Genomic DNA, 117741 nt, shown 5'->3' with positions numbered 1-117741 from the left:
TGGATACGACACTCGGACTTCCGAGCTACACTGTTATACGACACCTCCCTTGGGTTTTGCAAAGTGGTGCGAACAACCACCGCAACGTACTAAGATGGGCCCTCAACGCAGATTGGGAATATATGTTGGCTTTGATTCACCATCTATCATCAGATATCTGAAACCCCTAACGGGTGATATCTTTAGGGCACGATTTGCGGATTGTCATTTTGATGAGACAATTTTCCCACTATTAGGGGGAGAAAAATCTGTTCCTAAAGAACAAGGCAAACTCGTTCATGAAGAATGATGTGAATTATCGTGGGATGTACCCACTCTGTCTCATCTCGATCCTCGTACCGCTCAATGCGAAAACAAAGTGAGAAGGATCGTTCACCTCCAAAGTATTGCAAATCATATGCCAGATGCATTTAATGATGCAACAAAGGTGACGAAATCACATATCCCAACTGCAAATGCACCTGCAAGAATTGATATTCACCATGGACAAAGGAATGTGCCAGCAAATGGCTCATCTGTTGCACGCCTGAAGCGTGGCAGACCACTAGGCTCAAAGGACTCAGTTCCTCGAAAGAGGAAGTTGATGGCCAAAATGAATCCAAATGAAATAAATGGAGAGCCCACAATTCATGGTTCAAATCCCTCTCAAGAGGGACAGGTACTTCCTGAAAAGGAAAATGTCCTTGATGAGACACGTGCTCCTGAAATGGCAGCTGTACCTGAAAGTCAAGAAATCCCCATAAATTATACATCCACTAATGAATTATGGAACAGAGATGAGATAATCCTCGATAATATATTTGCATTCTTAGTGGCTACTGAGATCATAAAAGATGATGATATTGAGCCTTGCTCCATTGATGAATGCACACGGAGACAGGATTGGCCTAAATGGAAAGATGCAATCCAGGCAGAATTAGATTCTTTGGAAAAAAGGAGTGTTTTTGGACCCATTGTTCCAACTCCACCCAATGTGAACCCTGTAGGTTACAAGTGGGTATTTACAAGAAAGCGCAATGAGAAAAATGAGATTGCGAGGTATAAAGCACGACTTGTTGCGCAAGGTTTTTCACAAAGGCCTGGAATTGATTATGTGGAAACATACTCTCCAGTAATGGACGCAATTACGTTCCGTTACTTGATAAGCTTAGCGGTTTCAGATAAACTTGAAATGAGACTTATGGACGTCATTACCGCATATCTGTATGGAGAGTTGGATACAGACATATACATGAAAGTCCCAGAAGGACTTAAGCTGCCTGAAGCAGCCAGGAATAAACCACGGGCCATGTTCTCAATCAAATTGAGAAGATCATTATATGGGTTAAAACAATCTGGGCGAATGTGGTATAATCGTCTCAGCAAGTATTTACTAAAGGAAGGATACACAAATGACCCTATTTGCCCATGTGTGTTTATTAAGAAATCAGAGTCTGGATTTGCGATAGCGGCGATATATGTCGATGACATGAATTTAATTGGAACTCCTGAAGAGCTCCAAAAGACCTCTGATTATCTCAAACGTGAGTTTGAGATGAAAGACCTTGGAAAGACAAAATATTGTCTTGGCTTACAGATTGAGCACAGTGCTGATGGAATTTTGGTGCATCAATCAAATTACACTGAAAAGGTATTAAAGCGGTTTGGCATGGATAAAGCTCATCCACTTAGCACTCCAATGGTCGTCCGGTCGCTTGACACTAAGAAAGATCCATATCGTCCAAAAGGGGATGATGAAATGGTCCTTGGTCCAGAAGTACCATATCTTAGTGCAATAGGTGCTTTAATGTACTTAGCACAATGTACCAGACTTGACATAGCATTTTCAGTAAATTTGTTAGCAAGATACAGCTCTGCTCCAACAAGCCAACATTGGACCGGCGTTAAACATATTCTACGATATCTTCGTGGAACGACAGGCATGGGCTTATTCTATTCCAGTGAATCGACCAATGCCCCGAGTATTGTTGGATATGCTGATGCAGGATATCTCTCTGATCCACATCAAGGACGCTCACAAACTGGGTATGTATTTACATGTGGAGGAACTGCAATCTCATGGCGCTCAACGAAACAAACGTTGGTAGCCACATCTTCCAATCATTCAGAAATACTTGCCCTCCATGAAGCCAGTCATGAATGCGTTTGGTTAAGGTCGATGATTCATCACATCCAAAGCACATGTGCCTTGCCCTCAGCAACAGAAACTCCAACCATCCTGAATGAGGACAATGCAGCTTGTATTGCTCAAATCACAGGAGGATACATCAAGGGTGACCGGACCAAGCACATATCACCCAAGTTTTTCTACACGCATGAGCTTCAGAAGAGTCAAGTAATCAAAGTCAGACAAATCCGTTCAAGTGATAACTTGGCAGATCTCTTCACCAAGTCTTTACCCAAGTGCACATTCCAGAAGCTAGTGCATGGCATCGGATTGCGACAACTCTGCAAGCAATCAAATTGGAGCATGCAAAATCAGGGGGAGCATTCAAGAGTCCTCTAACACAGGACATAAGCGCGTTGTACTCTTTTTCCTTTGACTAGGGTTTTTCCCACTGGGTTTTTCCTAGCAAGGTTTTAACGAGGCAACATGAGCGCAGTTCACATTACCCTAATGTCCCAAATGTTGTTGTACTCTTTTTCCTTCTCTTAGGTTTTTTCCCATTGGGTTTTTCCAAGCAAGGTTTTAATGAGGCAACCAATCTATGGACATGTGGCCTTCAAGGGGGAGTGTTATAAAGTAAAAAGTGAAGTCCACATAAATAAAGCGAGGGGGTATTAGTCAAAAGATAAAATTATAATGTTGGAAAGAAATCATTATGTCTCCCTTAAGAGCCATTTGCTTTGCCTATAAATAGGCATTATATCTGCTTGTAAACACACACGAATGAGAATAAAAGAGAGTGAGAGCAAGAAAAGAAAAGAGAGAGTGAAGTCTATTCTGAAGAGAAACTATATTAGTGTAAACACCACAAAGAGCAAATATAATTCCACTCCCAATATTTAGCGGTACTTCCTATTCTCTGATTATTTTATTTTATAACACATATAACAATACTTATTTGTGGCGCAAGTTTATCGTCCACACAACTTCCTTTACATTTTATTTAAAGTATGGAGTAGAATTAGTACTCATACAAGCACATTTACTTTATTATTTAAAGTATGATGTGTAATTAATGTCCATACAACAAGCAATTTAATTTATGAATTTATTTTACCGCACATTTACCTTTATTTAAAGTATGGTGGGGTTTATCGTCCATACCAGTAATTTATTTACAAGCAATTTATATAAATTTATTTTATGAATTAATTGTGTGTTATGATGAGTTTTACAGCATACAGAGATCAAGACCAAAGTTCCTTGATCCTCATCGCTGTGACTTCCATTTTTGTTTCTTTAATGTTACTTTACTTCTATTTTATTTTAGACTATAGTTTGTTCCAAATCACTTACAAATGTCATGTGCGTAGTGGCTTTATATCATATTTCTCCTTTGTCATAAGATCCATGGTTTGATGTGGAAGAGGTAGACATAGCAGTAGATGAATTTTAAGAAAATTAGCGTGGACCCTTCGGCTGAAATGAGAGATAGTTACTGAGAAAGAAGATTCAGAGGATGAAGAAAGTGCCTTATGTGATTCTTGACCAGTTAATTAGGGGGTCTACAAGGTGGCTTAGAGAAGCAGCTAGCATGTACACTTGAATGTTGGAGGATGTAAAATAGAAGTTAATAGTTATATAGGATAACGTTCTACAAATCAAGACCACACATCCAAACAAGAATGAACCAGATCAATGATCCAAATTCAATGTGCCAAGAGAGCATTTCCCTATATATGAACATGTACACATTAAGAAAAATCTAGAAGGGATAACTAATATTAGGTGTTTCTTGGCGAATGATCGAGTAAACAAGTTATGTTTGTACCATAATCGACCGAGCACATTTGACATTGAGGGACTGGCGAGTAGGAAGACCAATAGCCTGCCGAAGTTAAGAAATCCCCAAACATTGATGACATCACCATGACCTCAGCTACCGAAGACATCTCCCTCTGATATGGCAGTAGCCTGTCGAAGGCGATTGCCGAAGCTCTCAACTACAGATCCTAAGCCTTGGACACATGTCGCCACCACACTGATTTGCATAAAGTCTCACATCAAAACTTTGTGCAAGTGCTCCCTATTCCTCTATAAAAGGAGAATAAAACTGAGGTAAAAAGGTAACTAGTTTTCACCTATACTATTACTCTGTCAAAAAAACTGTGTACTATACACTTACCGACTTAAGCATCTGTTTGTGCCTGATAAATCACGGCCATAAGCTGGCCGAAGGAGCCCCTTCTCTCGGCCCTGGCACTTGTTCATAAAAACTGAAACGCAGCGTTTCGCCAGGGTACTTCGCCTTCCTAAAGACAAAAGAAGAAATGCTAAGGCATGATCATCTCGGCCTCAAGCGCAGGCCGAGGCCGAGGCCGAACAAAATCGCGGCCGGAAATATTAAAGTCAGATCATCACGTGATAGCAGGGACCCAGGCTTCATTTAATGAAATAGTGCTTGTTTAATGCAGCAAACCCACTGGCCACAAAGAAGCATTTAATGCATGAGGGAAGGTGGGAAGTGACTGAAGTTAGGATTTGGTGATGAGGATCAGAGTGATTAGACGTGGACATTCTCACAAGAATTCTAACAGCCTGAGATATTGGTTCACCAGCTTTCCAGGTCATAAATGCGTCTCCACGGCCAGAAGCTCAGAACCCACGATCAAGAGCGGCGGCCGAGATTCACCGGGATTTCTGGGTTCACACCACCATACTTCACGATCCCAAATGTCGATTGGACTGCCCACTTGCTCCAATCTAGCTCCACCATGCAGATTTTTAGCCTCGATTACTCCTCCAGAGACTCTTCCTATAAATACAAGACTCGAGCTACATTCAAAGGGTTCAACACCAAAACAAAGCCTCTCACGGAGCAACTTATTTTTTCCTGTAATGCACTTTCAATATCTTTACTTGCTTTCCTAGGAGTAGTGTTAGATTGTAAGGAAAATTCATTCATCAATATATCATACGACCCTTGATTTTCAAGGCGCCGGAGCACCATCCTTGTTGTTCGTTCACTCACCCCATATATCACACGACCGTCGCTCCCTGAGGAGCGCGCCGGAGCACCGCCCAAAACCCACCACCAACACCATCACTCAACGGCCTTGTAGTTCAGGTCGTGAACCTAACAGCCGAGACCAGTTCCTCTCTCGGCTACAATCGTTTGATTAGGAAGACAGTTCAAACAGGCGCACCACTTATCCATCCAACACTCATCAACACATCGACGCACGGTAGACCGTGCTGGCACGCCCGCGCACAACCGCACCGCACCCAAAAGCAGGAAACCGCGTGTTAACGCACATCCCCTCGGCCCGGAACTCCAGGCCGTGAGATTTGCACGGCAGACAGCATCGAAGAACCTCCGGCAAGTACCACATTGGTACCCGAGCTTGACGATTGTTTCTTCCATCCTTCTTTTGCAAGATCACCTTGTGACCGAAGGTACCCCTTGCCGAAGTTGAATCTAATTTTGGACATCAACAGTTTGGCGCCGTCTGTGGGAATCGACATCTGAATCTCACATTTCTATTAGTCTCGTTGGCTCCTTCCCCTATCAGACCTCGTCGCCTCTTCAGTCCATCATACCCCATCATGCCGAGTGAAGCTTCCCTTGGCATTGAACATCACACCACCCATGTGGAATCCTCCATAAGGAAACCTTCAATTGATGCGCATCTTCAGGCCGAAGTGGAGCGACTTCATGCTAATGTTGCCAAAATGACAGAGAATTACGACCACCTCTGCACTAAAAATGTTGAATTGGAACATGACTGCCGAACCTTGAAGCACAACTGGGAGAACACTCGCTACGAGTTAGCCCAGCACGACGTCATCGAAGGTGTCAAGCATACCCTACCAAATCAGCCAGCCATCTCCCTTCACAGTGCTCCAACGTAGCCTCAGCCTAACAAAGGAAAATGTCACTTCCATCCAGAGGCAGCCAAGTCACGACCCTTCCAAATTTCCCCACCCTGGGACCAGCCTCATGCCCCAACCAAGGTATACAAGGATTGTAGCGATCGGATCTCTGAGCTTTGGCCAAAACCCATTCAGATTCCCGTAGATCTCAACGACCCACCTGTCGCTCACCTTGGCCCTCTGCTGAAGTTCACACGTCTCCATGCCTCGGAGGAGGTTGATGATTCTGAAGATTGGGAACCTTATAACCCTGAGGACTGGGAGCCTTACCATTTAGAAGCGTTCGAGGAGTGGGAAACTTATCCACCACCACCCTTTTGGCACCATCAATCTTCGGCACCTAACACCCTTCCTCATTCCAATTCCGCCATGCAACTTTTTTTTTTTGAGAAGGTTCGTCGCCTAGAGGTTGAGCAACAACGAATTCATCAGCCCCTTTGGACGAAGCCACGCCCTGACCCCTTTACCGAGCAAATCCATACCTAACGGCAGGAAAAGAACATACAGCCACTTCACATCTTCTTCTATACTAGTAAAGAAGACCCCCTGATCCATATCTATTCCTTCCAGTTTGCCCTAAGGTGCAAGGGTCTTAGTGATGAAGGCATGTGCTTTCTCTTTCCTTCCACCCTTACTGAAGCTGCCTTGAACTAGTTCTATTGGCTAAACCGTGGAACCATTAACTCCTTCGACCACCTGAAGCAGATTTTCTTGGATCATTTCATGATTTAGACCAATCGTTTGTATTTAGCGGACGATCTATACATGATTCGGCAGGGTGATGATGAACCCATTCGGGAATACGCTACTTGCTTTAGTCATGAGTATTCCCGCTGCCCAGAGATGGATGACTGTGCAGCCTTCGGTGCGTTCAAAGTGGCCTTCGTATCCAACTTCTGATACTTGGTTCACAGCAACCCATGGAATACCTATGCCGAATTAATGAAGTAAGTTGCCATCCATGCCAAGGCCAAATACTTCAACTCCAAGCGTACCTCTGTCAGCTAGTCACAAATTGCCTTCGACAACCCGCAACAACCTTCGAAAACCGCCGATCCCTTATACGCCCCTTCTTTTGTGACGATTCATGCCAAGCCCATCTATTACACTCCTACCAACGACACCCAGGGAGGCAAGCATTTCAAAAGGAAGGATGGCTACCAGTGACCCTTCGACAATGGCAAACGAAGCAAGCACTTCAACAACTATCGTTCTGGCGACACTAACCCTCAGAAGACAAACAATCATGCCCCTCTCGTTCTTGAGCATAATTCCAAGTTTCAAGTCTTCACGACCTTGAACACAACTTACGAGCATGTTTTGGTTAATTAAACATCCATCATACCAAGCCCCTTGCCCGAAGGCCCACCAACAAGCCTATGTTGAAAACTTGTGTCTTTTGCCGATTCTATTAGTTCAATGACCATGATATCAAATCTTGCATCACCTTGGGAAATATCATTGGCAACTTAGACAAGTATGTGCACAACGCTCCAAATCAACATGATCTCTACCATCAGGGGTGGTCTTACTTTGGTTGGCACATCTAACAACTCCATCAAGCACTATGTTCGGTCTTCCAATGCACACCAAGTTTTCAACACTAACCAAGTGAAAAGGAGGAATGTGGCGTCATTTTTCCCTATGATGACCCATTGATAATTCGGGTAGATATTTCCAACTTTGATGTTGGTCGTACCCTTGTTGACACTGGTAGCTCGGTAAGTGTCATGTTTGCCAAAACCTTCAGCACCCTTCAGGGCCTCTGGTGAGTTTCTCCGGCGATGTTGTCCAACCCATTGGGAGTATTCACCTGCCGATTGCTATCGGTTCGGTACCCCAGAAGGCTATGCTCACCACCCGATTTCTAATTGTAGATTGCCCTATGACATACAATGTTATCTTGGGACGCCCAGCCTTGGCCCAAATGAGGGTATTCATTTCTACTCATATGCTTATGCTGAAGTGTCCTACCCTTTCATGGAATGGGCACTGTGCGAGGTGACCAACTTGGTGCCCGAAGTTGTTATATCCACCAGCCGGTCTCCACAGCATGAAGCCCTTTGGGTAGCCATGACTCTTCCTCTTCCCCTTGTCATTACCGAACGACCCGAAGATCTTCGAGAGGAATCAATCACCCCTCAAGCCAAACCAATGGAAGATCTTGAGGTGAAAATCGGCACTTCCCTTCTCCTTGATCCCCGTTCGGACCTCATTGCCTTCCTCTGTCAAAATTCTGAAGTCCTTGCCTAGTCCTATAGCGACATGCTTGGCATCTCTCCCAAGATTATCTCTTATAGATTGGGCATTGATCCCAACATACGTTCCGTTTGGCAGAAGCACCGTGCCTATGACCCCAAGAGATATGAAGCCATGAAGACTAAAGTCGAGAAGCTACGCAACATTAGCTTCATTAAGGAAGTAAATTATCCCTCATGGCTGGCAAACGTGGTCATGGTACACAAGCCCAAGTGTGGTTGGCGCATGTGTGTTAACTACACCAATCTCAATGGTGATTATCCTAAGAATAGCTTCCCTTTCCCTCGAATCGACCAGCGTGTTGAGGCAACGGGAGTCCCTCATGAGCCATAGAGGCATTGAGGCTAACCATGAGAAAATCCAAGCTATCTTGGATATGAAGGTGCCGAAGACAGTCAAGGATATATAGAGCCTTACTGCACGTGTGGCAGCCCTGACCAGGTTCATCTCCAAGGCTATTGATCGTTGTGCGCCCTTCTTCAAGGCTCTAAAGGGCAACAAGCGTAACATCGTTTGGAATCCTAAATGCAACAAAGCTTTCACCAAGCTGAAGGAGTGTATGAGCCAGGCACCTCTGTTGTCCACATCTGAGCCTGGTGAGATTCTTATGATTTACCTTTCGGTATCATCCACCACCGTTAGTTTGGTGTTGATTCGGCAACCAGCTGGGGTTGAACACCCTGTTTACTATGTCAGTAAAGCATTACAAGACTTTGAGGCTAGTTACTCTGACATTGAGAAACTTGCCCTCGCCTTGGTTGTTTTAGCTTAATGACTTCGACCATATTTTCAAGCACACACCATTCATACCCTCATTGATCAGCCTATGAGATAAGTCTTGCAGAAGCCTGAGACATCTTGTAGGCTAATTAAGTTGGCAATCGAACTTGGAAAATTTGATATCCACTTCAAGCCATGACAATCTGAAAAGGGGCAGGCCGTTGCTGATTTCATCTCGGAGTTCATCGAACCCATACCTACGGCCTCTTCTCAAATTATTGACGAACCTATGTTGACCTCGAATCTCGTTCACCTTGATGTTGTAGGCAACTTTGACCTCAGCGAGCCATTATGGACCCTTCATGTCGATGGATCTTCAAACTCCCAAGGCTGTGAGGCAGGCTTGGTCCTCACTTCTCCAGATAAGGTGGTTCTTGAGTACGCCATTTGCTTCAACTTTCAAACCACCAACAATGTGGCAAAATATGAAGCACTATTTACCGGTCTACGGCTAGCCAAAGAGATGCGAGCTACATAGATTCAGATATTCAGTGGCTCTTAGTTGGTTGTTAATCAAGTCAATCATGACTTGCTTGCCAAAGACACCTTCATGACAACATACCTCCACTATGCCCACTAGTTACTGAAAACCTTCAAAGCTTATCGCATCAACCAGACCCCACACTCTAAAAACGAACCATGTTGATGCCTTGGCATGGTTGGCTTTGGCAGTGGATCACAATCTCGGTTGTAATATCCACGTTGAACTCCTAGAAGCACCCAGCACCCAAGCGCCTGTCATCTGCACTGTTGACCACAACTCCACTTGGATGGATCCCATCTTTAATTTCCTACAAAACCAAACATTGCTTGCAAACCCTGCCTAGGCACGTCGCGTTCGGTACTGATCATTAATGGCAGCTTATAGAAACGCGGCTTCAGCCTCCCTTACCTTTGGTGTCTTACACCAGAAGAAGGCAATTATGTCCTTTGGGAGGTCCATGAAGGCATCTGTGGTAACCATTCTGGTGCCCGCTCTCTCGCCCACAAGGTCACTAGGTAGGGATATTTTCGGCCTACCATCCATACTGATGTCCAAGCCTTCACCTAGAAATGTGATAAATGCCTAAGGTTTGCCACCATCCCTTAGCTCCCTGCCGAACCATTGACACCAATGATCACTCCATGGCCATTCTCACAGTGGGGACTTGTCCTCATCGGACCTATGCCAAAGGGAAAGAGCCAGGTCAAGTATGCTGTTATCAATATGGATTATTTTACTAAGTGGGCTAAAGCTGAAGCCCTAGCTACCATCACGGCAGCTCGCATCAAAAACTTTGTTTGGTAAAATATCGTCTGTCGCTTCAATATCCCCCAAGCGATTGTCATAAACAATGGTAAACAATTTGATAATGCTAAATTCAAGCAATTTTGTTCCAATCTCAAGGAGCGCATTTGCTTCGCCTTTCCTGCCCATCCTCAATCTAATGAATAGGTTGAAGCTATGAACAATATCATCAAGAAGACTGAAAACGAAGCTTGATAAAGCCAAAGGTTATTGGCCTGAATTACTTATGGATGTCTTTAGGTCGTACCGAACCACCTTTTGCACTTCTACTGGAGAAATGCCCTTCTCTTTGTCCTTCAGCACCGAGGTTGTTGTATTAGTAGAGATCGATCAACCTTCATATCGAATGTCAATATATGATGCCAAAGCAAACGACGAGCAGTTGGCTCTAAACCTGTACCTCATTGACTAGCTTCATGACTAGGCCAAAACGTGCAACTTCACTTATAAATATCGTGTTGCCAAATACTACAACTCTCTTGTGAAACCTCATGCTTCCAAACTTGGAGATTGTTTCATGCGCAAGGTTTCATTAGCAACCAAGAACTTTGCTGAGGGTACCCTCGGCCCAACCTGGGAAGAACCCTATGAAGTCATCAAGGTCTACTACCCTAACACTTATCACCTTCGTGGTTCTAATGGCAAGCCCATGCCTCACCCATGGAACACTAATACCTCAAGTACTATTATGAATAAACAGGCCAACGAACTTACCTTTGGCATTTCAGTTTCTTTTCCTTATGATCTTCAACATTTTGTGTCTTTATCTTTTGTACTTGTGTCTTTCGGCACTTACTTAATGAAATGCCTTACCTTGGCTCATTTCTAATCACACAAATGCCTTAGGCACACACTTATGGTTATCTTTTAGACAAGACATTTGTTAACCATACGACAAGCTATGTTAAATTACCAAAATAACCTTGCCTTATGGCAAGGCAAAATCTCCATACAAAATATGAGTACCATTGGCACTCCAAAAACTGTTCTGAACAAATATCCATCGTACAAAAACACAAAAGTACCAAGCCTTCAGGCTTTGGTAGACCCATCCTGGTTCGCTCTGGCAGTCTCATGTGCATCCACGACCTGAGCATCCATCACTGTTTCGGCTATAGCCTCGGCCCCATCGGCAGGACTGGCAACGAAAATTGACTGAGGTGGAGGCGTGCCGGTGGTGTCGAAGTTTATATCGAGCATGGGGTTGAACTTCACCAGAGTTTCCTCCCAGAAGACCTGCTTGTCTACTAGCCTGTTTAGGATATAGCCTTTCAGCTCATCTGACGATCGGTATGCCTCGACCGCCTCGACACTTGCAATAAATATCTCCTTGGCCTTCTTTAGCTTTGCTTTGGCATGCGCTTGTTCTGATGCCACTAGCTTCTCCCTTAACTCTTCAACTTCCTTTGCCAAGACCGCTTTTTGCAATACGGCAATGTTCTTCTCTTGGATAGCCACTTGTGCTTCAAAAAAAATTCCTTTGGCGACTTCCTCTAGTTTCTTCATCCTCGCAATCTCCTTCTTTAACTTTGCCAGACTGACGTACATCTCAACAAAGCCTGCACATAGCACATTGTCAATTTCCACTCTACCAAAGAAAACTCACAGTTCAAATAATTACATAGGCCGAAGAAACTCACAGTTCAAATAATGTACATAGGCAGAATATAGGGGCATAGCACAAGGAGTTTGTGAGCTTATTTGGCTAAAGATACCCCTGTCCGAAATTGGTTTTCCACCAAAGAAAGCCATGGAGCTTTACTATGACAACCAAGCTGCGAGAGAGATAGCAAATAATCCAATTCAACATGACAAAACTAAGCATGTTGAACTAGATATGCATTATATCAAGGAGAAGCTGGTAGATAAGCTAATCGATATACCATTTGTAAAGTCAGAAGAAAATGTTGGGCATAGGAGATATCTACGCACCAACTTGAGAGGGAGTGTTGGCGTGAGCCATAATTCAGGGATCCTGTGGTCCTTGATTTCCTGGTGTAATTTATGTTACCTAATTAGAATCATTACCTAGTTATGATTCCTTGTAATTAGCTAATTACTTTTCCTTGTAGGAAAAGTCAACTTTTACTTGTATATATATCCTCCTTTTGGAGAAATGTAATATCAATCACAATTATTCAATCATGTGTTTAGTTTGAGTAACTTAGGCATAAATTCAGGCACTATTTTGATCTAAAACCTTTTTTGTTTTGTTTTTGTGGTGTTAAAAATCCGATTCACCCCTAAAAATTATAGTATGTGCCATCTATGTGATTCAAACTGATGGAAAAGTATGTGAGACTAGTTTACCATGAAATAGAAAGCTGAAGGACGATTGGAATGAATAATTTAGTTAGATAACGAAAATATAACTAGTGCACAATATTCATTTCGGTCGAAAACCCAAAGAAAATTGTATGAAAGTAGTAATAGAGACAGTAATGGGGTGGACTGGAGCCTACATGGAGGGGGTGAGATGGGCTACTAGGCCTGGACGCGGATTGGTTCGAAACGGTAGGAGGCTCTTCCGTTAACCAAACCAAAGACTTCGGTAGACTTCGGATCGGTTAACCTAATATTCATTTCGGATTGGCCGGTATGCCGGTAGTACCGTAATAAAAACATACTAATAAAAATACAATTTATAATACTTTCACATAACATAAGTTCTTAAACAAATACACCAAATTATCCTTTTGAAATATAAAAGTCTAATAACCTAATTCATCCAAGTATGAAATCAAACAACTTAGTCACTATATCATTCAATATGTACTCAAGATGTATTGGGAGCCACTTGTGTTTGTTGTTTGAACTTTTGAGTGTTCTTTTTATTGAATTCTCTACATTTATGTAAATGATTTTGACATTTGTTCTGCACTGGGTTCTTTATTTTTTCATGTTGAATCCAACCATATAAAGAACATAAAATTTGGATCAATAGTTGGAAAGTTACAGGTAAAAAACGGGACAAATGTCGAAACTGGAAAACATAAGAAGTTCATAAATTCCTCTCTGACCAAAAAGTGCTACCGTACCTGGATAAGTGATACAATAGTGATAAAGCAGTGATATAATGGTGATAAAGTAGTGATACAATGGTGATAAAGAAGTGATACTATAGTGATAAAAAAGTGATACAAAATGCTGATTGTATTTACCTTTGGTTTCTTGTTTTGTATTTAAATAATAAAATAAGTATAAATATAAGATCGGTACAGGTTTCCGACGGGTTAGGAATTTTGTTTTCGTTAACCAAACCAAACATTTCGGTATGGATCGGATCGGAATAATTAAAATTAAAAAAAAATTATTTAATCAAACCAAACCAAACCGTCGATACGGTACCTGTACGCGGATAATTCGGATGAGAAGCCACCGGGCTACAACCCAAACTGTCTTACAAATGATTTTTCTATTTTTATTTATTTAATATTAATTTTGTTTTTTATACAAGCGACATTCCAGTAGGGGGAATCAAATCAAATTGAGGGCTACTTGAGCTTGAAAAAGCAGAAAAAATCAAATTTGATTACTCTTCTAACACTGGAGAATTGCGATTGGAGTTGATCAGCATAAAATTATTATTGTTGTCAAAGAAATAGGAAAGAAAATCCAGAAGTTGACGTCCTCCCTTACGTGTAGAAACCACAGGTCTCCTGCATAAACTTAAAGAACACTGTCCACGTTCACGCTTCATCACTCAGCAGCAGCCATCTTACTGCCCACTGCCCACTGAGCAATACAAATACATATATATATATATATATATACACAGAGAGAGAGAGAGAGAGAGAGAGAGAGAGAGAGAGAGAGATGGGTTGGGGTGGGATATTGGGTTTTGAGTATGGAATTGTTCAAGCACCATTGGGACCTGATATTTCTGGACCCGAGCTTGTTGCTGCTGTTGCTAATGCTGGGGGACTTGGTTTCCTCAGAGCCCCTGATTGGGTATGCTTCTTTCCTTTCACTTTTCTTTTATTTCCATTTCTTTCCTTTATAATCTTAATTTCCCATATCAGAATTCCAATATTGTTCTTGATAGTAGTTTTATCTAATTGGAAAAGAATATGATTAAACTAGCTAAGGATGAATGAAGCCCTTGGTTTCTGAACTTCAATTCCTACTCTCAAAGCTTAAAGGTAGATTTGGAGAACAATTTGACTTCCCTCTTCAGGTCTGGTCTGATCAGCAATATCAGCTAAATTTCTACTTGCAAATTTCAAAACTTGTAAATACAAACCCTGGTTTTTTTTTTTCATGTAGTCTGTGTGTTGTGCACCTTCAATTTTTCTACATCATTCATACTAAGCCTTGCCTTTAAGCTAGTTATGAAATTTTGGGCCTCTGCAACCATTGGCTTTATTTGAATGTTCACACTTTAATATGTGCTTTAACAATAACGATTCGAGACGCATATGTGGATCGTGCCAAGCAATAACATCCAGCTAGCCATTGGAGTTACTCTGCATCCATGTCAATTGCCCTGAATACAGACTTCTCTGCCTCAAATTGGTACATCAGTTGCTCTAATTTTGAGATTTTCCTTTGTTCATGAACTTTTTTAGGACTTGTAGTCCATTTTCCTAGTCTTACTCATTTTATTCTTTGGATTAGATTGGCCATTTGTCTTCTTCCAACCAGTTTGAACTTTCTTTCCCTCTTGTAGTGAAGAAACCAAGGATTGAGATGACCGTGAGCCTTAATGATTATCACTCAGTCTTCATGCTCTTGATTGCTTTTTCTTGGCTGCATAATTCATATACACCAGAAGTCTGATCACAAATGCACAAATACATGCCTACTTAGTCTCAAACCTGAGAGGGTGAGGAGGCGTAATTATGCCTGAGGCCACTTTCCATGGCTTCGCCTCTTTTCTTTTCTATGCCACATCATTAGCTTTTCCAAGGAAGCTCTTGCAAAATTCAGATCAGTGGTTCAAGGTTGAGTATGGCCTTTCATGTGGAAATCTGAAAGTTCATCCGTGATAGTTATAATCTCTTCCATAAAGGTGGAAACAAACAGGCAAAGTGGAAAAGAAAAAGAAAGATATGGGAAAAAGCAGCTAAATGGTTCTCCGAATTGATTATGGTCTCCTTGCAGTATTTTAGCAGCAAATCGTTGTTAAGCTTATGTGAATATAAACAATACAGGATAACTTGTGAACATATGCCATTAAAGAAGAAATTTCTGATATACTAATTTTGACTGATCAGGAGTCACCACATTACCTGCGGGAGCTCATAAGGAAGACTCGAAGCATAACTGACAAACCGTTTGGGGTTGGTGTTGTTCTGGCATTTCCGCATGAGAAAAATATACAAGTCATTTTGGATGAAAAGGTAGCAGTGCTGCAGGTTTACTGGGGTGAATGTTCAGAGGAGCTTGTGTTGAAAGCTCATCAGTTAGGGGTTAAGGTTGTTCCTCAAGTAAGTATTCTTTAAACAATACTGTCGTCAATGATAATTAGGACATAGTAAGCTGCTTGCTTTCATTTCTCTCCTCATTCAACCATTCATATCAGGTTTATCAGAATTGTTCTGTTTGCTTTCCACTCTCAAAGGTTAGATTAAGGGCAGCATGGTTAACTTGATGGATGGTTGGTCAATCTTTTCACTTTGATGCAACATAATCATTGCCTTGTTGATTATTTTTTCCCCGGACTTCCTGCTGAGTTCCATATAATTCCATTGCAGGTTGGTAGCTTGGAGGAAGCGAATAAAGCAATATATGCTGGTGTAGATGCAATTATTGTTCAAGGGCGTGAAGCAGGAGGGCATGTGATCAGTCAGGTGAGAGTGCTTGCTGGGATCCAAATGTATGAGTGTTTTTCCTTTATAAAAGCATTGTAACATTTTCGCTTCTAGAGTTAATGGTAGTTGTATCTGATTGCTCTGTCCTTCACTTGGAATATAAAATAACATTAAAAAATAGTATGAAAGAATGTAAATTTCGGTTCGGGATGGTTTACCTCTTCTTTGAAACAATGACTCCAAAAGAACAAAGCGCTAGATAGAGTTAAATCAATCAAATGTCTTACCAGATAGCTCATTATCTGTTATCACGCTGTGTTAATACTTATAAATAAAATAAAAAAGAAGAGAAGAAACTATCTTTTTTAAAATTTTTTTTTTTAAGGAAAACATTTGCACCAGCTGGGAATCGAACCCGGGTCTAGAGAAGAAACTATCTGTTCTTTGATGAGTTTCTTTTCGTTTCAAATATCCCTTTTTGCATATCTCAGATGGATAAGATTATATATGCATAGTAATTTTTTCTTTGGAGTGTCAATGTCTTGAATTAAACCTTTGACCTCGTCCCAGAAAGCACTCTATGGATTGGCACTGCTGCTTCACATTTGTGTTTTTGTGTTTTATTCGTTCTTTGCTTATCTGTTGCCTGATTTTTTGTCTAAGGATTTACTGATAAGTGTTGACATCCATGTGGTTTCTATTGTTAATATATTACAGGATGCTTTGATTTCATTGTTGCCAAAGGTAGCTGATCTTGTTGGAGATCGAGATATACCTGTTATCGCGGCCGGTGGTATAGTGGATGCCCGTGGATATGTTGCTGCTCTGGCCCTTGGTGCTCAGGGGGTCTGCCTAGGCACTAGGTTTCATATACTCCATCTTTATATAGTTCAACTTTTGAAAAACATTCTGCTATCACAGTTTGAGAACTTTTTTTTTTCATCTATCAAACTTAAGATCAAACTTAAGTTTTATCTTTATTGATTTTGGTTGATATATAAGATTTTTCTCATTATATTACAGGTTTCTTGCAACTCAGGAAAGCCGTGCTCATCCCACATACAAGAGGAAGCTTGTTGAATTTGACAGAACTGAGTACACAGATGTATTCGGGCGTGCAAGGTGGCCTGGAGCGCCGCATCGCGTTCTGCATACACCGTTCTTCAATGATTGGAAATCTCTTCCTCCTCATCAGAATGAAGCGGATCAGCCTATCATTGGTCATTCGACAATACATGATAGGGTGAGAATGAAATCCTGTCATAATTGACAAGTAAAGCATCTACTTTATTTGAAGATGTAGGCCATGAACCATTAACAATTTTTGGGTTATGTTCTCCAACAGGAAATAGAAATTCGTCGTCTTGCCGGTACTGTTCCAAATGTGACTGCAACTGGTGACATTGAAAGCATGGTGATGTACGCTGGCCAAAGTGTAGGCCTCATCAAGGAAATTTTACCTGCAGGGGAGGCGGTAAAGAGGCTAGTTGAAGAGGCTCAACTTCTGATAAAGCACAAGTTCAATGATATATTGTTGTAACTCACAGCTGAGCCAGATGACTTCCACACTGTAGAATTAATAGAGTTCGTCTGCTGTGGTCAACTAAGTTTGTTGATGGATGACTTTCTCTTGCCTGTACTTTAGATTAAATTAATGGTGTGTTTACTAATCAGGAATTGGAATTCTCATCAAGAATTAAATTCCATCTATGGAGGATTCCTGTGTTTACTTCACATTAAGAAATTAAAAAGTAAGTGGGGCCCACACAAAATTAGGAATTGAATTCCTAATTTTGGAGGAATTCAATTCTTGGTTGGGAGGTGGTATTTCTAATTCTTGGATAACTAACCTATTAGGAATTCATCTTTTTTAACTATTATGTCCTCACACAATTTTAAAATTTTAAAATTTGTTATCTACTTTAACCCAACAACGGGGACATTTTAGTAATTAGGACCAATCCTACCCCAATTTCATATGGTTTAGTAAACAACTTCAATAGGAATCTAAAATCCAATTCCCCTTGTTGGGGTCTTTTTTCTTCCAGCAGCCAAACGAATGGGGCTTGGGCCGCTGTAAAGGACGAGTGGAGAAGGTTGCCCCTGTTTTTGAATTCGAAGACCGGGCTCCAACAGAGTTTTGAAAGGGTTTGTGAAAACCTTAGAAAACACCTTGGTTCCCTTCACCAATGAACCAAATAAATGTGACAGATTAGTGATAGCATGGCTTGGCTTGAGGAGCTTGTGGCATGGGAGCTAAGCCTTCACAAGTTTAGCAATTTGAGAGAGAGACAAAAGCTTGAATTTCTTATGGAAACAAATATTCAGGGCAAGGGGGAGAGAGATCTGAAGAGATTTTTGATTAAGGCAGAGTAGAGATGGAAATAGAGAATAGGGTGTCTTGAGTAAATTCCCAGCCGCTTGACAAAGCTTGGTCGCGCTCTGGATGATTTACCAGAAGAGAAAATAGGAAGAGATAGAGGAATAGGGCTCGAATTGTAGAGGTTTCAGGGATGAGAGATGAAGCTTGCTCTCTTAATGTGGTTGTTTTGCTGGGTAGAGAAAACTCCCTTTTATAGGCGCTTAGAACCCTAATTCTATCGATCCTCCATTCCCACTTTTCCTTTACTTCTTTCCATTCACTCCATTTTGGTGAAATTTCTTCAACCAGAGCGCATGGGTCACAGACTCTTTGGAGTTCCAAGGCTTTCTATGCAGTTGGACCTCCCCATGGGGGTGAGGCGCCACCTACTTTCTTCCTTGGTTTTCAAATTAGAGCTCGCAGAGGAAAAAGAGAATGGATGGAGTCGTTTATCCAATGGGTATTCCTCATGTCCTACGGATTTCCGTTGGTTTTTGGGATGACCTCTGTTTGACTTGGTTCTAGAGCTTTGACAAGGGTGGAATACGATGCTAGGTTTTTAACAAGGATCTGGGCTGGGCTTTGTTCACAAGTATCAGGTTATTGGTACTTTCTTTCCAGCGGCCTGCATGTTTTCGTCAAGCTGCTGGAAGTAGCCTATTTGCTTTATTTTGGGTGTTTTAACTAACGTGAGATTGTCTAAGTGTGGCAGCAGACTATGAGATATTTTCCTAAGGCATTGGAACACTTTTCTCTCTCTCATGCTTACCCATGTGCTTGGGCCCAAGAGATGGGCTTGAGTTTTAGGGCTCCCAAGCAGCCCCAAAAATTTTCATCCCTTGAACCCTCAATGGGCATTGTGAGTGCTCGTAACCATGCACACCACAACCTTCTCAGCAAGCCCCGGGTATTTGCGTGGCTTGGGCTCACTTAAGCTTGAAGCGTGGCTATGTGTGAAATAATGATTTTCCGCTTGGCATGGCATGTTGATTGGCGTGCTTGAATTTTATCGTCTTTGAAAAGAGACATGATGCTTGACGGGATAATTAGCATGGGCTCATAGAGCCAGTGTATTTTATAGGCTCATCTTGATTCTTAGCATGACGGATTATTTATTTGGCATGGCATGTGGACTGTGGCTCGTGCAAGCGCGTGTGACGAATTTTTGCGTGCTCCAAGTCAGGTCTTTTCTTAATAAGGTGTCGTACTGGGCCGGGAATTTATTCGGGCCCAACCTTAGATTTTTTGGGCCTCAACACCCCTCAATCCATATAGTTCAGTAAAAGTATTTTGTATCCCAAATGTTAGTATGAAAATTGTATTGTCATTTCCTAGACTCTAGTATAGGTTGCAAATTAGGTTGTGAGGAATTGTTACTGGATGTTTTGGCACAACTCATTCAATCCCATACTTCCGAGGCATGACTTGACCAATATGAGAAACTTGACTTCAGGTAAATCATGACATAATCATGCATTCACAATAGGATTTTTGGCTGAAGTTCTTTTCAATGTCATTGTGATTTAAGTTGAATTATTAGCATTTGGTGTAGTGACGTGCATCTTGTGTATCTCCTAATTATCTTGTTTTAGGAGAGAATTGTTTATATATAAAAGTGGCTGTTTGGTGTCTTCACTAAGAGTCCATATTGAATTAGAAGTTATATTCTCATTGGGTCAGAACTTATATTCATATTGGACAGCTTTTGAATAGCTGCTGGGTTGGACGTCTTATGTAGAGATTCCTTTTGCATCATGTTTAGGTGTTTTAGGTTGAATAGGATTTAGAGTTGTTGCTGCATGGAAATTGTGGCAACATGGTTTTCTCACGAAGGTGAGAAACCCACTTTGAATAAAAGGATGGCTAACTAGTTTCATAACTGACTTTTCAAGGCAATCATATTTTGAGTATATTGAATCTTTGAGGAAAAGCCTGTCGTGCTTATTTTCTTTGGTAATTCATCAAGTGCTCCTTTGTTGCTCGGTGACTTATCGAATTTATTCATCATTCATATTGCATACATATGCATGTCAGTGACTCATATGGTTGAGGGCACCAAGACTGTTGTGGCGTTTATCCTCCGGTGAGCTTGAAGCAATCGTGACCAGTATTGCGTTCAACATAAGGAGTGTCGAAGATCATCCCGTGACAGAAGTTGAGTTACGAAGAAGTCGGTAAACATTATCTAGAATGTGTCTAGGATAAGTGTGTGAGTACTTCTTGTAATCATCGTTCTATAGTGGATTTGTATTGGACTGAGGAGTCCCGTGGATTTTCCCCAGAGGTGGGGTTTTACCACGTAAAATAATTCTCTGTGTGTTCTTTTATTTTATGCCCAACACGTTTCAGGATTGATAAGCCATATCAATCCTGCTACCGAAGTTTATTTTTATTTATTTGATTATAATCTTAAATTGGCCCATTAACCTCCTCCAGGCATATATAGACATCCTACATGTATTTTCACCCAATTAAATAACGAAGCTATAAGAATTCTTTCTTATAGGGTTAATATTTTGTACATTTGTAATGAGCATCTTTCCCACCACCACTCAAGAGGGAAGGGCCCTTTGGTAATGTCCAAAGCCTCGAGATACATAGAGTCGTATGATCGTTTTCTGTATACCCTCTATTTTGAAAGTAAAATTATATGGGATTTGTCTGTCTGTGAGGAACGCAGTCATAGAGCCAAGTCAAGTCAGATTACGAACAGCTTGAACATAAGTGTAGTCCAAATAAAGTCAATTTCTTTATTTTATGAAAGAGGCTTGCATATTGGTAATGTCCTAAAGATAGAATTTCGCCCATTCTCAGTCTTGAAGTTCAATGGATGTCTATCTCCCAGAATTCAACTATCTATAAATCAAGATTCCAGCACCGAATCCTTGATCTCTGGTGAACTTAAATTTGCTTCTTCTCCAAACAGAATGTAAGAAAAATATGAAGTTTTATTTGTTCGTTGAAAAATAAGTTACTTTTTTGACGGTTGGATATTGGGTATATATAATACTGTTTGCGGCTTCAAACACAACAGTTAGAAACCTGTTCTAATTTAAATTCAAACTGAAACGATAATTAAACATGTTCTACCGTGCAAAAACAAAGAAATAATTAAATTATTTTTCGGGCCCAACTCTCAGATAAAATCAGCTCGAGTACTTTTCGTTAGAGAAAACCCGCTTGAGTGCTTTTCAAGCACTTTCTGTTAGAGAAAACCATCTCGAGCATGTTTTGTTAAAGACTTTTGCAAAACTGTGAACTTTCATTGTGGGACAAAAATAATTCGTTACTTCATTTGTTTTTTGTTTTGTTTTGAGAGATGCCTTTTGATCTTTCGATACACTAAACAAGGAAGAATGCCAAAACAATTATTATTGTAGCAAACTGCTTAAAATATCGGGAAAAGTGGGCTCAAGCCATGTATTGGTTCAGACATATAACATATGGTCATCGAAGATTATTGATGGCAATACTTGCGACTACTTTTCTATAAAACAAATTGCAAAGTTCAAAGCCCCTGGACCAGGGTTGATTATCTCTCTAGCTACTTGGGTTTTGATGGCTGCAGCTGTACATCTTTAACCAACTTCTCCAAATTCAGTAATGAAGAACCCCTTGGACCAGTAGCTTCCTCTGCCTTTCCCTTCCACTCCATGGCGTTCTTTCTCATCTCTTTCCCTTTCTCACCCGACATTAATTCTCTCACAAGCTTCTCCACTTCACTCCTCTTCACATTGCTATCAATCTCCAAGCCAACTCCCCACTGAGTGCACGAGAACCAACAGTTCGTCTGCTGGTCCGCGAAAAACGGCCATATAACCATTGGCACTCCAGCACTCAAGCTCTCAATGGTGGAGTTCCAGCCACTGTGTGTCAAGAATCCTCCTATAGAAGGGTGGTTCAGAACTTCCTCTTGTGGTGCCCAACTGACCAACATACCTCTTTGTTTCGTTTCTTGGGCAAATTCCGATGGGAGAATAGCAGCGTCACCCTTCACAAGGTCAGGCCTAATTGTCCACAAAAAGGGCTTTTTGCTATTAGCAAGACCCCAAGCAAACTCAACAAGCTGTAGGGGTGTCATAACAGTAATGCTCCCAAAATTAACATAAACCACCGAGTTGGGTTCCTTGGAATCCAGCCATTGTAGGCACTCAGGCTCTTCTTTCCAAAGGCTGGAACCAATCGATGACAATATAGTGTTCTGAGGAACAATCTTGTTCACAAGCAAGTGATTGGGGCCAATGGTGTAAATTGGAGGAAACATTGAAGAAAGAGCCTCCAACACTTCATATTCCAATGTGTCGTAAGTGTTTAAGATGATAGCAGAAGCTTTGGAAGCTCTTTCTACCTCCCCCATGACGAAGCTTAGCATCATGTCTTCTGGATCTGTGGTACGTACAAAGCTTGGGAGATCTCTCAGACGAATATCCTTCATTCCTGGAATCCAGTCTATCGTGGTGTCCAAATACCCGTTTGTTAAAGAAGCCTCACCTGAAAAGGCATACATAGAATTTGTCATTGCTGCTTACCATTTCTATATCCCAGATTAAATAACAAAGATATAAGAATTCTTTCTTATAGGCTTAATAGGCTTAATATTTGTACATATTGTAATGCCCATCTTTCCCAACAAATTACCCACGTGGGCTTCAGAGCATCACATAATTTGTTAGATCAGAACCATATCACTCCCCAATTTAACAATAAAACAGTAAAAGCAATATATATATGTATAGTTCTCTCATTTGGATCCGTATGTTATTACCTTGAGGAAGACATTGTAAACAAGGAGAAAAATAGGGAGGAGTAGTAGAAAATACATAGCATCCGCACGGTAATAACGTCCGGACCTCCCCATAGGAGGTAATTATTTGGTACTCCAATACTCATCATTCACTGTAATTCCTATCTTATATGTTTTAAAGTTTTCAATCTCATTTTCATAAGGCTTCTGTGAATGAAAATTGCATAGATAAATGAGATGAAAAATAAATAATAAATAAAGGAGGGTGAACGATGAATATAATAGTTTGCCAGTTCCTAGGGCTTGTCCAATATAAATCCCTACATTTTCAATTTCCTAGACATATACCCATCACTCTATAAATCTATATGCAAAACCCAATTTCAAATTTATATGACCAGTAGGATATAAGAGGTCATAGTATTCCTATTTTTTTACATCGTTGCCACTAGACTTCATATTTTATTTATAATTTATTTCAAGCATTTCATTAACTACCATAATTGTAATTAATACTCCCTGTTAATAGCATATCAATCACCCCATTTCTTTTGGTTGTCATTCCCTCTAGCATATCGCCTCTAAAATTGCAAACCAAAAAAAAAAACATTAAATTACATATCCAATAATGTACCTATATATGAAAAATATAAATATAAATAGGCTTTTTATCACAAATGGTCCTTGACGTTTACGAAATTATCATGAATGGTCCTTGAGGTTTTTTTGTGACACTAATAGTCCTTAACGTTTGAGCTTTTTATCACAATTGGTCCCTGCCGTTAGAAATTCTGTTAAGTGTGATGTGGAAGATAAGTGGAGCCCACATGTTCAATCACATCATGACATGTAGATTAAATAAATAAAGAAATATTTTTTTGATGAAAATCCATTAAAAAACATTTAGCCTCTCTCTCTCTCTCTCTCTCTCTCTCTCTCTCTCTCCTCCCTGTGGATTCCAATTTACATCTGTTGGCATTGATTTTGGTGTGCTCATGTCCATTTGAACACAAGACTTTGATTCCAAAAGCTCCCCGACAACAGCATGGTTCTCTCTTTGAAGAATTATGCAAGGGAATTTAGTTTCAACGTTAAAACTATAGGCTTTACTTCATATACATAAATAAAAACTAAAACTAGAAATAAGAACACATTAACAATCAGAAAGTAACTCATATCAAATCCGAACAACAACATCTAAAATTGAATCAAGAAGTTCTTTAGCCGTGGCCTATGCTTTCCCTACCAGAGCCATCTTTGTATATATATAGTTGTATATAGGGTGGGCATGGGGTGGTCGGGTTGTAGAGGCAAGAAAAAAACAGAGGGAGAGGGAAAGCACAGGGAGGAGAGAGGGTAGAGAGAGAGAGAGAGAGAGGCTAAATGTTTTTAATGGATTTTCATCAAAAAAATATTTCTTTATTTATTTAATCCACATGTTATGATGTGATTGGACATGTGGGCTCCACTTACCTTCCACATCAGATACTTAACAAAATTTTTAATGGCAGGGACCATTTGTGATAAAAAAAACCCAAACGTTAAAGACTATTAGTGTCACAAAAAAACCTCAAGGACCATTCGTGATAATTTCGTAAACGTCAAGAACCATTTGTGATAAAAAGCCATATAAATATAAATGTATAAAAATATAGGTATATTAGTTACCAAAAAAATTGATAGAAAAATAGGTACACAATAATTTATAGAAAATATAGATACACAATAATTTATAATATAAAAAATAGGTAGATTATTATCTGGGAAAGATGGAACAAAATTTCAAAAAGGCAATAAGGAAAACTACCTTTTTCGGCCAACAAATTGTTGGCTGTATTAATGAATTTTAATAATAAAACGGATAATTAATTGCACACAAAAATTTTAGAGGGAATCACTACAATAAATTGGGGAACCAAAAATTAAAACACCACCCCATTACATGTTGAAATATAAATAAGGGTATTTTGGCAATAAAAAAATTATAATAAATTAGATATGAGCTTAATAAGGTAGCTTGATAAGTTGGATCCTAGTCATGGGTTTTTACTTATAAAAATTGGGTATTATTTATAGGAACAAAAAGTGAAGAGTTGCAGGTAAAGTAAGTTGAATTTGGAGAGTGTAAGCCAAATCGATTAATTTAATTGCGTTTCATATAACAACCAATACAAATAATAATATCACAAAATTTCAATTTTACTGTATGCGTGCCCTTTATTTTTCATGTAACATAACATGTACCTCTGAGTGGTGTAAGACCTTTGTCAATAAGTTGGCGATACTGCGTGTAGGCCATGAAGCCACATGCACTTGTAGTCCAGAACAGCGCCACCGGAATTCCAAGATCTTCACCGGCTTTGACGGTGAATGACATGACACCATCGGAGACAATACAAGTCACCGGTGGGAGGGCCTTGTCAAGACTAAGGTTAGCAAGCAGGTTGCGAAATGGTCCTAAGCAAGTCTTGCTTGTGGAGTCACAAAGAGACGGGATGTCTTGCGTAGTGTCAGCGTCCGTAGGAGGCAGACCATCGGGGATGGCTTCGAAACAGAAGTCCTGGGAGATGTGGAGGGCGGAGGGGCCTCGGGATTTGAGCAAGCGTTTGTGGTTGTACTCACTGTTGACAAAGGTTATGTGAAAACCTCTGTGATGTAGGAGCTTTGCTAACTTCATCATTGGGCCTATGTGACCTTGAGCTGGGAATGGGAGACACACAGCATGAGGCCTCTTGCTAACTTCTACTCCAACGCCATCCATTTCTATTTCTCTCTCTTTTCTATCTTAATTCTTAGCTCTTAGGGTACTAAGTGTGCAATGGCAGATCTAGGATTTTTTACAGGGGTGGGCTAAATTTTCTTTTGGACACCTATGTGATTCGAACTACAGTCGGGTCCTACACCAAAACACCCACAAGCTCAAGCTGGTCAAACCACCTGTTCAACATCAGCTCATAACATCTTTCAAACATAAAACCACCATCAATGTGTAAACAGAGAAACGCATGGAAAAAGAAGAAGAGAGAAACAGAGACTTAATAAAATAAAAGAGAAACAAATAGAGAAGACAAAAGGAAAGAAAGATAAAAGAAAAATGGCGGGGAGAAAGAAGAAGAACAAGAAAAGAGAGAGAAGAAAAAAAAAAAAGAGAGAGAAAGGGGAGAGAAAAGAAAGAAGAAAAGGGGCGAAGGGATTAAAGAAGAAGGAGAAAGAAAATAAGAAAAAGGAAAGAGAAAACAGAGAGAGAAACTTTGGGCTAAAATTTGATTTATCTAAATTTGGCTTACAAATTAAGCTTACTTTAAATAGGACTAAACTTTATAGCAAATCTAGATCTACATTACATCTGTTCTCTTGGCAGTATACATAATATTCGAGATATTTCTACCACCATGATCTAGTTTAACTTCTTTTGGTAGATTTATTGTTCCCATCATGAATTATTGGATTGGACTCAAGGGCCCTGAGTGAAGGAAATTTCATGCCTTCATTATCAAAGATATCACGTCCACATATATATCTCTCACACACGACGTACACTACTAACAAAAAATTTAAAAAAAGTTAATACACTCCTTTAATATAGGGTGCTTATTTTTCCACCTTCCTTTTATCCACTTACACTTTTTTTATTTTTTTAATACTTTTTACTATAACATACAAGGGAGTGTAAGTGGACAAAAGAAGTGTGGGATGGGAACATACAATTTCCAACAAAAGGAAATGTAAGTGGACAAAAGTGGAGTGGGAAAATTAGCTCCCTTAATATATTGGGCACAAAAGTTGCCAATACAAACTCGTGGATAATACAAGTTAACATTAAAATAAAGAGAAAATTTTAGCAATGCCCCCATGAACTATATAGACCTTATTCAAGGTTAGTATAAATATGGAAACATAGTAACTACAAAGAGTTAATCCAAATAATACGGAGAAGTTCACAGGGCAATGGCAAACCCACAAGGTGTACATCCATTCATAGGCACACATGGCCTAAGAAATTTTGGCAAAAAAGCCTTCAAAAAAATCAAATATATACCTCAGTGCATCAAATTACAACTGCAAATGCAACCTTTTAACACTCACAAGTAGAAAATACAAGTAGAGACTACAAACACACAACAAACTGAAAATGAATTGATTTTTACAAAACAAAAAAAAAAAACTGCAATACAAATTACGTAAATAAGAGCTGATTTGCTACCACGTCGTCACCAAGATAGTCAAGCGAGCACCAAAACTTAGCCAAAACAGAGGGCCTTGAATGGATGGACAGGGAGCAGAGGTGGGAGGGGAGGGGAGGGGAGGGGAGGGAAGGGGGCCATCAACCCCAAGTAGGGCGGCAGCTGAAACTTTTCTCTGTTAGGGTTCTTTTTGGCTCTTTGTTTGAAACTTGAAATTCAAAATAAAATAATTATATGAATTTCAAAAATAAATGTATAAAATAATTATTTCAGTCAATTATTAAGGCCAAACTCTAATTATTAAGTAAATGGTCCTATCTCTTATAATTTTTCTATATGTAATTCAAATATAAAATTAATAAGAGCAATGAATTTGTAACTCAAGTGGGTAAAAGCATTTACCCCTGCACTCAAGGTCATAGGTTCAATTCTCCCTCCTCAATATTACTTGTATAAAAAATAAAATTTTTAATTAATTTTATTAATTTAAAATAGATATTTAAATAATCATTTTGTTTTAAGAAAAAGTTCGCATTTAGAATTTCTTCTATTTTCTACATTTTATTTATAACAAGAAACCTCGTTTCTAAAAAACATTTGTTACGGTTAATCAAAAGTCATAAAAACTTATAATAATTTTTTTTTGAAAAAAGAAATTATGATTTCCCTTTAACCAAAGATTTACTTACTTATCAACTTTGTTGTCGTACCAATAAAAAAAAAGTAAAAACACTTTTCACCATTCAAACTCTCTTTAGAGAATATTTCGTAAGCAAAGTTTAAAAAAAAAAAATATATATATATATATATAGTCTTCTTCTATTGAGGGATCCCTCAATTAATTTTATTTGAGGGACACCCTTTAGGGTCCCCTACGATTTTTTTTTTCAGCGATCTGAACTATCTATTTTTTAAGTTAACATTTATACATCATCCTTGAAAAACATTAGACAAATCGGAAACCGTTTCGACATCTAATTGTGTCATACAAAATCAATGAACATGGTGCTTTAAGAAAGTACTAAAATTTCAATAATTTAATTGAGTGGTCAACTGATATTGGATTCAAGTGATTTTTTGTGAAGATGATCTTTGAATGAATATCTATAAAATATATGGTTTGGATTAGTGAAATACAATACGAAGTGGGCCCTATAAGGGTGTCCCTCAAATAATTATTTGAGGGAATAATTTTATTTGAGGGACACCTTTTAGGGTACGTTACAAATTTTTTTTCAACGATCCAAACCGTCTATTTTTCAAGTCTTTATTTATAGATCATCCTTGCAAAAACTCAGACAAATTGAAAATCATTAAAGCATCTAATTGAGACCAACAAAATCAATGAACACGGTGCTTCAAGAAAATACTTAAATTCAATAATTTAATTAAATAGTCAAATGAGAATAGTCAAATGATATCGGATTCAAGTGATTTTTTTGTAGAGATGATCTTTGAATGAATATTTACAAAATAAACGATTTGGATTAGTGAAATACAATGCGGAGTAAGCTCCGCAAATGTGTCTCTCAAATAAGCTTATTTGATAGATCCCTGTATATATATATATATATATTTTAAACTTTGCTTATGAAGTTATGAGAGCCTATATATATATATATATATATATATATATATATATATATATATATATATATATATTTTTAAAACTTTGGTTTATTTTTTTAAAGAAACTTTGCTGAACGATTGAAGTATGCAAAAGGATATATACCAAAAGTCTTATTGTATATATAGTTAACATTGAAACAAAACAAAAAAAAATGTTCAAAAGACCAACATGGAGGAAAATCAATGGAGAGTACAGATGGTAATAATACTTGGATAGATAATTCTTATCCAAGGTGTAATGCAAGCAGAAGATGATCGTTTTCCTTCTCCTTCATTTCTCTCTCATGATTTTCTTCCACCATATTCTTCGACCGATGAAATGAATTCATACTTACATTACTGGAAAAGTTACCTCAAAAAGATATTTATTGTCTGATAAAGATTGCTAGCCAATGTAAAATCCATCCAAATTTCAAAACATGTATAGAAAATCATTCTGCACATTGTGTTAAAAAGAAACACATTCCATGAGGAAAAAATGGTATGAATTTTCTTAGCCTAAATATGTGAGGCTAAGAAAGTTCTTCATTGACAAAAACGGAAAATGCATAAATATGTGATGTATATAATTGTTAGAATTGCACGTATTTTTAACGATTAATTCTTTGACATGTTTTTTGTACTATTATTGGCACTCCAAATTTGAAGTGTAAATACAATTCTTTGTTCTTAAAAAAAAAAAAAAACTATTTAACCCAAACCTATAATATATATTAGATGTGTCCTTTCAAAACATAAGAAAAAATGTATTTTGAAATAAGATGAATTCTTTTTGGAAGACAACATATTCTTTAACACATATAGCCTATAGCTTAAGTTCATATCATCTATGATTCTTTGACAGGTATGGATTAGGATTCAGGTGGAAAGCTATATCAATGATTCTTGGTTACGAGCGCAATAATTAGGGTTTGTTTGGGAGTGATTCTGGAATCTAGAATCACTTCCGGGGAGAAGTACCTCCTATGTGCTTCTTCATATAATCACTTTAAGTGATTTTAAGTGATTCTAAGGAGAAGCACCTCTCATGTGTTTCTTCATAAAATCACTTAAAACCACTTAAAGTGATTATATGGAGAAGTGATTCTCCATAAAAGTGTTTTTTGGCCTATTCAAAATCACTCACAAACGAGTCCTTAGTGTATATATATATTATGAACAATTATTAGTATATTCTTTCGCCTCTTCATAAGATGATCACCTCGTTTATTGCTAGGAATAAATTAACGAGATGGTCGACATGCATCAAATATTTTATAGACGGGTGCTTTTGTTTTTGTTTATTGATGTATGATACTTGTTTATTGGTGGCGAGCACATTGTGTTGACATAACTTTGTTTTGGATGGGCTTGCCACATAATAGAATATTTATACATTCAAAACAAAGTTACATCACTACAATGTGCTCACCACAATTAACCATCAAACTCATCACAAATATATTTCGTCATCACATTTATGTGAGTTGAACAACATGGTGACCTCCTCCAAATAAGTAGAGACAACTGTCACTAAACAAATGACTAGTTGGTAATTTTCATCCTCATTTGAATAAATAGACGATCCACACATATAATGTGGTCATTAGACTAGCCAAGTACCCTACCCCTCCCACCAAAAGCAGTTAGAAGAAACCCCAACTCTTGATAGAGTACCCCCACTACAAAAAAAATGTGGCAACAGTTACCATTTTGTCATCAAATTTGGTGACTATTGTGGGGGTTATTAAAGGCTTTAGTCACTAAAAAAAGCAAAAAATGTGACTGAAAGCCTTTTTAGTCACCAAAAAAGTCAAAAAAGGTGACTAAAGCCTTTAGTAACCCCTACAACAGTCACCAAATTTGATAACAAAATGGTAACTGTTACCATTTTTTTTGTAGTGCCCCCACCCCACCGTATATGTTTCCGTCCTTTAAAACTAAGGGTTACCAACCTTCTAAAGAACATCAGTAATAATATCATGAGCTTCTTTAAGCCAGGACCTAGCACTCCCTGTATTCAAAGAACCTCGCAATATGGCTTTTGTTAAAAATATAAAATATAAATAATTAAGAAATAAAGAAATGAAAAAACTACTCCTTTTGAGTATGGGTTTTCCTTAAGGAATCCTTAAGGAATCATGAATTTTTGTCATGATGGCACGTGAATTGACATTGCACTAGTTTTGGTTGACATCAACAGTCTAATGGGGTACACATTTCTTGTTGAGATGATAGCACTTTGCACCAATTGTTGGTGCCACTTATTAAATTGTACATTTTTGTCATGATGGCACGTGAATTGACATTGCACTAGTTTTGGTTGACATCAGCAGTCTAACGGGGTACACCCTTCTCGTTGAGATGATACCACTTTGCATCAATTGTTGGGGCCATTTCTTAAATTGTACAAGTATGGTTGACAATTTGGTCGCCTAATGACATGTTGAATGGATGACGAAGATAATATATATTTTTTATTTTATACAAGTGATATTGGGGAGGGAATATCAATCATGAAATTTCGGGAGCATGGATAAAAATGCTCTTAATCACTTGAGCTACAAGTCTCTTGCAAAATGACAATTTTTTTTATGTAAATAAAATAAAAACTACATACCCCCAATAACTCTATGACAAGTTCTCCAAGCCAATGGGCTCTTGTTTGAGCTGCTTAACCAACATATCAAAGTTAGTGTAAGAAGATCCACCAGTTCTTGTAGCTGCTTCTGCCTTCTTCTTCCATTCCATAGCCTTTTCCCTCATCTCCTTCCCTTTCTCACCCTCCATCAACTCTCTCACAAGCCTCTCCACCTTCTCTCTCTTCACTTTTGTGTCAATCTCCATCCCAAACCCCCACTTATTACATAAATAAAAGCAGTTGGTTTGTTGCTCTGCAAAAAAAGGCCAACAAATTAATGGCACTCCCTCACAAATGCTTTCCAAAGTTGAATTCCAACCACAATGTGTTAAAAAACCTCCAATTGAAGGATGCTTAAGAACTTCCTCTTGTGGACCCCATTCCAAAAACAAGCCTCTTTTCTTTGTCTCCTCCATGAAATCTTCATTTGATAAAATCTCTTCTCCACCATCTACAAGATTTGGCCTAATGACCCACAAAAATGGATATTTGCTATTGGCAAGCCCCCAAGCAAACTCAGCCAATTGTTCTTTAGTCATTATTACTAGGCTTCCATAGTTGACATACACCACTGATTGAGGCTCTCTCTTATCTAACCAGTCCAAGCATTTCTTGTCTTCCTTCCACAAATTTGAATCAATTGAGTCCAAGTAATGTGTTGTGGACATATTGTGTTGAAGGAGTGATAGTGGACCAATGGTGTAGAGCTGGGGGAACTTTGTTGTGATCACATCCACGAATTCTTTCTCCAATTCATCAAATGTGTTGAGGATCACACCTTGAGCTTTCATGGCAATCTCTACTGCTTGTATGTTGTAGTTGAACATTGTATCGTCTCGATTCGTTGTTCGGAGGAAGGTGGGGAGATCTTTCAATCGAATTCCTTCCATTGCCGGTATCCAATCAATCACAGTATCAAGAAACCCAGTACTTAAGTCGCTATCATCTGCACATAATCAAAGCATTCTACCTCTCATTTGTGCATTTCCAAAATCAAAGTCAAAGTTGAAATTGCAAAATGATATATAAAAAATGTGATTTTGTTATTCATAAAATAGAGATAAAGCGTAATTATTTATGTTCTTATAGAACAATCAACATGAACAATGATTTAGTTTGGATGTTCATGTCGCTAAACATGGTTCAGATTTACAATATAAGTATCTTACGTTGTCATACAATTTGGCAGGAGAACATTTTCGAAAGATCAAACTCAAATTATAGTGCATGAAAAAGTAAAGTTATATCATAGAGACTACTTGTTTGCTTGAATAAAAAGGTGTTCATGTTAGGAATGACCATATACTAGTTAGCTAGAAAGATACCTTTCAATGGAAAATACCCTCTTTCTAGTAGATCTGCATAGTGTAGATACCCCAACATACCACAACCACTAGGTGTAAATAGAAGCATCTCTGGGATGCCAAATTCTTGAGCAACTTGAAAGGTAAAGCCCATTACTCCATCAGAAATAATACAACCTACAGCTGGCACATCCGACCACGACGAAGCCTTGTTGAGTTTTTTGATGAGGTCTCTGAATGAACGCTGGCCCTCAACTGGCATGGCTCTGCACAACTCCGGGAGGTCAAGTATTCCTCGTTGGTTCTTCGGTGGCAAGCCATCGGATATAGTTTCGAACTGGAAATCCTCTGTGCCGTTGATAGCATCTGAGCCTCTAGATTGAAGTAAGCGATTGTAGTTGAACTCTGTGTGGACAAAGGTTATATAGAATCCTTTGAAATGGAGAAGCTTTGCAAGTTTGAGCATTGGGTTTATGTGGCCTTGAGCTGGAAGAGGGATACAAACTGCATGAGGCTTCATCGTAGAGCTCATTTATTCACGATTGATTTGGCAAATGATGCTCAAAAGTCTCAGTTCATGTTCAATAGATTATCAACATAGTGGGAATCTCATGATTCCACACGAGTCACGACAAACACATTAGATGGCAAAAAGAAAGAAACAAAAAAAGCACGCTTATAATAAAATTGACAAAGACAAGAGACATATCGGAAGGCAAACTTTTCTTCTTATTGTATTCTTATAGTCGATTGGTGGAATCTATATCCAAACATAAAACTCATGGAGAGATTGTGGGACCAGAATTTATAGGATCATGCCACGTGTTTATAATATAGGAGAAGATCAGACAGTCCTAGATTTCGACTAGAGAAATGTTACAAAGGTGGTACACAAAGTGATCTATAAATATGGTCTAGTATTATTATCCCCAAGTTAATCACCTGGATCACACACGATGGATTAGGCCAAATAGACCTATTCAATTGTGGGGTTTCATCTCAATAGGTATCGGTGCTATTATTAGTAAACTGTCTACTTTTATATTGTAAATTGTTGTGGTAATTATCTAAAGCTTAAATTGATTGATCACTCTATTATTTATCTTCGTAATCATTTTCCTCCATCCCATCGCCCACCCCAATAAATAATTAAACAGAGAGACAGCAATATGGTTGGCATCTCACATCCATCAGATGCAAACCATCCGCAAGAGTTTTGAGAAAAAACGAGATGCAAAAAAAAAAAAGGGTGAACGCAATATGATTGGTAAAAGAATGTTTCCTCCGGCAACAGAGCTGTTATTACAAAGTGTGGAGGATCCTAGTACCGAACCACAAGTTCAATGTAGAGAAAATTGGCTTCTACGTCAGAAAATGAAGATGACTGAAATTACTAAATTCAAAACCACCAAGAAGCCCCAAATTATCATCCCAAACTAGACCTTGTAACCGCGTATGCCAAGAAGCATGCTGCCTTGACTGGAACGCTTCTAGCCATAGCTGGTCCAAATCCCTTGTTGAGGCCTTTGGGCCAGGATCTTTCTAAACGCATCAATTGAGCCCGAAAACTTGGGATTTTTTGGGGAGCTTCTATAGTGAGGGGAAAGTTATAAGGGGTTTTTTTGAGGGGTATGTTAGAGCCATTGGATTTCATCCAACGGTGAATTTTTAAAAGAGGGTGCATGTAGAACCGGGTTGAAATCTGACCCGTTGGAAACCCAACTTCAGTTGAAGATATTTCCCTCTCTGAAAAATTCAAGAACACAATCCTCTGTTTTTGAATGTAACGCAAACCCAGAATTAGAAAGATCCAAAGCTCCCAAACCCTATAGTCGCTCCATTGTCATCAGCTCCTTGGGAGGCCTGCGATCTATGGCATCCTCGGTATGACGATTAATGGCTCTTATCTAGCTATTGCCCTGTTTTGATTCTATGGCTGAAGTGAAAACCCCTTCTCTTTTTCGTTCAGCACACGAGATTCCAGATGAAAGCAAAGTAGCATATCTGGTTCTGTAGCTAGACGCCGCAGCAGCATTTGTTCCTCGATTGTGGTAGAGATGGAGTCTCCACTACCAAAGAGTCTTCTCTAATGTCCACCACATTCTCTTAAGCTGATTGACTTCGGAGCTCCCGCTTGAGTTTGAGAGGTAAGTTTACTGATGCTGGATTGATTTTATTGGGTTTGGTTTGTTTTTTGTGAGGGTGAGAAATTCGTCATTTGTGGCATCAATAATGCGTCATTTCTGTGGTCAATAATGTGTTATTCTGCCGTCAATAATGCGTCAGTTTTCTGTCAATAATGAGTCATTTCCTTATGAATATTCAATATATTTAGTTGATTGTTTTTGGTGGGGGTGAGAAATTATAAAATGTAGGTAAAAGATCCTAAACTTAGGCTTAATGGCATTAGGAGTAAGCATTTGGAGAGGATATTGGGAGAAGTTCTGTAATTGCTGGTTTGAATTACATTTGCGTTCTTAGTTGAACATGTTGGTTATAATGTTATTTTTTCCAGATTGTTGCACAAGAGATGACGTAACTATTATTAAATTTTGTGTAATAATGGCTCTTACAAACAAGCTAGGCTATGCGTCTTTTTTGTGTCAATTTGGGCAATGTTTTGTGTAAGTGGAATGCATTGATATGTTGTAATGCAGTAATGATTGATTAATGAATTAATATTTGCTATGCAGTGATATAGAAGTAGTTCAAAAATATATGTGGGTAAAATGTATGGGGGCTCAGAGAGTGATGACTGTGTAACAGCTAATGGGATGGTTTACATTCCTGAAGTAAGAAATGAGGAAACACCAGCGGTTGGGATGAAGTTCGACTCGCTTGACCTCGCTTATAATTTCTATAACAGATATGCATTCTTGGCTGGCTTTGGTATTCGACTTCATTCCAGCTTTCGGGGGACATATAAGAAAGAGATTCTGAGGAAAGAATTTGTTTGTTGCAAACAAGGTGCATACAGGAAAGATGAAACTCGGGAGAGAAAAAGACAGCGGGGAATAAGTAGATGCAATTGCAAAGCTAAGATTGTGGTTGTGAAGACAAATGGGAGCAAGAAGTATGCCATCTCTCTTTTTGCAGAGGGACACAATCATAAGATGACAGCCTCAGAAAGAGTGCATTTATTGAGATCACACCGTCGTATTTCGGATTCTACAAAAGTACTTACAAAACAGTTGGGTTCGGTTAATATCCCCATTCATCAGAAGGTAAGTATTTTCGAGGTGCAATCCGGAGGAATGGATAAAATCGGTTTTATCAAAAAGGATATTTACAATCTTGAATGTAGTGTGAATGGGAAGCTGAGGAACCACGATGTTGAACTAGTGACCGAGTATTTTATGGCTGAACAGAAAAAAAAGAGGCTTTTTATTTCAAGATTGAGGGAGATGGCGAAGACAGGTTTAGTCGATGTTTTTGGGCAGATGCAACTTCTAGACGGGCATACCGGTTGTATGGAGATGTTGTTGTATTCGATACCACATTCAACACGAATCGATACGACTTGACATTTGCACCAATATTGGGAGTTAATAACCATGGTCAGACAATTGTCTTAGCATGCACATTTTTGAGTAAGGAAACGACTGAGTCGTTTATTTGGATGTTTGAGGAGTTTAAGAAAGCCATGCAAGGTGGCGAACCTAAAACGATTATTACAGATCAAGATGCGGCCATCACCAGAGCGATTTCAATAGCCTTCCCGACTACATTTCATCGGCTTTGCATATGGCACATCACATCAAAGTTCCATGTTAAGTTACCACATTCTGCTTATAAGGAGTATTGGCGTGAATTTCAGAAAGCCATATGGGATACTGACAATAAGGATGAGTTTGATGCAAAGTGGAATATTGTGGTTACAAAGGCTGGTTTGACTGACCATCAATGGCTAAGTTCAATGTTTGATTTAAGGGAATCTTGGGTTCCAGCCTACGCACGAGACTTTTTTGCCGCTGGAATGTCAAGCAGCCAAAGAGCGGAAGGTTCTCATGCTTTCTTCAAGCAATACATATCAAGGAGAAATTCGTTGATGGATTTCATAATACGATTTGAGAGGGCACTTTCCCATCAACGTCAAAAAGAGTTAGCTGCTGATCACGTAGATGCATTTGAAGTGGCTCAATGTATTCTACCAATGCCAATGAACAAACAAATGGCTACCTTGTACACAAGGGCAATGTTTCAAAAGTTTGAGAAAGAACTAATACAAAGTACAGCATGTTTCCTAGAGCTCAAAACAGAGGATGCTTCAAAAGTTGTCTTTAATGTGAGCGAAAGGAAAAATTGGCAAACAAGAGTGGCAGAAGTCGTATATGTCAAAGATTCTGACCACGCATCGTGTAGCTGCAAAAAATTTGAATTTGTTGGGATTATTTGCAAGCACATCCTAGCATTGTTCAGAAGGGACCAGATTGAATATATGCCCGATAAATATATTTTGAAAAGGTGGAAGAAAACTGCGAAAGCTGGATTGGTGTCAGATGCAAATGGCAACGAAATTAAAGACTCTGCAGATCCTGGTCTTTTAATAAAGCGGAGTACAATGTCCCGACTTGCTTCAGATATGGTTGAGGATGCATTAATGTGTGAAGAAGGATGTGAGCTAGTGTTAGAGACTCTAAAAAGTTTGCGGGTGAAGTTGAAGTTGTTGAAGGATGGACCAAGTAATAACGAAGTTGGAGGGTCTAGCTCTCAAACACAATATATGAAAGACCCTAAGAGAGTAAGGTGCAAAGGAAGGTGGAAACAAGTAACGGGAGCAAAGGAAAAGCCAATGAAGCGAGGGATTCGACACTGTCGGGAGTGTGGAGACATTGGTCATGATAGAAGACAATGCCCAAGAAATTTGAACACACCGTAAGATGTTAAAACTATTTATAATAACACCTAAAATTTGAATAGTTAAATTTTTTATGTGCTTGTGTTTGGTGTTTATGCAGGACATCACCGTCAAACAATGAGGAATCAACTCCAATAGATCTCAGTGACCCATTATTCGACGAATTTTACAGGATGCACGGACCTATCGAATGATTTATGTTTGTATTATACAAAGGCCGGTTTTTATGAAGGCTAATGATCAGGTTAAGTTTTCTATATGCAGTTTTATTTTATTTGTTTGTTCATGTCCACTGCTAATTGTAATGGAAATTTGGTTGGTTTACTTCTTGCATGAAATTTGGACACATGTTAATTTTACATGTCTTCTCCCTATTTGGAAATTTTCATAGACATTTGATAAAGTATCAAATTTTGAGTTTTGTGAAGAAGCAATGACTTTTACCATGTACAATGGGTAGTTTATGCTGAATTATGAACGAGTGACACAGATTCATTGATTATATCACAGGGTAATGTAGCATTTCCAGCAGGGAGCTGTTGTTTCCATCAGCAGTAATGATTTCCAGCACGAATCATTTCTAGCAACACTAATCATTTACAGCAGCAACCAATTTTTCCTAATGTTATGTTCTAGTGCTTGACTGGTTATTAAGATCTGACCTTGACTATGAAGCAATATTGGTGCACGATTTTGTAAACATTCATACCTGAAGGATACTTGAAATTTGCACTATGTTGGAACACAATGATTAGAAATCAGCGTGTAAAATACAAACTACAATACAACATCTTCTATGCATGATAAGTACATTGCAGCTAATCACATTTCGAATGCTTGGAGAATATTAAAGTGTACACCAACATTTCAACTACTCGTAATTTCGCACACACAAGAAAATTACATTGCAAAGCATTTTATGTGCTCCCTCTTAGCAATATCACGATCACCCCAACCAACTGAACAATGGTAGCCATATTCACTCGGTCGTATGGGTCAGCTTTTTCCGAGCAGCTTGCACGTGCTTATGGTCACTCGTGTCCTCACTCATATAGACGAAATAAATATTCAGGAATATTTGTAATATTTTGTTATATAAATAACCCATAAATCATTCACCAAAGAATGTATAGCACATTGGCATGTAAAGTGAATAAGGAGAGTGTTACTTATGACTGACGTGTCAATTTTTTCAAAAAAGTACGCCATCTGTTTAATGTGAAGGGACATGATAATGCGACTTTACTGATTCCCAACGCGTGGTGATATTGACAACTTATTGAATAATATTTCAGTTTTTGCAAAATACAATTTTAGACACAAGGAATTGCAATACATAGTCCCAATAATTATATATGAAGCAAATGAAAGTAATACTTGTGTTATTATAAATTAGATAATGAACATTAAGGAAATATACTTCTAATTTGTCCCAGTTATATGTTGTTGTTTGTACTGTTTCATGTCACACTTTTTCTATCTTTCTTTATATTATATGTTTAGGGAATCCCTCAAAGCAACATATACTGTGAAAAATAAAATATTGTGTGAAGTTCTAATCACTCATATAGACTAGGACAAATATTCAGTACTATTTCAAAATTGCTTGACTGGTGTCAGGCCATCGAACGATGTGATTTGACATGATAGAGATATTTACTACGAACCCAAGACGGAGCCATATTGACAACTTATTGAATAGCGTTGACGTGTTCAAAGATCTAGATGCACGCACCCATGATGGCTTCAGAGCATTGTCCAATTATTATATATGTGGATTATTATAACAAAACAGATACGTTTACAGCCTTTTATATGAAAGGAAACTAATTATTGTATTATTAAAACTTAGATAATTAATATTAGGGAAATATACTTGTGATGTTGGTTGTTGCAAAATATATAGCTAGGGTTAAGAGGAAAGTGAGTTATCTAAAGGCATTCAAATTTTTTCTTTATGAAATTGATGATTTCTAGCTTCCCCTAGTTGTATAACATCACAAGGAGGCCGGAGTAATTTTCGGGGCATTTTTCCAATTTTCCTACTATTTATTTAACTTTTTTCAAGATTTTTGCACTAAAAAAAGCCAAAATCATCGCAAGATGACACCTGGCGCGATCTGAGCGCATCACCTTTCACCACTTGCACAAGTGTACGTCAATACACATGGCCACATCCTTGGTTTTTACCATAAATTCTTATTTTATTGTTTTTTCTTATGAAATTCATAACTAAATACACAAAAATGATAAAAATGTTCCGAAAATTGATACGAACTCATTGACACTTCATCTTCCTTACTGAATTCCCCGTTTCATGGTTATTCATTTTAAAAGAAAATTTCGAGCATTCACGGGAGATGCTTGTTGATGTAGGTTATCTAGGTTAAAGTTAACAACATATGTAGCTAGGGTTAAGAGGAAAGTGAGTTATCTAAAGGCATTCAAATTTTTTCTTTATGAAATTGATGATTTCTAGCTTCCCCCAGTTGTATAACGTCACAAGGAGGCCGGAGTAATTTTCGGGGCATTTTTCCAATTTTCCTACAATTTATTTAACTTTTTTCAAGATTTTTGCACTAAAAAAGCCAAAATAATCGGAAGTTGACACCTGGCGCGATCTGAGCGCATCACCTTTCACCACTTGCACAAGTGTACGTCAATACACATGGCCACATCCTTGGTTTTTACCCTAAATTCTTATTTTATTGTTTTTTCTTATGAAATTCATAACTAAATACACAAAAATGATAAAAATGTTCCGAAAATTGATACGAACTCATTGACACTTCATCTTCCTTACTGAATTCCCCGTTTCATGGTTATTCATTTTAAAAGACAATTTCGAGCATTCATGGGAGATGCTTGTTGATGTAGGTTATCTAGGTTAAAGTTAACAACATATATAGCTAGGGTTAAGAGGAAAGTGAGTTATCTAAAGGCATTCAAATTTTTTCTTTATGAAATTTATGATTTCTAGATTCCCCCAGCTGTATAACGTCACAAGGAGGCCGAAGTAATTTTCGGGGTATTTTTCCAATTTTCCTACAATTTATTTAACTTTTTTCAAGATTTTTGCACTAAAAAAAGCCAAAATAATCGGAAGTTGACACCTGGCGCGATCTGAGCGCATCACCTTTCACCACTTGCACAAGTGTACGTCAATACACATGGCCACATCCTTTGTTTTTATCCTAAATTCTTATTTTATTGTTTTTTCTTATGAAATTCATAACTAAATACACAAAAATGATAAAAATGTTCCGAAAATTGATACGAACTCATTGACACTTCATCTTCCTTACTGAATTCCCTGTTTCATGGTTACGCTATATTAGTATTTTATTATTATTTACCCTACATTATTATTATATTACTTTTTAGCCTGTACATTTGTTAATTATATTTACTCGAAATTATTATTTTTATTGTTATTTTGAGTGAGAATAGACCATTTATGGTGTTAATCAGTTTCTCTCTTCTTCAATTTGTTAATTTTTTTTCCTTTATTAGGGTGAAGGGATGTTTTGAAAAATAAAAAGAACAAATTACATTCCAAGTATTGTATAACATCAGAAAAAAGTCCATGAATAACCCATTATTTGTATAGCTTAATTTACTGCATCCAAACATTTCATTCATTCATACAAAATTGATGAATTACTGACGACTGACATAATGGTCCCATAAGATAGTTTTACATTGCAAAGCATATTATTTGGTCCCTGTTAGCAATACCACGATGACCCCAACCAACTGAACAGCCGTAGCCGCAATTAGTCAGTCGTATTGGTCGGCTTCTTCCGAGCAGCTTTGACGTGCTTATGCTCACTCATGTCACCACCATCGTCTAGTATCTCTCTCACAACATCAGGGGATACATAGTCCCAATTATAACTTGTATGAGTAGTTGCCGCAAATGCTCGGAAATTTTCGAATCCTTCGTTGAATGCCATCTCCAGTTCACTATGGTGCTCTTCGCATCGCATATGGTTCATCAAACAACCTTTAATTTCATCATTCATTACTGTATCCAACTCCTCTGCTTTCAACTTCCTTGTATGACTCAACTTCAAGTACTTGTTCTTTTGGGAGAACGTTTTGTTAACTTTAATGTTAAGATCAGCCAGAATGGCCTCGTCTTCAACACATTTCTCGTGCCACGAATTGATCAGTCTGGAATTATAATCTAGCTTGCTACTGACTGCATGTATTGCCTCTAATGGATCATCGGAGTCCCCCTCACTCCCAAATGATGTTGAAAATGGAAGGGGTCGGCGAGTACAACGTGGAAATGGAGCCTGCAACTCCAATTTTTCATATTCGACTGTGTTGTTGGCGCCTGAAGAGGATGACATGCTTGAATAATCCTATTTGTTTTTAGAGGATGAGGATTGCATATGCAATTTCGTTTGAGGAAGGGGACATAGCTTTATAGACCAACATACTAAAGCTTGCGTGTAGTCAACATATGTACTTTATTCCAATTTTTAAAAAGAGGTGTCAGGTTTTGCTTTTCAAGCATGTCAACCTCATTACACCACTGTCAGTGGTTGAAAGAAACTCAATGGAAGTGACATCTAGTTAGTGAACCCAACCACAGTGGTTAGGATTAAACTTAGATTGTATCAGACAAAAAATTAATTTATACATTGTCAACCAAATATTTTTTGGCGGGAACCTTTTTATTGGTATTACTATCACATCCTTCATAGAAACTCTCTCTCCACGAAAAACTGACTCCTCCACCGAATCTCTCTCCATCGACTGAAACTCTCTCCCTCCATAGAATGGATTTACTAACCAAGTTTGATGTCAGCATAATAAACACCCCTCCAAACAAAGACCGCCTTCGACACGCAAGTGAGTCACCAGACAAGCAGTGTCACATTCCTAGACAGAATGACCATTTTGTTGGAAGTTTTGAGTCTGAAAGGGTTCTTGGATTCTGGAAGGAGAGGCATCTTCAACTTGGTGATGAAATCCAAAGGGCAAGGGCACGTTTGGAATTTGTTGAAGGCCAAATTGAAGATGACAAAAGGCAGGCCAATCTGGATAGGGCGAAGTTGCAGCGCATGAAGCGTAGACACAAACGACTTCGGAGTGTAGCTGTTCAAAAATACAAGAACTCATCTAATGCAGTGTTGTCAAAGAAGCGTGTGATGCAAGCTGGATTCGACTACTTCCGGTCCTATGCAAAACTCGTCGTACCCGGGTTTGATTGGTCATCTATTACCTTTTCCGACGTTAACAAATATACTCACCAAGGGAAGTAACCATTTTGGTTATTGTGTTTGAGCAGAGGCAAATCAGTGGAATTGGAATTTTCGTTCAACTCTGCTTCAAACCTATTTTGATGCTTACTATTATGGAAGATTTCAACCTTCATATTTTGATGTCTTTAATGATGAGAACACGTGATGCAACGTGGCCATCTACTTCAGTCATATGTTGTTGCCATGTCCATTTTTGTGTGATCACGTATCAGATTCGGACATGGTTGCATCATATGCAATGTTGCCTTTATTTATTATATGTTAGGGCAAGGTTTATGGAAAAGCATTTGTGAGTGCGTTTGTGACAAGGTTATGTTATTGTTTTTTTGTACTGGTTCATCTCCTACTATTGTTTTCTTCCTTTATATTATATGTTCGTGGAATCCCTCAAAGTTAACATATACTGTGAAAAAAATGCAGAGTGAATATATAATCACTTATATAGACTAGGACAAATATTCACTAATATTTTAAAATTGCTTGAGTGGTGTGAGGTTTTTCAAAAAAGTATGGCATTATTTTATGTGATTGGACATGATGGATATTTTGTACTGATTCCCGATGGACTACTTATTGAATACCTGTGACGGTTCACAACTCTAGACGCAGTTGCATATGGACTACTTATTGAATACCTCTGACGTGTTCAAAGCTCTAGGCGCAGTTGCAATGATGGCTTCAAAGCAGTGTGCAATTATTATATATGTACATTATTATAACAAAACAAAAACAGATTATGTTACATCCTTATATTTGAAAGGAAACTATTTCTTGTCTTATTACAAATTATATAACGAATATTAAGGAAATATACTTGTTAAAGTGAACAAACATATATACTTAGGGTTAAGAGGAAAGTCAGTTCTCTGAAACAATTTGAATTTTTTCATTGCGAAATGGATGCTTTATAGGTTCCTCTAGTTTTATAACGTCACAAGGAGGCCGGAGTAATATTCGGGGCATTTTTACGATTTTCCGACTATTTATTACAATTTGTTCAAGTTGTTTGCACTAAAAAACCCCAAATAATCGCAAGTTGACACATGGTGCGATCTCAGTGCATACCTTTCACCACTTGCACAAGTGTACGTCAGTTGCAACCAAACATTCTTGCTTTTTACCCTAAATTCTTATTTTATTGTTTTGCCTTACAAAATTCATAACTAAAAACACAAAAATGATAAAAAAAAACTTCCGAAAATTGCTACGAATTCATTGAGGCTTCATCTTTCTTACTGAATTCCCCGTTTCGTGGTGACGCTAAATTATTATGATATTGTTCTTTACCCTAAATTATTATTATATGACTTTTTACCTTCTATATTTATTAATTTTATTGACCCTAAATTTTTTTTTTTGTAATTTTGTTATGCGAAAAGACCATTTCAGGTGCCAATTAGTTTCTCTCTTCTTCAATTTCTTAACTTCTAATTTTTATTAGGGTTAAGGGATGTTTTGAAAAAGTAAATGAAAAAAATACATGTCAACCATTGTATGGCATCAGAAAAAAATTAGTTTAGGATATGATAAGTGGGAAAATGTCTTTTCCAAGCACTGGTGAACAGACAGCTCACTCCATGCACGCCTTTTCGTTTACCAAATATTAAGATTGTAGTTGGGCAAAATATCTATGTCAGTAAGATGTCATATTACCCATCTCTGATGTCAGTAAGCATTCAAGTATACAAATATATATACGTAGATTTATATATAAAACGGTTTATGACTGCACAAACACCAGACAAAATACATTAAAACCCAACATTTGGCCAACGTAGCCAGCCAACGTAGAACTGAAGAGAAGCAAGTCCAGAAAGCATAAAAACCTTAAAAACATACTACAACTAATTATAAGGGTATGGATTCCCTGGCACAACATACACACGCATTACCTTGAACCAAAAAACACTCTCACGGTGCCATTTGCATCGATTGCAACAAGTCCAGAACGAAGGATTTATCTTTGCTTCAGTAGGCCAGCCTTCAATAACAAAACACCATTCGTTGTTGTTACAAGCGCTGCAATGATTGAACTTAATCCTCCCATAGTAAAACATATCTACGATATGTCTTGCAACATTCCAAACTCGGCTTAATCTTCGTCTCAAAGCATCCCTGGTTCCTTTCATATCAATGTTGTTACGTTGATTCAAAGAACACAAAAATTCTAATGCATCCTCTTTTGACTGACCAATTCCAGACATGCCAAGAAGTCCAACTATATATGCCGCTTCCATATGGCCTGCCGTGGCTGCGATGCGCATCCCATACAACGCTTCCACGTTACCATGCATGAAAAACACTTCGAACGCCTCTCTAAATATCGACTCAGGGTTCTCGCAAGCTCTGCATTGTTGCAAGAAAAGCTGGACCGCATGATTAGCATGGTACCAGCTAGGATGGTCTGGGTACTTAGCCATTGAAATGGTGTTCCACACTTGTGGAGTGTTTGCCAACGTCCGGAATAATGGGCACACAGATGCCATACGGAAGAGATCTTCCGAAGATTGGGTTGCCACGTATAACATCACTTTAAACCAAGCCAACTCCGGGATGAAGGCTTGGGGCATCTCCAAATGGATATGCTTCCTTCTCTTTCCTCCGACTGTAGTGAAATATTTGGAATTCATGTGTTTCTATTTTTTTGGAATGGAACGATTTGAGGAGTGGAAGAGGGGAGAAATGAGAATAGATGGGGTTTTGGTTCTGTTATAGGGTGTGTTTGTTGTACCGTTTGAAAAATGTGTTTCCACTTGAGGTTTTTCTCACTTGACCCTTTTTAAAGAAACTGAACCAACACCCTAAAACTAGAGAAAAACAGAAGAGAAGGAAAATGTCATCGAAATGCAAAGTCAGACAGTCAAAAAGTAAATTAAGAACCTATATGCATAGGCAATTTTAGGATTTTCCCGCCCTTTTTATGTCAATGAAACAAATGTGACGGATTACTGACTAGTCACAGAACGTCCCATCACATAACTTTTCATTTTCCCACACCGAAATATAGTAGTAATGTTATTAAAATGTGATGGATGTTTATCCAACTAGTTGGTTTAATGAAATATAATGAAAATAATATAGGGTTTAGGGCAGTTTTCCCTCAATTGTCATATTGGGTTTTGGTAGTTAAATATTATATTGGTTTATGGGGTAAACGGTGCCCCATATCTGACGGTACATGTGTCGAAAGCATGCCCAACCCACCCACAGACAGAAAAGAGGATATAATCGCATTTGGGCAGAGATGAGAGAGCTCTGAATTCGAAGAGGTTTGAGTGAGAAGATCTGAGTGAGAAGGTATGAGTCCGAAGAGGTTTCAGTGAGAAGATCTGAGTGAGAAAAGGTACAAGTGAGAAGATTCAACATGTCTTCGTCTTCATCTCCCGCTCAAACAAAGAGGTGTCCGTACTGTGGAGCTGCAATGGTGCTTCGGGTTTCAAAATCAGACAAAAATCGAGGGAAGCCATTTTGGAAGTGCCTAACCTCCTATGTAAGTTTTCATTTCCAGAATATGTATGTGGGTGAAAAAAACCTTGGTCTAACTCTGACACAATTATTTTGCATATATGATGCCTGCAATTAGGGAGCCACCAGTTGCAATGGATTTGAATGGGTTGATGTAACTTCCGCTCAAGCAGAACAGCCAGATGACACGTATGATGCTACGGTGCTGAATATGCTGAAGTCCATTAAGGACTTGGTATTAGTTTTATTACTTTTATCAATTTTAATATTATTTGTTCTTTTAATGACCAATTAAGTGCACAGTTTCAAGGATTGTAAAAGTTCTCCCCAAAAAGACATGTTGCACGCACCACCAATGAGTTTTCAAACCCATTTTGTAATATTTGTTCTTGAAATAGGTGGATTGGCATTGAGTTTAAATTATTGTTCTTGAAATAGGTAGATTGTTTATTGGCGTATACTAAAGGTTTATTGATTGTTTACTGCATGTATATCGCATGTTATAGCGCGGATATTGGATGTTTATTGAAGGTTTATTGATTGTTTACTGCATGTGTATCGCATGTTATTTATCGGATATTGGATGTTTATTGAAGGTTTATTGATTGTGTACTGCATGTGTATCGCAAGTTATTTATCGGATATTGGATGTTTATTGAAGGTTTATTGATTGTTTACTGCATGTATTTCGCATGTTATTGTCCGATATTGAATGTTTATTGAAGGTTTATTGATTGTTTATTAGTAGGAAGAACAACTATTCAGTAGAATTTCCTAATCGATACGACTCCCTTATGGATGGTGAAATTAGGGACTGATGTATATTGCATGTCTATTGCGTATAGATTGCATGTGTATTGCATGTATATTGCTTGTCTGTTGCCTGTGTATTGTTGTTTATTTCCTTCGTAAGCAATAAACAATCAATACACATGCAATAAATGTACGCTATGCACGCAATAGACAAGCAATATAGACGCAATAGACAAGCAATATAGATGCACCAATATACATTACTTTTATGCTACTGAGTTGCCCAAGACCAATAAAATAAAGAAAATCAACGAATTTATTAACCGATTATAAAGGAAAGAGGGATTCAAACCCGATGGGTGGTACGGAACCAATAGGAAGTTTTTATAGCATTGCAGATGGGAAATGTTTATTGAAGTTTTATTGAGGTTTATTGACGGTTTACTGAATGTTTACTCAAGGTTTACTGCATGTATATCGCATGTGTTTCTATAAAGAGGGCATGGTTGAATAAAACATTGGAGGCGAGGGCATAGCCGCCTATTTCCCTTACAGAATTACAATCAATACACACACAACCCATTGCGATTAAGTTAAGGCATGGTGAACGCTTAAAGATTGGGATCTGATATTTGGAATGGTGGCTTGGATAAATCATGACATATTACTTTGCAATAATGTAATACACTTTAAAAAGCCATCAGTCATTGTTCACATATGCAGTCTTCCAATCCCAATTCAATGCAGTTTGGTTAAGGTTATGTAAATGTCGTGAAGGAGTTAGGGCAATATTACAGAGATGTTTGTTTCATTAAATCCAAAAAAACTTTACACTCCAGATGCACATTCTATGTATGGGAATGGCATGTGCCTAACTTCAAAAACGCATATGCCTATCCATTTACATTTGCCCACGTGCACTAGATTTACAGATCCATTTACTTTTCTCCTCACTAAGCCTCTGCATCTCCATTTCAGATTCTTCATTTTTCTGTCCATGCTCTGCATCCAGCTACTATATACATTTAGCCTAATATGAGAATAAACGTAGCGTAGTATCACACTAATCAAAATGAAAGCATGCATCCGCTATAATAATATTTTGGTTCTAATTGTTGTCCAATAACTTAAACTTAAAATTATGTACAAAAATACACTAAGATTGAGAAAGACGAAGAAGAATTGAGGAGCAGAGGTAGAATTCGAAAAGGAGCCGTGGATCTGTATTGTGTATTTACATGACTTTCAAATTGGAGATTTCCAAAACCAATTTAATCATCACGTACCTGAACCCATTTCAACCACTATCATGGCATGTAAGTATCTCCCCGTAATATCTCTGCAGCCAACTTCAACCGGAAACAGGGCATGTTCTGCGCGGTGCAAGTAGCTAACGGAATCTCAGCGCTCAAAAGCTCAATGTACTTCAACACAAACATGCCACAATTGCCTCTGAAGCAAATCAAGAACTCGATCAATTCAAGTAATGACATTGTAACGTAATTGACAATTTCAAGTAATAAAATTAAAGAAAAAGTTGTGCTCACTGATTAGATTGTTGTGGAACATCCACACGTTCTATTGGCCATGGACACCACCAATCTCTGCTGCAGTCGTTTGCGTAAACACCTTCTTCATAAAAGTCGATGGAGTTGAGAAGATTTGGAATCGTAATTGAAAGCGGGGCGAGTTCTTCCTTTAACATCTCATCTGGAATAATTGAAACCATTGAATCGTACACTTTGATTTCACACTTAACCAGATCAATCATTAGAGCCACCCAATGCTTATGCTTCGTCAACATACAAGGGGCATACACCTTATACACGTTCTGCCAATCCACCCCACACGCCGGAACCTTGCCATTTACAACGTTCACTAAACTGTTTCTAATTTTCCACCCAGCCTGCTCTTTTTTTCTTTTATTATCCACAAAGCAAGTATGGATGTGATTCTGTGAAATACAAAACAATCAATGGTTAAACACCTCCACAAAGCAAGTATGGATAATTTGTAATTATTAACTGCACTTGGTCAAGCCCTATGACATACCATGAAAAATACATCGGTCGTTGTCCAGTTCGATATTTCTACAACCTCCAAATCTTGTTGTCGCTTCCGGATGAGATACAACCCCAAATCAATGTGCTGCACATGTTTTTCTGGTCAATCTCATAATCTATGTACATTAAAACAAATGCATAATCAATTAAACTTACATCTCCTGTCAGCCAACCGTCAGCTTTTACGAGGGAAGCGAAGAATTCAATCTCAGCTTCCACGTGGCCAAATTGCATCACTAAACTGTGAATATAACAAAGTTTTAGATCACAACAATTTAAAAATATATACACTAATGCCTTCTATCTCAAAAAACAAGGGACTTACTTTGGGTTAAGGCGCCATTCCCAACAAAGTTTCAGCAATTTCACCATATCATCATGCGGAATCGCCTTCATTGGGTCTAACATCCGAAGTCGGGTTGTCTCTGGCATAGTTTTTTTCACCAATTCACTAGCTTCAATGATCTTCCACATAGGAATAATCCTCTTTCTCTTTCGTAATTGGACCCCTTTGTTGTTAATAATATGTTAACTCGCAATTGTACGGGGCAATTAGTAGTATAGCAAGACAAGTACGAGGTCGTACCCACGAAGACTGAGAAGTTCAAATTAGTTATGTACTTTAGATTACCGAATTCAAGAAGTTAGGAAGTTAAATCTAAAACAGAATTTAAAGCAAGAGTGAGTTTGAAAACAAATGCAGCAAGATTAAAATGAACTTTAAAGTGAGAATGCTTGTGATTATAGAAAGAAATGAACAAACTGAAATTGCAACGGAAAGCAAGTAAACAAAAGTAACAAAGGGGTGGTTTTGAAGGTTAAAACATAGGTTTGGAGACTAGGGCATTCGATTCACCATAACAATTCAATTCTGGGTTATAAAGATTCAAGTAACAAGTCTAATTCAGATTCAAAGATTGATTCTAGCTAAAGTATGATTAGGCCATGGTGTTTGGTCCTAACCTTGTGTTCCTAATTCCCTAATTTGATCATTTGTTGTCTAACCTAAAATTAAGCATTAGGAACCCATTAAGCATAGAAGAACATTTTAAACAACCAAGTATGTATCTAATCCCTGTTGTCGAATGTCCATACATACTCTTCCTATTCATAGTTCAATTCGAATTAAAGCATGGTGTATACTCTTAATTCAAACCAAGATAGTTAACAAACAAGTTCTAATGGTGATCAATCATTCAAACAAGCATGTTAACTTATAAGCATAATGAATAAGAACATGAATCATGAATCAAACTTGAAACTCCAAACTTATAAACCCAGAATATTCATGTTAGGTTACATCGAAGCCCTAGTTATGGATTTAGCTACTCATAATGGAAAAGAGACTTGAACAGAAATGAGAAAACATAATGAATGCAATAAGAGTAGAAAAACCCTTTTTCTGAAGTTCTTGTGGTGTCCAAGGCTTCTCCAAGTGCTTCTTCACTTCTAATGCTTATCCAAGAGCTTCCCCATTTCTAGAAAGATGTATGAAGGATATGGAGGTGATTTGGGATGAGTTTGAGTGAGTGGTGATGGCTAAGGAAGATGAAATTCGTAGGGAAATGGAAGAGAAGAAAGCTGGAGTTGTTTTGGTGATTGTTGGAGTGTTTGGGATTGTGAGAGTGTTTGAGGATGGTTGGAGTGAATTGTGGGGTTGTGAATCCCAGGATTTGTTGTTTCTTGAATGTGGAATGGATGTGGTATTTATAGGGAGAGGGGAGTGATAAATCTGAATTCAATATGGCTAATGCATACAACACTTGCATTATAAAAGATGAATTGGTTGATGCACTTCACTAATGCATACAACACTTGCATTATAAAATCTTAATTGGTTGATGCACTTCACCAATAAATCCCACCAGCAGCCCTAGGTCATCTTCATGTCACCATGACCAAGCTTCCAACTAGCTACAATAGCTCATGCCTAGCTCACCATGACCAAGCTTCCAACCAGCTCATCCTCATGTCAGCATGACCAGCAACTTCTTGGGCTTATGAATTGGGCTAGGCTGAATCAAATGAAGACTTTAAGATGTCCATTGTGAAGTTCAGAATGTGTATGATCCAACCACACAAGTATTGGCCCAATCCAAGCTCGGAGGAGGAAGTTAAGGGCGAAACAAATTGCTAACTCGTTTTGCTCGCTGACAAAAATCCATCCTGAGCATGGTTCAGTGTTTGCTAGGTTACGGACTCCAGGGTTATTCAATGGGGCTGAAATTTGGATATGTTATAGTACACACCCATTGGAACAACTTTCATGAAGAATGTGGCCTCATCCGAGCTGTGTAGGTTTCTGAAACAGATCTTGCAATGTGACCCACGAAACTGGACTGTAGGAAAAATGAGTTTGTCTTTAAGCTCTTCTTCCATTCATCCAAATTAGGCCTTAACATGCTTGAATTGCATGAATTATGCTCTCTTGCTCTATTGGCCTACAAAACACACAAATAGAGGCAAATAACTCAGAATTATAGGAAACTAAGCAAAAGAAGTAAGTAAATTGGGCATGTATATGTATGAAATTATGAGCTTAACACACCCCCAAACCTAGATTTTGCTAGTCCTCGAGCAAAACAAAAGAAAAACAAAGGTAAAAACAAAACAAGAAGTTAACTAGACCACTTTCGTAGGTAACTCGATTGCATTGAGCGTATGCAACAAGCCTTTAAACCTCTAGGCATCCCTAGTAGGAGGAGTTGTGTCTCCTGAGGATTTAACAGATACGATACCCACAAACGCTTTACTGAGTCTACAAAACAAAGTGGTTAGAAAAATAAACTTTGAAATCAGCTAATGAAAATGAAAGAAAACTTTAGTCATACCTCCAACACCATAGAGTTGCCAAGATATGTGATCAATCAGTGTGTACAAGTGGAAGCTATAGCTCAAAGGCACACGGTTTCAAAGCAAGCACACTCAAACCTTGAATAGAGAACATGCTTCGACTCTAATTCTCACAGAAAACACTCAATCACTCAGAACCTAAGGTTTAATCCTCTCAAGAAAGCATAAGTGAGTGTATGAAATAGAAGCACAAATTTGGTTAGATCTCATGAAAGGAATCAAATACTAAGAATAGAGATACACACATACTTACCAGCACCCATGAATACATCCTCAAAGATCAGCTAGGTCTTTCACAATGTTGTAATGAAAGGCTAAGGTTTAGGGGAAATGGAAGAATTGGAAGGAAAAACAAATAACTTAAGAACATACCAAGGTTGCATGCTTCATTAATCTGCAAGGCATCATTGATTTAGATTGGCATGGCTGCAAACTTCATGGTGCCACCTGGCGTAGACTTTATTTTTCACACTTAGATCATATTGAAACACTTTCATCTTTGCTGATTTGATCTGCATCTTCTTTACTTTATTGCACAGATTCACACAAAATTCTTATTTAAGTACATGGCTGCAACTTCCTTGCTTCAAACTTTATGTTGGCAAACCTTGGTATATTTCTAAGTTACTAGGGTATGGCTACAATAGGTCAAGTATCTCAGATTGAGATACAAAGGTAGGGAAATGATGAGGGTGATAGAAGAAAAAGGCTTTAAGTGTTTGGCTTCAAGAGGGCTAATGGAACACACATATGGGTAGGGTGAAAAGAAAGCACATAGAATGGTTATACACACATAGCCTAGCATCACTTCAATGAGTTCATTCATGAATGAGAGCAAGCACATGATATCTGCAAAAGAGAATCATCCTTAGTATTTAATCAAAATGAAATGATGAGATCAATTAGAGTGAATTGAAGAAAATAAGTATGGATGAGAAATTGAACACTTTAAACCCTCTCAAGAAAGCAATTAGGCTCGATATAGCTCACTAGGGTAGTCTCCACTATTTTCCTTCAAGAATTTGAGCATGGTACTTTAGCCACCAGAATTATAAGAGAAAAAGCTTTGTGAAGTGCAAAATTCTGATATGAAAACCTCAAATAGCAGCTCCATAGCATTGATTGTATGACATTCTTAAAATAAAATATAAAATAAAAAAAAAAAAAAGTGACAAGAGAACGAAAATTGAAAACACAAATGGATAAGAAAATTGAAATTGAAAACCTTTCCCCCAGACCTGAATTGAACATTGTCCTCAATGTGAAAGCATACAAAAGATGATTGCGAACAAACAAATGATAAAGGGAAAAGTTTAGAAGAAGGTTTAGGAAAAATTAAAAATAAAAATAAAAATGAATATATAAGCAACTCACGGATGACCAGTGAAGGGCCTCAGAAAACACAGCCAGGGGATCCGGGAAGGTTGGAGGGGTCACAATGGTCCCGCTTAAAACCCAAACTTCTTAGACACCGAAGGTGTCGCCTAAAGAACTCCTAGACACTGTATTGACGGAGGTGCTCACTGGGGTTACCAAAAGTTAGCTTATATGAATTTTTTTTTTTAAATTTATTTATTTATAAAAAGGAACAGAAACTTAAAATGACTAAAATAAAAACAAAACAAGTAAAGAGAAAGGATTGAAATGCTTCCCCTTGATGCGATTAGGTCGATTGCTACCAAGCACCTTCTTCTTGAACACATGGGTTGCCTCCCAAGAAGCGCCTTAGTTAATGTCTTGGCAAGACATTATGTAATCAGCTAAGTTGATGGTACAAAGGGAAGTTGATCCACCACATGGCCTGCTTGAATACCAGCTGAAATTCCCTCATAGAATGGCTTTAAACGTTGTCCATTTACTTTGAAAGTTGATCCATCTTTAGGGTTTTGAATTTCCACAGCTCCATAGGAAGAAACATTGACCACGGTGAATGGCCCAAGCCACCTAGACTTCAATTTTCCTGGAAAGAGACGCAAACGTGAGTTAAACAAAAGAACTAACATACCTTTGGAGAACTCTTTCCGTTGAATGTTTCTGTCATGGTAACTCTTGGTTCGTTCTTTGTAAAGCTTTGCATTCTCATAAGACTCATGTCTAATTTCTTCCAATTCATTGAGTTGAAATTTTCTAACATGGCCAGCCTTGTCCAGATCAAAATTCAACTTCTTGATGGCCCAAAAGGCATTGTGTTCAAGCTCCATTGGTAGGTGACAAGCTTTCCCAAACACAAGACGATAAGGGCTCATTCCAATGGGAGTCTTATATGCTGTCCTATAAGCCCATAATGCATCATTGAGCTTGGCTGTCCAATCTTTCCTTGTATTGTTCACCACCTTCTCCAGGATGTGCTTAATTTCTCTATTGCTTATTTCCACTTGACCAGAAGTTTGAGGATGATATGGTGTAGAGACTCGATGGGTGATGTTGTACTTTTTCATGAGTGCTTCGAATGGCTTGTTACAGAAGTGACTGCCTCCATCACTAATGACAGCCCTTGGAGTACCAAACCTTGTGAAAATATTATCCTTCAAGAACTTTAGCACCACCTTGTGATCATTGGTTTTGGTGGCTATGGCTTCCACCCATTTAGACACATAATCAACAGCAACAAGTATGTAAGTATAACCAAAGGAAGATGGGAATGGCCCCATGAAATCAATACCCCACACATCGAAGAGCTCCACAACAAGTATGTTATTCAATGGCATTTCGTTCCTGCGACTTATGTTCCCCATCCTTTGGCACCTATCACACTTAACACAAAAATTAAATGCATCTTTAAATAGAGTGGGCCAAAAGAAACCAGATTGCAGAATTTTAAGTGCTGTTTTCTTAGCTCCAAAGTGACCTCCACAGGCCAATTCGTGGCTATGCCTAAGTATGCTTTCTTGCTCTTCTTCTGGAACACATCTTCTGATGAGTTGATCCGGGCAATGCTTGAATAAGAAAGGTTCATCCCATACATAATGTTTCACCATGGAAAAGAACTTCTTCTTATCCTGAGAAGTTAGATCATTTCTAAGAACACCACAAGCAAGATAATTAACAAAATCAGCATACCATGGCTCTTTGACTTGGGCAGCATATAGCTGTTCATCAGGGAAAGTCTCATTCAAGGGTAGCACAGCTCCTCCTTTTTCTTCAACCACAACTCTGCTCAAATGATCAGCTACCACATTCTCACATCCCTTCTTATCTCGAATCTCCAAATCGAATTCTTGTAGCAAGAGAATCCATCTAATGAATCGTGGTTTGGCATCCTTCTTAGTGAGCAAGTATCTAAGGGCTGCATGGTCAGAATAAACAATTACTTTAGAACCAACAAGGTAAGAACGAAATTTTTCTAAAGCAAAAACCACAGCAAGCAACTCCTTCTCTGTTGTGGAGTAGTTGATTTGAGCATCATTCAAGGTCCGGCTAGCATAATGAATCACATGGGGCAGCTTGTTCTTCTTTTGACCTAAAACTGCACCAATAGCAAAGTCAGAGGCATCACACATTATTTCAAATGGTAAAGACCAATCCGGAGCTATGATAATAGGGGCTGAAGTTAGCTCCCTCTTCAAGGTAGAAAAAGCTTCCATGCAAGCTTCATTAAACTCAAAAACAGCATCCTTAGCAAGGAGATTACACAATGGCCTTGTAATGCTTGAGAAATTTTTGATGAACCTTCTATAGAATCCAGCATGTCCTAGAAAGCTTCTAATTCCTTTAACAGAGGTAGGGGGTGGAAGATTTGAGATGAGGTCAATCTTGGCTTTATCCACTTCGATTCCCTTGCTTGAAATCACATGGCCTAGTACAATGCCTTGTCTCACCATGAAGTGACACTTCTCCCAATTCAAAATCAGATTTGTTTCCTGGCATCTTTTAAGCACTAGAGACAAGTGGTGAAGACAATTATCAAAAGAGGAACCAAAAACTGAAAAATCATCCATAAATACCTCAAGGAATCGTTCCACCATATCTGAAAAGATTGACATCATGCATCTTTGGAAAGTTGCTGGGGCATTGCACAAACCGAATGGCATCCTTCTATAAGCAAACGTACCAAATGGGCATGTGAATGTGGTTTTCTCTTGGTCTTCCGGAGCAATGGGAATTTGATTATAACCTGAAAAACCATCAAGAAAACAATAGTAAGCATGGCCAGATAAACGTTCAAGCATTTGATCAATAAAAGGCAAGGGGAAATGATCTTTTCTAGTGGATGTGTTCAACTTCCTGTAATCAATGCAAACTCTCCAACCAGTGACAGTTCGTGTAGGAACTAGCTCATTCTTCTCATTCTTCACAACGGTGATTCCGGACTTCTTTGGAACAACTTGCACAGGGCTCACCCACTTAGAATCTGAAATTGGATAGATGATTCCTACATCGAGTAGCTTTAAAACTTCAGCTCTAACCACCTCTTTCATGTTGGGATTTAGCCTCCTTTGGGCATCACGGGATGGTTTGCTGTCTTCTTCCATTAAAATTCGGTGCATGCACATGCTTGGACGAATTCCTTTGATGTCTGCTATGGTCCACCTAATGGCTGTTTTATGCTCTTTTAGAACTTTAATTAAGCTCTCTTCTTCATGTGAGGAGAGACCTGCAGCAATTATAACAGGGAGAGTTTTGTTAGCACCCAAATATGTATATTTGAGATGATTGGGAAGAGGTTTAAGTTCTAGCTTTGGTGGATGACAATGGATGGCTCCAATTTCGTGGATGATGGTCCAAGAGGCTCGATTGGTGGCCTAAAGGATGGTGGGTATGGCGGAAACACTTCTAAGGCAGCCACCACTTCTTGGAACTCCAGTTCACAAAGATCTTCCTCTTCTTGTGTTAAGACAGCTTCTAGAGCATCATTAGACTTTCTCTGCAAAATTTTGGAAGAAACCTCATGATCCACAACATCAATTGAAAAGCAAGAATCAAGAGAGATAGAAGGTTGAGATAGAGCATTAAGCATTTTAAATTCAACAGTTTCACCCAAAACAGTCATGGAGAGGGTGCTATCTTTCACTTTGATGATTGTGTCTGCAGTGGCCATGAATGGCCTGCCTAGGAGAATGGGATCAACACGATCTCCATTTGGATTGTCTTCCATGTCCATCACTACAAAATCAGCAGGGAGAATTAGTGTATTAACTTGAACTAGAATATCTTCTACAATACCTTTTGGATATTTTATAGAATGATCAGCTAGTTCAAGTCGCATTGAAGTCTTCTTCATCCCTTCTAAGCCAAGCTCTTGATATACTGAATATGGCATTAGATTGATGCTTGCTCCCAAGTCCAACATGGCTCTTCCAACCTTCTTGCCTCCAATGTTAATGGGAATGTCAAAGCTGCCAGGATCATCTAGTTTTGGTGGAAGCTTCCTTTGCAATACAGCACTTACATTCTGGTCGAGCTTTACTCCTTCATTTGGAGCGAAATTGAGCTTGTGAGTTTTCAAGTCCTTGATGAATTTTCCATATGCAGGAATCTGTTCAATAAGATCAAGCAAAGGCAAATTGATATTAACTTTACTCAAAATATCATAAATCTCTTTAAAAGCCTTATCTTGCTTTGCTTTCTTAAGACGGCATGGAAATGGAATCTGTGGAACATATGGAGCGGGTGGCACGTATCTATCTTCTTGAAGATGTGGTGGCACAAATTTGTCATCCCTTTTATGCAATTGGAATTGATCGGATTTCTGAGAATCTGATTTGGCCTTAGGAGCAGATTGAGAAGTTTTGAGTTGTTCTCCTTCCGTGGCCATGGTCTCCTCCTCTTCATTTTCTAAAATCACAACATCATTTGAAAGATTAGAATCATCTTTATTATCAATGATCTTACCTGATCTGAGCACATGAATGGCCTTGGCTTCTGGGTTCTTTGGATTGATCTCAGTTTGGCTTGGCCATTTCCCAGGCTGTCTTTGAGTTATTTCAGCAGCTATTTGGCCTAATTGGACTTCCAATTTGGAGATGGCAGCTTGTGTAGTTTGCTGAAAATTGGATTGGTTGATTGCCATCTGCTTCAATATCTTCCAATGATGATGATGATTGTTGTGGCCTTTGGAATGAAGGGGGATTTGCTTGATTCTGGGTATTTCTCCATGAAAAGTTTGGATGATTCCTCCAACCTGGATTATAACTTTGAGAGTATGGATCATTTCTTGGACCTTGGTTGTAGGAATTTACCAACTTAGCTTGCTCTTGCACAAATTCTGGATATCCAGCCCTAAGTGGACAAGCTGTGGTAGCATGGTCATGAGATTCACAAATGCTACACACTTCCTTCGGAGGGCTTCTTGAGTTTAATGCAAGAAGAGCATCTAGCTTTTGTTCCAGTTTTGAAATCTGCACACTAGAAGCATCATTAGAACCACTAATAACACGTTTACCTCTTGTATCCGTATGTTGGGTCTCCATTGCTATCTCCTCAAAGAGTTCGTACGTTTCTTCTGGAGTTTTGGTTTTAAAAGAACCACCTGCAAAATTGGTGACTATATTATGACTAGAAGGGGTTAGTCCTTTATAAAACATACGCATTTGAAGCTTCAATGGAATCCCATGATGAGGACATTGGTTGAGCAGCCCATTGAATCTCTCCCATGCTTCACAAAATGATTCATCATCTTGCTGTGCAAATAATAAGATCTTGTCCCTAAGCATGTCGGTCTTTTGCGTGGAGAAGTATTTTTCCAGGAACTTCTTTTGAATGGCAGCCCATGTAGTGAGTGAACCAGGCTTCAAAGAATTCAACCAATACTTCGCCTTATCCTTTAAAGTGTATGGAAACACTCTCATTCGAAGTTGATCTTCTGTCACACCTGTCAAGCGAAAAGAACTCACAACATTAAAAATATCCTTTATATGAGTTAATGGATCTTCATTAGGTAAACCATAAAAGGAGGGTAGCATATTAAGATGAGAAGATTTAAGCTCATAATTTCGAGCTACAGTGGGCAGCAAAATGCTTGAAGGAGATGTTGGAATTGTTGGGATATCAAGTTCTCCCATGAACTCAATGGCAGCCATCATTTCTTCTTCTTCTTGGTCTGAACTTGCTTCCGAATTTGAAGGTGAAGAACCAGGAAGTTCAGTGTGGAGAGCAAGACTTGTAAATATAGCAAGAGCTTGCTCTTTTGCAGTTGACAACTCCCTTTCTAGACGATTCTGAATTTCAGAGGTCACACGATTCGGTTGCAATGATGGTCACTACTACATTTACCCTTTTGCGCGACGGAGAATAATTAGTCGCGCAACGAACAATCGAGTCGCTATTGTATTTGCGCGACGGATAAAACAACCGTCGCGCAAAGTTCGTAAAGACTGACTTTGCGCGACAAATATATGGTTGAGTCGCGCAGAGTGCGACGAAGACCACTTTTAGTCGTGCAAACATAGCGACGGATAGTATTCGTCGCACTAATATTCGTCTCACCATAGTAAGCGCGACGATACCTGAATCGTCTCCCCTCTGAAAGCGCGACGATATATTATTCGTCGCGCAAAATTATTCGTCGCACAAATATTCGTCTCACCATAGTAAGCGCGACGATACCTGAATCGTCTCACTCCTGACATGGCGACGACACCTTATTCGTCGCGCAAACGTATTACGCGACGAGATCTACATCGTCTCACGAGAGTAATAGCGACGATATAGTATTCGTCGTGCAACAAACAGAGCGACGATTAAAACACGTCGCACTTTCGCGTCCCAAAAATATGCGCGACGGAGTTATATACTCGCGCTCACTTTCGCGCGACCAAAAATATTAGTCGCATTTTCTTTAAAGAGACGAAATTTTTCGTCGCGCAAAAATAAATATATAGTTTTCAAAATTAATTTATTTATCCGTTTGTAAATGCGCGACGAAAAATGTCGTCGCGCAAAAGTATACATTTTATTTAATTTTAATTTTACCGTTTTGTTTTGTAATAAAATATATTTGAATTGTATGTTTTTTTTTTTGCAATAAACTATATTTTATGTAGTTTAAATTTTATGTTTTTTTCGTAATAAAATAAAATTGCAATAAAAAACCATAATGAAAAGATAATATAAATTGAAATAGTTCAAGACAAAATGTTTAAAATGTAATTAAGAAAGTAAAAAACTAATTAAAAAATGTAGTAACATCTATGTTGTCATCTTGCAAATGCGGCTCGGAAGTCTGGACATCGACATGGGCAGAAGTGTGGTGGCCATGCTCTGGTTGAGGGGGCACGGAGGTCGACGAGGAACCAAAATGTGACGGGAGTGGAATGCCGGACCGAGAGATGGACTCTATAAGCTGTGACATCTGGGCATTATACGAGGCCATTTGGGAAGCCATTTGGGTCTTAAGCTCGGCCACCTCAGCTTTCAAAGCAATCACTTCAGTGTCTGATTGGGACGATGGAGGGGCTCTAGATTCCCGCCGTCTGGCATTCCCCATCCCTCGACAATATGTCCCTGGCCTCCTCCCGAGAGTCTGATCTAAGGTCTCCGTCAGTATCTGAAACCCCGCATCCTGTGGAGGATCCACAACATCGAGCGGAGTATCGGGAGGAAGCTGGGAGGCAGACTCTTGAAGAACCAACTGGCTCTTCTCCGTCATCATCGCCTAACATAACATAAAATATTAATTAAAATCCTCATATAATAACCATGAACTCATGAGTAAAACAATAATTAAAATTAAAGAATACTTACATGAAGGGACTCCGCCAACTCATTCCCGGGTCGAACATAAACGTCGCCAAAGACGTCGATCTCCGGGAATTTGGACCCCCCCTTAATTGAACAAGAGAAGACAATTGTTAGTACAAAAAAAACAAATTCATATTAATTACATATTGAAATTAAAAAAAAACGATATAATTATTACCCGCCGCCGCGCTTCCATCCTATATGAGAAGGGCCTGGAACCGGAATGATGGAGAAGAGTCTTCTTGTCCCTATTGCCCTTATTTGCTTTCGCCTTCTTCTGTTATACAAAAAATAAACGTATTAGTTGAAAATTAAATGAAATTTTAAAAAAACTAAATAAACATTAATAAAAAAAACATGTAATAAATTTCAACTTAATATAAAAAAATTACCACATAATCGGACTCTTGGAAATGACCGCAGAGCCACTCCCAACTATCCTCCCGCCCCTCAAGCTCCTTCGGGCAACCCTCCTGAAGAGCGACCTGCGGATCATCATATGCCATAAAATGATGGTGCAGATCGCTCTTCCACTGCTTGTACCTCTCACCAAAGAGTCTGTTGACGTACGCCAACGACTCGTCGGGGAGGTTCTCTAAATTGTAGTTCGTCTACAATACATTAATGACATTCATTCATTAAGTATTAGAAATATATAAAATTTGAAAGCAAAACAATTAAAAGGCATACATACCGACAGATGTTCGCGCACCACCGTCCGCATCTCGTCAGGCATGACCTTCCAAGACTTCCATTTCATCGGACAATGGGTCCGAACGACGTGACCAATGTCGTGGGCCAATGAGCTATGTTGGTCAGCCGTTGGTGCAGCTCGATGTCGCTCGTCGTATCCGATGTTGACACGACTGTTGTGAACCCGGGTGGACTTCGCCGTCTTCAACTGGCGACAAGGTCCCCGGGTGTTCCTCTTGGCTGCAAACACATATCACATGAACGTTAAATATATAATCCTAGTAAAATATTGGTCTGAAACAGCTAGAGTTGAAGGAAATCTTTACCTGGTTGTGAATCTGCTGCACCAGCAGCAGCGGACGAAGTGGTGGCGATCATGTGGGGAGGGCGATGACGCCGTCTGGCGCTAACAGGCTGCGCCACTGATGACTCAGATGTCACCGGCTCATGGGAGACCTGACGAGAAACCTGCATAACATCCACCTGTGGTGGAGCACTGACAGGTGACGTCGAAGCCGGGGGTGGCAAAGGCTGTGCACTCGTCATCGCCTTACGGGTTCTGATAAGGTTCGACATCTGCACAAAACAAGCATTTAAAGTACCTCCTGGGGCAAGAATTTATAATTTATACATAAATAAATAAATAAAAAACCTCAACAACTAATCAAGAACAAATTCAATATCAAGTAGCAATAAAGAAAGAAATCAATCAAGAAAATTTAATTGCAAAATATACTAGAATAATTTCTACCTAAATAAAAAAGAAAAACACATCATTCCATTTTGTGAAGCAAACCCAAGAACCTCAACCCCAAACAAATTCAGATTTACAAAATGAAATGGATGAATGCAATCTGAAAAATAAAACAAACCGAAGAACCACAATTCCAAAAATTTCAGATTTACAGAATTAGAAACCTAAGATTGAGTTGAGAGATGTAGTAAGAAACTAACATAATTTGCCATTTGTACCTAATTTTCGTTTTAGACCTTATACTTTTTATTTATTTATAAAAAATTAAGGATATTAACTGCTTTTTTTTTTCTCCAATTCCAAACCTAAATAATTTTGTGACCCCATACTAGAATAATTTCTACCTAAATAAAAAATAAAAACACAGAAAAACAGAGACTAAGCCAATACAAAAAGGAAATTGAAACATAAAATCCTAACGTCGAGAGCAGGTACCACAGTGGTGGTCTCCCCCTTCCCCCTGCTTGACAACCCAGGTTCGAAACCCCAAGGGGTTTCTTTCCTCCCAATGTAACAAAAAAAAAAAACATAAAATCCTAACCAACCATCAGACTAAGCAATTTCAACACGTACAAACTAAATTGAGAAATCGAAACAGCAAAACAAAATCACAAATGCATTAACATAATTGAAAGAAAAATAAAACATATATTATACCTTCCCACAGAGACACGCCTGGAGGAGACCGTGAGAGGAAGATGGAGATGGTGACAGAGACCGTGGGATTTCACCGTTGAGGATTTTTGCGGGATTTCACCGATGGTGGGTTCGGATTGGACAGAGAGGGATGGGATTCTTGCACCAGGTGTCCAAGACGCATCTTTAATTTTGTCTCTTCTTCCAACTAAATTCTTGAGAAACCTGACAAACAAGAAGAAAACAATTGAAAAAAAATAAAATAAAATAACAACTGAAAAAAGCAAAAACACAAACATCAGAAAACAGGGAGGCAAAAGTAAGTGAAAGTGTAAGCATGCTCCCTTTTAAAAAAAAAACGTGCTCGCAATTTGCGCCGGAAATGAAGGGATCCGAGAGAAAAGAGCACAGGATAGCACCCTCGAGATCCGAAGTGCTTTCGGCTCCCTCGTCTGTATAAGTCTATTTAAACTCATCTCGGTGAAGTAGAAGAGCACCCCGCATTTCTTCCTGCAAATTCAGAGAAAAACATCAAAAAATCCAAAAACAAAACAATGGCATCCTCATGCACTCACCTTGATGATCTTAACCTTGAATTGTCCCTTGCGCCACCGAATGCGCAGATAAGGGTTCCTCCAAACCATGTCTTCCCAAACTCCACATATCATCACGGTACGGCCTCAAACTTTGCTGAGATAATACCGAACTTTTCTGAGGCAATGCCGAACAGAGCAGCGCTGCTGGGAGGCATGATTGGTAACAAGCTCACACCGACAGATCATCTGCATGTGGCACAGAGGTCTGACAAGGCAGCGGTGGAGGAGTCCCACAATTTAACTGTACTCCACGCGGTCTCGGCTACCAATTTGGGCATGCGATTGCTGGCGAGAACACGGGAGTGTGCCGCGATGAGCGAGGAAATAGCTTCCTTGAAGGCTATGGTGGCGGACTTGCAGAAGCGGCTCTATTGTGCCAATCAGCACGTGGAAGCACTGCAGAGAAAAAATGAGGACCATGTGGAGCTGATGCAGATTCTGCAAGTAAGAGAAAACAGAGGCATGCCATGAAGATGAAGATGAAGATGAAGAAGTTGTTTTTATTTTTAATTTACTTGAATGTTTTTTTTTGTTTTTTTGTTTTAAACTTTTTATCTTTTTGAATGCAATGTTTGAATAAAAATGTGTTTTTAACACTCAGAAATAAACTAACTAACCACACCACGTAAATAAATAAACTAACCTAATAAAACAAAAAAACATAAAAGAAAACCAAGAACTTCCAAATTGAATTTTTTAAATTTTTTTTTGTTGTTATTATTATTTACAACTAACTGACCACACAAAGAAAAAAAACAACAAAGAAGTTCCAAATTGCAATTTACAAGGAAAAATAAAAACCCAAATTTCAAATTTCAAATTTTTTTTTTATATTTATTATTATTGTTTTTAAAACACACAAATATACAAGCAACTCACGGATGACCAGTTAAGGGCCTCAGAAAACACAGCCAGGGGATCCGGGAAGGTTGGAGGGGTCACAATGGTCCCGCTTAAAACCCAAACTTCTTAGACACCGAAGGTGTCGCCTAAAGAACTCCTAGACACTGTATTAACGGAAGTGCTCACTGGGGTTACCATAAGTCGGCTCATATGAAAAATCTTTTTTTTTTTAATTTTAAAATTTTTAAGATAAGAAATAAAAACAAATTAAGATAAAATGAAACAACAAACCATAAACAAAAATGAACTAAGTACTGTAAACAAATTCAAACAAACAACATAAATTGTTGTACTAAAAGAAACAAACCAAGAAACCAATGAAAAAAAAAAAACAAACAGCACTTTCTATCACCCGTTTATCACCATTTGGACAGATTCGTTTCTATGTTTTTCAGCTTCGACCTCTGTTTAGTTTTTAGGCTATAACTTTCCAACCGTAAGTCCAAATTTTACGTTCTTTATATAGTTGGATTCAGCATAGGAAAACAAAGAACTCAACGCGGACCAAAAGGCAAAAACAACTACGAAAATAAACAGAATTCAAAGAAGAGAAAGGATTGAAATGCTCCCCCTTGAAGCGATTAGGTCGAGCATGGATGCACTTGGAGGTCGCGACTTCTCCCACTACTCCACACTTCCTATCTTTGAAGTTGCCATCTCTCTCCATTTTTATTGAGCTATTTACATTGCTAAAACAAACACATACAAAAACTTGAAACGGAATTAAAGGATTACGAAATATATATAAAAAAACTAAAAATGAAAGGGAAAATCAACACAATCCAATTCCATGCTTCAAAGCAACAAGCACCAATGGGTTGTGTAAGCTGGGACTTAAACCCAGTTCTCTTGCTTGTTGGGCAATTGTCCTTTTCTGTTGGACTACAAACACAACTTGTCCATTAACGTCATTAACTTTAAAACTTGAAATTGTCTAGAAAAACATGAAAATGAAAAATAAAAATAAAACAAGTAGGGAAAAGAAATAGAACCAAACTATGTTGCCAATCCCCGGCAACGGCGCCAAAAACTTGTTGTGTAGATACAGCTGCACCAAAATGGATTCAGTTGCATCCTCAACTTGTGATACTCGCAAGTGCACGAGCCGTTTGGTAGTATAGCGTATGTAAGTGCGAGGTCGATCCCACGAGGATTGGTGATTGAATGATCCAATTCATTTCTCCTACACAAAACAGAAATGAAAAAGAAAGGAAATAAATAAAACAAGGAAGAAAGAAAATAACTAACTCAAGTAGATAAGTTCCCAAGTTCAATTAGATTAACGGATTGATTCTAGCTAATGTATGATTAAGCCATGGTGTTTGGTCATAACCTTGTGTTCCTAATTCCCTAATTTGATCATTTGTTGTCTAACCTAAAATTAAGCATTAGGAACCCATTAAGCATAGAAGAACAATTTAAACAACCAAGCATGTATCTAATCCCTGTTGTCGAATGTCCATACATACTCTTCCTATTCATAGTTCAATTCGAATTAAAGCATGGTGTCTACTCTTAATTCAAACCAAGATAGCTAACATGCAAGCCTAAATGGTGATCAATCATTCAAACTAGCATATTAACTTATAAGCATAATGAATAAGAACAAAAACCATAATTGAAACTTGGAAACTAATCAAACTTGAAACTAAAGAAAAGAATTTACATAATGAAAAGTAAAGTGGAACTAAGAAAAACTTAAGGAGAATTTCAGCACAAATATTTCATTACTACAATTGAAAACTAGAAAGAGAAACTAAGAGAATTTGAGGGAGAGAAGGGAAGGGAGCTCTAGAGAAGTGTTTGAGAGCTCCCCCCCTTGGGGTGTGTTTACAAGCTTGGGAAACCTCACTATATATAGGCCTAAGGAAGCTGAAAATCTGAATTAAGTATGGCTAATGCATACAACACTTGTTTTATAAAATCTGAAATGGTTGATGCACTTCACTAATGCATACAACACTTCCATTATAAAATCTGAAATGGTTGATGCACTTCACTAATAAATCCCACCAGCAGCCCTAGCTCATCTTCATGTCACCATGACCAAGCTTCCAACCAGAAATAATAGCTCATCCTGAGGTCAGCATGACCAGCAACTTCAAGGGCTTACGAATTGGGCTTCCCTTAAGCAAATTAAGACTTTAAGCACTCAAACTTGAAGTTCAGAATGTCTTCTTTCCAGCCATATATCATTTGGGCCAATCCAATGTCGGAGGAGGAAGTTAAGGCCAAAACAAATTGCTAACTCATTTTGCGCGCTGATAAAATCCATCCTGAGCATGGCTCTGTGTTTGCTAGGTAACAGACTCCATATTTATCCAATGGGGCTGAATTTTGGATATGTTATATTACACACCCATTGGAACAACTTTCATGAAGAATGTGGCCTCATCCGGGCTATGTAGGTTGCTGAAACAAAGCTTGCAATATGACCTACGAAACTGGGCTGGCAGGGGACTGTAGCCAAAATTGAGTTTGTCTTTAAGCTCTTCATCCATTCATCCAAATTAGGCCCTAACATGCATGGATTGCATCATTTACTATCCAAAGCCCTCATTATTACCTAAAGCTCAATGAACTGAAAGATAAACACAAAAAGGATTAAAAGCACAAGTTTAACTCAAAAACATAACCAAATCATAAGCTAGAAGGGTACAAAATGATATGTAAATATGCACCGATCAACGACACGATGCGTCTCGCAAACATTTTCATTTATAACCGTTAAATATATTGTCCCATTTCTGGATCTCTGAATAATTTTTATTTGCGATTTTTGGGGTATCCGATCTCACAGTATACACAAACACGTTTGACGGTTGGATCGTTGAAACGAGTTTCTTATAATGCGTATGCCATCAAAACCCAATTCATTCTCTATAACAATAGAAAGTTTGCTTATACTTTTGTTATATATACCTTTAGATTTTGTGGTATCCACTAGTGTACATCATTTTAATTGAAGATCAAATTCAATCATTGTATTTATATAGGGTCAATGAGTCTAGTTGTAAAAAATTATGAAAATCGGAATTAAAATAACCGTTAAATCATGATTTTTCATTTATAACCGTTGAAAACTTTTGTTCGTTACAAGATTTCTGAATATTTGTTTTTTGTGATTTTTGGGGTATACGATCTTGCAGTATATACAAACATGTTTGATGGTTGGATCGTTGAAACTAGTTTTGTAGAGTTGAAAGAACACTTTTTAGTTTCAAAATATATTTCGCACATTTGTCCTCCTGGTTCTCTCCTAGCTAGAAAACAGGCGTTCCCGCACAAAGAAGGTGGTGACCAATTTACTGAGATTTAAAGTGTAATTATTTGAGGTGCAAATGAAATTTTTTATATTTTTTTTCTATTATTGGACTAGTTTAGGAGATTTTTCGGAGTTCGAACATGTTTGCGCGACGAATCCAGTCGTCGGAAAGACGTTTACGCGACGAATATATCATTCTCCGTCGCGGAAACACGGTGCTATAATTTCTGGAAATTAATTATAATTTTTATTATTGTGAACTACATTGTGCGACGATGATATTCGTCGCGCAACATATGAATTGCTACGATGATGTTCGTCGCACAACATAATTTTCATAATTTTTATTATTGTGAACTACCATGCGCGACGCAATAATCCTCTTCGTCGCGCAAATATGGGCGACCGGTCAGAGAGATGCGACGACCGGTCGTTTTTTACAGAGTCTACGCGGAAAATTCACTTTTATTTCAAAAAAATTTTGTTATTGCCCGACGACGATATTCGTCCCGCAAATTCATTTTGCGCGACGCTAACCCATCTTTCGTCGCTCAAAAAGGTCATTGAAATTTTTTTTTTTGGTTTTTTTTTAATTAAAAGATTCTCCTGATTATGCAATTTTTTTTTTTTTACAGATTCTCCTGATTATGCAAGTATATATATATATTCAAACAAGCATACTTTGCCAAAATCTTTACACTAACTTTATCTCATCACAAATAATTTCACATTACTATGTTTTACATGGCAAGTCACAAATAAATTACATTATTCATCATCTGAACTATAATAATCTTCGTTATCGTCGCTGTGATCACTTGGGGTCTCCCAATCCTCCTCCTCCTCCTCCTCCTCCTCCTCATCCTCCTCCTCCTCCTCCTCCATAAGTACATCATCATCGTTGTTCGGGGCCGTGGTTGGATCATATCGCGGAAGAAAACCGAGGTCAATTGTAATTGACTGAATCGGTATTTCTCTTGAAGACACTCCTTCAAGCTGAAAGGGTTCTTGTACGACATTTGTATCTAGAAGTGTTTCTGCATCATGTTCCATGGAAGATTCGAAACGTTGGTCAGCGACGGCGTTGTCAGATGGGTCTTGTTCTGGTATAGCATACACATTCCTCTGATCCATCTGCTGAACAACTTTCCACCCGCTCCCTGCTTTAGGGTCATCTAGATAGACAATCTGTTTTGCCATGTTTGCCAAAATATAAGGGTCGTCATCATACCAAGTTTTGTTTATGTTCACAGATAGTAACCCATGATCAATTTTAACACTTCCCTGCCTATTTGGGTTCGTATCAAACCATCGACACTTAAACATGATCACTTGGTATCGGTCTTTGTAAAGCAATTGCACGACAGTTGTGAGTTTGCCATAGAAATTAATGTCCGTACTTTCGCCTCCACCCAGAACAAGGACACCGCTGTTTTGCGTACACAACTTGTCATCTCGTGCAGTCCCCAAAAACTTGACGCCGTTAACATGACAACCCGAGAACAATTCAGTCCTAATTGGGCCGAATGCTAAGTTATATAACTCTTCACTGTAAGAGGGGGAATTCTCTGATTTCAACTTATTCACCTAATATTAATTAAAAACATTCACATATTAGTTTCAGAAAATTAAATACTACAATATATATGTCAAATACAAAACACTTATAACTTACATATTCCAAAAACCATTTTGGAAACAATTCACGGTGTTTCTTGGAATACAAATGTGATGGATGTTCTCGCTTCATCATCTCTTCATGCTCCTCTAAGTATGCTATTATCTCATCACAATTGTTCAATACGAACCAATGAGCTACCTCCATGTCATTCCTGGAAAATGACTCTCCTCGTACAGGATCTCCAAAGGGTCGTGCGCTTTGGGCAAAAATAGAAAGTTGCTCATTTCTCACACCGCCGTCATTATTGCGCTGAGGTCGATTGAAAGCTGTGTCTACATCCTTTAAATACATTGCACAGAAAGTAAGCGCCTCATATTGAACCCAAGCCTCTACAATGGATCCTTCGGGCTTCGCTCTGTTGCGTACGGTTTTTTTCAACTCACCAAGAAGCCTGTCAAATTAAAACGAAAATATGCAAATTAGCAAGTAACAAACATGTGATAAACATGCATACAGAAATAATAATGATTATATACCTTTCTACTGGATACATCCAGCGATAGTTGACTGGACCAGCGAGCAATGCCTCTTCTGGCAAGTGAACCATCACGTGAATCATACTCGTGAAGAAAGCCGGAGGGAATATCATCTCAAACTTACATAAGACTTGGACAATGTCATGACTCAATTGATCAATGTCTGTCTTTCGCAACGTTTTTGCCGTCAATTGGGAAACAAATCTTGACAACAATATGATTGGCTTGACTACATCTTCCGGCAATAAATGTCGAATCCCCACAGGAAGTAGGCGTTGCATAAACACATGGCAGTCATGGCTCTTCAGTCCAGTAAACTTACCCCCGTCAACATTCACGCAACGGGCGATATTAGAAGAATACCCGTCAGGAAATTGTACAGACGATACAAACTGTAGAAACTCTTTTTTGTCATTCGGTTTCATGGAAAAAAATGCAAGATCCCTTATAACTTTATCACTGGCTCTTTTCAGCCATAAACCTCTTCGTATGCCCATTCTTTCTAAATCAAGACGAGCTTTTATCGTGTCCTTAGTCTTCTCCTTGATATCTAGAATCGTTCCAATCAATGTGTCAAACACATTTTTCTCAACATGCATAACGTCGAGATTGTGCCTCATTTTTAGTTTCGACCAATATGGGAGCTCAAAAAACATAGACTTGTGTGTCCAGTTCATATGTGTAGCAGGTCTGGTCCGACTAACTGTTTTCCTGAACGGAGCAAAATCCAAACGGTTCAGCTGTTCCAAGATCTTATCACCAGACGATTCTCTAGGTCTTGCGCGACGCTCTTTGTTCCCGTCAAACTCTTTATCCTTTTCCCGCCACTCGTGGTCCCATGGCAACCATCTTCGATGTCCAAGATAACACACTTTTCCAGCGTGCCAACCCGAAGTCACATCTTCCTTGCATACAGGGCATGCCATATAACCCTTTGTGCTCCACCCCGACACCATTGCATATGCGGGAAAATCATTCACAGTCCACATAACTGCCGCCCGCAAAGTGAACATCTTCCCGGTGGATTTATCGTACGTGCGCACACCGTTTATCCATAAATCCTTGAGCTCATCAAACAACGGCCTTAAGTACACATCGATTGACCTGCCAGGATCCTCAGTTATCAAAACAGTCATCATCATATACTCTTTTTTCATGCATTTCCAAGGCGGCAAATTATATGGGAATACGAAAATCGGCCAAGTACTGTGGTGTTGGTTTAGAACCCCGTACGGATTGAATCCGTCTGTGGCAAGTCCCAATCTAACATTCCGGGGATCAGCAGCAAACTCGGGGAACGTTCGATCGAACTCTTTCCATGCCTCCCCATCTGCAGGATGCCGCATCACATCGTCGTCTACCCGTTTTTCCTTATGCCATCTCATGTCTGTGGCAGTATGTGTCGACATATACAGTCGCTGCAATCTTGGTTTTAGGGGCAAATAACGCATGACTTTTTGTGGAACCTTAGTCATTCTATTATGAGACGTCTGTTTGAACCTCGACTCATTGCATATAGGGCATGTATCCAACGTTTCATATTCTTTGTAGAATAACATGCAATTGTTTTTGCATGCGTGGATTTTTTCATAACCCAATCCAAGACCACTCAACATCTTCTGTGCCGCCCTGTGGTCTTTCGGCAAACAATTGTCCGTTGGAAGCATTTTCTTGAAAACCCCCAAAAAGTAATCAAAACACAGATTCGACATACGATACTTTATTTTTCCCTGCATTAGCTCCACAATCGCCGTCAGAACGGAAAAGCTCTCGCACCCCGGGTATAACTCTTGGTTGGCATTTCTTAACAGGTTTTCATACTTTTCGAACTCTGCACTGTCCATTTCTGTAGGCACGTCATCTTCCCCTTCCTGATTGCTGCTGGTCGATGCAAATGGAAATGCATCATTTATAATATCCCTAACTTGTTCATTAGGATCAACACTGGGTTCAACATTATCTACTCTTGTGGCCCTTGAAGACGAAGCAATGTCTAATTGTTCCCCGTGATGGTTCCAAGTGATGTATGTCTCAATCATTCCATTCCTCACTAAATGAAATCGAACATTTTCAATTGTGTCCCACAGCGTGTTGTTACAGCTCCTACAAGGACAACGGATTCTAGTTGCACCCGGGTTGTGTGTCCGTGCAAAGTCAATGAAATCCTCGATTCCATCCAAATATTCGTCTGCGCACCTATTCGGATTCTGTATCCACCTCCTGCTCATCGTTCCTGGCACCACAATCACAATACAACAATCATGTTGTATTCGTACAAAATCTTTCCTTATGCCTCCGGTAAGGGCCTATCCCATTCAGAAATGCATAGTCACGTCACGTAATTTACAGCTACATGAGATTAGATTTCGACGTGGATGAATTTCGGCAGCATCTCGGTACAGTTCTTGAGGTGTACCATAGATATAAAATACCTACGTACCACCCGAAGAACATACCGAGATGACATCGAAATCTCCACAATCGAAACCTAATCCTGTAGCTATAAACTACGTGACACGACTATGCATTTCCAAACTGTCCAAAATATGGGGCAATTCAAGAATTAATTGGACCGTAGTCGTGGTTTACCCACCCATGCGCAGTCCAACTAACCTCGAACGGGAACTAAGCTTTACCAAAAAAATAAATATACGAAGTTAATTTCAATTAACTTCGTACATCAACGTACATGCATAATTTAACTACATATTACAAATATAATTTCATAAATCAATATAAATATAATGTAATAAATTTTTTTTTTAAATTAAAAAACGACAAAAATACCTTATCAATCGTTCTCCACCAATCGCTAATCACATATAATATCCCTATAGACAATGAAATTAATATTTTTAGTATAAATTTACATTAATACTTTTAAACTAATGACAAAAGATACATACCCAACGAACTTAGCAGTGGTAGAGGTAGTTCAACTCATACAGGAAATGAAATTGAATAGCTTTTTGGGACTGAAACATTTCAGAGAGAGGATGAGAGAAGGAGAGGTAAGCTGCAGATTTTTTTTGCAGTTTGCCTCTGGCATGGCTGAGCTCGATGTAGACGACGTTTTTTGCGCGACGCATATAATTCGTCGCGCAATAATACATATGGTCGCGCAAAAAAATCCACTTTGCGCGACGATATTTTTCGCCGCACAAAGACCCCAAAATCGTGGCGCAAAGTTTGACATTTTTGCGCGACGAATATATTTATCGTCGCACTTATAGTTTTCGTCGCGCAAAGGTTTTTATCGTCGCGCAAACATCAGTAGCCGACAACGATCATATGCGACGTTCAAATTTTGTCGCAAATATTTTCGCGCGACGAAATATTTCTCGTCGGAATGAAATATTTCTGTCGCGCAAAAATGCTCTGCTGACAACGATCATATGCGACGATTATGTGTATTCGTCGCGCAAATGTTCGTCGCTCAAGAGTAAAAATCGTCGCGTAAATAAAGGTGCGCGACGACAAATATAATTGTCGCGCTAATATGTCATGTGCGACGAGAAAAGTCGTCGCGCAAGGGTTTGGCGCCAGAATATTCTTTCGCGGTTTTTCCCCCTTGGTTTATGCGACGATTTTTTGTGTGGTCGCGCTAAATATTTTTGCGCGACGACTATTTGTCGTCGCTATTCTTTGCGCTACGCATATTATTGTCCGTCGCGCAAAAGTGTTTTATGCGACGCATATGTTGTCGTCGCGCAAACTATCATCGCGCAAATAGTAAAACGTAGTAGTGGGTCCTGCGTTCAAAGATCTGGAACGTTGGAACGAAGACCTCACTTGTTCAAGGAATGGCCTGTTAGACATAAACTACCTGAAACAGAAAATTAGATTAATTAGAAACACTAAAAAGAATAGGGTAACCTTGGGCACATAACCAAGGAAGAACTTTCGTTCAGTCCCCGGCAACGGCGCCAAAATTTGTTGTTAATAATATGTTAAGAAGCAATTGTACGGGGCAATTAGTAGTATAGCAAGAAGTCCAACTATATATGCCGCTTCCATATGGCCTGCCGTGGCTGCGATGCGCATCCCATACAACGCTTCCACGTTACCATGCATGAAAAACACTTCGAACGCCTCTCTAAATATCGACTCAGGGTTCTCGCAAGCTCTGCATTGTTGCAAGAAAAGCTGGACCGCATGATTAGCATGGTACCAGCTAGGATGGTCTGGGTACTTAGCCATTGAAATGGTGTTCCACACTTGTGGAGTGTTTGCCAACGTCCGGAATAATGGGCACACAGATGCCATACGGAAGAGATCTTCCGAAGATTGGGTTGCCACGTATAACATCACTTTAAACCAAGCCAACTCCGGGATGAAGGCTTGGGGCATCTCCAAATGGATATGCTTCCTTCTCTTTCCTCCGACTGTAGTGAAATATTTGGAATTCATGTGTTTCTATTTTTTTGGAATGGAACGATTTGAGGAGTGGAAGAGGGGAGAAATGAGAATAGATGGGGTTTTGGTTCTGTTATAGGGTGTGTTTGTTGTACCGTTTGGAAAATGTGTTTCCACTTGAGGTTTTTCTCACTTGACCCTTTTTAAAGAAACTGAACCAACACCCTAAAACTAGAGAAAAACAGAAGAGAAGGAAAATGTCATCGAAATGCAAAGTCAGACAGTCAAAAAGTAAATTAAGAACCTATATGCATAGGCAATTTTAGGATTTTCCCGCCCTTTTTATGTCAATGAAACAAATGTGACGGATTACTGACTAGTCACAGAACGTCCCATCACATAACTTTTCATTTTCCCACACCGAAATATAGTTGTAATGTTATTAAAATGTGATGGATGTTTATCTAACTAGTTGGTTTAATGAAATATAATGAAAATAATATAGGGTTTAGGGCAGTTTTCCCTCAATTGTCATATTGGGTTTTGGTAGTTAAATATTATATTGGTTTATGGGGTAAACGGTGCCCCATATCTGACGGTACATGTGTCGAAAGCATGCCCAACCCACCCACAGACAGAAAAGAGGATATAATCGCATTTGGGCAGAGATGAGAGAGCTCTGAGTTCGAAGAGGTTTGAGTGAGAAGATCTGAGTGAGAAGGTATGAGTCCGAAGAGGTTTCAGTGAGAAGATCTGAGTGAGAAAAGGTACAAGTGAGAAGATTCAACATGTCTTCGTCTTCATCTCCCGCTCAAACAAAGAGGTGTCCGTACTGTGGAGCTGCAATGGTGCTTCGGGTTTCAAAATCAGACAAAAATCGAGGGAAGCCATTTTGGAAGTGCCTAACCTCCTATGTAAGTTTTCATTTCCAGAATATGTATGTGGGTGAAAAAAACCTTGGTCTAACTCTGACACAATTATTTTGCATATATGATGCCTGCAATTAGGGAGCCACCAGTTGCAATGGATTTGAATGGGTTGATGTAACTTCCGCTCAAGCAGAACAGCCAGATGACACGTATGATGCTACGGTGTTGAATATGCTGAAGTCCATTAAGGACTTGGTATTAGTTTTATTACTTTTATCAATTTTAATATTATTTGTTCTTTTAATGACCAATTAAGTGCACAGTTTCAAGGATTGTAAAAGTTCTCCCCAAAAAGACATGTTGCACGCACCACCAATGAGTTTTCAAACCCATTTTGTAATATTTGTTCTTGAAATAGGTGGATTGGCATTGAGTTTAAATTATTGTTCTTGAAATAGGTAGATTGTTTATTGGCGTATACTAAAGGTTTATTGATTGTTTACTGCATGTATATCGCATGTTATAGCGCGGATATTGGATGTTTATTGAAGGTTTATTGATTGTTTACTGCATGTGTATCGCATGTTATTTATCGGATATTGGATGTTTATTGAATGTTTATTGATTGTGTACTGCATGTGTATCGCATGTTATTTATCGGATATTGGATGTTTATTGAAGGTTTATTGATTGTTTACTGCATCTATATCGCATGTTATTTATCGGATATTGGATGTTTATTGAAGGTTTATTGATTGTTTACTGCATGTATTTCGCATGTTATTGTCCGATATTGAATGTTTATTGAAGGTTTATTGATTGTTTATTAGTAGGAAGAACAACTATTCAGTAGAATTTCCTAATCGATACGACTCCCTTATGGATGGTGAAATTAGGGACTGATGTATATTGCATGTCTATTGCGTATAGATTGCATGTGTATTGCGTGTATATTGCTTGTCTGTTGCCTGTGTATTGTTGTTTATTTCCTTCGTAAGCAATAAACAATCAATACACACGCAATAAATGTACGCTATGCACGCAATAGACAAGCAATATAGACGCAATAGACAAGCAATATAGATGCACCAATATACATTACTTTTATGCTACTGAGTTGCCCAAGACCAATAAAATAAAGAAAATCAACGAATTTATTAATCGATTATAAAGGAAAGAGGGATTCAAACCCGATGGGTGGTACGGAACCAATAGGAAGTTTTTATAGCATTGCAGATGGGAAATGTTTATTAAAGTTTTATTGAGGTTTATTGACGGTTTACTGAATGTTTACTGAAGGTTTACTGCATGTATATCGCATGTGTTTCTATAAAGAGGGCATGGTTGAATAAAACATTGGAGGCGAGGGCATAGCCGCCTATTTCCCTTACAGAATTACAATCAATACACACGCAACCCATTGCGATTAAGTTAAGGCATGGTGAACGGCTTAAAGATTGGGATCTGATATTTGGAATGGTGGCTTGGATAAATCATGACATATTACTTTGCAATAATGTAATACACTTTAAAAAGCCATCAGTCATTGTTCACATATGCAGTCTTCCAATCCCAATTCAATGCAGTTTGGTTAAGGTTATGTAAATGTCGTGAAGGAGTTAGGGCAATATTACAGAGATGTTTGTTTCATTAAATCCAAAAAAACTTTACACTCCAGATGCACATTCTATGTATGGGAATGGCATGTGCCTAACTTCAAAAACGCATATGCCTATCCATTTACATTTGCCCACGTGCACTAGATTTACAGATCCATTTACTTTTCTCCTCACTAAGCCTCTGCATCTCCATTTCAGATTCTTCATTTTTCTGTCCATGCTCTGCATCCAACTACTATATACATTTAGCCTAATATGAGAATAAACGTAGCGTAGTATCACACTAATCAAAATGAAAGCATGCATCCGCTATAATAATATTTTGGTTCTAATTGTTGTCCAATAACTTAAACTTAAAATTATGTACAAAAATACACTAAGATTGAGAAAGACGAAGAAGAATTGAGGAGCAGAGGTAGAATTCGAAAAGGAGCCGTGGATCTGTATTGTGTATTTACATGACTTTCAAATTGGAGATTTCCAAAACCAATTTAATCATCACGTACCTGAACCCATTTCAACCACTATCATGGCATGTAAGTATCTCCCCGTAATATCTCTGCAGCCAACTTCAACCGGAAACAGGGCATGTTCTGCGCGGTGCAAGTAGCTAACGGAATCTCAGCGCTCAAAAGCTCAATGTACTTCAACACAAACATGCCACAATCGCCTCTGAAGCAAATCAAGAACTCGATCAATTCAAGTAATGACATTGTAACGTAATTGACAATTTCAAGTAATAAAATTAAAGAAAAAGTTGTGCTCACTGATTAGATTGTTGTGGAACATCCACACGTTCTATTGGCCATGGACACCACCAATCTCTGCTGCAGTCGTTTGCGTAAACACCTTCTTCATAAAAGTCGATGGAGTTGAGAAGATTTGGAATCGTAATTGAAAGCGGGGCGAGTTCTTCCTTTAACATCTCATCTGGAATAACTGAAACCATTGAATCGTACACTTTGATTTCACACTTAACCAGATCAATCATTAGAGCCACCCAATGCTTATGCTTCGTCAACATACAAGGGGCATACACCTTATACACGTTCTGCCAATCCACCCCACACGCCGGAACCTTGCCATTTACAACGTTCACTAAACTGTTTCTAATTTTCCACCCAGCCTGCTCTTTTTTTCTTTTATTATCCACAAAGCAAGTATGGATGTGATTCTGTGAAATACAAAACAATCAATGGTTAAACACCTCCACAAAGCAAGTATGGATAATTTGTAATTATTAACTGCACTTGGTCAAGCCCTATGACATACCATGAAAAATACATCGGTCGTTGTCCAGTTCGATATTTCTACAACCTCCAAATCTTGTTGTCGCTTCCGGATGAGATACAACCCCAAATCAATGTGCTGCACATGTTTTTCTGGTCAATCTCATAATCTATGTACATTAAAACAAATGCATAATCAATTAAACTTACATCTCCTGTCAGCCAACCGTCAGCTTTTACGAGGGAAGCGAAGAATTCAATCTCAGCTTCCACGTGGCCAAATTGCATCACTAAACTGTAATATAACAAAGTTTTAGATCACAACAATTTAAAAATATATACACTAATGCCTTCTATCTCAAAAAACAAGGGACTTACTTTGGGTTAAGGCGCCATTCCCAACAAAGTTTCAGCAATTTCACCATATCATCATGCGGAATCGCCTTCATTGGGTCTAACATCCGAAGTCGGGTTGTCTCTGGCACAGTTTTTTTCACCAATTCACTAGCTTCAATGATCTTCCACATAGGAATAATCCTCTTTCTCTTTCGTAATTGGACCCCTTTGTTGTTAATAATATGTTAACTCGCAATTGTACGGGGCAATTAGTAGTATAGCAAGATAAGTACGAGGTCGTACCCACGAAGACTGAGAAGTTCAAATTAGTTATGTACTTTAGATTACCGAATTCAAGAAGTTAGGAAGTTAAATCTAAAACAGAATTTAAAGCAAGAGTGAGTTTGAAAACAAATGCAGCAAGATTAAAATGAACTTTAAAGTGAGAATGCTTGTGATTATAGAAAGAAATGAACAAACTGAAATTGCAACGGAAAGCAAGTAAACAAAAGTAACAAAGGGGTGGTTTTGAAGGTTAAAACATAGGTTTGGAGACTAGGGCATTCGATTCACCATAAAAATTCAATTCTGGGTTATAAAGATTCAAGTAACAAGTCTAATTCAGATTCAAAGATTGATTCTAGCTAAAGTATGATTAGGCCATGGTGTTTGGTCCTAACCTTGTGTTCCTAATTCCCTAATTTGATCATTTGTTGTCTAACCTAAAATTAAGCATTAGGAACCCATTAAGCATAGAAGAACATTTTAAACAACCAAGTATGTATCTAATCCCTGTTGTCGAATGTCCATACATACTCTTCCTATTCATAGTTCAATTCGAATTAAAGCATGGTGTATACTCTTAATTCAAACCAAGATAGTTAACAAACAAGTTCTAATGGTGATCAATCATTCAAACAAGCATGTTAACTTATAAGCATAATGAATAAGAACATGAATCATGAATCAAACTTGAAACTCCAAACTTATAAACCCAGAATATTCATGTTAGGTTACATCGAAGCCCTAGTTATGGATTTAGCTACTCATAATGGAAAAGAGACTTGAACAGAAATGAGAAAACATAATGAATGCAATAAGAGTAGAAAAACCCTTTTTCTGAAGTTCTTGTGGTGTCCAAGGCTTCTCCAAGTGCTTCTTCACTTCTAATGCTTATCCGAGAGCTTCCCCACTTCTAGACAGATGTATGAAGGATATGGAGGTGATTTGGGATGAGTTTGAGTGAGTGGTGATGGCTAAGGAAGATGAAATTCGTAGGGAAATGGAAGAGAAGAAAGCTGGAGTTGTTTTGGTGATTGTTGGAGTGTTTGGGATTGTGAGAGTGTTTGAGGATGGTTGGAGTGAATTGTGGGGTTGTGAATCCCAGGATTTGTTGTTTCTTGAATGTGGAATGGATGTGGTATTTATAGGGAGAGGGGAGTGATAAATCTGAATTCAATATGGCTAATGCATACAACACTTGCATTATAAAAGATGAATTGGTTGATGCACTTCACTAATGCATACAACACTTGCATTATAAAATCTGAATTGGTTGATGCACTTCACCAATAAATCCCACCAGCAGCCCTAGCTCATCTTCATGTCACCATGACCAAGCTTCCAACTAGCTACAATAGCTCATGCCTAGCTCACCATGACCAAGCTTCCAACCAGCTCATCCTCATGTCAGCATAACCAGCAACTTCTTGGGCTTATGAATTGGGCTAGGCTGAATCAAATGAAGACTTTAAGATGTCCATTGTGAAGTTCAGAATGTGTATGATCCAACCACACAAGTATTGGCCCAATCCAAGCTCGGAGGAGGAAGTTAAGGGCGAAACAAATTGCTAACTCGTTTTGCTCGCTGACAAAAATCCATCCTGAGCATGGTTCAGTGTTTGCTAGGTTACGGACTCCAGAGTTATTCAATGGGGCTGAAATGTGGATATGTTATAGTACACACCCATTGGAACAACTTTCATGAAGAATGCGGCCTCATCCGAGCTGTGTAGGTTGCTGAAACAGATCTTGCAATGTGACCCACGAAACTGGACTGTAGGAAAAATGAGTTTGTCTTTAAGCTCTTCTTCCATTCATCCAAATTAGGCCTTAACATGCTTGAATTGCATGAATTATGCTCTCTTGCTCTATTGGCCTACAAAACACACAAATAGAGGAAAATAACTCAGAATTATAGGAAACTAAGCAAAAGAAGTAAGTAAATTGGGCATGTATATGTATGAAATTATGAGCTTAACACCCTTGTTCCACAGCTTTACCTTTATCATTCAACCAAACGTTCAACTCAGATAGCACAGCTGTAGGTTGATCCAAATCAATATCCCCGAGATTAAACTCAACAGTTGTGCTCTCACCAATGTCATCACAAACCAAAACAACTTCATCATCCGCTTCCTCACATTCCTTTATTTGCACTTCCTTTTCCTCACTTTTTTTACTTTTCACTTCCTTGCCATCCCTTCTTTTTCTTTGCGGATCCTCTCCATCACTGCTTTTTCTTTGCAGTTCCCCTCCGTCACTGCTTTTTCTTTGCAGTTCCTCTCCCTCACTGTTTTTTCTTTTCACTTCCTCTCCCTCACTGCTCTTTCTTTGCAGTTCCTCTCCCTCATTGCTTTTTCTTTTCACTTCCTCTCCCTCACTGCTCTTTCTTTGCTCTTCCTCTCCCTTGCTGCTTTTTATTTTCACTTGCTCTCCCTCTTTTCTTTTCCTTTGCGCTTCCTCTACCTCACTTGGTTTTCTTTGCACTTCACCCCCTTCAATCCCCTCCTCGTCCTTTTCCTCTCCCTCATATCCGTTACTTGGCCCTTCATCCCATTCACTATCATCCATTTCGTCAGATCCCGTAAATAGATGTGAGATGGCACAACGATTCGTCCTCTCTTTCAGTAAAGCTAGGTCCCTCCTTACTTCCTGCTCAAACTGAGGACCTACACAGTGGTCCAAAAGTTTTTCCATCCGTATGACCTTTAACTCAAGGACGTCATTTTCCCGCTTTAGTTGAAACAACTCGGACCTCAACAAGCTTACCAGCTTGTTCAACTCATCAAGATCAGCACATGAAGAAGGAATTGACTCTGCCGAGACAACAGCAGGGCGATCCTGTGGCCAACTCCAATATGATTGTCTCATTTGCTCTTCACTCGGACGTAGCGCCCGCAACTGAACTGACTGTTTCAGAATACAGACAATATTCATATTCAATCATTCTACTTAATAATTTCATTGAATCTTATAAACAGTTTCAAGGGCTGCAAACCAAACCTCTTTGCTCTGGAAAAAATAATTGTTCAACTTCCTCATCTCGGGCATAGAATTAGTCGTTCTCCATCGCAAAATACGCGGGACAGCTGTTGGATCAACAACCTTGTAGTAATTCAGGTCCACCATTCTAGGAATTAATTCATATACCCAAATCTACACAATTCACAGGACAAAAGTCATTATTTAAGTTTTAAAGTTCACAAAGCATAACTGACATGAACATTATTACCATGTACCTGGAAAGCATACGTGAAACCTTTAAAACTCCACCCACCCCTTTGCACTTCACCATGCTTATGCTTCTTGCCCTTCTCATTTTTCTGGCTTGTTCCCGTTACCTTACTTTTCCCCTTCTCTCTTCCCTCTTCATTTTCAAAGCTTTTCGTATACTTTGTTGGTGCAGAAAATAGACTGTCTTGGGTTTTGTCAAACGACACCGAACCCCACGGATACCTGTTGAACGCATCCAAGTCCTCTACAAGGGTCAGGTAATTTACATTGATGTTCAAATGCTTGTCCCTTCCCAAAACCACTAACTCAGCAAAGTAAACAAGAGCTAGCTTGTAGACGTCATCTCTCTCTTTGCACCTCATAAATGCTTCTTCTAAAGCATTGCATGTAATTCCTTCGTCTATAAAATATCTTTTCTGAAGTCTAATTTCAGCACTTTCTCCACTGGAAACTTCAGGCACTTCCCCAAAACGAAGCCCCGAGATCAAACAGAAATCCTGACGAGTAAACTGAGCAACGTCGCACCCTATTAAGAAACTCAGTCCATCCAAGTCTTTCACACCCTGCCCCGCGACTCGACGCAACACAACTCCATGCACAATCTGCCCGCTAAACTGAATCTTGTCTATATTCAGAAGATGGCGAAAGCATGATGTCTTGAATTGTTCTAATTGTTCCGCACTCAACTTCGCTCGAATTGCAGCTAGGGTTGAATTTGCATGTGAGCAGTTGTTCACCCGTGACGCATATGCCTCTGACTCTGGCCATACCAGCTGCACGTTGGATCCCATTTCCTAAAATACAAGATGAAATAACGTTAACACATATACTAACACCACGTATTTGCACAATCATATTGGTATTTAGTATTTACATAACTAGTCAACCAGGCACATTACAAATTTTATGAAGTACATGCGCATAGGGATTACTAATCACAGCCTTTAACATCATCAAAGCAATATGACAAATTTTGTGCAAATACCTGTTAATGCAATGATTCTGTGAATTACAACCAATAGCATGTGTTTTATTTTTGGATACAAACTCCAATCAATGGTTGATGCATGAGTGAGTGTGAGTGCAATCTAGGCAAGTTCTGCACTTCACACACATGACAATTATTGTCATCTCATACACAACACAAAATAAATAAATAAATAAGAAAGATAGTGGAAGGAAGCAAAGCAAAGCATCTGCTCTGCTATCTGCTTGCTAAGCCATTGCCACATCCTTCTTTCTTTCTAGCTTTTTCTTCAGTCAGCCACTATGATCATGGATCAACCTTCATTTCAAATGCTTTGCACTTTTATTCATGACTTTATTATTATATCTTCTCATTTTTCACAGGCAAATTTAGCAACAAGGGAAATAATATTTATTTCAAAAAATATATATATTCTAGCGCCAGAGATATGTTATTGACATGTTATTGACTTGAGGGTCTCCTCCAATTCAACACCATTATCTTATTCATATCATTATTGATATGTTATTGACATGTTATTAACATGTTGTTGACTTGATTTTCATTCATTTTTTAACATATACACAAGCAAAAATTAACATGCAAGTGAAGCACAAGGAAGAGATGCCAAATCCAACAACATTGATGGTACAAATTGGGGAAAACCTTTACTCTAACCCTAAACTCAAATTCCATAAATTACTCACCAAATGTTGGTTATTGAACAATCGCAAGGTGTCTGTGTGGGGTCTTTGTGCGGCTTTGCTCCACAAATGGAACCTTTCACTTCCAACAAATACGGCTTCTCTCCTTCCCCTTCCACTGCTTCGCCACTTCACTGTTTCGGAATCCACGCCTTTGTCCCTTCCACTCAAAATAAATACTTTTTCAGGGTTTAGAGAATGGAGTTGCGCTGCCTTCAACCGTTGCCTTCAACCATCGTTAACCGTTGCCTTCAACCTTTTCTCAGAGCTTAGCAGTTTCTCAGAGCTATGGGTTTTAGAGTGATGGGTTTTTTCTGTTCAAACTTCGAACTGATTTTTTCTGTTCAAACTTCGAACTTGCCTCTTTTTTTTTTTTTTTTTTGGGACCAACTTCAATGCTGGATATTAAATTCGGGTTTGGGTTCCTCACCTACCCGATTGCAAAACTTTATCTCAATTCTCCCTAGCCTTTGGATTGATCTGATGGCTATAAAGTGAACCCCTTATAACTTACCACTCATAACTTTCCACTCATTATAGTCTGACCTGATTTTTTGTAGTTGTTTGAATCGAAAATGGACAAAAGTCCATTTAGGGATTTTTTTATCTTAAAATCTAAAATTGCACAAGGACTCAAGCCCAGTATCGACACAGCCCATGCGATTTTCTGTTTGACTTTCCAAAAGAGACGTTGGATAATCTTTCAAACAAGTTTTTATCCGGGTAAAGAAGTTTCAGACAAAGAACCAGATCGTGACTTCGACAAAGCCAAAGTTGAAATTGCAAAATGATATATAAATGATATATAAAAAATTTATTTTGTTATTCATAAATAGAGATAAAGGGTATGTTCTATTGATAGACTTATAAAACAATCAACATGAATAATAATTTAGTTTGGATGTTCATGTCGCTAAACATGCTTCAGATTCACAATATAAGTACATTATGTTGTCAGAAAATTTGGCTGGAGAACATTTTCGAAAGATCTAACTCAAATTATAGTTCATGAAAAAGTAAGTTATATATATTCACTATTATAATCTTCTATAGCGTTTTTTCGCGCTGTCTATAAGAAGTGTGGTGCAGTGTCTAGAATCATTTAGCCATTTGACTATTATTATAAAAATTGTTATTAGTTTCATTTGTCACCTTAAAGAAAAATTTAAGAGAAAAATCATCTTAATTTTTTAAAATTTATGATTTGTCAATTGACTTTAACACCATATATTTTTAAGGGTATTTTAGTCTTTCAATTTTCAAGAAAGAAAAGAGAGAAAAGAGAGACCTCTCTCACTTTCTCCCCAACCCCAATTGTCATGGGATGAGCGAGCGGCGTAGCGTGGCGCGGCGGAAGCAAAACAATTGAAGTATAGGTCTCTCTCTCTCTCTCTCTCTCTCTCTCTCTCTCTCTCTCTCTCTCTCTCTCTCTCTCTCTCTCTCTCTCTCTCTCTCTCTCTCTCTCTCTCTCTCTCTCTCAGCATGCATAAAAAATTTCATGGTGTTCATTGAGCATGACAATGAAAAAAATTTCAATATGCATATGGAAAGATACCAAAAAGAAAAAAGAAGAAGAAAAAGGTGGACTCGGTTTGGGTGGGCTGAGGGAATTTGTGTGTGGATCTGAGGGTAGGTGTTTCATGGTAGATAGAGAAGGAGGAAGGGGTTGTGATGAGGGAAAGGGGAATGGATTTCAAGGTGGGCGGGGTTGGTTGGCGCAGTCGGTGGCGCACATGGGATGGGGGAAGGTGAGATTTTTTTTTTCTTCTAATTTTAATTGTTTAAAAGATATATAAAAAAAATTATAATAATTTTTTCATTTTTAAAATACCCTTGAAAATGGAAAGACTAAAATACCTTTAAAATGGATGGAAAATTGGATGGTGTTAAAATCAGATGACAAATCATGGATTTTGAAAAATTAAGGTGGCATTTCTCTTAAATATTTCTTTAATGTGACAAATTGAAACTGAGGTATAAATTCAAATAGTATTTTTACAAAAACCCCTTTATTTTATCACAATAGTAACTGAACAATATTTGATTTGCGAGAATTTGAGGGAATGATTTTCAATCCAAACAAGTGGTTCGCATTAATTTAGTAACTAATAATTAGCACTTGCGAAGTATATATATAGGTTGTCTAGTGCAGCCAATTATAATTTGGCATATTTTTTGATATATTCCTGAAAGTGTATATTTTTTTTTTTTTTGGGTCTAAACCACGAGGTGGTTCTGGATGGGTCCCAATTATGGGTGGCACCTTTAAGACTTAACCACAACCCAGACTAATCCCGCTCACACCGGGTCGACCCGTAAAGGGTAAAGTGCTGGCCAAAGTGGTGATTCCATACGAGAGCAGGGATCGAACCCCTGACCTCTCTTAAGGAATGAGAGTGCCGAACTACTCACACCAACCACCTTGGTTTCCTGAAAGTGTATTTGAGTCTCACTTTGCTTTCTAAAACTTATTTTGTCTCACTTTACCCCATTTTTCACACATACTCGTCTCACTTTACCACATTTTTGATAAAATATTACTTTTAAATTCAAAATTCAAAATTTTAAATTTAAATCAGATTAAATATTAAAAATAATTTGAAACTTGAGATCCATAAAAAAATTGTAAAGAAAATTAATTTATAAGAAAAAAGAAGCTTAAAACAAAAACAAAAAATGCATCCCTACCCCTGTCCCCCTTTCCTCCCCATTCGTCTTCCCCTCTGCTTCCGTCCTCCTCTTCTCTCTCTCTCTCTCTCTCTCTCTCTCTCTATGTGTTACCAGCGGCCCAAACCTCAGTCCCCCCCGTAGACCCACACACTCTCTCTCTCTCTCTCTGTGCTAATGGTCCCTTTATATATTTTTTTCTCCCCAACTACCCAAACCACCTCCACCCGCCACAACCCACTCCCTTGCCTTACCCATCTCCCAAACAATACAAAGGGAGCTTTAGTTTTAAAATACAATATAATTACTAATTTGGAAGATAGGAATACAATTTCATCTAATTAGCATAAGGCCAAGGACCAAAACGAGTACCCAATTTTACAAAAATATCATTTAAAAATATCAAAATTACACACAATGCCATTCCTTCTGAGGCAAGCATACTATGCCACATGTCCACATCCAGCCAACCACCAGCGGCCGGCCACCTCCGACCAGCCGCCGCCGGCCACCTCCGACCACCTTTCACCGCCGGCCACCTATCGCCACCGGCCACCTACCACCGCCGGACTCCAGCGCCGCCAGCCAGCAACCGCTGTCACCGACCGCCACCGTCTGTATGGGACCAACTTCGTTGCCCCTTATTCACTTTTTTTTAAAAAAAGAAGATTTTGTGTCATTAAAGGGACTCGAACCTTGACCTTCAAAGGAAGAGGGCTCACTCACAAACCACTACACCAAACTTGACTTTGTAATATTTATTCAATTATACAATATTTATATAAACGATCAACGGTTTTAAAAATTAAAAAAAAACTGCGATGCAGAAAGAGAAACTGCAATACAAAAATAGGAACTGAAATGCTGAGACTGGGCAAAAATGCTCAGCTCTAAAGTTAAACAAAACAAAACAATAGTTTTTTTATTATTCAAAACATGTTGGGAGAGAGGGAATCAGACTGAAAACCATCTAGAATGTAAAATAGGTTATCCATGTTTCTGTTTTTTGCATTGCACATTCCATTTTCTGCATTGCAGTTTCCATTTTCTGCAATGCAGTTTCTGTTTTCTGCAATGCAGAAGAAAAGTTCAGAGTGTGGGTATGCAGAACCAAATACATGTACCAAACTGATAGTGATGCATGCACAAAGATGTCAAAGCCAAGTATTGAAAACCACCAAACCATCAGGTCTAGTCAATGTCAATGCAACCTAATTAATGTTCTCCACACAGAAAAAAGAAAAGATATGAGAAACCATTTGGTACATCAGGTTTTCCTATGATGTGATCCATCAATTATTTTATATTCGAACGGCATTCTTGAATGCTAAAAGAATCCAAAGAATTAAACTTTTGCAATAGAACAGTTTCAACGACAGATATTGGTGCAATAGAACAATTTTTTTAAAAGTAAAAAAACCATGACAACAGATACCAACGACTAAATAATAAGGATGCAAGCTGGAGATTTAAACAAGAGATTTTTTTATTGATGTGAAGTCTGATATGAAATTAATATCACAAGAACTGAGCAACTAACAAAAAAAATTATACGAAAACTGGAAAATCAACTCCCTACAAATAGCTTCATTTCAGTACTACCTGATTGATGCTACAGATATCAACACATCATCTTTCTCCAAGACTGCAGTGTAAAAGCCTTGAAAATTCAAACATGCAAAATTTGACCTGAAGGTTACATACAAAATTAATAAGCAATTCGTAGAAACAAATGACCAATTGAGAAGCCACTTTCACTTAAAAGAAATGACATTAAATTGGACCTGAAGGTTCATATATAACTGTACCCAAAGATACACTTTAAGAGCCCTACTTATCAGAGCTATGAATAGCCATTACTGGCCAAAGAAAAGGATAATCTCATTAAAAGGTGTGAGGTGAACATGTGGAAAGGATAGAAAACACCAACCATAAACACGACTGAAATTCTGTAGAAAAAAAAAAAATAGAGGCAAATAAACCAAAAAAAATAGGATTGCAAACAAACAGAGGCAAATAAACCAAAAAAATTATTAAAAAAAATGAAGAAGACAATGGAAACTAGCTAGAAAATCATACCTCAATCGAAGGATTTGAGGGCCGGAGGAGAGAGATCGATGGATTGGAAAACCGAGTAAAAATCCGATCAAAACCGGGGTTTTCCGGCAAAACAGCAGCATCAGAGGTAGGAGGAAGGTCGGAGCTGGCTTGGGGTGCGACGCCGGTCAAAACTTGACCGGTCCGGTGGCTAGGTGGCCGACGTGACAGTGGCTGGGGGGTTTTGTCGGTGTTGGTCGAAACACAGGGGAGGAGAAAGGGAGAAGACGCGGGGAGAGAGAGAGAGAGAGAGAGAGAGAGAGAGAGATCTGAGAAACTAACGAATTTGGGTTAGGTTTTTAAATGAAAAGGGTATAATTGTCTTTTTAATGACTAATGTAAGGTGAGTCAACAAGTCTGGTCTTCCTCTTTTGCCTAATCCAAAATAACAATTCTTTTCTAGGTATTAAAACCCAAACCAAAATATCAAATGTCTTAAATACTAATAAGTAAAGTTATCTATGTCTAATACCTAATTTTCCTATATAAATATATTAATGTTTTTAATATTTAATCTGATTTAAAATTTGAATTTTTAATTTTTAATAATATTTTGTGAAAATTGGGGTAAAGTGAGACAACTATGCATGAAAAATATAGTAAAGTGAGACAAAATGAGTTTCAGGGGACAAAGTTAGACTCAAATACACTTTCAGGGGTATATAAAAAAATAAGCCTTATAATTTTTGTCCAGATTTGAAAAAGTATGATACAATAAACAAAGCATTGGTTTAATTGCGGAATGTAGCAACGTTGTAGCAATGTCCCAAGCTATTAGCTGACTCTTGCGGGGCGGGGGCAGTGCTTGACAGGGAATCATCGGTTAAGGACGGATCCAATGACAAGTCTTCATCCTCAACTATTTCTGATTGAAGAAGTCTTATACTTTCTACCTCTCTCACCACTTCCTTCATTTTCGGTCGCTTCTCAGGCGACGGATCACAGCAACGAATTGCAATTTTTAGCAGTCTAAGCATCCCACTGCCGGCTGTTCTGCGCACAGTTAATTCCATATCAAATATTTCAGCCGTCCACTCCTCCCTAACTGCTCGGTGAACCCAACTGCAAAGATCTATGCCATTCGCACCTGGTGGGCTTGTGCAAGCTGAGATTTTTCCGGTCAAGAGCTCTAAAACAAGGCTGCCGTAGCTCCAAACGTCAGACTTCTTTGAAACTTTCTTGGTCTTTTGGTACTCAGGTGATTTGTACGACACCATACGCTGAGCTGCAATTGGAAGTGCAACCAGCGAAGTGAAGCCATAATCAGAAACAAGAACCCCATCGTTCTCGTCAAGAAGAACGTTTGACGACTTTAGGTTTCCATGAGGAGCAGTGCTGCTGCTGCTTTGAGCTGCCGATGTCGCATTGTGGTGGAGATACTCCAGTGCTCGGGCAACGCCTCGAGCAACTGATAGCCTTGAGCTCCATCGAAATGGAATGCGACCCGGGCCTCTTTCTCCTGCATATAGATAAATTAATAACAATTCCTAAGTAAGGCCATATTCAAAACTACTCTAATGTACAGAGAGACAACTGGAGAGACAACTGGAGTGCACAGAAGCAGGTGCACACTGTCTTGGCCAACTGGTCTAACTACCTTTTGTAATTCATAAATATTAATTAAGCAAAGTTTACATATATATCAAATTAATTGATAAATTAATTCCAACCCACTCAGATCAGAGGTACGTACCAAACATTCGGTTAAACAAATTTCCGTTGGGAACGTATTTATACAGCAGCAACTTTTCATCCTTGGACAAGTAGTAAGCAAGAAGGGGCAGCAAATTGGGGTGCTTCAGATTGGCAATCAGCTGCAACGGCTCTGTAAATTCCTCGTTAACTAGTGGCTTCAGATCCCTCAGCCGCTTAACAACCACTGCTTGCTTTACTTGCCTGCCCCCCGCCACTGCGTTATTGGTAATGGTGACCTCTGCTTTATAGCTATTTCCAAAACTTCCCTTACCTAACCCTACGGAAGAGGCTTTTAGCAGATCTGCCATCTCAAATATTTCATGATCTGTCATTTGATTCCCAACAGACCCCTCACTATTATGTTGGGGACGAACGAACACCAGCTTACCTCTCTTAGTCTGATGTTCTTGTGCCGCAGGGTTAGGTCTCGTTATTGGATCCCGGTGACCTTCTGTCTTCGTTTTATCGTCGCCAACATCATTTTTTTCCTCCTGATCAATATTATTATTATTATTGATCATTGATGCTGATGATTTAGTTTTCTCAAATTCCTTCAACATCTTCTTCAGCTTATGCGATTTCTTGAAATATAGAATGAAAAGCAAAACTAGAGCAACAAGACCAGCAGCATCCAAAAGAAACATGTACAAACTGAGCTTATTCCTATACTTGGGAGTTTTATCAACTGAATCAGCGGGGCTTGGGTTGTCATCAATGTTAGAAGAGTTGCAAGCAATCGGAGAAGGCTTGCCGCACAACCCTGGGTTGCCAGAATACGAATCGTAGCCAAATGCTTGGAGAGCTTGAGTCATCGGAATCGATCCATTGACATTGTTGTTTGAGACATTGAATACTTTTAAGGTGGACTGCTTCAACCAAGGAATTGGACCGCTGAATCCATTATCCTGAAGCTGCAATGACTCCAATGTCCCAAGGCTCAAAAGCGATGGTGAAATTTGCCCAGAGAACATGTTGTCCGAAAGATCGATATCCGTCAGCTTCGGATTGAGGGAAAAATCCATCATGTTTCCCCACAGAGAGTTGTTCTTCAAGGTTAGGGTAGACAACTCAGCCAAGTTGGTGAAAGCGAAGACGTCGATGCTTCTGTTCAGTGGCATATTTTCCAACACAATTCCAGTCACGCGGCCAATGTCATTGAAACCAGTACATTGAATCCCGTACCAAGTTGAGGGCTCACTCTTGAAGCAAGGAGCGCCCATCCAGTTAGTGTTTAGGTACGTATAGTTGAAACTGTTCTTGAGGGCAACGAGAGCATCCTTCTCCTTTCCAATATATCCAGCTACTTGGGCTGTAGAGCATCTCATGTGCAGCATACACAGAAGAAGAATGGCAAGAAGGTAATATTTCATCGTCATGAATATTACTACTGATGATTGAGAAGCCATCATTTATATGGCATAAAGACTCAAAGCAGCTAGGAACTTGAAAACCTCGACGATAAGTAGCTAAGAAATTGAAAAGAAAAAGAAAATATTCTCATAAAATTCTATTCCCTTGCAGTTTCTATGTTGAGGATACAAAAACAAAGGATAGCTGGTATTCGTTTATCTTGTTGCACTTTCTTGCTGAGAAACCTATAGGAGGGCTGTTTTACATTGTTGTCCGTCAGATTTTCCCGCTAGAATTAATCAACTTGAAAATGACCCGTACGTCTATATATAATATGCACATGTCTATTTTCTTGTGGCCTACTGTTTGCATATAATGATGCCTCGTAGGCTGTACAAGTGAATTATAATGTATACTTCAAGGATTCTAGACAGCGGTATGTATAGCTGACAATGTACCATTATAAGGGAAAATCACTTTTGTTTAGTACACGTATATATGGAGTAATGTGGATATATTTCATATACTAGAACAATTATTTTATGAGGTCTACCAAAGGCACATAATAGAACAATATGAATGTCATGAGATGTCCCGTAATAAAACTCATTTATTTTCTTCACCGGCAAGGTCTCTAGTTCAAATCCAGGATGGCCCATCTGCGCCAAAGAAAAGAATAGAACGCCTATTGATCATTTTGAACTAAAATCAAACTTTTATGTGGAATAGTCGCGTTATAATATTTTCATTCTCAATAATTGCATAAAAATCTATATAACATCGAGAATGGTATATATATAACTGAAAATATATAAATAAGGAAAATACTCGGCTCCTTAATTAAATGCAAGGAGTCCTTCCACTTTACACACAAATGACAATCTTATATGTGTACTTAAATTTTTCTTTTTGTGTACGTAATTTTAATGAGCTTTTTTTGCATGTATCAGACTATGATTGATGTTATTAAAAAATTATAGTTTTCCTCTTTCCGTAAAAGCCGAAAGCAAAATCCTTTATAATTTAAATAAGTCTTATATTGATTGGCTAGTGCAAAAAACAAGGGGTCACTCTCTCGCTACACGACGAGAGCTGTGCGTCAAATATTAGGGTTTAGGTTTTTCAGATTCAGCCGTCATCCCCTCCTCAGCCAAACCATGCTCGTTTTCATCCACATTCATCCGCTGTTATCACCCTCCTCGACTTGACAGCGCCGAGTCACTTTTCTTCCACGTGGAGTCGCTACCATCACTACTCTCTTCGACTCTGGGGTGCTGGTCTCGTTGATGTCTCTCTTAGATCTTGGGCATTGATTTCGTCTTTCTTTTTCTCCTCGGTGCGTCAACGTCTTTGGTGGTTGACTTGGTATGGTGGTTTCAATGGGTCTGCTCTACTATTGTGCCAATAGTCTCCAAGTCAACAACGACCATGGTGCAAGCTGCTTTGTTAGGGTAGGCGGTCACAGTGGAGGTGGATTTCCTCACGCCCCCTTCGTCGTCTGATTTGCGATCTCAAGCCTTACCTTCAGGAGAAGATGGCCGTTGTCCAGAGATTTGGCGTGGGTGGCTTTTCACCGAGGGTTTATAGCTTTGATTCTCCTTTTCACGGTGTTGGGCCAGGTTTTTGGCAACTAGGGTTGTTGGGTACCATCCTTTTACCCATCTTTACGGGTTTGGTTGGTTACTTTGCGATGGGAACTACAAATCCAAGTGATGTTGTTGTCCTTCTTGACAAACCTATGGAGACTAGCCCAGTGGAGTCTCCTGGAAAAAAAATACATACAATTAATGCATACACATACAAAATAATAAATTATCATATAATATATTTTCGAAAATAGAAGCTCATCTTAATATAATCTTTCCACACTTCATCACTAGCGGTGAACTTCTTTGTGATTGGATCCCACCTGAACCCAGAGCTATGATGCATAAACTCAGAAAAAAATATTATATCGTTGCTTAAATCATTTCAATCGGCTTAAGTATTGTGAATGATTCCTTTCACATCCAAGTTTTGCATTAAGAGCAGGAAGAATTTTTTTCTCAACCGTTTGCTTGCTTAGCATTCCATTACTATCACGCCATCCATGATTGGCGGCATCAACCATGAGTTGTAGCAACTCATTGCCCTCTTCCAACGTCCACAATTTATAACCCCCATTAACTTTGCTCTTTCCTTTGTCATTTCCCCGTTGTGATTCTTCCATTGATAATTACTATATCACACGTACAAATCCTTATTAATTGTGTATATTTTCATAATAGCGTATTGGTAAAATGCATCCAATGCACCTTTTAAATTTTTATTTATGAAATCTAATCACATAGATAAGTAACATATTCTTATCAAAAGAAATAAATAGTACTCAATTATCAATAATATTTCATAAACACTCACAAATCAACAAAACTAGTCAGATTACAAGAGTCTATATTCCAGCAATTCTCCTAGCCCAATACATGATCAAATTGAGAATATTATATGAAAAAATTATCTACCTAAAGAATTATGGGTAAAGAAACAATACCTAAATAATAAATTAATGGGTTTAGGGGCAAAAAATAATAATATAATATATTGTATACAAACATAGCATATGGATGCGACTAACAGAGGGAAAGAATAGAAAAAATATTCATTAATAGAGGGAAAGTAAAAAGTAACGTGTGGACACGACTAACTTGGAGGAAGATGACAAGATGGGAAACCAAAGTAGAGCTCTTTGAAGAAAACAGATGTCTGCGTGCTGCTTTGATATAATGAGGGAAGAAGAATTGGAGACGTTTTGTTTCTATCTTCTCAGCTTCCCAATACGATTTAAAGTCTTGTGTAAATTACCAAGACTTTTGGTAGTAAGAATTAGCTTTAAAAGTATTGAAAAGTCATTTATTTAACAAAGTATTGAAAAGTCATTAACATTTTGGATACCTCAAAACTTTTAAATACTCTTTAAAACTCCCAATTGAATACAACTAAACTTTCAAAGACTATTTAAAAGTCACAATTGAATACCTCCAGACTTTTAAACTCATTAAAAGTCATTAAAAGTTAGAATTGAATACACCCCCCTTAATGTGTTCTTGGAGCATTCGTGGGCTTGGTATCTGGTGAATTCTCTTATGCATGATCCTCGTGTTCAAGTTAAGTGGCTAAGCCAATTTTGTTATTGTTACATGGTGTTTTCTTCGTTCTCCCCTTAACTGATCTTTGGTTCTCCACCTGTCTCAAGGACTATGTTTTTATAGGAGGTTTTTTTGTCAATGTTGAGATGATACGGCGTGCTTGGGTCTTTTTTGTTTATTTTCTTTCCTGGCCAGTTTGCGGTTAGTCTCTTCTTTGTGTTGCTCCTACCCATCTCTGTCTCTTTTATAATAAACTTTCTGGTTTGATTCCGAAGGAGATAGGGAACTTGAAATCTCTTGTAAATCTAGAGTTGTCCGACAACAATTTAAGTGGTCTCATCCCTGCAAATATTGGTAACTTAATAAACCTAAACACTTAGTACTTGAATAACAATCAACTTTCTGGTTTGATTCCCAAGGAGATAGGGAACTTGAAATCTCTTGTAAATCTAGGCTTGAGTAAGAATCAACTCAACAGTTCAATTCCAGCCTCATTTGCTAACTTGAGCAACTTGGAGATCTTATTCCTACTCGATAACCAACTTTCTGGCTCCATTCCCCAAGAGTTAGAGAATCTCAAGAATTTGATTGAACTGGCGTTGGATAGAAACCAATTGTCTGGTTATTTTCCCCTAAATATTTGCCAAGGTGGAAAACTCACATACTCTTCAGCAACCAAAAACTATTTCACTGGTCCAATCCCCAAAAGCTTGAAAAACTGCACCAGCTTATTCAAAATCCGTCTTAACCATAACCAATTGATAGGCAATATATCTGAAGACTTTGGCGTTTATCCGAATCTTCATTTTATAGATGTAAGCCATAACAACTTCTTTGGAGAAATCTCACACAATTGGCAAAAATGCCCAAAGTTGACAACCCTACGACTTGCGAGAAACAACCTTAACGGGAGCATCCCACCTAAGATAGGCACTACAACCCAAATGCATGAGCTAGATCACTCTTCGAATCATTTAGTTGGGTTGATTCCAATGGGATTCGGGAGATTGACTTTTTTGGAGAGGTTTATGTTGAATGGAAATCAACTTTCAGGTTGTATACACTTTGAATTCGGATAATTGATTGATCTTGATTATCTTGACTTGTCAACAAATAAATTCAGTGACTCAATTCCCAGCATTCTAGGTGACTTGCTCAAATTATACCATCTGAATTTGAGGTAACAACAAATTATCTCAGGCAATTCCACTTCAGTTGGGAAAGTTAGTTCGATTGAACGAACTGGATTTAAGTCATAACTCTCTTGAAGGTAGCATACCATCAACAATGAGCAATATGGAGAGTTTGGAGATGCTCAATCTTTCCCACAACAATATTTCAGGTTCCATACCATCAAGTTTCGAAGACATGCACGGCTTGTTGTATGTTGACATATCTTACAATCACTTGGAAGGTCCCCTTCCCGACAACAGGGCATTTTGAGAAGCTCATCCAAAACATCACCCTGCCATGCACATGAAAGGGAATATTGTGGGAATGGTGTTGTGTAGAGATTTCTAAAAACTCTACAACCAAACTTTGAGAGTATAAATCACCGAGCATGCCATATCTAATATGAAATCAAAGTAAGAGCGGAATCATTAAATAAACTAGGAATTCATGCAAGTCTCATTTGGTCCCAATCTTTATAAGTCTATGAAAGTGTGCACCAAAGACTCTTTAAATCCTATTTGAGAGAAAGATAAGATGTTCATACCCTTGTAGTGAATCTTGAAACCAAGAATAGTGTTCAAGTAGAGGATATGGTCTTTTTGTTGTTGGCTCTCCCTTTGATGTTGATTCTCCACCTTGTAGTTCTCCAAATAGGTACAAAGATATGCACCTCCCCAAAGCTCTTCACCAAGGATTGAAAGGGATGAGAGAATGAGTAGACAACAAGTGAAGAGTGGTGCTAGCACCCTCACTTGATGTGATACATTCAAGGGGTTAGGCAGAAAGAGCTTGATGTTTTCTCTCTTCCAATTTCACCAACTTGAAAACCCTTGGATGATAGGATGCCATAGCTACACACTTATAGGATAAAAAATATCACAAGAGTGACAAAAATACCCTCATGCCCTAATGTAGCCACATCCTCCCTTGTGTGTCATCTTTTGTGCTATCTTGGTCCAACACATTAATCCTATAATGTGTCACTTATGTGCCTAAGTCCATATGGTCAAATCCCTTTTGAATTTCCAAGTCATATGGTTCCTTTAAAGTCATATGGGACCTTTAATTAAAGTTATCAAACTTTAATGGAATAATTAAATTAATCTAATCAATTTAATTACTCTAGTGAGTTAACTAATTTAATCACTCACTTGTCCAACGAGTGTTGGTCCCGGTCATCCTTAGTTGACCGTGTCAAGTGTCGGGTCAACCGTTTGAGCTTTGACCTTTGACTCTTGACTTCGACCTTTGACTTTCACATTGACGTTGACCAAGTCACAAAATCATTCATTCTCTTCTTAATTTCCCAATTGATTCCTTTTTCGGTGTGCGATCTTATAGGTTCTAATTAGCGAGGCAGTGGGTGTGAATGATTCACTCTGAATCAAGTGTGAATTGTATCTCTCCATACAATTCTCCCTTTTGGCGAAGGCTAATTATAATTAGTTAAATCTTACAGGGCTTCCACAAACCATGAGTGACACCTAGTAGTATGTCATGGCTACCCAAACTAAAAAGAATTCATTTGGAGAACCTAGTCAGTTTGTGATTACAATGCAATTCGATCCTTCTCTAATTCAATACTCTATGTCATATTCTCGGGATATGGTAAACTTGTGTCAAAATCCCTAATATGACATCTCTAGATTATATGATTCAATTTGATGAAATTGCAAACGTTCTTGTTTCAATTTCCATCCGATACTTTGGCCAAAGATTCATGAATCATATCTTTAGAGTATTCTCTCTTCTTACTAAGAGCAGAGATTCCTTGTTGCACATTCACCTGTCTCTATGTACATGCTAAGAATCTTGAGGAACACCTTTAAGTCACATCATTTTGATACGACTGTATAGTGCTCTCAGAGAGAAACAACATATACACAAGACAACTGTGATGTCTCAGGTCTAAGGATTAATTTGCATTATCACAACTTAGAATTCTTTGTTTGACACTTGTGAGTAAGGCTTCCATACAAGAATTTTAGAGTTGATCGCGTTCAGTGGACTCCATCTTCTATAGAGCACGTACACATCTGTCTCAATGTCTCTACACAAATGACTTGAGACTAGTCATCCTCCCAATTGAGCAGACATAATGTGTATCAGTCTTTGCGGGTCACCATTGTCCAATTGGTGATCCTATGACCATGAACATTTTAGGATACGATATTCATATGTATGGAAAGGTCACGTGCATCTAACTTCTTTAGACCACTTTCCATTTATATCTTAATCCATGGACTTGTTACTTTGTGTACGTTATGTATCTAAAGCAACGTTCTTGCCTCTTTGATTACTATATATTATTTCCTTAGAATTCACTACTACAAAAATTGAAATAGACGACGAGAATCCACCGTCGTCTAGAAGGTTTTCAAACCATCATGAAATCGACCACCATCTTTTGACATATAAAACAATGACGGCAAATCACCGACGTCGTTAAGACATTCAACGTCATACCAAAATAAAAACCGACGTCTAATTAATATATAAATAGCTAAAAAGGAAAACTTCGACAACATTAGATGACGGTTTAAGGAAAACACAAACGTAAAAAAAGTTATCCACATCTCCATTTGAAGGAATACCGTCGTGTATAACATAGAAACCGTTAACATATACTACATTCCCTAAATAAAAAAGCTGATGTCTAAAATATATCAAAAAAGAAAAAAAAAAAAAAAAACTTTGACAAACTTAGACGACGCTTACAAAAAAGAACAGACATGTAAAGCATATTACATGTCAAAAATCGTACCTTAATTGACGCTTATAACATTTTCCAAGTCACCACGAGGAAAAAACCGACTTGTTAAACGTTTTCCACGTCTGTCTCTTGCGAGAACCGACGTTTAAATGGTAAAAAAAAGCCCCTTGGACAAAGTTAGACGACGCTTGTTTTAAAACACTGACGTCTGAAAGATTTAACATGGCACACCTTTATTGAAAACCGACGTAATAATTCCTAACAACGACTCTTGTGGTTACCCACAAACGTTAAAAATGATTTTGACAGCGTGAACAGGAAAAGAAACGCCGTGGATTAAACCTTGAACGGCGGTTACTGTAAAATATAGGTTGTGGTTAAGTACTTTACTATGTCCCAAGAATCCAATTTCTCGACGTTGTTTTGTAACTTACCACGTCAGTTTTTTTATAGGCCTTGACGTGGTTGGCCTTTTAAAAGTCGCTTTTATAACACTTTTTGACGTGTGTATTCTCTGAGACGTCAATTGTTTTAGCCTAACCAACGTGAAGAGGAAAATAAACGTTGTGGATTATTGCTTGAACGGCGGTTAATGTAAAATATCGGTCATGGTTAAGTTCTTTACTATGTCCCAAGAATCCAATTTGTTGACGTTGTTACATCTCTTACCACGTCGGTTTTTGTATAGGCCTTGACGTGGTTTTCCTTTTAAAAGTCGCTTTTATAACTCTTTTTGACGTGTGTATTCTCTGAGACGTCAATTGTTTTAGTCCAACCGACGTGGAGAAGAGCTGTCACGACAGTTAATGGAACTGAGTAGCCTTTATTTCCCACTTTAGATGACGGTAATTATTAATCGGTGGAAGTAGTGTTATCCTAAAATTTGTCGGTTGGAGAACTGTTCCGTCGTGTTATTCTTACGTCTACGACGTGAATTATTTGCATGACCGTCGTTGTTGGTTATATCTATTAGCCGCGTGTAATTTAATTTTAATTAACCGATGTGTTTTCTTTTTCAAATGGCGGTTTTTATTTCTTTACGGTCTTTCGCATTGTCATTCCACATTGTTTGTAAAAATACGACGTTGGTTATTTTTTAGACGTCTGTTTTTGCGATTTTTTTAATTGGACCGTCGTATTTTACACCTTTAACCCAGTATTTTTAATTTTGATTTGTCGTGCCGAAAGCCTGCATAATGAAAATGTGATCAGAATTAAAATGATATACAGAGCTATTAATTAATGTCATACAATTAACTGCATAACTAATGTCATACATTACAACAATCAATCAATCCATATATCTTCACACCCATCTCTAATATTTTCACTCCCAAACTCACCCACTAGGTCATCAAATGTGTCAACATTTGGTATCCCTCTAGTAAATGGCTCACATTCAATTCTAATATCACCTAGCACATCATTACCAATAATATCATTATATTCTCTATTAGGCATTGATAACACTACCGACCAACCACGATGCATTGAGTCATCAACAAAAAATACTTGTTTGACTTGAGAAGCCATAACAAATTGGTCATTCCTATATCCAAGTTCGTTGACTACAAGGCTCGAAGTGTTATCTATCCAATCACATCTCAAGATTGAGATTCTAAACTTTTGGTAGTCAAGGTCCCAAATTTCTTGAATGACACCATAAAAACCCATATTGGAGACAATAGGGTTTTTATCCTTGGCACTAGCAACATGCATAGTATGTGCAAGTAAATAAACTCTACTATTTTGGACAGTTCGCACATCATCTTGTGCCTTGGTGTTAAATTTAATACCATTAATAAGATAGCTCCTATATGATGGCACTGCCATGCTTGGACTAGTTGCTAGCCACCTCAAATTTTCTGAAACGCCATTATTCTCTTCCCCATTAAGATCACTTTGAACCTGCAAATTAGTCATATATCTTAATTCAATCTAACATAGAAAGAAGAAAATTAAAAGTTCAATATGTTATTCAATAACATATACCTTAAAGTGTAGCCATTGAATGAAAGTGCTATTGTGCTTATCTTGCAGCCACTTTGTTCTCTTTCTAAATTTTGGATAAGTGGTCTTGATGTGGATCATATGTTCCCTACATTAACACTAAAAAATCAAGCATTACGGTCCTTTGTATATAAGATAAACATAAGGAATAATATTTAAAATGGCTACTTAAAGAATAAAACTCATACTCGATATAAGGTAGGACTTCCTCCGTATTCTCCAAGCCATATAGATGACCCTGGTTCAACAGGTCCTAATCAGCGAAGCTCCCTGTGCTGCTTTGAAACTCCCATTTTCTGGCTTGATGGCACTCCAACTGTACTAACATGAGATAAATGCTCGGTGCAAAACTCTACAGCTTCTTCAGCTATATACCGTCAACAATGCAACCTTTGGGACGAGTACGGTTCTGAACATACCCCTTTAGCACTTTCATATATCTTTCAAACGGATACATCCATCTAAAATAAACTGGCCCATATAGACGAACTTCTCTGACAAGATGTACTACTAGATGAACCATGATATCAAAGAATGAAGGGGGAAAGTATTTCTCAAGCAAGCACAGAGTAACTACTACATCTTCTTCCAAATTATTTAGCTTGAAAACATCTATTGTCTTTTTACATATAGCATTGAAGAAGAAGCAAAATTGCATACCTTGCAGGCTTCTCCAAAACAAAACGAATTGCCACAGGGAGCAATTGTTGCATTAAGGTATGACAATCATGAGATTTAAGGCCAAGAAGTCTTCAAAGAATTGCATCAAGGTATACCATAGAAAGAATTTCAAACCGCTCTCTTCTCTGCTCTTGACAAATTCCAAGGAACTGGAGGCAAGCGAGTACGTCTTTCTCCATACTCGGGTTGCAAATCAGTTTTGACCCCATGTTCAATAAATCTAACCGAGCAGCAATCTCATCTTTATTTTTTCCAGGGATCTCCATCAATATACCAATGATACTATCGCAAACATTCTTCTCAATGTGCATAACATCTAGGACATGCCTCACAGGAAGGTATTTCCAATACTCGAGATCAAAGAATTTTGATTTCTTCTTCCAACAAACTTTGTCACCATCATTCTCACCAACACTTCCCCCATTTTTGGAGCCCTATTTGTAATTAATACCTTCAACCATCTGCATAACTTCTTCTCCGATTAATGGCTCGAGAGGCGTGCCATATTCAAGTTTCCCATTAAAAGCTGCACACTGCCTCCAATATGGATGATATGTTGGCAACCATTTTCTATGCCCGATGTAACAAATTTTGTGGCCATTTTTCAACATGTGACTAGGTGTATCATCACCACATATTGGACAAGCTATCCTTTAACGACACAACCAGATAAGTTCCCATAGGCAGGAAAATCATTAATTGTCCACAGTAATACACCTCTGAGTGTAAAGTATTCTCCTATGTGTGCATCATACACTCTTCTAATCCCATCCCATAGGGATTTTAAATCATCAATCAAAGGCTCTAAGTAGACGTCTATATCATTTCCAGGTTGTTTAGGACCGAAAATCAATAAGGTCAACATCATGAACTTCCGTTTCATGCATAGCCATGGTGGGAGATTATATGTAACTAAGATAACTGGCCAATAACTGTATCTGCTCTTAAAGAACTGTATCGGCTCTTTACCAAACTCGGGCCATTTATCATTAACAAGTTTCCAAGACGGGGAATTCGCTGGATGAGACATATGACCATCAACTTATTTTCTATTAGCATGCCAAGTCAAACTCTTAGCTGTCTTACGTGGTTGAAACATCCTTTTAAACCGTGGAATTGGCGGAAAATACCACACCACCTTCGCTGGCACACCCTCTTTTAATATTGAATCTTTGCCTTCTTTCCACCTCGAGATACCGCAAGTAGGATAATTAGTTGAATCTTCATAATCCTTCCTATACAAGATGTAGTCATTGGGGTATGCGTGGATTTTCTCATAACTCATCCCCAAAGCAGACAAAGTCTTTTTTGCCTCGTACATAGAGGAATGTAGTGTATTTCCTTCTAGAAGCAAATCTCCTTGAAGTATCAATAATTATGTAAAACAAACATCACTCATCCCTGTGTTGCTTTCGAATTATATAACTTCACCAAAGTCAACAACTTTGTGTACTTACAGCAACCAGGGTATAAGGGTTCATCTCCATCCCCAATCACATTAGCAAACTCATAAGGATCAGATCCAATATCACCTAAATCATTATCATCCATCCCTACTTCTTCAAAAACAAAACTGAACCTACTTTGCTCATGTTCTTTTACATTTCTACTAATATTAGTAGTCCATTCCCAAGGTTCTTCGTGCCATGTCCAAATCTTATAGTTTTGATCAATTCCATCAAAGTATAAGCGGTCCCTTATAATTTCAACCCCAAACAATCGAATATTCCCAAATTTAACACATGGACAATGAATAGAAGTTGTATTTCCAAGATTTTCTACTGCAAAATTCAAAAATCCTTCCACCCCTAACTCATATGCCTTCGATCTTCTATCCGCATGCATCCATAATTTATCCATCTCACACACTATAAAATCATATATATAATAAAGTGAAAAGACAAGTAATGAAACACCACTATATTCACATAGCAGAGAATAAATTGAAAAAAAAAAACAAGAATTAGACGACGATATGTACAAAATAATCGTCGTGTTATAGCAATTCAAATGACGGCATCTCGAAATACCGTCGTCTTTAGGCTATCTAAGCCCAGAAATTTGTATTGCTTTTTGAAGAATAATGTTCTGGGTTCATGTAGACTAAAGACGATAGTTATTGGAGATATCGTCATCTTTAGGCTACATAAACCCAGAATTTGTATTGCATATGATGAACAAGTTTTGGTTAGGTAGCATAAAGATGACGGTTAGTGTAGAAACAGTCGTCTTTATGCTACCAAATACCAAAAATTCAGACGACGGGAGTAAATGAACAACCGATGTATAATGAAAATTTAGAGGATGGTTTGGTCCATCAACCGTCGTCGTATGTTACAAAAACCAGTAGCCTAAATGTCCCACTCCAATCATTTTTCCAAGAACCCATGGCCAAACAAACATATAAGAACCCATACATAGAGTTATTATGACATATATTAAGAACCAAAAACACCAAAACATATATTAAGAACCCATAGCTCCCAAAACATATATTAAGAACCCAAATATAGCTCCCAATTAGGAACCCATAGCTTCCAAAACATATATTAAGAACTCATAACTACCAAAACCAACGAAATCATTTTTTGATTTAAGAAGCCGTGCAATATCATTAAATAAAGGGATTAGGGTTTGTATTTACATGGATATTGAGAGGGAGCTCAGAGAATATAACCAATGCTTGAGAGAGAGCTCAGAGAATGTAACCAATGCTGAGAGAGAGAGAGAAAACTTTAAGACAAATTTACGTTGAAGAGAGAGAACGACATATTTTAGGGTTAATGGGAATTCTGAAAATTTTAGATCTAGGTCAAAAATTTCAAAGGACCGCGTTTTTACAGACAACGGAAAATACATACCTTACGACGTTTAATATTATCCTACGACAACGGTTTATTAAATATAACGACGTTGTAAATATTTACTACGTCGGTAAACTAATGGAAACGCCTTAGTAAATTATTTTCACGTCGCTTCTTGAAAAAACCGACGTCTTAAATATTAACTAATTATTTGGGCTTTGGGTTTCTTGGGATTCGAATGCTCGTAATTGACCAAAAATAGTCGAGAGAAAACCGACGTCGTTTCAATATACCCTAAACCCTAAATTTTACAATAATTATAAAAAAATACAAAAGTATGAGAAAAATAAACCGAAAATTGCTACGTGTTTGTGCCTAATAAATCATGGCCATGAACTGGCTGAAGGAGCCCTTTTTCTCGACCCAAGCACTTCCTCGAGAAGCTAAAGCGCAGAGTTTCGCCAAGGTGTTTTGCCTTCCTGAAAACAAAAGAAAAGTTGCCAAGGCATGATCATCTCGGCCTCGATTGTAAGCCGAGGCCGAGGCCGAGCAAAATCACGGCCAGAGATATCATAATCAAATCATTACGTGACAGCAGGGTCCCATGCTTCATTTAATGAAGTAATGCCTCTGTTTATTGCAGCAAACCCACTGGCCACGAATAAGCATTTAATGCATGAGGGAAGGTGGGAAGTGACTGAAGTCAGGGTTTGGCGACAAGAAACAGAGTGATTAGACGTGGACATTCTCACAAGAATTCTTGCAGCTTGAGAGATTAGGTCACCAGCTATCAGAACAATAAATGCGTCTCCACGGCTAGAAGCGCAGAACCCACGATCAGGGCGGCGGCCGAGATTCACCAGGATTTATGGGGTCGCAACACCATACTTCACGATCCCAAATGTTGATTGGACTACCCACTTGCTCTAATCAGGCTCCACTATGCAGGATTTCAGCCTCGATTACTCCTCCAAGAAACTCCTATAAATACAGGGCTCAAAATACATTCAAAAGGTTCAAACACCAAACCAAAGCCTCCCACGGAGCAACTTATATTTTCCTGTAATGCACTTTCAATATCTTTACTTGTTTTCCTAGGAGTAGTGTTAGACTGTAAGGAAAATTCATTCATCAATATATCATACGACCCTTGATTTTCAAGGCGCCGGAGCATCATCCTTGTTATTCGCTCATTCACCCCATATATCATACGACCGTCGCTCCCTGAGCAGCGCGCCGGAGCACCGCCTAAAACCCACCAACACCATCACTAAACGGCCTTGTAGCGCAGGCCATGAACCTAACAGCCGAGATTAGTTCCTCTCTCGGCTACAATCGTTTGATTAGAAGACGAGTCCAAACAGGCGCACCACTTAACCATGATATCCACATCAACCATCTCGACGCACGGTAGACCGTGCTGGCACGCCCGCGCACAAACGCACCGCACCCAAAAGCAGGAAGCCGCGTGTCAACGCATATCCCCTCAGCCCGGATACCCAGGCCGTGAGATCTGCGCGGTAGACACTACGGACTCCTTACAACAATGCCTTCTATATTAGTAGCCTAAAATCAGGATTTCATATATTTGTATTATTGGCCACCAATGGATCACATAAACCTTAGGGTTATGTTATGAAAGTATAAGGACTATTGTGCTTGGTCTCTAAAAATGTTTGACTTTTGTTATCACTTGTAATTTTGAAAACTAAAATTACATTTTTCAAACCTTTAGGGGGAAGACATTCTCTCAATGAGTGCATAGTATTTGTTGGTTTTTTTTTTTGGATTTTTTTTGAATTTATTATGAATATTAGGAATTAAATACAATGAAAAAATATTTTTATAATTACATTTTTAAAAGCTTTATGGGGAAGAAAATCTTTCAATGAGTGCATGGTAGTTGTTGGTTTATTTTTTGGAATTTTTTTTGAATTTATTATGAATATTAGGAATTAAATACAATATAAAAGTCATATTAATTTGAAATGACACGTGTATATAACCGACGTTGCATTCATTTACAACAACTGTAAAAAACATCGAACGTTGTCCTAGTTCATTTAGACGTTGACAAATTAAGCACTGACGTGGTTTACAAGTTACAACTGCACTTGTATAAACTCACCGTCGTCTTTAGTACTTAAAACGTCTATATGTTTTGAATAACCGATGTGGGTTAATTGTGCAACGTCGTCTTTTAGGTAGTTACCGACGTTGTTTAAGGACTACAACGTCCCTTGTTGTAAATTTACCGCCATTGTATAGAATTTAAGACGTCCTTGTGTTGGTATTAACGGTCATGGTATTTATGTACAAAATATATTGTAGACTTCAGTTTTATATATAAACTGTCGTGTTTTTTTTCAGGTACATGTTATTTAAAATTTGTCGCCGATGTTTTATTTCCATCTATCACAAGACGATGGTGATTTGTACTAATGAGACTTGTTAACTAGAATGAGACGTCGGTTTTTAGGAATTAAATTTGGTTTTTGGGAATTTCTGTCATAGTCATTCATATAAAGTCATAAATATCGTTAGTTGTTGATTGTTCAATAATTACAAAAAAAATTATGTCACTTATTATTCTCTATTTGCTTGGTAACAAATTCTGACCGCCTCACTTTGTAAATATCTTCTTGTACATACTTAACTGGTTCTTTTTTCTTGTCAAACTGCAAAAATAAACGGCAACAACCGACGTGTTATAAAAATACCAACGACGGTTATTAATAAACCAATTAAAACCGTCATTTTATAATTATACAAACAACGGTTTTTCAAAAAAAGTCGTAGTAGTTAGAAACAGAAATTAAATCTTAAATTTTGTTTTTTTACCTTCTTCTCAAATGCTAGGTCTGGATCATGAATTATATATCTCATGAAACGCATCACGTAGTAGCCACACTCTCCATAGATTAATCATATGTTTAAAAGAAAATGGACGTATGTGAATAAATTGTATAAATAGAAAACTATGAGATGACTAAATTGAATTAAATTGAAAATACAAACTATTAAAAATAACTGTATACTCATAAATTAGAATAACTCAGGAAATAACATAAAATAACTCAGAAAATAATATTAATTGGAAATATTATTAACTGAGGAAGCTTTAACAAACAAAGTAAAATTTACAGAAATCTTAGTTCAGTGAAAGCAAGCAATGCCACGCAGGACACTCACACTCCACTCTCACTCACAACTATTGTAGTTGCCTCAGGTCTATAACTCTGAGAGGGCTTTGAAAACTGGAAGAAAATACAATGTTTACTAAACAAAGCTTGAAGATACAACTGACTCGGGACATCTATTTAAAGACTTGGCACATGAGTGAAGACAAAATAACTTTTAAAATTACTTCTACTTTAACTCGGGTGAAAACTTTTAACTTCTGCTTTAACTTTTACTTGTCGGGGCATCTTTGCTTTAACTCTGGAGTAATTGCTTTAACTCAGGGCATCTTTGCTTTCGGCTACTTTACTGAGGCTCAGTCTTCATTGAGATCATAGGGGTCTTGACTGTCGGGCACATAATCTGACCATCTTGGCTTGGGCTTCTGAATGAAAGGTTGACTAGGAATCTGGGTTGAAGAGGACTCCGACTTTGGACTGGCGTCTTCATCTTCTTCATCCTGCATTTGAGAAACTTGGGCAAGGAGCTGCTCTGCTAACTCTATTTACTCTTTCTTGGATTTTCCTTTGAGGGAGGCATTAGAACTGCTTGGGGAGGCATCTTTGATTGGCTTGGCTGGCACATGGAGAGGAGGGAACTGTGCATTGACTTGGCATATTATGTTATCAATCCTGACTTTTCCCCACCATTTTACTGCAAAATGGCGGCTTAGAACTCTTGTTTCCCAATTAACTTGGTAATTCCACCGCATGATCCAGGGGACTTTGAACTTGGGAACAAAATGGAGGAGCATGGGGAAGAACTCTTCTGACTTTGTTAACTTGTACTTCTGACTGAAATAATTAAATGATTGTTGGAGCTCAACTTGGAAGATTTCCCAAATAGGACCATGAATATTCCACCATTGGAGAAACCAGTAAGGGAACTGGGGCTTAAACTTGGCATCAAAATTGAGGAACCATGAATGACTGAAATCTGGGTGCTGATGATAAAAAATAGTATACCAGGCATCAATATAATCACCATAATTGTAAGTAAGGCCTAATTGGGGATCTGACTGGAGGGGTAACTGATCATAAGGATTTTTGCTCCATTGCTCAGGCTTGAGAATATTGCATATGTAGAGAGAATGATAAATAGTGGCATCTGTTTCCTTATCCTTGATTGGCTTAATATCTATTGACTGGGTCTCATAGAGGATATCTCCGTAAAACTTAATGGACTTTGAAGGATGGCTTGGAAAATAATGGAGATTTGGAGGGAAGAACTTTTTGGCAATTTTAACTGGATCAACTAATTCTTCAAGATAAGATTCTATAACAAAAAGATTACTATGGCTTATGGCGGCATAATTTGTTCTTCTAACTGGACTTTGATTCTGAGAAGGAACTGAAATAGAGGGGTTAACTATGAAAGGATCATACTGAGAAACTAAAACTGACTGATAATTAGGGCGCAAAGAAGGCTGGCTCAAGGGATTAAACCTATTATTAACTGGAATTGGAGAATAACCTGGGAAAGGCATAAGTTGAGAAGAGGACTCTTGTTTAACTGGCATAGGCATTAAGGTAGCTGGGAGGACTCTGGCTTGACTTGGGCTTGGTTGGCTTGGATGAGCATACTGCATTTTTTGTTTATCTTTTTCTTTTTCTTTGCTTGACATGGCTCTGCTTGTTTGTCCTGCAGGAACTCTCTTGTAAGAAAATCAGGAATACTGTTTTCACTACCTCTCAAATATTCTATCTCAAAATACTGAAAGTGATGATAGCGACGATAACGAAGGTTATTATAGTTCAGATGATGAATAATGCAATTTATTTGTGACTTACTATGTTTTAGTAAATGTAATTTTTTGTAATGTAATTATGTTAGTGTAAATATATTGGCAACTAAGCTTTTTTTGAATATATGTACTTGTTATATCTAATTTCCATTTATATATATGTGGAGAAATAAAATGGAGTTAAATACATTTGGCTATACTTACTGAGAAGTTTAATGTAAAGAGCAATAAAATCAAGTCATTCATACTTTTTAAATTAAAAAGCATAAACATTTAATTATGGGGTAAATGCAAATTATTAAAAAAGTACAAATGAATCTCGTGAATTTTAGAAATATAGTAAAATAAAAAGATATATATATATATATATATAAAAAGGCATAAACATTTTCAAATATGCAAAAAAATATGCAAAAAAAATATTCAAAAAAAATATTCAAAATAGAAATAACCTTGCGCGGTGACTAAGGACAAATTCGTCGCTCATATACCGTTTGCGCGACGAATAAAACAACCTCGTTGCCCAAAGTCGTTAAAAAAATTAAATAATATAAAAAAATTGTTATTTTCAATTTTTGTATGACTTTGCGCGACGCAGTAATATAACTCTTTGACAAAGTTCGTCGCGCAAAGTTTTCACAAAATAAATTTAAGAAATTAAATGGAGTATCCATTACTTTAAATATTTTAAAATGAACATCAAATTCAATCATTGTATTCATATCGGGTCAAGGTGTGTAGACGTAAACAATCTTCAAAATTGGAGTTAAAATAACCGTTAAATTGGGATTTTTCGTTTATAACCATCGAAAATTTTGGTCCCATTACATCATCTATGAATGTATATATTTTCCAATTTTTGGCGTGTATGATCTCTAAGTATAAACAAACAAGTCTGCCGGTTGGATCGTTGAAACTACTTTCGTAGAATGTGTATGTCATCAAAACAATATATTCAAAAGAACGAAGAGTTTTTGTATACGTTTGTTAAATATAACATATGATTTTGTGGTATCCACTAGTGTAAATATTTTTAAATGATGATCAAATTCAGTCATTGTATTCATATAAAGTAAGGGAGTGCACCCGTAAAAAATCATCAAAATCGGAGTTAAAAAAACCATTAAATCGTGATTTTTAGTTTATAACCGTCGAAAATTTTGGTCCTGTTACATAATCTATGAATGTATATTTTTTTCAATTTTTGGCGTGTATAATCTCTAAGTATAAACAAATAAGTTTGACGGTTGGATCGGTGAAACTAGTATCGTAGAATGTGTAGCCTCATTAAAACAATATATTCACTAACATTTTCATGCTTTTATATTGTTAACTTTTTATAACTTTAAACACGACATGCGCGACGAACTTATCACTATTCCATCGCGCAATCAACCATCGAGCGATGCAAACAAATATTTCCGTCGCGCAATGTTACAATTCTCCAGGGTTTAGGGTTTAGGGTTTAGAGTTTACGCGACGAGGGAAATGTATTTCGTCACGGAAGTCCTCAAAATTTTGGCAGTTCATATCCCGCCTATTAAAAAGTCTTTGAGCGACGCCGTTTATTTTCTCCGTCGCACAAAGTGTGATATTTTAACTTTGCGCGATAGATTTTGTATTCGTCGAGCAAGTCCACAAACATTTTGGGAAAAAAACGCGCAGTTTTGTTCTGTCTTCAACCTCTCTCTTCCTTCGAACCCTAAACCTCTCAGCCCCTCTCTCGCTCTCTCTCCTTCGAACCCAAAAAGTCACAGCCGCTCTCGCTCCTTCATCCCTCTTAGTCCCTCTCTCCTCCGTCCCCACTCATCCCTCTCAGTCCCTCTCTCCTTCGTCCCCTCTCATCCCTCTCAGTCCCTCGCTCCTCCGTCTCCGCTCATCCCTGTCAGATGACGGCCCCTCTCTCTCTCTCTCGCTCGCCACCGCCGGACTTGCATGCTCTCCGGTCTCCCTCGAAACCCACTCGGTAAAATTCCCAACTCTAACCCCGATTAATAATTTCAACTGTGAATTTTTATTTCTGAAATTTGTGGATTAAGTTTGGAATTGTATATTTGTATATTTGTTTTGCTGTTTCAATTTCTATATTTATTTTGTAAGTGTTTAAATTGCTTAGTCTTATGGTTGGTTAGGAAGCCTATGTTTCAATTTCCTTTTTGTATTGGATTTTTCTTTTTGATTTCAGATTTGATTGGAGGTGTTGAAATTGCATTGTGGTGTTGGATTTGTGATTTTGTAGGTGTATTGCTGTTAAATTTCAGATTTTATTGGAGCACAATATTCTATTTTTTGTATTTTGATTACTTTTCGGGGGCTTTAAATTATGTGCTGCTAACCAATTTTTTTATTTTGCTTTGTTGAGATGAATATCTAATTTTTGTGGTCCATGTATCGTGCTCGTATCTCTACACTGTGTATATGCCAATAACTTTGGTAGCTTGTTTAATAAAACATGCTATAGTTTACTTGTTTTTTATGATTTTCATTAGGAGGTTTATCTATTCAACTATTTTTTTTAATCACATACCGACTCTTTAAAAATTGGGCAGCAATTTGATTTTTCTTTATTATGTGCGTATGTTTTTTTTGTTTATAAAGAATACATGTTTCTGTTTTTTTTATATAAGAATATATGTTTCTGTTTTGTTTACTTTCAAAAATGTGCTTCTATTTTTTTTTTTATATAAGAATATATGTTTCTGTTTTTTTTTTTTTAAATATTGAATTTGTTGTTGATTAGTTGTTGAGGTTTTTTTAAAATAAAATAAAATAAAATTTAGCCAAGGATGTTTTAATTTTAAGACCTTATCAGTTGTACAGATGTCAGACCTTATCAGACGTCGTAAGATGGTGACGACTCCACATAGTTTGCCTCCCCCAACTACGACGTCAGCTGCCACTGCTCCAGCACAGTTGCACGACATGCCAGTTTTTCCCAACGTCTCCCATGCACCGGTGTCATTAGAGTCATCAGTGGGGCAACCTGTTAGCGCCAGGCGGCGTCATCGCCCTCCCAGCATGACCGACACCACTTCGACCTCCGCTGCTGGTGCGTTGGAGTCTGAAGCAAGTAAAGATTTCCTTCAACTACAGATGTTTCGTACCAAGATTTTAGTACGATTTGTTATTTAACGTTAATTTTATATTTCTTTGCAGCTAAGAAGAACACCCGAGGACCTTGTCGCCAGTTGAAGACGGCGAAGGTCACTTGGGTGACCAACACTCATATCAACATCGAATACGTGAGCGTCATCGGGCTGCACCAATGGCAGACCAACATAGCTCATTGGCCCACGATGTTGGTTCAGTCGTTTGGACCCATTGTCCAATGAAATGGAAGTCTTGGAAGGCCATGCCTGACGAGGTGCAGATGGAGGTGCATGGACAACTGTCGGTATGTATCCTACCTTTTAATTGTTTTCCCTTCAAATTTTATATATTTCTAATACTTAATGTATGTAATTAATTTATTATAGATGAACTACAATTTAGAGAACCTCGACGACGAGTTGTTGGCGTACATCAACAGACTCTTTGCTGAGAGGTACAAGCAGTGGAAGAGTGACCTGCACCACCATTTTCAGGCATATGATGATCCGCAGGTCGCTCTTCAGGAGGGTTGCCCGAAGGAGCTTGAGGGGCGGGAGGATAGTTGGGAGTGGCTCTGCGGTCATTTTCAGGGGGCCGATTATGTGGTATTTTTTATATATTAAGTTCAAAATTATTACACGTTTCTTACTAATGTTTATTTAATTTTTTATATTTCATTTGAATTTCAACTGATACGTTTTATTTTTTGTATAACAGAAGATGGCCAAAGCAAATAAGGGCAATAGGGCGAAGAAGACTCTTCTCCACCATTCAGGTTCCAGGCCCTTCTCCTATAGGATGGAGGCGCGGCGGGGGGTAATAATAAAGTTGTTTTTATTTAATTTTTAATATGTCATTAATATTAATTTGTTTTTTTGTACTAACATTTTTTTTCTCTTGTTCAATTTAGGGGAGGTCCAAATTCCCAGAGATTGACGTCTTTGGCGACGTGTATGTTTGACCTGGGAATGAGTTGGCGGAGTCCCTTCATGTAAGTAGCCTTTAATTTTAATTATTATCTTACGCGTTCAAGTTTCATGGTTATTGTATGAATGTTTTAATTAATATTTTATGTTATGTTAAATAGACGACCATGATGGAGAAGAGCCAGTTGGTTCTTCAGGAGTCCGCTTCCCAACTTCCTCCTGATACGCTGCTCGAGTCCGTGGCTCCTCCACAGGATGCGGGGTTTCAGATCTTGACGGAAGCCTTGGATCAAACTCTCAGGAGGCGGCCAGGGACTTACTGTCGAGGGATGGGGAATGCCCAGCGGCGGGAACCTAGACCCCATTCATCGTCGCAGTCACACAGTGCTTTGACAGCAAAGTTGGCCTAGCTTGAAGCCCGGATGTCCCAGGTGGACCAGCTTGAAGCCCGGATGTCCCAGATGGCACAGCTTGAAGCCCGGATGTCCCAGATGGATCAGTTTCTACAGTCACTCACCCAGTCCGGCATTCCCGCACCGTCTTTTGTTCCCCCGTCCACCTCTGAGCCCATCCAACCTGAGCATGGCCACCAAACCTCTGCCCCTGTCTACAATGTCCAGACCTCCGAGCCGCATTTGCCAAACAACCAAGTAGATTTTCAAACAATGTTTGATTAGTTTTTTACTCTCTTAATTACATTTTAAACATTTCTCTTGTACAATACATTTATATTATGTTATAACAAAAGTTTTCACTTCATTACATTCTTTTTTTATTGTAATTTCATTTAATTATAAAAATTTAAAAACCAAAATCTTTTTTTTCACCAAAAAAAAAAAACACAAAATTTAATTACTATTTTTGCACAACGAAAAAAATAGTTGTCGCGCAAAATCATTTTTTACAAAATACAAAACCGCAAAACTAAATTTTAAAACAATATGTTTCGTCTCCCTAAATACAATGCGACGAATAAATTTCATCGCGCAAGTATTTGAGACACAACTCTTCTCTCGTCGATTCATATTTGCGCGACGAAGTTAAATCGTCGCACTATGTTCCAACGACGACTGCCTTTTCATCGCGCAAATAATTTGCGCGACGGAAAATATGCCGTCCCTAAACTGTTGGTGCAACGAAGTTAAATCGTCACACTATGTTCGTGCGACAACTGCCTTTTCGTCGTGCAAATACTTTGCACGACGGAAAATATGTGATCGGTACATATTTACATATCATTTTGTACCCTTCTAGCTTATGATTTGGTTATGTTTTTGAGTTAAACTTGTGCTTTTAATCCTTTTTGTGTTTATCTTTCAGTTCATTGAGCTTTAGGTAATAATGAGGGCTTTGGATAGTAAATGATGCAATCCATGCATGTTAGGGCCTAATTTGGATGAATAGATGAAGAGCTTAAAGACAAACTCAATTTTGGCTACAGTCCCCTGCCAGCCCAGTTTCGTAGGTCATATTTCAAGCTTTGTTTCAGCAACCTACATAGCTCGGATGAGGCCACATTCTTCATGAAAGTTGTTCCAATGGGTGTTTAATATAACATATCCAAAATTCAGCCCCATTGGATAAATATGGAGTCTGTTACCTAGCAAACACAGAGCCATACTCAGGATGGATTTTATCAGCGCGCAAAATGAGTTAGCAATTTGTTTTGGCCTTAACTTTCTCCTCCGACCTTGGATTGGCCCAAATGATATATGGCTGGAAAGAAGACATTCTGAACTTCAATTTTGAGTGCTTAAAGTCTTAATTTGCTTAAGGGAAGCCCAATTCGTAAGCCCTTGAAGTTGCTGGTCATGCTGACCTCAGGATGAGCTATTATTTCTGGTTGGAAGCTTGGTCATGGTGACATGAAGATGAGCTAGGGCTGCTGGTGGGATTTATTAGTGAAGTGCATCAACCATTTCAGATTTTATAATGGAAGTGTTGTATGCATTAGTGAAGTGCATCAACCATTTCAGATTTTATAAAACAAGTGTTGTATGCATTAGCCATACTTAATTCAGATTTTCAGCTTCCTTAGGCCTATATATAGTGAGGTTTCCCAAGCTTGTAAACACACTCCAAGGGGGGGAGCTCTCAAACACTTCTCTAGAGCTCCCTTCCCTTCTCTCCCTCAAATTCTCTTAGTTTCTCTTTCTAGTTTTCAATTGTTATAATGAGATCTTTGTGCTGAAATTTTCCTTTAAGTCTTTCCAAGTTCTACTTTAATTTTCATTGTTATGTAAATTCTTTTCTTTAGTTTCAAGTTTGATTAGTTTCCAAGTTTCAATTATGATTTTTGTTCTTATTCATTATGCTTATAAGTTAATATGTTAGTTTGAATGATTGATCACCATTTAGGCTTGCATGTTAGCTATCTTGGTTTGAATTAAGAGTAGACACCATGCTTTAATTCGAATTGAACTATGAATAGGAAGAGTATGTATGGACATTCGACAACAGGGATTAGATACATACTTGGTTGTTTAAAATGTTCTTCTATGCTTAATGGGTTCCTAATGCTTAATTTTAGGTTAGACAACAAATGATCAAATTAGGGAATTAGGAACACAAGGTTATGACCACACACCATGGCTTAATCATACTTTAGCTAGAATCAATCCATTAATCTAATTGAACTTGGGAACTTATCTGCTTGAGTTAGTTATTTCTTTCTTCCTTGTTTTATTTATTTCCTTTCTTTTTCATTTCTGTTTTGTGTAGGAAAAATGAATTGGATCTTTCAATCACCAATCCTCGTGGGATCGACCTCGCACTTACATATGCTATACTACCAAACGGCTCGTGCACTTGCGAGTATCACAAGTTGAGGATGCAACTGAATCCATTTTGGTGCAGCTGTATCTACGCAACAAGTTTTTGGCGCCGTTGTCGGGGATCGGTAACATTGTTTGATTCTATTTGGCTTTCCTACTTTATTTTTTTTCTTAACTGGACAATTTCAAGTTTTAAAGTTAATGACGTTAATGGACAAGTTGTGTTTGTAGTCCAACAGAAAAGGACAATTACCCAACAAGCAAGAGAACTGGGTTTAAGTCCCAGCTTACACAACCCATTGGTGCTTGTTGCTTTGAAGCATGGAATTGGACGTGTGTTGATTTTTCCTTTTCATTTTTAGTTTTTTTATATATTTCGTAATCCTTTAATTCCGTTTCAAGTTTTTGTGTGTGTTTGTTTTAGCAATGTAAATAGCTCAATAAAAATGGAGAGAGATGGCAACTTCAAAGATAGGAAGTGTGGAGTAGTGGGAGAAGTCCCGACCTCCAAATGCATCACGCTCGACCTAATCGCTTCAAGGGGGAGCATTTCAATCCTTTCTCTTTTCTTGTTATTATTTTAAATTTCTGTTTCTTTTTTTTTTTTAAAAAAAATTTTAAAAATGAAAAATTTAAAAATTTAAAAAAGATTTTTCATATAAGCTGACTTATGGTAACTCCAGTGAGCACTTCCGTCAATACAGTGTCTAGGAGTTCTTTAGGCGACACCTTCGGTGTCTAAGAAGTTTGGGTTTTAAGCGGGACCATTGTGACCCCTCCAACCTTCCCGGATCCCCTGGCTGTGTTTTCTGAGGCCCTTAACTGGTCATCCGTGAGTTGCTTATATATATATATATATATATATATATATATATATATTTTTTTTTTCTTTCTAAACCTTCTTCTTAACTTTTCCCCTTATCATTTACATGTTCTCAACCATCTTTACTTTGCTTTAACATTGAGGACAGTGCTTCATTTAAGTTTGGGGGTGCTGGAAAGTTTTTAGCTTTTGTGTTTGTGTCTGAAAACGTAGGCTTCTTCATTGCTACAATTTTTTTTTTCTCTGCTACTGTTTTGAAAGTTTGGTCCACGCTGTGTTCTTCATTTTTTCATGCTGAATCCAACAACATAAAGAACGTTAAATTTGACCAAGTGGTTTGAAAGTTACATGTCAAAACAGATTATATGTTGAAATTGAGCAAAACAGCAATTTGAAACCTCACGTTTTTCTTTTCTGTTTTTTTTCTTTGAGTCATTTTCAGTTTTCCTTCCCACACCAATGATAAATCATGAGTCTAACTTCTAATATGGCTCTTAGGAATTTGATAAGCATTGTGTTAGGTCTGAATCTTATTCTTTTGCTAGCTAAGTCTCACATAATTATTCTTGAGCTTTCTATGCACCTAGCCATGATTATACAACTCTTGCATGTCTTACCCAATTGTATGCATTTTTGCTTGTGTGATTCACTGGAATGTCAAGTTTATAACTAAGATATGATTTAGGCCATCTTTGTTAAGCCTCTTTCTTTTTCCTCCATCAACCCATACAATACATATTCCATTGTAAACCCTTTTGTGCCCAAACACTTAGCCATTTCTTTCTATCACCTTATCATCCATTAAACATCCTACCATCTAGGGAACATGTAGAGTATGATTGTATTTCAGATTGTATTCAAGACAATAAATGAGCTATTAAAAAAAAATTCAGAAGAAAAAGAGAAAAGAAGTGTGGCCAATGTAGTCACGACCCTAGGGTGATATAAGGAGAAATCAAGGTGATCTAGGGTAAAGAGCCACAAAATTGGGCCAAATATTATACAAAGTGTGTAAATGTCAAAATCAAATTGTGAAGTGATTCAATTGCAAAATCTGGTGTGTGAGCTTTTCAAATTATGTGCCTTACATGTCAAATGTCAATGATCTTGTTTATATGACATGCTCCACTTTGTTCCTTAGACTTTGTGTTCCAATATCCATTCTTTGTCTAACCATTACCATAACCCCATTACATCCATAAGTAAAGTCCTATTGATCTTGGTTTAGCTTGGCAAACTTGTGTTCATTCTTGCAGGAATTCATATCGTTGTTTGAGAAGCATGAGTTGTATCTTCATGGCTACTTCACACACACACCTTGAGCATGATTTTTGTGAGATTGTGGTAGCACTTGAATAATGTTTAGAACTTCCTTAGTG

The 117741-nt window shown here is 38.2% G+C and overlaps 10 protein-coding genes, 1 long non-coding RNA gene, 1 other non-coding gene and 1 pseudogene across 13 annotated transcripts; 4 read left to right on the top strand and 9 right to left on the bottom strand.

The window, feature by feature from the left end:
* Positions 1-13845: 13845 nt before the first annotated feature.
* Positions 13846-17854, top strand: LOC110754400 (uncharacterized). Of its 2 annotated transcripts, XM_021955460.2 has the most exons (7): positions 13846-14318; positions 15584-15796; positions 15892-15930; positions 16064-16159; positions 16838-16983; positions 17144-17363; positions 17466-17854. In XM_021955460.2, the coding sequence occupies exons 1-7, from the start codon at positions 14184-14186 to the stop codon at positions 17658-17660; spliced, it is 1044 nt and encodes a 347-aa protein (XP_021811152.1). In that variant the 5' UTR covers positions 13846-14183; the 3' UTR covers positions 17661-17854. The 2 variants fall into 2 exon arrangements, with proteins under 2 accessions (XP_021811152.1, XP_021811153.1); XM_021955461.2 differs by lacking the exon at positions 15892-15930 and having other exon boundaries at positions 13848-14318.
* Positions 17855-21839: 3985 nt separating this feature from the next.
* On the bottom strand, positions 21840-26426 carry LOC110754399 (7-deoxyloganetin glucosyltransferase-like). The gene is made up of 2 exons (XM_021955459.2): positions 25471-26426; positions 21840-22973 (listed from the first exon to the last, which is right to left on the bottom strand). Exons 1-2 carry the CDS (start codon positions 25985-25987, stop codon positions 22027-22029), a joined length of 1464 nt encoding a protein of 487 aa, XP_021811151.1. The 5' UTR covers positions 25988-26426; the 3' UTR covers positions 21840-22026.
* Positions 26427-31534: 5108 nt separating this feature from the next.
* On the bottom strand, positions 31535-33600 carry LOC110754396 (7-deoxyloganetin glucosyltransferase-like). The gene is made up of 2 exons (XM_021955456.2): positions 32985-33600; positions 31535-32605 (listed from the first exon to the last, which is right to left on the bottom strand). The coding sequence occupies exons 1-2, from the start codon at positions 33493-33495 to the stop codon at positions 31650-31652; spliced, it is 1467 nt and encodes a 488-aa protein (XP_021811148.1). The 5' UTR covers positions 33496-33600; the 3' UTR covers positions 31535-31649.
* A 2092-nt stretch (positions 33601-35692) lies between these two features.
* Positions 35693-36487, top strand: LOC110754398 (protein FAR1-RELATED SEQUENCE 5-like). Its single transcript, XM_088245775.1, has one exon. It carries the CDS (start codon positions 35693-35695, stop codon positions 36485-36487), a length of 795 nt encoding a protein of 264 aa, XP_088101901.1.
* A 161-nt stretch (positions 36488-36648) lies between these two features.
* On the top strand, positions 36649-38015 carry LOC148292332 (protein FAR-RED IMPAIRED RESPONSE 1-like). Its single transcript, XM_088246223.1, has 2 exons — positions 36649-37838; positions 37922-38015. Exons 1-2 carry the CDS (start codon positions 36880-36882, stop codon positions 38013-38015), a joined length of 1053 nt encoding a protein of 350 aa, XP_088102349.1. The 5' UTR covers positions 36649-36879.
* Positions 38016-48095: 10080 nt separating this feature from the next.
* On the bottom strand, positions 48096-49902 carry LOC148292331 (uncharacterized). The gene is made up of 4 exons (XM_088246205.1): positions 49704-49902; positions 49535-49619; positions 49368-49463; positions 48096-49269 (listed from the first exon to the last, which is right to left on the bottom strand). The coding sequence occupies exons 1-4, from the start codon at positions 49850-49852 to the stop codon at positions 48859-48861; spliced, it is 741 nt and encodes a 246-aa protein (XP_088102331.1). The 5' UTR covers positions 49853-49902; the 3' UTR covers positions 48096-48858.
* An 8875-nt stretch (positions 49903-58777) lies between these two features.
* Positions 58778-58884, top strand: LOC148292330 (small nucleolar RNA R71). Its single transcript, XR_015827172.1, has one exon. It is a non-coding gene; the product is annotated as a small nucleolar RNA R71 (small nucleolar RNA).
* A 9641-nt stretch (positions 58885-68525) lies between these two features.
* On the bottom strand, positions 68526-69987 carry LOC148292329 (uncharacterized). The gene is made up of 2 exons (XM_088245774.1): positions 69433-69987; positions 68526-69344 (listed from the first exon to the last, which is right to left on the bottom strand). The coding sequence occupies exons 1-2, from the start codon at positions 69727-69729 to the stop codon at positions 68526-68528; spliced, it is 1116 nt and encodes a 371-aa protein (XP_088101900.1). The 5' UTR covers positions 69730-69987.
* Positions 69813-71879, bottom strand: LOC148292328 (uncharacterized). Its single transcript, XM_088245773.1, has 2 exons — positions 70039-71879; positions 69813-69829 (listed from the first exon to the last, which is right to left on the bottom strand). Exons 1-2 carry the CDS (start codon positions 71756-71758, stop codon positions 69813-69815), a joined length of 1737 nt encoding a protein of 578 aa, XP_088101899.1. The 5' UTR covers positions 71759-71879.
* A 5152-nt stretch (positions 71880-77031) lies between these two features.
* Positions 77032-78546, bottom strand: LOC110769723 (uncharacterized). The gene is made up of 5 exons (XM_088246194.1): positions 78366-78546; positions 78198-78282; positions 78031-78126; positions 77526-77932; positions 77032-77430 (listed from the first exon to the last, which is right to left on the bottom strand). Exons 1-5 carry the CDS (start codon positions 78512-78514, stop codon positions 77286-77288), a joined length of 882 nt encoding a protein of 293 aa, XP_088102320.1. The 5' UTR covers positions 78515-78546; the 3' UTR covers positions 77032-77285.
* Positions 78547-86488: 7942 nt separating this feature from the next.
* LOC110759497 (uncharacterized) lies at positions 86489-88475 on the bottom strand. The gene is made up of 3 exons (XR_002527132.2): positions 88257-88475; positions 87780-87866; positions 86489-86825 (listed from the first exon to the last, which is right to left on the bottom strand). It is a non-coding gene; the product is annotated as an uncharacterized LOC110759497 (long non-coding RNA).
* Positions 88476-88987: 512 nt separating this feature from the next.
* LOC110759407 (leucine-rich repeat receptor-like protein kinase PXC1) lies at positions 88988-91160 on the bottom strand. The gene is made up of 2 exons (XM_021961458.2): positions 89968-91160; positions 88988-89733 (listed from the first exon to the last, which is right to left on the bottom strand). The coding sequence occupies exons 1-2, from the start codon at positions 91085-91087 to the stop codon at positions 89006-89008; spliced, it is 1848 nt and encodes a 615-aa protein (XP_021817150.2). The 5' UTR covers positions 91088-91160; the 3' UTR covers positions 88988-89005.
* A 10507-nt stretch (positions 91161-101667) lies between these two features.
* Positions 101668-102420, bottom strand: LOC148292327 (uncharacterized; annotated as a pseudogene).
* Positions 102421-117741: the final 15321 nt, after the last annotated feature.

This window comes from Prunus avium, chromosome 8, assembly GCF_965620075.1.
Source record: "Prunus avium chromosome 8, drPruAviu1.hap1.1, whole genome shotgun sequence".
In the NCBI taxonomy this organism is placed as follows: Eukaryota; Viridiplantae; Streptophyta; class Magnoliopsida; order Rosales; family Rosaceae; genus Prunus; species Prunus avium.
The sequence above is the reverse complement of the archived record's forward strand: the minus strand, read 5'-3'. Positions and strand labels throughout refer to the sequence as shown.

Bases quoted from the DNA above. Each gene is read 5' to 3' on its own strand.
- LOC110754400 (XM_021955460.2), top strand. From the start codon at position 14,184: ATGGGTTGGGGTGGGATATTGGGTTTTGAGTATGGAATTGTTCAAGCA. The intron at 15,797-15,891 runs GTAAGTATTCTT...CATTCATATCAG, and splicing joins GGGTTAAGGTTGTTCCTCAA to GTTTATCAGAATTGTTCTGT. The intron at 17,364-17,465 runs GTGAGAATGAAA...GTTCTCCAACAG, and splicing joins ATTCGACAATACATGATAGG to GAAATAGAAATTCGTCGTCT.
- LOC110754399 (XM_021955459.2), bottom strand. From the start codon at position 25,987: ATGGATGGCGTTGGAGTAGAAGTTAGCAAGAGGCCTCATGCTGTGTGT. The intron at 22,974-25,470 runs GTACATGTTATG...ATGCCTTTTCAG, and splicing joins AGGTCTTACACCACTCAGAG to GTGAGGCTTCTTTAACAAAC.
- LOC110754396 (XM_021955456.2), bottom strand. From the start codon at position 33,495: ATGAGCTCTACGATGAAGCCTCATGCAGTTTGTATCCCTCTTCCAGCT. The intron at 32,606-32,984 runs GTATCTTTCTAG...GATTATGTGCAG, and splicing joins AGGGTATTTTCCATTGAAAG to ATGATAGCGACTTAAGTACT.
- LOC110754398 (XM_088245775.1), top strand. From the start codon at position 35,693: ATGTATGGGGGCTCAGAGAGTGATGACTGTGTAACAGCTAATGGGATG.
- LOC148292332 (XM_088246223.1), top strand. From the start codon at position 36,880: ATGTTTGATTTAAGGGAATCTTGGGTTCCAGCCTACGCACGAGACTTT. The intron at 37,839-37,921 runs GTAAGATGTTAA...GTGTTTATGCAG, and splicing joins CCAAGAAATTTGAACACACC to GACATCACCGTCAAACAATG.
- LOC148292331 (XM_088246205.1), bottom strand. From the start codon at position 49,852: ATGTGGAAGATCATTGAAGCTAGTGAATTGGTGAAAAAAACTATGCCA. The intron at 49,464-49,534 runs GTAAGTTTAATT...AAACATGTGCAG, and splicing joins ACGGTTGGCTGACAGGAGAT to CACATTGATTTGGGGTTGTA. The intron at 49,270-49,367 runs GTATGTCATAGG...TGTATTTCACAG, and splicing joins CGACCGATGTATTTTTCATG to AATCACATCCATACTTGCTT.
- LOC148292329 (XM_088245774.1), bottom strand. From the start codon at position 69,729: ATGTATTTAAAGGATGTAGACACAGCTTTCAATCGACCTCAGCGCAAT. The intron at 69,345-69,432 runs GTAAGTTATAAG...AATTAATATTAG, and splicing joins CAAAATGGTTTTTGGAATAT to GTGAATAAGTTGAAATCAGA.
- LOC148292328 (XM_088245773.1), bottom strand. From the start codon at position 71,758: ATGGACAGTGCAGAGTTCGAAAAGTATGAAAACCTGTTAAGAAATGCC.
- LOC110769723 (XM_088246194.1), bottom strand. From the start codon at position 78,514: ATGTGGAAGATCATTGAAGCTAGTGAATTGGTGAAAAAAACTGTGCCA. The intron at 78,127-78,197 runs GTAAGTTTAATT...AAACATGTGCAG, and splicing joins ACGGTTGGCTGACAGGAGAT to CACATTGATTTGGGGTTGTA. The intron at 77,933-78,030 runs GTATGTCATAGG...TGTATTTCACAG, and splicing joins CGACCGATGTATTTTTCATG to AATCACATCCATACTTGCTT.
- LOC110759407 (XM_021961458.2), bottom strand. From the start codon at position 91,087: ATGCCACTGAACAGAAGCATCGACGTCTTCGCTTTCACCAACTTGGCT. The intron at 89,734-89,967 runs GTACGTACCTCT...ATCTATATGCAG, and splicing joins TTTGTTTAACCGAATGTTTG to GAGAAAGAGGCCCGGGTCGC.